The 115,971-nt window shown below is 52.2% G+C and overlaps 9 protein-coding genes across 19 annotated transcripts; 4 read left to right on the top strand and 5 right to left on the bottom strand.

Moving 5' to 3' along the window:
- Positions 1-35,153: 35,153 nt before the first annotated feature.
- EFNA1 (ephrin A1) lies at positions 35,154-40,162 on the top strand (the record flags this gene model as incomplete). Of its 2 annotated transcripts, XM_084241921.1 has the most annotated exons (5): positions 35,154-35,245; positions 38,460-38,755; positions 39,617-39,682; positions 39,826-39,876; positions 40,050-40,162. In XM_084241921.1, 5 exons carry the CDS (start codon positions 35,154-35,156, stop codon positions 40,160-40,162), a joined length of 618 nt encoding a protein of 205 aa, XP_084098047.1. The 2 variants fall into 2 exon arrangements, with proteins under 2 accessions (XP_084098047.1, XP_084098048.1); XM_084241922.1 differs by lacking the exon at positions 39,617-39,682.
- A 2,052-nt stretch (positions 40,163-42,214) lies between these two features.
- Positions 42,215-44,222, top strand: SLC50A1 (solute carrier family 50 member 1; the record flags this gene model as incomplete). Of its 2 annotated transcripts, XM_084243645.1 has the most annotated exons (6): positions 42,215-42,294; positions 42,583-42,660; positions 42,803-42,926; positions 43,517-43,675; positions 43,921-44,040; positions 44,121-44,222. In XM_084243645.1, the coding sequence occupies 6 exons, from the start codon at positions 42,215-42,217 to the stop codon at positions 44,220-44,222; spliced, it is 663 nt and encodes a 220-aa protein (XP_084099771.1). The 2 variants fall into 2 exon arrangements, with proteins under 2 accessions (XP_084099771.1, XP_084099772.1); XM_084243646.1 differs by lacking the exon at positions 43,517-43,675.
- A 740-nt stretch (positions 44,223-44,962) lies between these two features.
- On the bottom strand, positions 44,963-45,416 carry DPM3 (dolichyl-phosphate mannosyltransferase subunit 3, regulatory; the record flags this gene model as incomplete). The annotated part of the gene is made up of 2 exons (XM_084241794.1): positions 45,410-45,416; positions 44,963-45,246 (listed from the first exon to the last, which is right to left on the bottom strand). Exon 2 carries the CDS (start codon positions 45,239-45,241, stop codon positions 44,963-44,965), a length of 279 nt encoding a protein of 92 aa, XP_084097920.1. The 5' UTR covers positions 45,242-45,246; positions 45,410-45,416.
- Positions 45,417-62,031: 16,615 nt separating this feature from the next.
- On the bottom strand, positions 62,032-64,678 carry KRTCAP2 (keratinocyte associated protein 2; the record flags this gene model as incomplete). The annotated part of the gene is made up of 5 exons (XM_084243945.1): positions 64,641-64,678; positions 64,182-64,336; positions 63,990-64,053; positions 62,388-62,454; positions 62,032-62,152 (listed from the first exon to the last, which is right to left on the bottom strand). Exons 1-5 carry the CDS (start codon positions 64,645-64,647, stop codon positions 62,032-62,034), a joined length of 414 nt encoding a protein of 137 aa, XP_084100071.1. The 5' UTR covers positions 64,648-64,678.
- Positions 64,679-65,362: 684 nt separating this feature from the next.
- On the top strand, positions 65,363-73,554 carry TRIM46 (tripartite motif containing 46; the record flags this gene model as incomplete). Of its 4 annotated transcripts, none has more annotated exons than XM_084241791.1 (10): positions 65,363-65,440; positions 66,909-67,170; positions 67,391-67,734; positions 68,398-68,541; positions 68,662-68,757; positions 69,429-69,682; positions 69,953-70,074; positions 71,059-71,361; positions 72,165-72,462; positions 73,052-73,554. In XM_084241791.1, 10 exons carry the CDS (start codon positions 65,378-65,380, stop codon positions 73,443-73,445), a joined length of 2,280 nt encoding a protein of 759 aa, XP_084097917.1. The 4 variants fall into 4 exon arrangements, with proteins under 4 accessions (XP_084097917.1, XP_084097918.1, XP_084097916.1 ...); XM_084241790.1 differs by lacking the exon at positions 65,363-65,440 and adding an exon at positions 66,048-66,086; XM_084241792.1 differs by lacking the exon at positions 72,165-72,462 and having other exon boundaries at positions 65,378-65,440; positions 73,052-73,128.
- Positions 73,555-75,362: 1,808 nt separating this feature from the next.
- MUC1 (mucin 1, cell surface associated) lies at positions 75,363-78,931 on the bottom strand (the record flags this gene model as incomplete). The annotated part of the gene is made up of 7 exons (XM_084242406.1): positions 75,363-75,428; positions 76,280-76,429; positions 76,521-76,642; positions 76,790-76,923; positions 77,050-77,102; positions 77,199-77,494; positions 78,871-78,931. The coding sequence occupies 7 exons, from the start codon at positions 78,929-78,931 to the stop codon at positions 75,363-75,365; spliced, it is 882 nt and encodes a 293-aa protein (XP_084098532.1).
- Positions 78,932-81,858: 2,927 nt separating this feature from the next.
- On the bottom strand, positions 81,859-92,297 carry THBS3 (thrombospondin 3; the record flags this gene model as incomplete). Of its 6 annotated transcripts, none has more annotated exons than XM_084243343.1 (23): positions 81,859-81,917; positions 82,006-82,145; positions 83,032-83,204; positions 83,457-83,653; positions 83,828-83,876; positions 83,995-84,173; positions 84,318-84,511; positions 84,787-84,839; positions 85,243-85,370; positions 85,690-85,849; positions 86,423-86,530; positions 86,620-86,730; positions 86,950-87,102; positions 87,476-87,553; positions 87,781-87,921; positions 88,290-88,438; positions 88,558-88,609; positions 88,695-88,777; positions 88,985-89,011; positions 90,064-90,166; positions 90,274-90,530; positions 91,024-91,230; positions 92,219-92,297. In XM_084243343.1, 23 exons carry the CDS (start codon positions 92,295-92,297, stop codon positions 81,859-81,861), a joined length of 2,880 nt encoding a protein of 959 aa, XP_084099469.1. The 6 variants fall into 6 exon arrangements, with proteins under 6 accessions (XP_084099469.1, XP_084099470.1, XP_084099473.1 ...); XM_084243344.1 differs by having other exon boundaries at positions 85,252-85,370; XM_084243347.1 differs by lacking the exon at positions 86,620-86,730 and having other exon boundaries at positions 85,252-85,370.
- A 1,359-nt stretch (positions 92,298-93,656) lies between these two features.
- MTX1 (metaxin 1) lies at positions 93,657-98,119 on the top strand (the record flags this gene model as incomplete). The annotated part of the gene is given in 8 exon segments (XM_084243067.1): positions 93,657-93,737; positions 94,672-94,761; positions 94,766-94,951; positions 96,433-96,525; positions 96,696-96,878; positions 96,998-97,074; positions 97,474-97,628; positions 97,727-98,119. Coding segments are annotated over 8 exon segments (1,080 nt in total). The 3' UTR covers positions 97,942-98,119.
- A 402-nt stretch (positions 98,120-98,521) lies between these two features.
- On the bottom strand, positions 98,522-102,086 carry GBA1 (glucosylceramidase beta 1). The gene is made up of 9 exons (XM_084242827.1): positions 102,026-102,086; positions 101,759-101,905; positions 101,305-101,438; positions 100,918-101,090; positions 100,424-100,661; positions 99,868-100,092; positions 99,280-99,443; positions 98,775-98,891; positions 98,522-98,688 (listed from the first exon to the last, which is right to left on the bottom strand). The coding sequence occupies exons 1-9, from the start codon at positions 102,069-102,071 to the stop codon at positions 98,577-98,579; spliced, it is 1,356 nt and encodes a 451-aa protein (XP_084098953.1). The 5' UTR covers positions 102,072-102,086; the 3' UTR covers positions 98,522-98,576.
- Between the last annotated feature and the right edge of the window lie 13,885 nt (positions 102,087-115,971).

Raw genomic sequence — 115,971 nt, 5'->3', positions numbered from 1 at the left:
TCCCCGAGGCTGGAACTTCAAGAAGCACTGGGTCCCACAGGGACCACCCCCTCAAGCAAGGCTTTAGTCCCAGAGCCTGCATGGGGTGGGGGTCAGGGGCAGCACCTCGATGGACATACACCAGTGATCTGGTGGCACCAAGGCCTGCACAGCCCTGAGTGTCCTGGCCAAGGCTCAGTGAGATGAAAGTGGGAGGGCCAGAGGGTACTGGAGGAAGGGAGAGGACCCACAGTCCAGACCCAATACCCACCAGTGGATAGACGGGGCAGGGGAGGGTAGGAGAGCCTCACGCCACATAGAGCACTTCTGATATAGGACTGAGCAAGATGCTGGGGAGGGGACACAGGACCATAGCTGGGGAAGGGAAGCCACCTCCTTCTTGCTCCCATACCCAGAACCTGGGGTGTCTTGGCTGCCAGATGGTGGCCCAGAGTGGGAACATTCTGCAACTGTGCTGACCCCACCCCAGAGCACAAGGGTCTGAGGCAGGGAAGTTCAATTCAGTGAGCTGTGTCAGCTCCACACTGGCAAAGCCAATTCCAGATGGGCGGCTTACCTACCTGGGGCTGGGTCTTCTTCCCCTCTTTGTGCACGGGTGTCACCTGGGGTCCTGACAACTCACGCCTGGAAATCCTAGACAGGCCTCACAAGGGACGCTCCTTGATACCACTAGACAAAGGCTCTCTATGCTCCCTCCCCTCCTGCCTCCCCAAGGGGTAAAAATAACAGCAGCAGGGCCTCCCTGTGGGTGGCGCAGTGGTTGAGCGCTGTGGTTAGATCAGGCTGCTCCAGGAACTCCGGAGGAGGGTCCCACATGGCGCGCAGACCTCTCCTGCCGCCCGCTGCTCCCCTCAGCAGTGTACTTCATCAGTCTGCCTGCTCTGCTCCCCGCTCTGGCTCTGGTGAATTCTCTCACTCTCCCGCGCTTCTGACTGTACCCAGTGCTTGTATTTATAAATTTATTTATAAATAAATAAATCTTTAAAAAAATCTATAAAAAAATAAAATAAAATAATTAAAAAATAACAGCAGCAATAAACAGCCCAACACAGATTTTGCGGATTTTTAAAAAGATTTATTTATTTATGCATACAAGAACTGGGGTACAGGCCAGAGGTGCAGGGGGAGGGGGGAGAGGATTCACCAGAGATAGAGCAGGGAACAGAACAGACAGACTGACTGAAATACACTGCTGAGGGGAGTAGAGGGCGAGACAGGAGAGGTCTGCTGCACCATGTGGGTCAGCTCCCTGGCTGGGGATCGAACTTGTGCTGCAGTGGCTGCGGATAGCTTCATAGATTGTATCTTAATCCCTTGCACCACCAGGGAGGCCCCCAATACAGATTTTAGTTTGGGCAATGAGGTTGGGAGCCGCCATGACTTCCCTTGGGTGAGAGGTCTCTCTGGACTTGCTGCGGGCCAGAAGAAAGGCGATGTGGGCTGAGCTGGAAGCCTTGACCCCTGGGTTAGGGCCTGCAAGGGTGAGTGTTGGCCTTTAAGGGGAACAAGAGGTTGTATTAGAGGATGTTCTGGGCTCGGCCTTCAAGTTCTCGAGCCTGGGGCACAAAAAGAGTGCCCCAGTGGACTAGTCCATCTATTTCACTTTCCATTCCAGAATTTCTCTTGCTCCTACCCCCTCTCTCTCTCCCTCCAGTTTTACAAGCTATGAGGTCCAGAGAAGACTGAACCCAACCGACACATGCCCTCTCTCGAGATACTCAGCCCCCTCCTTCTCCTTGTGTGCCCAGCTGGCAAACCTGGGGCATGATCTACCTGGGCTGGGACAGGGGACAAGGGCTGACTGTGGTGAGATGGCTGGGAAGGGATAAGGGCTGCAATGGAGGGACATGAACAAGGACCAGGAGTTGTGGACCAGGATGAGGATGTCAGCTAGGTAGGGGGATGAGGCTGGCACAGGTGGGGAGTGGTGAGGGCACAGAGGCTGGCTAGTTCAGGGCAGGTGTCAGAATGGGGAGTGAGGGGCTCATATATGGTATAGCTCAGATGTGCTGGGGCCGAGTCAATTTGGGGCCTTGAGCAGGAAAAGGCGCTTCAAGCAGAACCCAGAGAGGCTGGTGTGGGATCTGACGTGGGCGACATGTGGCCTCTGACCTGGCCCTGATGGGAGGATGTATGGCCCCTACCCAATAGGGTCAGCACCAGCTCTTGGCTTTCAGCACAGTGTCTGGATCCTGGTAATTACAGGGCTGTCGCCAAGCCTGGCTGTAAAAAGTTGGATGAAGCAGCCCGGGGCGTGGGAGAGCTAGGTTACTGGCCTGGGGTCCCTCAGCCTGCCCCCAGAGGCTGTTGCCAGAGAGCTCAGACCTACTTTCACGTTCACACACATTTTGCACACTTCAATTCACACCCAGTCACATCATGTCACAACTTTTCGACTCCACACAGTCAATCAAACTAGTTCATGGAGTGGGGTGGAGGGAAGACAACCCTGAAAGGGCCTCAGAAAGGAAGGCAGGGGCTTTGTTTACACAGCTGAGGTGGAAGGGGCCTCCCAGGCCCAGAGCAGGCAGGCCAGGCCAGGCCCCAGCAGAGAGACTGGGCACACAGACCACGGCCACCCCAACACCACAGGTAGTGACAGGGAAACACTCCCTCGCCACTTCACACACCTCAGGTGTGCGTGTTCAACACACTTCAAAGCCACACTCACACCTTCACAGGCATCAGGCACACACACCATGTCACACTATCACACATGCAAACACAAGCACACAGGGGAGGGGCTCACAGGGACCATGGGCAGAGGGTCAACCAGAGTGACACACTTGAGGACTGGCATCCAAGAGATGACAATCTCCAAGCCAGATCACAGCGATGCTCCTAACCAAAAGTGTTTCCCAACCAGAAGGGCAAGGCGGCTGGACAAAGTCTGCAGCTGGGAAAGTCCTGGAGAAGAAGGAGGTTTGGGGAGGGAAGAGAGGCAAGAGAAGGTGGAGGGGGGAAGAAGGGGAGAGGGGGAAGGGAGAGGAGAGGGGAGGGGAGAGAAAGGGGGAGGGAGGGGAGGGAAAGGAAGAGAGGGGAGGGGAGGGGAGAGAGGGGAGGAAGGGGAGGGGAGGAGAAAGAAGGGAAGGGAGGGGAGAGAGGGGAGGAGAGGGGAGGAGGGAGGGGTAGAGGGGTAGAGGGGAGGGGGGAGGGGTAGAGGGGAGGGGGGAGGGGTAGAGGGGAGGGGGGAGAGGGGAGGGGAAAGAAGGGGAGGGGAAGAAGGGGAGGAGAGGGAGGGGGAAGGGGAGGAGGGGAAGGGGGAAGGGGGGAGGGGAGGGAGACTAGACGGGCCATTTCACACTCTCTGGGAACTCACAGGTGATATCAACAGCCACACGGGACACAGAAACAACCCCTAAGAAGACCTGAGCGATGCACCCAGTCTCACTCACATGCAGGGAGAAGCAGGGGCTTCCATTCACAACCATCATGAACACAGACGCCAGCCCACAGCAGCCTCAGATAGACACCTGCCACATTCCTCCCCTTCCCCCCCCAACAGCGCTGGTGAAGGAGGAGGCAACAATGGGAAGACCTGAGCTTGGGATCAGGGATCTCTTTCCGGCCACAGACATTCCAGCGCACATGCGCCCACGTGTGCACACAGACACTGTCCCTGAGTCTGGGGGAGAGGCTCAGGGAAAGAACAACAAAGCCTGCCTCCCTATGTGGGCCCATGTCGACCCACCTGAGCACCAGCCCTGCCCACCCAGCACAGGCCCCCAGGACCAGGCCTGGACGTGGAGTCTGGTGACGGCACCCTGGTGATGGTCCCCAGGCCTGACACCTGGGTGCCCTTCAGGGCTTCCCTGCCCTGTGAGAAAAGGGAATGCTCTCAGTGGACCCCAGAAGGGCATCCCAAAAATGAGCCCCGGGAGTGGTCTTTACTCTGAGAGCTAAGCACACCCCAGGCACTGTGCAAAACTATACATATTCCATGCAGAATAAAAGGACCATTTGGCTGGGCCTGTGGGCAGGGTTGTCAGGGAAGGCTTTAGGAGAGATGAGAGGCCTGAGGGATGCTTGGCAAATTGCCAGTGAGAATGTGCGGGCTAGGGAGCCCACTAAGGGAAAACAGGCCAGGCCGAGGGGCAGCCTGAACAAAAGGGACGAGGTCGTTATGTTTACGTTTATAGCATAAGTACTCACAAAAACATTCCCTCTCACAGCAGAGCACGCCCTTTCCACACAGTGCGTCTTTATGCACGCACACACACCCCGTCCTAGAGCACGAATTTGCGGTCGGTTTCTTCCCAGGTGCCCTGGCGCAACTTTGCGGGCGCCATTCCCACGGTATCCGTGCGCGTGGCGCCCCCTGGAGGTTACCTCACGCATTGGGGGCCTGGCTGAGGGTTTCTCCGTCTTGGGGGCCCGCGGAGCGCCCCCACCGTGAGTGGGGCTCTTCTCCTGAGAATGGTGGCTGGGAAGCTGGGAGCGAGTCTTGGGGGCGTGAGGGGGGAGAGCAGGGAAGCCAGGGAGACTGTGGCCGCCCAGGGGCTCAGAAGCAGCAGGTTCTCTTTTAGCCTAAAGCACTTAAGCAGAAGCCTGAGTTAAAAATAGGCCGGATTTACTGCCAGAAGGTGGCAGGAGAGGAAGTTCTTTTCTGACAGTATTTATTGTGTCCCAAACACCTGGAGGCTCTGTGGGACCCCTTTGGACAGGGGAACCCAACCCCATGCTGTGTGCACCATGAGCACCAGACAGCCCCTGTGGGTGCCTGTGCGCCTGACTTCGTTTTATCTCTTGTATTAGCTTGTTGGCCTATGCTTAACAATATTTTCTTCACGATTCCTCTCGGCATACGGAAGGCATCTTTAACTCATTGTCTCTCTTCCTCACGTGATGTACTACTTGGAGTGTAAACACCTTCTATTTTCCACCTCCCAGCCTGGGTTATTGCTGGCACGCATTTTATTTGTCTATGAATCCCACAACAACATTATGATGTTTTTCTCTGATCTCTCAACTATCACTTAAAGAAAATTTTTAAATAAGGAAAAAAGTCATATATATTCACCACACATTGACCATTCCCGTTGCTCTTCATTCCTTAGTGTGGTTGGGGACTTCCATCTGGTGGTGGTTTTTTTTTTTTCTGCTTGAAGGACTTTCAAACATTTATTGTTGTACAGGTCTGTGGGCAAATTCTTACAGCTTTGGAGTGTCTTCATTTTTGACTGTCTCCACTGGATTCTAGATCAACTGTCTTTATCTCCCTTTAAAAACATTGCTCCCCCCACCCCCCCAGGGCTTTCATTGTTTCCCAGAAGAAGTCAGCTTCTCCTTGTTGTCTTTACCAATATGTTTTTTCCTCTGGCTGCTTTTTTTTTTTTATAGAGGCATGCTTTATTTATTTGTTTGCTGGTTTGTTTGTTTGTTTTGTTTATACATGCACTGGGTACAGTCAGAAGCGGGGGAGGGTGAGAGAATTCACCAGAGCCAGAGCGGGGAGCAGAGCAGGCAGAAGGACCGAAGGACACTGCTGAGGGGACCAGCGGGCGGCAGGAGAGGTCTGCGCGCCATGTGGGACCCTCCTCTGGTGGCCGGGGAGCAGCCGGGGATCGAACCGGCGCCGCAGAGGCCGCGCGCAGTTTCGCAACCCAGCGCTCAACCGCTGCGCCACCGGGGAGGCCCCTCCTCTGGCTGCTCTTAAGGTTTTCTCTTTATTACTAATGTTTAGCTGGGATTATGGCAGATTATATGTGTCTCCCTTAGTATTTCTTGGGTTTAGGGTTTGTTGAGCTTCAGGGATTTGTGGATTTATATTTTTCATCAAAACTGGAAAGTCTTTTGGTCATTATTTCTTCAAATATTTTTGTGTCACCCCTTCTCCCACTTTTCTGGGTCTCCTAATAGGTGGATAGGCTCTTGATATTATCCCAAGCCCGTGGGATTTCTCCTCCTTTTTCCTCTTTATGTGTCCTTTTGCAGTTTCTAATGCTAAATCTTCAGGTTCACCATCTTTATTTTGCAGTGCCTAATCTGCTTTTAATTCCATTCACTCTCTTTTTTTAACCTCAGATATTGTAATTTTTATCTCTAGAAGTTCACTTTGAGTCTCATGTTATACCTTTCACATCACTCTGCCCTTATCACATACATGTGCTTCTTTACTTTCCTGAACATATGAAATATACTTAATATAAACATTTACTATAACAATTTCAAGCTTTTGGGCCTCTCTCAGCGCTATCAACTATTGCCAGCCACTGTGGCATGAATTCAATCCCCGGCGAGGCAGCTAATCCACATGGCACAGCAGACCTCTCCTGTCTCACCAGCTGCTCCCCTCAGCAGTGTATTTCGGTAGATATCTGCCTGCTCTGCTCCCCACTGTCTCTGGTGAATCCTACCCCCCTCCCCCCTCCCCCCTGCCCCCTCTTCCCCTCCCCCCTCACATACACACACATTTGCACCTCTGGCCTGCACCCCAGCTCTTGTATGCATAAATAATTTTTAAAAATCTTAAAAAAAATTTTCTTTAAAACTTTTGTCTACTAACACTGTGTCACTTCTATCTGTCATGATTGATTGTCCCCCCCCCCCATTTTGGGACCTATTTTCCCATTTTTTTGCATGTGTAATAATTATCAATTGGATGTCACATTGTGGATTTTACTGCTTTTTGGTGCTGGATTTTTAAAAATTGCCTTGAATATTTTTTGGGGGGACACAAGTTACTTGGAAACATTGGTCCTTCTAAGACTTGCCTTTAAGTGCTATTTGGGAAGATGTAACAGCCTTTTTTTCCCTTAAGGCAAATTTAGCCTGGCCACTGAGGCAGTAATACCCTTTTGTCGACTCTACTTGATGTCTATGTATCAGCCAGTGTCCAGTGAGGACACTGAAAGTGTAACAGGGTGGTCCCCAGGTGGGGCAGGGAACCTCCCCCTTTCTTGGGGACCACCCTGTTACAAAAGGGCATGGTAATTTAGATAGGATGTAAGGAAAATTAGTTAAAATAAAGCTAATTTTCACCTTCCACACAACAGACAGCCCATACCTTAAAAGCTGTGTTTTCCACCATTCCACATCTAGCAAACAGATGGGCCTTGCATTTGCAACAATGTATCAGCTGTGTGGCTATGGGGACTTATCTGTACAAAGGGGGCTGGGCAGGGGAGTTGCTGTTCTGCCTCTCTCAAAGTTGAACTCTGTCCCAGTCTGATTCTGCGGCTTGTGTATACGGTTCCATTTTGGTATTAAAGTTCTGCAAAAGCCACCGAAGGCTCCAAATATGAGAACTGACAATGAACCTACTGGGCACAACACAGAGCAAGTCTAATGTAAGGAGTTTCTGACTGTAGCCAGAGCTTGGCCAGCAAACTCTGAAAAGCATGTGGGGATAGCAGATGCCTCCTAGTATGAGACAGGGCCCCCATGGAAGAGCCCTCCCCCTACACCTGAGAAGTGACCTGGCCTACAGAAAGAAGACATCAGAATCTAAGAGGAAAATGCCTTTCTCCTGCACTATCTCTCCAGCACCTTCTATCACTGAAACTTAGTATCATGCCCACTGGCAAAGGAAAAATATTTCAAGAATTCAGATCCATTTTCGCAGAGCAGGCAACAAAGAATCAATTTAGAGCTGGCCATTTATAGGGAGGCCATAAATTAATAACTGGCACATTGGTGATAATAACTGTTAGGAGGTCATTCTGCTCTGGCTGATGGGCATATGAAGCATTCACACCCTGGTCTGAGCTCTGAGGATGCCTACTCCCTTCCTCTCTCCATAGAGGCTCCTCTATGAAGGCACAGAGTTCCTGTGCAAATTTCTCCTCTCTAGTGCTTAGCCCTGAGAACTGCCCAGACTCCCAGCTCCCTCTCCTCAATTCCTGGAGATAGGTGGGCTTCAGCTTGCCTCTGTCTGTGCCACAGCCTGGAGGTTCTCTTCAGTCTGCAAGCTTGGGAAATCCAGGACTCATTTTGTTTCCTCTCTCTCAGGGGTCACTGGCCTGTTCTGCGTCTTTCCCAGTGTGTGAATATCATTTCCTCATATACAGTCTGTCTGGTTTTGAGTTGTTAAATGCGGGAGTGTGGAGGATGGTATCTGTAAGTCGTTGGCAGCATCAAAAATCAGGCTCTGATTTTGGAAGAGGCTCCTCCAAACTTGACTTTGTTTGTGTTTCAAAAATGACCTTGTTGGGTCTTTTCCAGTCTTTCAGCCCTTCCTCCCTGCTGTAACTAACATACCATCATTTCCTTCTATTGAAAAGGAAGTGGCTTTATATTGTATTGTGTATACCATCCCTTTTAATTTTATGAAATTAATTTTATTTTTATCACTGTAACACCTTACAGAGATTAAAAAGTCAAGGAAGGCTAAATAGCTTTGAAGAAACATGATCACCACTGCCATTGGCAGCTCACCTCCCTGCTCCAGCGCCCAGAGGCAGCCAGCCTCAAATGTTTCCATCGTCTTTTCTGATCTTTACCTTCAGATTTCTGAATAGTCTTACGTAACTGGTACCGCTGTTTTCTACCTTTTTTTCCTTCCATTTTAGACTTCCTCTTACGGAAGGTGAGAATTTAGTTCTGCATGTGCTACCTTTCAGTACCCAAGCACACTGTACCTCTACAGTGTAGTTAAAACCAATGTAGTTAAAACCAAAATTATAGCTAAATCAACAATTAATGTTTAGGTTGTTATGAAACTGTAACAAATATTCACAATTGAGCCATGTACTATACTATGATTCACTGCTTTTCTTCCAAAACTTTTTGTTGTCCTTGTAGTTAATAATTATCTGGAAATACCCACAATCCAGTAGAAAAATGACCAAAGAACATGAACATCTCACAGAAAAGAAATGCAAATGGCTTTTAAATTTTTAAAAAGATGCTCAATCTCACACATAAGAGAAATGAAAATTAAAACTACATTGAGATAGCTTTTCTCATTTATCAACTTGGCAAAAATCCAAAAGTTTACAACACAGTCTGTTGATGAGGCTTCAGGGAACAGGCATTTTCATACATTGCCAGTGGGAAAGCAAAATGGTGCAACTCAAAAGGAGGGCGATTCAGAAATATCAAGCAAATTTACAAATGCATTTACCCTTTAACCCAGCAAGCCACTTCTGGGAATTTGTCCTGCAGCTAGATCTGCACACATTTGAAATGACTTATGTATACAGTTATTCACTGTGGCATGTGTTTACAATAATAAAGTATGGGGGCCTCCCCGGTGGCGCAGTGGTTGAGCGCTGGGTTGCGAAGCTGCCCGCAGCCTCTGCAGCACTGGTTCTATCCCCAGCTGCTCCCTGGACACCGGAGGAGGGTCCCACATGGTGCACAGACCTCTCCTGCCGCCCGCTGCTCCCCTCAGCAGTGTACTTCGGTCCTTCTGCCTGCTCTGCTCCCCGCTCAGGCTCTGGTGAATTCGCTCACCCTTCCACGCTTCTGACTGTACCCAGTGCTTGTATAAATAAATAAATAAATAAATCTTAAAAATAATAATAAAGTATGGGGGAAAACCCAAGTGTCTTTCTTTTTTTTTTTATTGATTTTTTTTCTTTTATAGAGGCATGTTTTATTTATTTATTTGTTTGTTCGTTTGTTTCGTTTATACATGCACTGGGTACAGTCAGAAGCGCTGGAGGGTGAGAGAATTCACCAGAGCCAGAGCGGGGAGCAGAGCAGGCAGAAGGACCGAAGTACACTGCTGAGGGGAGCAGCGGGCGGCAGGAGAGGTCTGCGCGCCATGTGGGACCCTCCTCTGGTGGCCGGGGAGCAGCCGGGGATCGAACCAGCGCTGCAGAGGCTGCGGGCAGCTTTGCAACCCAGCGCTCAACCGTTGCGCCACCGGGGAGGCCCCCAAGTGTCTTTCTATAGAGAACTGGTCAAGTAAACTACTGTGCATCCACACACTGGAACAAGAAGCCAATAGATAAAAGAATGAGGAAGCTGTTCATGGAAAAAGTGCCTGGATGTAATGTAAAGTAGAAACAGCAAAGTGTAGAACAATGTATATAGAGTGCAAGAAAAATAAGATATTACAGTATATTCATATTTACTTGTCCCTTATTGAAAAACACTGACACAACAGAATGGTAATTGCCAGAAGAGAAAGGGGAGGAGGGAATGGGTAGAGGGGGCTGATTGGTTGGTGGCGGATGGTTGTTACCCTAGCCAGGATCTGGCTATTCACTGCTTAAAAGTCCAAAGAGTTGGTGGAAGGAAATCAGGTTTAGTCAGGAACCAGCACACTCAGGATGTGGCAGGCTGTGGTCTCAAAGACCACTTTGGAGCACTCAAGTTATCCAAAAGGTTTTTAAAGAATAAGGGCTGTGTGGGTCAGCATATTCTATTTTGATGTTATGTTGACTCATGGCCAAAGGGTGATGAGACTGGAGTCATTCTTCATGGGCAAGGGTTAGTGGTTCACAACAAAATTCCTCCATCTTGTTTTCAGCTGGTTTTGCCTGGTTTTCTATAGTTACATCTTCAGCATCAGGGCAAAGTCCAGGAACCTTGGTTATTGGGCCTAGTGATAGCTCCCTCCTCTGTCACTGTCCTGCTCCTCAATCTTGAAGGGTGATGGGTGGAGATCTGTCTTCTGGAACTAGTTCTGATACAGGGCAGCAGGGGACAATGAAACTGGCCAAAGACACTGCCCAAATAGTTTACGAGTCACTGTCTGAGTTCTTCCCCCATGTACACAATTGCAAGATTACTCAGGCTCAGGGAACAACAACAATGAGGTTTATTTAACAAATCAGGAAAAAACAAAAAGCAATGTAGCCAAAAATGGCCTTTACCTCACCTAAAGCAGTGTCCAGTGTTTTTTAGTCCTAAACAGAAGCAGCTAACATGGCGTCTTCCCACCACTGAGGATATGGAGCTCCTCTCCTGAACAATACGCAACCTGTACAAGATGGTGTCTCCCTGACTCTGTAGACCTGGAGCACATGGCAGCCAAACTCTAGGCCAGGTTCTTATTCACAAAGATAACAGAAAACGCCACAGGAGATGCTCCTGGAGCTGCCGTGATGCCCCAGTGCAGCACCAGACAAGTGACACTCAAGACAGCAGCTGCAGCGGCTGAATGACCCAACAAACGCCCCACTCGCACAGCTCAATGAGGTGCCTCCTCCAGGTCTTCGCCTTCTCTGCCAGGCTATAACCGCAGCAAAACCAGGAACAGTTTCAGTTGCTCAGCTAACTGCAAAGACTCTGTACTTTTCCTCTCTGATGTTGGCTGCTGGAGGACTCCACCTTCTGGAAGATCGGCATGGTGGGAGCCAGAATCTTCTGACCTCAAATGCTGAAGATCCAAAAACTTGAATCTCAGACACTAAATCACACTCCCTTCTGTAATCACTTATATTTTTTATCAGTCACCCCACCCCAAAATGTGATACTTTTTAGCATTTTCTCAGGGGCTGTCTATCCTTACCAGCACCCCCCTCCAGGGGGCACCACCAGTAACAGTCTTTGGGCTTCAGGCATGGCTTACAGTTGCTATTCAATAGGGGCAGAGATCCAAGGGGGCCAGAGAGGAGCAGAATCTCCAGTTAACTTGAGATATGACAGGTTATCACCCCAATTGTTCAGACCCTTGAGTTAACAATTACTTGGAAGTTTTCATGTCTCCTGCCTTTTGAAGACAAAGGGGACTAAATAATTCAGGAGATAAGGGCCAAAGGTCAAAAGAAGCAAGCCTAGCATAGTAACAGTGACCAAGACACTAACAAGGGACCCGTCCATCCCAACCCATTAGAAAAGATTTGTTTATAACAGGAGTCCAGGGTCAGGATTCAGTGTTCTTAAGGATGCCTCTTCTTTCTCTGCGTTCAAACTTCCCAGTACTGGGAGCTCAGCAAAAGGTGGTCAACAAACTTTTCCGTCTCTGTAAACTCAAGTCTTTTTTTTTTTTTTTTTTAAGATTTATTTACTTATTCATACAAGAACTGTGGTACATAGGTGTGGGGGGTGAGAAGATTCACCAGAGACAGAGTGGGGAACAGAACAGACAGACTGACTGAAATACACTGCTGAGGAGAACAGGGGGCAGGACAGAAGCGGTCTGCTGCTCCATGTGGGTAGCTTCCTTGCCAGTGATCGAACTCGTGCTGCAGTGGCTGTGGATAGCTACATAGTGCTGTGACTTAACCCCTTGGCCACCAAGGAGACCCCTGTAAACTCAAGTCTTGACAAGAAAGTTAAATAAGTTATTTTATTTTTCCTTTTGTGTTCTTAGGGTCTGAAACCAATTTAACTATATAGTCTCTGTCACAGGGTGAGTGGACATTTGGTGGCTTGCATGGTGAGAAAAATGTAATCTTGGAGCCTATACAACGTTGTAAACCAGTATTGCCTCATAAAAAAAATACTGGAACACAACAATGAGGCTACAGTTAACACCACTGAACTGTGCAGTTAAACATGGCTATAATGGGAGTTACTTAGCCTTCCTGGATCTCTCCCATGTATACGGGAGGTATACATGTTATCATTATTAAACTTCTTTTTTTTCTCTTGTCAAAAAAAAATGGTTGCAATGATCAATTTTATGTTAGATATTTTCTTTATTTTTATCATTTTTATAGATTTATTTATTTATGCATACAAGAACTGGGGTCTAGGCCAGAGGTACAGGGAAGTGGAGGTGGTGAGAAGACTCACCAGAGAGAGTGGGGAACAGAACATGCAGATCCACTGAAATACACTGCTGAGCGGAGCAGCGTGCAAAACAGGAGAGGTCTGCTGCACCATGTGGGTTAGCTCCTTGGCTGGAGATCAAACTTTTGCCAAAGTAGCTGGCGGTAGCTTGATAGCACTGAGACCTTAACCCCTGCATGACCAGGGAGACATGTTTTCTTTATCACAAGTGAAAAAAATAAAATATTGGGAGTATTCATAGGAAACTAACCAAAGGTGGAATCTCTGAGATCTCTGCCCCTATTGAGAAGGAACTAGTTCCAGAAGACGGACCTCCCCCATGTCCCCTCAAGAATGAGGAGCAGGTATCAACTCTACAGTCTGAGTTCAATCCCTGCCAGGGAGCAACCCACATGGCACAGCAGACCTCTCTTGTCTCTCCCGCTGCTCCCCTCAGCAGTGTACTTCAGTTAGTCTGCCTGTTCTGTTCCCCACTCTGTCTCTGGTGAATCCTCTCACATACACACACCCCCGCACCTCTGGTCTGTACCCCAGCTCTTGTATGCATAAATAAATAAATCTTAAAAAAACAAGGAGGAGGAGGATAGTGACAGAGGGAGCTGTCACTGGGTCTGATAACCAGGTAACCATAAGTTCCTGGTCCTTGCCCTGATCCTAAAGATGATCCTGAAACTGATTCCTGATCCTTTGTAAAAATGGCAAACTTTTTTATTCCTATTTTATTTTTTTTTAAGATTTATTTATGTGTGCATACAAGAACTGGGGTTCAGGCCAGAAGTGCGGGGTGGGGTGAGAGGACTCACCAGAGACAGAGTGGGGAACAGAACAGGCAGACTGACTGAAAGACACTGCTGAGGGGAACAGTGGGTGAGACAGGAGAGTCTGCTGCGCCATGTGGGTAGCTCCCTGGTCAGGGATAGAACTCGTTCTGCAGTGGCTGCGGATAGCTTCATAGGATGGGTCTCAACCCTTGCGCCACCAGGGAGGCCATATTATTCCCATTTTAAAAGTTCAGTTCTTAGAAAGTTTCTTGTAGTCTTTCTTTGGTAACTCCGAATCTCCTTTCTCCTATTAGCTGGATGTTCAGTCTCCTGGGGTGTTTCTAATTTTCACATTTTCTCCTCTATTCCCCAACTCTCTGTTACTTATTCTGCTATCTTAGAGATTTCTTCAGCTAGACTTTTTATTCTTTTGATTGTTTTTATTAACCTATATTTAATTTCTGATTAATTAAATTCTAATTATAGTTTTAAAATAATCCTATTATTTCATGAATCCTCTCTGCCTCTCTAAAAATCACCATTTTTTAAAGTTTTCTTCTATGCCTACATTATGCCTTTTTTTTTTAAAGAAAGATTTATTTTATTTATTTATGCATACAAGAACTGGAGTGTAGGCCAGAGGTGCAGGGGGTGAGAGGATTCACCAGAGACAGAGTGGGGAGCAGAACAGGCCGATCTACTGAAATACACTGCTGAGGGGAGCAGCGGGTGAGACAGGAGAGGTCTGCTGCACTATGTGGGTAGCTCCTGGCCAGGATTGAACTCATGCCACAGTAGTTGGCAACAGATAGCTTGATAACATTGAGACTGCAACCCCTGCACCACCAGTGAGACACCTATTATGCCAATTTTCTTTTGATTTCTTTTTCTCTGTCAGTGTGCTTTGATCTCTGTCTTTCTCCCACTGAATGTCTCCTCAATCGCCTAATTATCCTTGGCTATCCATTCATATTTCAGCATGAGACCCACAAAAAGCAGTTGGGCAATTATGTGTATGAACTGGGTTTGTGCTTGCATCTGCTAGAATGTTAACTTTTCCAGACAAGACCCATGTCAGTCAAGCACTGAAAATACTGTTTGGCACATAGCAGATGCTCAATAAATATTTATAAAAGGAAGGAATGAAGGAGGAAAGAAAAGGATATCAAATGAGTTTTGCATTTTTTCTAAATGTTGATTGTTCCTTTGGGACAATTCCCTGGGAATTTTCCCAGAAGAATTCTCTAATCTCATTCCTGAGAATATTAACCCTGGCTTTCAGGAAGCAGGTAGAGAAAGGGCAGGGATCTCAACATTCCAAATGTTATTATTTTTTTAAAGATTTATTTGTGCATACAAGAGCTGGAGTACAGGCCAGAGATATGGGAGGTGAGAGAACCCATCAGGGACAGAGTGGGGAATGGAACAGGCAGACTGACTGAAATACACTGCTGAAGGGAGCAGCAGGCGAGATCGGAGAGGTCTGCTGCACCATGAGAGTTGCTCCCTGGCCGCCGGGGATCGAGCTTGTGCTGCAGAGGCTGCGAACTGCTTCATAGTGCGGTGCTTAACCCCTTGTGCCACCAGGGAGGCCCCCAAATGTTATTTTTATCCATATGCTCCTTTTATCTATTTGGGTTAGTGATGCCCCTCTTATCTTTTCATATCCTACTGTCTGTCTGGCATTGTTCTCTATAGTAGGGACAAAGTCCCCTGCCTCATGAAGCTTGCAAACCACTAGAGGAAAAAAATACAAAATACAAAAGAACACACACATGCACACATACACATGTATGCACAGACATATGCATGTATTATTTATACATGTACATGTAAATATCAAGTCGTGACAAGTTCTATGAGGAAAAGTATAGCAAAATAAGAGGCACAAGGGTGCATGTGAGGGTATGTTTATACAAGCTCATGCATGCTGGAATAATCAGAAAAGACCTCTGCATGGAGGTGATATCTTAATCCATGCTTATCTTGAGTAAGAGTTTTCCAGCCTGAGGTTCAAAGTGCAAATTCCCTGGAGGCTGGAAGATAGTTGGGGTAGCCAAGAAGGATCAAGAAAGCCAGTGTAGCTAGTGAATGGTGAGTAAGGAGAAAAATGGTTTGAGATAAAGTGGGAGAGGGAGTCAGGAGGCAGATAATGTAGGCTTGGACCACAGTAAACACCTGAATTTCACTGTGTGACTTGGAGTCACTAGAGGTTTTGACCAGGGGAGCCCAGAATAAAATTTACATTTAAAAGGGCTGCTCCCTGCTGTTGTGTAAAGTATAGGGTTATAGGGGTGAAAGTGAAAGCAGAAGCTGGGAGACCAGAGTGGAAGCTATGACCTCCACCCAGGTGAGAAGTGATGGTGGCTCAGGACAGGTGGTCCTGGTGGAGGTGGTGGGCTGGGGACTCAGGATATATAGAAAGGATATATAGGACTCAGGATATATAGGACTCAGGGTATTAGGAAGGTAGATAGGGCAAGATTTGCTGAGGAGGGGCCTCCCTGGTGGCGCAAGGGGTTGAGACGTAACCTATGAAGCTCACCGCAGCCACTGCGGCACAAGTTTGATCCCTGGCCAGGGAGCTACTCACATGGCACAGCAGACCTCTCCTGGCTTGCCCACTGCTCCCCTCAGCAGTGTATTTCAGTTGGTCTGCCTGTTCTGTTCCCCACTCTGTCTCTGGTGAATCCTCTCACCTCCCAAAACTCTGGCCTGTACCCTGGTTCTTGTATGTATAAATCAATCAATCTTAAAAAAAAAAAAAAAGATTTGCTGAGGAACGGATGACAGAGGGAGAAAAGACAGTCAAGGATGACTGTTTTTTTTTTTGTTTTTTTTTTTTTTAGGGGGAGGAATGGATTTGCAGGTGGAAATTCATAGTACATCTGGGCCATGTTAATGTGGGGTGTGGATCAGATATCTCAGTGGAGATGTCTGGTGAGCACTGGATCTGTAAGCTTGAAAACTGGGGTGAGGGGCCTCCCTGGTGGTGCAGGAGTTAAAGACAGCGCTATTAAACTATCACCAGTCACTGCAGCACGAGTTGGATTACCCAGATGGTCAGGGAGGTGACCCACATGGTGCAGAGACCTCTCCTGTCTCACCTGCGGCTCCCCTCTGCAGTGTATTTCAGTTGATCCACCTGTTCTGTTCCCCACTCTGTCTCTGGTGAATCCTCTCACCTCTGCATTTCTGGCCTGTACCCCAGCTCTTATATGCATAAATAGATAAATCTTTAAAAAAACAAGAAAAGAAAATTAGGGTGAGGGCCTCCCTGGTAGCGCAAGGGGTTAAGTCTCAGCACTCTGAAGCTATCTGCAGCAACTGCAGCATGAGTTCCATCCCCCAGCCCACCAGGGAGGTGACACACATGGCATGGCAGACCTCACCTGTCTTACCCACTACTCCCCTCAGCAGTGTATTTCAGTCAGTCTGCTTGTTCTGTTCCCTGCTCTGTCTCTGGTGAATCCTCTCACACACACCCACACAAGACCCCAGCTCTTGTATGCATAAATAAATAATTCTTAAAAAAAAAAAAAAAGAAAATTAGGGTGAGGTAAGGGTTAGACAGAAATGATGAGTCCTCAGCATATAGGTGGTGTTTACAGAGGAGCCTGATGAGCTCTCTTGGGAATTCTACTCAGGGCAGAGGAGAGGTTTCCTATGGGGCGGGTTTTTCTCAGCCTCCAGGTAAGACCTGAGGACCTAAATGCCCTAGACACCCTTTCCCCATCTCTATCACCATTTCCTGTCCTGGGCCACATCTCGTTGTGTCTTCCCAAATCCTGATTCTTCCCTATGTTCTTGGTAAGCCAACAGTGCCACACTTCTAGCAAGACTTCACTCTGCAGGCAGCCACATTAGAACTTTTTCCTTCTCCCCAAAAGATCAAGGCCCACTCTCACTCACCTGCTGTCCCTCTTCCTGTGATATGGTCTCTTCTCCCATGATGGCGAGGGGGGGCTATACTACTATAATAAAATGATTCAGTCAGTGTAATGTGCTTTTGAGAAATAGATGCATGTTTCCCCAACTCTTCTGAAGGACAGGATTGTCACTATGGAAAAAGCAGAGGATTCAAAGTCAGACAGAGACAGACCTGAGTTCAAGTCCTAGCTCCTCCACAGACTGATTTTGTAACACTCTCCACCCCAATTCAGTGCCCACTCTGGCATGGAGGTGACACCTTGTAGTGCCAAGAAGGGCATAGTGTAGGTTTTCTATGATCCTGCAGACGGGTAAAGGAGAATCCTGGAGCAATGGGTGGCTTTTTCAGGTGTTTATTGAGCTTTTACATGTAGCGCAGCAGCCAGTACACAGCAGGGGAGCGGGGGGACAGGAGGCCAGTAGGCCTTGCAGCCCCCCACAAGTGCTGTGCTCTCTGGCCTTCTCTCTCTTGTTCTCTCCTGCCTCTGAATCTCTTGGGAAATATATCACTACTGCAGCCATGGCCCTTAGAAGTAAACAATACAACTGAATACAACAATGTAACAAAATGCAGGTGCCCACCATCAGGCATGCAATCCTAATGGGGGTAGGGCAGAAAAGCCTGAAAATCATTTACCCTACACACCTACTCCTTGGTATTGGGAAAATAGGCCAGTTCCTCCACTTATAAAACTAACTCCCTGAAGAACATATAAATTACAATGAAATAAAAACAGACAAAAGGACTGAGAAGGAAAGATGCAGCCTGTCTGTTGGTTGCAAAGGGCCACCCCCTAGCTCCGGGGTGTCTCAGCTCTATCCTGTCCTGCTCATCACAGTCATTTCTTTCTCCCTCAGGAATGAAATGTGCCTGACCTCAGCGCCACTGTCTAACTTGGAAGGACAGCCAGGAAGTAACATTAATATGATAATTGAGGCCCAAACAACAAAAGGAGCTACATTTCCATTTGGTGATCATAAACCTACTCCCCACCCCCATCCAGAGGCTCAGCATTTGGGTGAAGAGCAGCCACAAAGATCAGATATCGGAAACAGCTGCTTAGTTATGCCTAACTTCCTTTCCAGAAAGGACCACAGCTTCCCAAGGTTGATTCCCAAACTTTAACCCAAAAAGCCATGTTGTGTGTCCTGGGTGGTGCCAGCTCTGTGCCTCACGCCACGTACACACCATGTCTTATCAGGGCAAGTCAGGGAGGACTTTGCTCAGGGGTGAGTTTCACAATAGTTCAAGCAGTGCAACACTAGAGTTTTCTACACACCAATGCAAACAACGCTTTAGAAATTTCTAGAAATTTAGCAACTTTTTTGTTTTGTTTGAAAACCCATTCCTTTGCCATAATATCATTTAAGAAAACAGATCACAATCCCATGGTCCCCAAATCAATCCTAAGAGTGGTGCTGTTCCCTTGGAATGTCACATGTATCAAGCCTACCTGGTGATAAACATGGGCAGACACTGCTGTGGACCAGGCACCAGCAGAGACCTAAGGTGGGCAGAGACAAGGACCAGGATTGGAGTCCGGTCCTGCACACTTGGGCTTGAAACACCACACCATCATGTGGCCATCAAGCCTCCTTGGGCCTCCATGAGGACACTAAGTCCAGCCTTGTAGGGTAACTGTGATGGTTAATATGACAGATTGTGGGGGCCTCCCTGGTGGCGCAAGGGGTTAAGACGCAACCTGTGAAGCTGTCCGCAGCCACTGCAGTACAAGTTAGATCCCCAGCCAGGGAGCTTCCCGCATGGCGCAGCAGACTCTCCTGACTCGCCTGCTGTTCCCCTCAGCAGTGTATTTCAGTCTATCTGCCTGTTCTGCTCCCCACTCTGTCTCTGTCTCACACCTCCCCCACACACACCTCTGGCCTGTACCCCAGTTCTTGTATGCATAAAATAAATAAATCTTTAAGAAAAAATATGACAGATTGTGTAAAGCTCATCCAGTGGTCCTCGCCATTAATAATAATCTGCTTCCCGGATGTCAATCAAGTATTAAGTCATGAAGGGCTAGAGGAGCTCAGAGGGTGGACCTGTTACTACGCTGACCAAAAAAAAGTGGAATTTGATATACAGCTGTCAGATAAACTACAGAATTCCCAGTTGAATTTGAATTTCAGACATGCAAGAAAACTTTTTTAGTGTAAGTATATCCCAAATATTGTATAAGTTATACTTACTTACACTGAAAAGTTCTTCATTGTTTTAGCTGGTTGTGCCCTATTTTTATTTGCTAAATTTAGTAAGCCTACACTTGAAGAAAGGCTAGCATTGAAGGGCTGGGAGGAAGCAGAGAAGGGCTGAGTAGAAAGGATGGGGGAACCTCAGGCTAAGTGGGAGAACTAACATGTGTGTGCTTACATCTGCCAGGCGCTGTGCTGGGCAATTTACAAGAGTATCACAAACCCCTGTGAGATATTTATTATTCCTTACACTGCACAGGTGAGGGACTGAGACTGGAGATCACTGCTACTTCATATTTAAGCCCCCTGGCTCCTCAGCACCTGTTTCTTTCCAGGCACCACCTCCTCCCAGGGGCTACAGGGCAGCAAAGAGAAAAGAGCAAGAATACCCACCTTGGCGTGAGAGCCCACTGTAGGGGGGCCGGTGCAGACCAGCTCTGTTCCAGAAAAGCCTCACTATTTGACACTAAGGATCTGCATGTTCTTGGTTTTTGTCTTTTCTCTTTGAGAGCTGAACACAACAGCTGGACGTATAGATCGCCACTCCCTTTCACGTTTCCATTTACCAGGCTGCACTTGGGCGCCTTTGAATTATTCATCTGAATGAAGTGTTTTTTCCATGCTCAGTTTTGAACTCAAAACACGATATTCATCCCAGAAATCACCACCAGGAACAATGCCCAGTCGCCCAGTGTCACCAACCTTCATCAATCTCCTGGCCCACAACACACACTGTCCCCAAAGAAGGGGTTTCCTAACAGCACAGACAACACACAGCAGAACCACAGTAAACTAAAACTGTATTTTGTCAAAATTACCTTCAAGCCCCACCTATAATAGTCATAGTGACAGCATCTACACTCTAAATGCGGCAAAGTTCAGAGGATGAAATTTTATTTTTTTTAAAGATTTATTTATTTATGCATACAAGAGCTGGGGTACAGGCCAGAGGTGGGGGGGAGGAGGTGTGAGAGGATTCACCAGAGACAGAGTGGGGAACAGAACAGGCAGATGACTGAAATACACTGCTGAGGGGAGTAGAGGGCGAGACAGGAGAGGTCTGCTGCGCCATGTGGCTAGCTCCCTTGCTGGCCGGGGATCAACTCGTGCTGCAGAGGCTGCAGATTGCTTCATAGGTTGCGTCTTAACCCTTTGCACCACCAGGGAGGCACCAGAGGATGAAATTTTAAAAAGTATCCTCAGGTATGTCAGCTTTTACCCAATAAGATCTGTGTGCAAAGGCAGGGTCTTTATTTTCTGCAAAGTAATCCTCTTAAAAATTAATAATAATAAATAAGTTTAATTCACAAACATTGACCAGGAGCCCCCTCTGGGTTCAAAGCCACAGGAAGACACAGCTGAGGCACAGTTCTGGCCTCACAGGACGTGTGCTGCGGAGGGACAGTATCCAGCCTAGTTTCAGAAGGGAAGGAACAAAGTAAACATTGTAAAAGACAAAATGTCATGGGGGCCCGAAAGAGGGAATGATTAATTCGCACTGCGGGGAGGTGGTACAGAGCCAGCCGGGAAGGATGACTAGGATTCTGACAGCTGGTGACGGCATCCCAGGCAGAAGGAACAGCTTAACAAAGGTAGAGGCCATGGTGTGTGGGCGGAGCCAATCCTCATGGTCCAATTTAGCAAAATGTGTATTGCGATATTCTAATTATTCTATGTTGTCAAAGATTATCACACCTACTTGCTTTAGAAGTAAAAATCACACACCTGCATTAGTACCCCTAAAGGCCTTTAACTAATGATTTATAAGTATAGTGGTTTTTAAAAAGATGCGAACTTCCCAGACTAAACCACCCTCCCGGGTCCTGAGGCCCCTTCCACACATTCCAACACTAGAACACACACCCTGACCAACAACAGAGTCCCTTTCTTGTCCCTGATTCTCATGGAGCCCACGGCATCGCTACCTCTAAACTCGCTCGTTAACACGTAGTCCAGGCCACACATGCACACATGTTACTAACTCCCCATTCACTGTGCCAGGCAGGAAACACATTCAGAGGATTTTAAACAATTTTAAAATGTGCCTTCAAATTTTACAACTTGCTTTACTTGCCCGAGGGAGGAACCAAGCCCCTTGTACAAATATCACCCTAAACAGGCCTGCTTGACATCCCACCCAGCTCGGGGATCTTGGTTTTATTGTGTGAGGCCTGAATGAGTTTGGGGGGTTTGTTTGTTTGTTTTCATTTCATCTGAATCTTCTGTGGTCACTGGCTGTTTTGGTTACGTTTGCTTTACAGACACTCCAGGTTTAGCCTTCTTTGCTCCTAGAACACGGGCCACACGGTCAGCCTGGGACAAACTATTTGCAGGCTCCAGGAGGACCTGTGAGGAAACATCTCAAGGAATGAGTTTCCAGGCCATGAATCGACAATTCCTAGAATTAGGGCAGCTGCGGGGCAAGAGAGCCGCCTAGCTCTTTGTAGCAGGGACTGAGGTGAAAGGGTCCCACTAGGGCTGAGAGGAGTTAAGCCTCTCTCTACCCCAGGCCAGGGCCCAGTGCCTTTATCAACAGGAGGCCCACAGGTTGCTATCCCGGCTGCCTCACTCACTTTCCCCTCACTGCTTCACAAACTGGAGTCTCCAGATCACTTTTTGTTGTATTTTTGTCATCTCTAGTGAGGTGTAGCTTGCATACAATTATTATCACACATTATAAGTATATAGGTTAGTGATGACCTTGGATAAACGTTTGTATTCACCCCTGTTACATCCACCCCAATCAAGATGAAGGACATCTCCTAGAGCCTCCCTAGTGGCGCAAGGCATTAAGTTGTAGCAATACGAAGCTATCTGCAGCCACTGCAGCATGAGCTCGATGCCCGGCCATGTCATAGCAGACCTCTCCTGTCTCGCCTGCAGCTAACCTCAGCAGTGTATTTCAGTGATTCTGCCTGTTCTGTTCCCCATTCTGTCTCTGGTGAATCCTCTCACTCCCCCCCACCCCCAGACCTCTGGCCTGTACCCCAGCTCTTGTATGCATAAATAAATAAATCTTAAAAAAATAAGAAGAAGAACATCTCCCAAGGGAGTTTCCATGCCCTTTCTAGTCAATACTCCTAACCCTCATCTCCACCCTGATCCCAGGCAACTCCTGGACTGCTTTCTCTCATTGTAGATTAATTAGACTTACCTTTTCTAGAATCAAGTAACCTTTTCTAGCAGGGCACTGTGGCTGGCTGTGGGGTTGGACACTTGTCCCCTTGCAACACTTTGCTCGCTCTAATCCTACAGTGTATCCAGATCATGTAATGACACACAGGGAATTTTTTCCTTTCATCTATAAAAAGGAGGAGCAAGTACTGTGCAACAGGAGCCTGTGAAGAGATGAGGAAGAGGCAGAGGAAGTTTTAGCCATGTCCTTCGTCCAGTAGAAGGGAGGGGACAGAAGTCAGAGAGCTGGCTTTGACGAGGGCCCTGGTGTCTCAGGACCTGGTACTGGGTTTTTGGTGACCAAGAGTCACCCAGAGTTGGAGAGAGAGCCTGTTCCCCAAACTGTGCCAGGGATCCAGGCTCCACCAGGTGCTGGGAGACTGGAAGCTGCATCCTCAGGCCCCACAGTTACCCTCGGCTGCCCTGACCTGGGGCTGGGCACTCTCCCACTTCACCCAAACTCTGGGCCGAGGGACTTGGTGGGGTTGCTGTCCCAGGAGGGGTTATAACAGGACATTCATCCAGAGCTTGATGATTTGCGTGTACGTCTGCATTAGAAATCACCAAGCGTCAGGAGGCAACACCTCACAGGAGTGTCCTTGCCCAAGGGGCTGAGGAAACGCCCAAGCAGCTCAGTGGCAAAGACCTCGCCCTCAAAAAGGGCTAGAAATCTCACTACAAAACAAGATGACAAATCTTGAATATCCATCCTCAGTTCAGCCCCAGGACCTGCCAGACCATGTGGATAGAAGCAGCTGCAAATGAACCATAACATGTGGAAAGGCCAGCGGTCTTTCTTAGCAACCCCCAACAAAGGTGACACCGGGATGTGGGAGGAACGGCCTGCCACCCCACCCCCACCACAGGAAAACACCACGCCCAGCGGATCAGCACTCTGCAAGCCAGGACACAACGCTGAGACCATGTGAGGTGCTCTATGGGGACCATAAGTGATATCCGAGGGAGACTTTGCAGGGGGCTGAAGGTCTTATGTCAGCAGGTAGGAGCAGGAGCCAGTTGGATTAGAATTCATTACTGTCACTGTAAGCCCTCGGCAATAAAAATCATAATAATTACCATCATAATAGCTAATCCAGAGGTCTTTCCATATGCCAGACACGCCAGCTTTTCTAAGTACTTTACATACATTATCCCATTTAATCCTCACTATAGTCCTTTGGGTGGGCACTATTATGATCCTCATTTCATAAGGGAGGAAACTGAGGCACCCAGGAGCTTTGTCTAGGGGCACATGCTAGTAAGTGATAGGGCTGGGATCTGAATCCCTAAAGCTTGTCTCCAAAATCCCACCTGGGTGAGACCTTGGGAGACAGGTGACCTGGGACAGGTTCTCCTTATGTCTTCTGATACTGCTCATCCCTCTGCCCACCATCATCTATCTACTCACTGCACCCCTGAGAAAGAGCAGTCCCCCTTTCACCCCCATCCTGCACATTCTTCCCAGGGCCGAATTTCTCAGTTTCCTCTATGTATCTTCAGGCTCTCGTCACTGGTTCTCTGCTCTTTATATAAATGCGTCAGGTTTCTCCATCCAAAAAAAATTCTTCCCTTTGTTATGAAACCTCAAGCTATCAACCTTTCTCAGTTGACATCTGGTTCTCTTGCCCAAAGGACAGAAACCTAAATTTTCTTGATGACCCTCCCAGATCCAGTAAGGACCAGTGTCCTGTGTCTGACCAACTCCAGCATGGCTGCCCCAGGCCACAGGGATTGGTTTGGGAATAGACACCCCCACCCCCCCACCAAGGCAGGAGACGAGAGTGCTGCAGGGGGCCTTGTTGCCCTTAACGTGTCGCCTGGGCCGTTCCATCCTTTCAGGAACCCCTGACACGACATTTTGCCGGAGGCTGGTCCCCTGCATGAGAGTCCTCTTTGGGTTCTTTTTTTTTTTTTTAAAGATTTATTATATTTATTTATGCATACAAGAACTGGGGTGTAGGTAAGAGATGTGGGCGGGGGGGGGGGGCAGTGAGAGGATTCACCAGAGACAGAGTGGGCAACAGAACAGGCAGATCTACTGAAATACACTGCTGAGGGGAGCAGTGGGTGAGACAGGAGAGGTCTGCTGGGCCTTGTGGGTCACCTCCCTGGTCGGGGATTGAACTCAGGATGCAGTGGCTGCCAGTAGCTTCATTGTGCTGAGACATAATCCCTGCGCCACCAGGGAGGCCCCTCCTTGGGTTCTTGCTGACAGCAGAGGTGTTGCCTTATTCTGAGACATTCAGGTGACAGAATGCCAGACTGAAGCCTATATTTTGCCTCCATGACAAATACACTTGCACCCTCAGTCTTTTCCAACTGCTACCCTCCTCGTTGCAGGCACTGGGTTGGCAAGCCAGTTCTCTATTTGCTCATGTCAATTCCAGCGCCATCTCTACACCTCTTACTCAAAGCACTGCCCCAGACCCGGACCCTAATTTGCAACATCCTCTCATCTCACTCTACAGGCAGTTCCAAGCACTTTACACTTCACTCTGTCCTTCCCCCCAAATATACATCTGCTCCTGATCCTTGATTCCAGGCTTTGGGCCATGGCATCACCAGCTCTGTACCAGAGCAGGTTCCAGCTTGCCAGTGACAGAAACTGACTCCAGGTCACCTAAAGTCAAAAAGGGAGTATTAGAAGGAAAGTCAGTAGTTCACACATTGAATGGAAAGGCTAGGAAGTGCCTTGGGAGATGGGCAGGGACCAAGGTACAGGGGGCCAAAATCAGGGCAAGAGTCTCCTGGGAAATGAATTCTATATTCCACTCATCTCTCCTTCCTTCCTTTGCATGAGGAGTCCCAGACGGAAGCATCTGATTGGCTGGGCTCTAGCAGAAGAGGCCTGGGAGAACAAGCATTCCATGTATAGGTTTTCAAAGACTTGCCTCCCTCCTGAGCTCCTGATGCTAAACAGATACCCCTCCACCTCCCCACACACAGATCCAAATAGCTGCTACATCCTGAAGAGATGGCACCCAAAAGAGTCCTCAGTGACATGTGCCCCAGACCAGTACGAGTTGCCCCTCTCTCTGAACAGCTGCCAAAACCACTGGGTGGTGTTGCTTAAATCAGGACTCTATGCCAGATCATCATCTTGGTTCAGATTCTGGCTTTGCCACTTCCTAGCTGTGTGTCTTCGGGGGAGTTATTAACATCTCTGCGCCTTCAGTTTGCTGGCCAGTAAAATGAGGATAATAATGCTGCCTATCTCTTATGGTGATTGTGAAGATTAAGTGCGTTAATGTAGGTAAAGTGCTTCAAATGAGTCTGGAAAAGAGAATGTGTTCTAGAAAATGAGCTGATGGTATTATTCCCAGGGCACCTTGCCCATTAGCCACTCTTGAGTCTCCAAACCTCCCCCTCTCTCTGCCTTCCCTCAGCTTATGGCTCCTCAAAGAAATACAGCCCGTTGGCTTGTCTCTGAGGTCATGTGAGTTGTCCTCAGGGTCTCTTCTCCAGCCCCATCCAAGATGTCCTCAGCCCAGGGCCTCCCTAGTGGCTCAGGAGTTAAAGTTTCAGCGCTATCAAGCTATCACCAGCCATTGCAGCACAAGTTCGACCCCTGGCCAGAGAGCTACTGACATGGCGCAGTAGACCTCTCCTGACTTGCCCGCTGTTCCCCTCAGCAGTGTATTTCAGTAGATCTGCCTGTTCTGCATCCCACTCTGTCTCTGGTGAGTCCTCTTGCCCTCTGCATCTCTGGCCTACACCCCAGTTCTTCTATGCATAGATAAATAAAATAAATCTTTAAAGACTAAATAAATAAAATGTCCTCAGCCCATTTAAAGCCGCACTCCCTGAAGCCACATCTCTGCAGGGCTTCCTGCTGGACATCTGTCCAGACAGGACACATATGGGAGTTCATGCACTGAAGGGGACACTTTCTTCTGCACCCCACAGCACCCTATACCTGCCTCCCCCAGGAGACATTCCAGCTTGCACTCCAGCTGTTGATACACTTCTGCCCCACTTCTCTGGGTGGTCCTGCCCCTTCCTGTGCCCAGTCCCACTCTGTGTTCCCCTTCCTTACCTCTTCAAGACCCAGCTTTCCCTGAGGCGAACAGTGTCGGGCCCATGGTTACTGGGTTATTGGACAGTGGCAGTGCCAAGGCCATGGGAAGAGGGGGAATGGAGAGGGGTTAGAAAGGGGACCAGATTGGGGGCGGGGGGCGTGAAACAAGCAAAATGGAAGATGGAAGAACAGGCTGTGAGGGACAGATCCCTCTGGGCACGGACTGCCCTAGCCCGCCATCCCTACCTCGGGACCTCTCAGAAGGCTTTTCCCCGTTCACCTCTGTCCCCACTGATCCTCAGAGCTCTTGACTGCCAGGTTCCTGAGGCATTTTCCAAGAGGTACTACATAACAGAGCAAATATTTGTGTTCCTAAAGTTGCTCCTCGCTCCCTTCCCTATATACTAAATGCTCCCCCAATATTAGCACACTTATCTGCCCAGGAAGGTTGGGTCATATAAAGAGAAACAGACACCAGTGCTTTCTGCAGCTTGTGCCCCCAGGCGTGGCAGCAGGACCCTCACATCTGTCACTTCATCTGATCTCCATAATGGTCCATGACGAAAGTATATTCTTACCCCATCTTTCAGATGAAAATACAGAGACTTGGATAGGGTAAATTCCTCTCCCAGTGACCCCAGTGGGGACTCAATCTCCTAGATCATATCTGTACCCATCTGGCACCCCTACAGTGACTAGCTGAATGCCTAACAGAAACTCAAAATAACCTGAAGAAATGTTTGGAGAAGTGGAAAGTGAGTCACTATCTGGACATATCTGGACCATCTACTGCCTGGAGGGACAGGCCAGGGCAGGCTTCAGCCAGCCCTGGAGAACTTCATCTCCTGAGTCTATTCCCCAACCTCCCTCGGTGACTTCTAGGACCTTCCCACATCCCTGAGCTCTCTCCTCCTTCCCACCCTTGGGCTCTGGTTCTGTCAGGAGTTGCTCCTTCCCTGTCCTTCTCTGTCACACTCTCTCCACTTGTCCACCACAAATTCAGCACTTTTTGCCAAGGCCTTTCCTTTATACCCGAGACAGCGGGGCAGCGAGGTGTGGGAGGAACAGCTAAAGGGGGACCCAAGGTACTCTCTGAGTTCTGAGTATCATCCTTATAAGCCTCGGTTTCCTCACCTAGTCAGCAGGAGTGTAAATCCTGCCTTTGGCACCTTACAATGTGAAGGAATCTGTGTAAAATGCACAGCTGAAAACACTGGAAGATCGTAAAATTTTCTACAAATGTAAAGGATTCCAATCTGGTTGTAACATGGGCCTTAAACTATAACCTTGAAAGACATTTACCATGAAACAGTGCAGAACTGTGGGGTAAGAATCAAGAAGCTTGCTCCTGGAATTTTTTTCTGGGGGTGATTTTTTTTCCCTTTGTGTTCCACTAAGTTTCTGCACTGATCATGTATTCCTTCTGTAATTGGTGGGGGGGAGTTAAATAAAAGTAGTGCTTCTGCAATAAAGATACCTAAACTTCTGCTTTTATACCATGGTGAACAAAAGCTCTAACCAGGGCAGAGAAAGAGGTTTATGGGCTGCACTGAGAGTGAATGTCCTGCCCATCCTCACCCAGGTTTTCCAACCTAGAGGCCTGAAGTTGGGGGCCTCTAGGAGAGAGGGTACTTTTCTCTAGTCAAAATCACAGGGAAGGAATTCCTGGCCCTACATCACTCCACTCTTCTTCCCTGCCTAAAGCATGCCATCTAGAGGAAGCCCTTCCTAGGAAGCTTGAGGTTTCTGGTGACATCCCAAAGTGACAAGTATTTTGAGCTTCCTACTCTCTTGAATTCCAGTCCCCACCCCAAGCTGTCCCCTGGACATCCCCTCCAGCAAGTCCACTGGCCCCTCCAATGCAACATGTCTGTGCTGGCTCTATTTAGTGCCTCCCTGCTCCCAAGCTAACAGACTTCAGTTTCCTTGCTCAGCAGAACAGATTCCTTTTGAGGGAGTGCGCCCCGACCCAGTCTCAGCCCCGGTCCCAATAGTTGCACTTCTTTCCCAACCAGGTAGAGCCAGGGACACTAAACCAGTTCTATCCCCTGAGGGTAAGTTGGCTGGGAAGCCACTAGAAAAGATCTTATCAGATAAAAGGAGAGCAGAAGGGGGCCTCCCTGGTGGCATAGAGGTTAAAGACACAGTGCTGTGGAGCTACCAACAAACAAAGCAGCATGAATTACATCCCCCACCCCCCAACCCCTGCCAGGGAGCTACCCACATGGCACAGCAGACCTCTTCTGTCTCGCCTGCTGCTCCCCTCAGCAGTGTATTTCAATACATCTGCCTGTTCTGCTCCCCACTCTGTCTACGGTGAATCCTCATTCATATATTCTGCACTTCTGGCCTACACCCCAGTTCTTGTATGTATAAATAAATCAATCTTAAAAAAAGGGGGGCCTCCCTTGGTGGCACAGGTGGTTGAACCAAATGCTGTGAAGCTATCTGCACCTCCACAATGCAGGTTTGATCCTGGCAGGCTGGCGAGAATCCCACATGGCGCAGCAGACCTCTCCTGCCTCGCCTGCTGCTCCCCTCAGCAGTGTATTTCAGTTACTCTGCCTGTTCTGTTCCCCACTCTCTCTCTGGTGAATCCTCTTACCCTCCCGAGCATCTGGCCTGTACCCCGGTTCTTGTATGCATGAAAAAATAAATTAAAAAAAAAGGGGGGCCTCCCTGGTGGCGCAGCGGTTGAATGCTGGGCTGCAAAGCTGCCCTCAGCCCCTCTGCAGCACTGGTTTGATCCCCGGCCGCCAGGCGAGGGTCCCACATGGCACGCAGACTCTCCTGCCGCTTGCTGCTCCCCTAAGCAGTGTACTTCGGTCCTTCTGCCTGCTCTGCTCTCCTCCCCTCTGGCTCTGGTCAATTCTCTCACCCTCCTGTGCTTCTGACTGTACCCAGTGCTTGTATAAATCAATCAATCAATCAATCTTTTAAAAAAAGGGGAAAAAAAAAAAAAAGGAGGGCCTCCCTGGTGGCACAAGGGATTACCGCAGCCACTGCAGCAGGAGTTTGATCCCCAGCCAGGGAGCTACCCACATGGCGCTACAGACCTTTCCAGTCTTGCCCACTGCTCCCCTCAGCAGTGAATTTCAGTCAGTCTGCCTGTTTTGTTCCCCACTCTGTCTCTGGTGAATCCTCTCACCCTCCACAACTCTGGCCTGTACCCCAGTTTTTGTATTATAAATAAATAAATCTTTCAAAAAAATGGACAGCAGTAGGAGACCTGATGCACGCCCCCTGCCCCCTCCCCCTTTCCCCAGACTCCTGAGCTTGATTCCGTGGCTCAGGACCATCAGTAACCAGGATCCTGAGGTTAGCAGAGGAGAAAGGCAGAGAACATTGAATTGGGTCTTGAATGAGATTCTAAAGCTGCTGTACTTTGTTATGGAAAAAATAGAAAGCCTCTTGTTAAAACTACTGGTAGGTGGGTATTCTGTTATTTGCAGCCCAAAGTATTCCTAGCAGATACAGCACCCCAAACTGCTCTCTTCGTTCTCCTAGTTCCCTCTAGTGCTCCTCTCTACTTCCTACCTGTAAGGGCACTTCTGCCCAGCAGGCCTTCCCGGCCTCATGTCCATGACTCAGCTCTCATCAAACTCTGGTTTCTCCTCTGTGGTCCACCATCTGCCTTTCCCCAGGTTCAGGGCCCCCTCACTTCCACAGGAACTCTAGCAACTCAGAGCTCACCTGACCCCTACCTCTGAGCTCCCTCTTCTGCCCACATTCTATTACCCACAGTGACCTTTCCAAAATACATATCTGATTGTGCTTCTTCTTAAGTATCTGTGGGCTACAGAATAATGTTCCAAATCCTGAGCTTGTTGGTCAAGGCCCTTGCAACAAGGTGGCCCCCAAATCACCTCTGATCTCATCTCCTGCCACTCCCAGAGACACATTCTGTACTTTGAGCTACACCAGAGTATCACTGAACAAACTCTGACCCCTCTACCTGTGTTCTTTGTTCCCTTGTCCCTGAATGTGATCGCTTACTTAGCCAGAAAAAATCTCATTTCAAATATTCCCTCCTCTGTGGTGTCCTCTTCACCTTGAATAAACATTCCTTTCTCTTTGAGCTGGCAGTCTGTTGTCCCACTTATACCTCTATTATAATGCTTATCTTATATTTTAATTATATATTTGTCAGTAGGCTAGATTCCTTTAGGGCAAGGATATATTTTGGAGTCCCCAGCATCTCCCAGCACAGTGTATGACGTGAGTGATTAGTCAATTTTGGGTGAAAGAGGCAGCAGTTCAAAACACCTTCTGGTGTTTTCCATGTGGAAACTGCAGACCCATCCCCTTCGAATAGCCCCTCTCAATCCCCTGAACCCCCTCTTAACTTCAGTGGACTGGGGCTAAAGTGGTGTGGATAGTGGATAGTGCCTTGCCCCCTGGAGTCCGGCCCCCTCTTGAGGATGGGGAGATCCAGTGGGGGTGGTCACCTTGGCCCTCAGTAAGAGAACTGTACTAGTGGCTGCAAGAATTTGACTTTTGGGGCAATATCAAAAGCATTTTCTTACATCTGTGAAATTTTTCCGAAATCCAGAAAAGCTAATACCCAGATTTCCTCTCAAACAAGCTCCATGAGAGCAGGGCCCTTGCCTACTGTCCTCAATTGTCCCAACCCTCCATTGTCTGGCCCTGAGCCAGAGTGGGTGCCCCATATACTCTTGTTGAACGAATGCCAGTCTCAGGGCTCTTAGTAGGTTCTAAGAACCAATCAACTCCACTGCCCAACAACAGAGGAATACTTAGGCATGTGGACGTGTTTATTTCTTACCATGCCTCATTACAAGGGTAACTCTGAGGCACTCAGTGAAGCCCTATATTGCAGTTAAAAACATGTTTACAAAGAGTTTATCACATGAAAGTGCCTTCTGTCCTAAAATAAAAGGGGAAAGAAGAAGTATGCGATAGAAATGAGTAATTTATCACACTATCTAAAAGCAAGCAAACAAACCTCACCAGCAAAAGGCAGTCAGGGTAGGGAAGAAAATGTGAACAGACTGGTGTTTCCCTCTAAGTTTTAGTCTGCTCGCTTTTCCAACTTTTGAAAATACATACAATATTACTAATAAAGTAAGAAACACACACTTTCTTTTTCAAAATGACATTGAGGGAGTGGAGCAGAGAGACTGTTTGAGGCTCAAAATCTGGGCCCCAAGCCCCACCCCAGTGCCCAGAGATGCCCTCAGGGTTTGTGGCCAAATTAGAAGGCGCCCCAGGACCTGTGGCTCTGGCCTTCCCCGCCCCAAACCACAGGGCACAGGCAGGGCAAGGGAGTACCATCAAGTAGTTCTGCCTGTTCCAGAAATGACACCTCCAGGGGGGCAGTGTCCCCAGGGAGAGACAGCACCTCCCTTAAGAGACGGGGCTTCCCCCAAGGCACGGAGGATTAATCCTGTCCCTCAGGAATTCCCAGAAAGGACTCAGGAGGGGAATTTCCCAGACAGGCAGACAGACAGACACCTCACCACAGCTCCTGCCGCTAAGCACAGATGTTTGCCTGGGGGTGGCGGCAACGCTGGGGCCAATGCAGACGCGCACCCCTGTGGTGAGAAGTTGCCCAAAGCAAGAACCACAACGAGACCCGTCTGGACAGGCTGGGGGCTGGAAGGAGGGGGCACCGTGGGAGCTGAGATGATCTGCAGGTCGAGACACCAAGTCCAAGTCCCTGCTGTTGTCTCTTGTCTAGACCCCACAGTGCCTGCACTCTGCTCTCGAACCAGCAGGCGTCGCAGCGTCTCTCTGGGCGTCAGGGCAGGGCGAGCCAGTGGGGTGGGTCCACAGACTGGGCTACACGGCCCTAGGCAAGTCTGTCAGATGAGTGGTGGGTTTTCTATTTCTGAGGACATCCTACGGGCTGGGATTTCACCTCAGTCTCTTCCTTACACTTGGCTGCTACCACACGAACGAACCCCCTCTGAACGCACAAATACAAGGAGAGAAGAGTGATGAGATCAAAGCCCTAAGAGAGAATGTAGGGGACAGGGCCAAACTGGGCAAGGAGGGCTCCGCGTGGTATTCGGGCCCAGAAATTACCCCCACCTTTTCTCCACCCGGTTTACTCCATACCTAGACACCGGTAGGGCGGGAACGGACGTGGCCCAGCCGGGCTGGGCCGAACGAGCCCAAACCTGCCCAGCCCGAGCAAGCGGCGCAGCCCAGGGACCCTAGACGTACCCACCCAGCAGACCCTGGTGGTCAGAGAAACGGTGGAACGTGCCCCAAACCGTTTCCTTCGGGGGCAATTCTGCACCAACCCCTCTGCAGAGCTACTATCTCCTCCTCTCTAACCCCTCTCCTGGCTTCTCATCTGGGCATTATGTCCCGCAGAAGTTAAGCACCTATTTATTGATCATTTACCATGCGTGCGAGGTGCTGTGTCAGGCGCTGACAACACACCTATGAACAAAACCACATTCTCTACCCTCATGGAGCTTCCATATTGCGGGACATGGGAGCAGGGAAGGGGTCACCTCGCCATGGACACGTAGGAAGCCGACACCCAGGGTCCACCCAGTGAGCAAAATGCTCGTGAGGCGCTACCTTGGGACCGGTCAGCAGAAGACTTTGGCCCTGGCCGGAGTGGCCGGCTGCACGTCAACCCAACGTCCGGCTGGGCACGTCGCCTGGGTCAGGTGCGAGGGAAAGGTGGGAGCGGGAGGCCGTGCGCAAAGCCTGGCCCCCTACAGGCCACCGGGTTACCGGACTTGGCACCCATAGGGCGCTCAGTAAATATTTATGGTACTCGCTGCCAGCCAGGGGGCCGGCCGGGGCCCTCCCTCGTCCCAGTCTCCTCCCCGGCGGGGTCAGCGCCGGAGTAGCCGCGGCGTCCCGGCCCCACGTAATTACAGAGGCTGTCGCCAGGCCTGGCCATAAAAGAGGAGGATGAAACGGCCCGGGAAGCTGGGCCCGAGCTGGCCGGGGAGGGGGGCCCGGGGTTGCAGCTCCCGGCGATGCACAGTCGCGAGGAAGGGCTGGCCAGGGGTGCGCGGACGCTCGCAACACCAGCCGGGGGCGCGCCGGCAGTAGTCAACCACCCACGCGCAGAAGACACTCCGTACTCGAGCCTCCCGCTACACACGCGCGCGCACACACACACACACACACACACACACACACACACGGGCCTAGTCGAACACCTGGCCGCCCTCGCCACCCCAAGAGCTGGGAGGCAGACACCCACCCGCCAACCTCTCTCTAGACAGTAGCAGATCCCGGCGGGAAGGGAGCGCTGAGAGGCGAATTCCACCGGGTTTGTTTACATGGCGCGACGGAGGGGGCCGAGCTGGGTACTGGGGCCTGATTGACTGGGAGATCCTGCCCAGACTGGGCTAGACCCAGCCGCTCGGCCCTGGGGCGCCGCACAGACACCCCGCCCCCACCCAACCCCACCAACACCTCTCGCCTGTAAGCGACCCCCCTCCTCTTCACACGCGGTTCACAAACATTAGCATGCGTATGTCAAAGTTTCACACGCTTCCCCACATGCGGCTGTGCTACTCCTCACAAATGCTTTCACACTTGCGCGCCATCACACGTATTTACACATGCCAGATGCTCATGTGTGGTTAGAGTTTGTCACCCGTCATGCCCAGATTCTCACAGTCCATATTCAAGGCCCGTGCGCTCGGTGCACACGTGTGTTGTCGCACACACCGGTCGTGAAGGCCTTCTGGCGCGCCTAAAAGCCAGAGCAGACCCCCTGCGGACAGAGGCTCCCGAGTGGCACAGACACTGATGCACCGAGACGCCTTGAGCCCTACCCGCACATGTTGCACACTTGATCACACACAAGGTCGCACTTTATTCCCGGCATCTAGACGCTGACACAATCTCCCGAACAAAGACAACATTGACAAGCCCAACAAAAACAAACAGCCGCGTGTGTGGGGAGGGGCAGCGGAGGGCGGGGGGGGGGTTGGAGCAGGAGTGTGGGAACGCGGGCACCTGAGCCTGAGTGTGCAAGGCTCCAGAAAGGTGCGGGGCATATCATCAAGCTCGCGCCCGCAGGATACGCGCGTAGATCGGTGGGTACGAGGTGGTTCTCTTCTCGCGCACGCGACTGTGCCGGGGACGCAGACCCGCCACCCCGTTCAGGCCCACGAAGCTGCACGCAAACCCGCGAGTGAGAGAACACACAGCGCAGAGCGGATTTGTCCGGGTATAGGCGGGCGCTTGGCCCCGCTCCCCGCTCCTACCCTTCCCTCCTCCACCGCCCCAGCCCCCCAGCCCCCGGGCAGCCGCGAGCGGGGCGGGCGGGGCAGGGGCGGGGCGGGGTGGCGGGCGGCGCCGGCCCAAAAGGCGGAGTCGCCAGGAGCAGGGGCCAGAGCTCGGCGCGCGCGGTGCTGTCGGCGCCGCGGAGAGAGCCAGCGGGAACCCAGACCCCGAGGCGCCCCCTGTCTCCGCTCGGCCTGGCCAGGCCCCGCGCTATGGAGTTCATTTGGGCCCCTCTCTTGGGTCTGTGCTGCAGTCTGGCCGCTGCTGACCGCCACACCGTCTTCTGGAACAGTTCAAACCCCAAGTAAGCCCCAAGTCTCCCGCGGGCTGCCGGGCGCCTGGTTGGCACTGCACCCCACCCCCCAGGTTTAACCGTCCTGGCCAGCCCGCGACCTGAGTTTTGGGGAGGTGACCAGAGGCGGGAGGGCTTTCGTAGAGGACTTCCCCCACCCAGCTGGGGGTACCCCACCGGAGTCTACTTGGGTAGGCATGATTTCTGATTTTCCTGCCTTCCCTCTCTGGCTGCCACCCCTGTTATTCCCAAGGGAGGGACCCGTGTGAGGACCACCCTGGCTGGCTGCAGGGAGGGTGTTTTAGGCCCTTCCACCGGGAGGGCTTTTCCTTGTCTGTCACTTGGGCATTGCCCACACTGACAAATACCTGATGTGACCCCAGGAGTAAGCTGAAGGCTCTCTGTGATCCTGGGAGGACTCCCCAGGAGGGGCCTGAGTTGCTGGCAGGAAGCCTCTGTTCTGTATTTAAGGTGACCCTGGAAAGTCCCCACAGGTGGCCTTTGAGTGAGGCAAATGCTCTTGTGGGTAGGCTCAGGGAGTCAGCTGTTTATGAGGGTCAAGTGGCAAAACTGAAGAGTTGGGGGAAGGGCCCGGGTGGGAAAGGGTGGGAGGAATAGAAGGGGTTAAAAAGGTTACCCAGGACTCTGGGCAGGAAGGAGTTAATTTCTCCTGGGCAGGTTTAGGGCGGTGAGGCAAATGGTACTGGAAGGAAGAAGCTCCATCGGGACCCTTTGTTCTTGCCCTTGAGTTTTCTGAAGTTATGGGAACTATATTTGCGGGAAAACAGGAGAAGGGGGGCAGGGGGAGAGAGGAGGGCTGGGCAGCATGGGGTCAGGAAACACTTCACTTAGCTGGGTCACCCCCAGCCTGAGCACGCCTGACCCCCCACCCCCCTTAGAGAAATTTATGGTGCCAACTTCCTCTGACCCTGGGGCAGCATTGCCTGGTGGGGGGTCTGTGGTCTGTGGCATGCGGGGGGTGGGGGGTGGGGGGGGAAGGCAGGGAGCTGCCAGCTGCCAACCCCAGAGGGCATTGCCCTCTTGCCCATCTGCCACCAGGCCCGGCCCTCCCCCCGCCCTCCCCCACCCTGCTTCTTGCTCCCTGGTCTTTGCTTCCTTGACCCAATCTTGTGTTAGTGGGAGAGAGCAAAGTCCCTGTTTATGCCCGTGCCAGGTGTTGGCTAAAGGAGGAGGAGGGGACAGGAAGCCATGAGTAGGGAGGGGGGCACCCCGGCCTTTTCCGTTCCCAAGCTCCCAGGTTTCCTCTCTTTCAGGAAGGAGCCTCTTCCTTGCCCCCCCTCTTTGCCTTCCCTGACGCTGCTGCCCCCCTCTCCCAGATGGAGAGCAAGAGTCAGAGGAGCACTAAGTGGAACAGATTGTACCACCAGGAGGGGGAGGGATCGGTGTTCCCACCCCGCACAGCTTCTGCCCTTTTGCTTGCCACACGCACCATTCCCAGGACCCAAGGGAAGCCAGCCTGAGTGGAGTCCACAGGCAGCCGAACCGGGCCCAGCTTGGGGGCAAAGATGAGGTGGCAGTGAGCTGGGCGGGTGTGAGGCTGGCACAAGTGACTCAGGGCAGTGGGCATCTGCTCTGGGATCTCCAGGCCCCAGGCAGGGGGCAGAGTGGCGAGGGGGTAGTGAAGAGGGTGGTGCAACTGTGAACAGGGTATTGACCTGCTGGATGGGGCAGGTACCCCACCCATTCAGACCTGCCAGCTCCCTTTGCATGGAGGACAGTGCCCAGGGCAAGTGGGCACCATGCCATCCCAGGGGTCCAGGGGGCTGTCCACATTTGACAAGGTAAATTTTCACAGGTTCTCATGAGTGCTGGGGCGGGTAGTAGAGGTGGAGGAGGAATGAGTCAGTGCCCGTCACGGGAATGGGGGAAAGACGCCAGGCCCTGAGCTGAAATACCTGTTCTGAAATGGCTTCTATGTTTATCTCTCCAGAGAGGAATTTTAAAAGCCTCTCTCTGCCTCTCTCTCTCTCTCTCTCTCTCTCTCTCTCTCCTCTCTCACCCTCTTGGTCTTTTCCCCAGGGTGGGGGAGGGGTGCTAGGAAGCCAAGCTTGAGCACCAGAGAGCTCCTGCAAGGCCAGCCTTTTTAAGGGTCACCCTCACTGGGCAGTGGGTGCTCACTGCACAGACCTCCTGGCCTAACTCCTGCCCCTCCTCCTCCACCCATGCCTAGGGCTTTGGTTTGATGCAAGTTGGCAGCCAACTTGCTGAGTCTCTAGCTGGCAGTGCTTAGGGGAATTCGGAGAAGCTGACCAGCTTGGAGAGGGAGGTGGGGAGTCACTTTCCCCCCTGCTAGAACCCCACCCAGGCTGGAGCCAGGTGTCTGGAGCTGGGGGGAGGGGTGGTGGGCAGTCGGGCTGGAGCCAGTGGAGACTGAGGGGAGGGGGGGCAGGCTGGGAGAGGGGAGCTGGCTCCACCTGGGAGGAGGGGAGAGGCAGTCTCAGGGCTGAGAACGCCAGCATTCCTGTAGCCCACTCTTGGGAGGTGACTGTGGCTTTGGGAGATGAAGGAGCAGGGATAGTGGAGAAAGAAGTAGACAAGGAGACCTGAGCAGCTAGAAAATTTGAGGTGACTGAAAGACTTGATGAAAGCGTTTTAACTTAAGGAATCCAGGCATTATCTGTGGAACCGGGTATCCTGGGTGTTTGGGGGGAAAGTGCAGCCGAGAAAAGTGAGGTTTCTTCCCCTGAAGAAAGGAGAAGAAAAGGCAAAGAATGAGAGAAGGGAACACATTCCCATGTAGGGGGCTCAGTGCCAGCATGGGAAAGGGAAAGGGCTACTTGGATCCTGATTATAGATTTGGCCAGTGGGTCTCAGACTGATATAGCAGCATTTAAAGGAGCAAGGGGTAGGATAGATTTGGGGGAATGTCCACGGGTGGAAGAGAATGGTGAGTGAGATGTGGAAATATCTAGAAGCCCATCCTTAAGTAAATACCAGGAGGGTTAGGGGAAGTACTGTGGCACCTGAAAGATGCTAAGTCGGTGCTACTTAGAAGATTAATGGGAGACAATGATGGGGCTAGGAGTGTTTGGAGATGGTGGAAAGATATTTAAGAAATCAAGGTCAGTAAATATTGGGAGTTGAGATTTTTGAAAAATCCTTAGCGGGTGGGGATCTGGTGTGAAATGTGAGGGGTCGTGTAAACATTCGGAGGCTTAAGACTCTGGCTGAGTGACCACCTGCCTTCTCCCCCTTGCACGCCCAGGTTCCAGAATGAGGACTACACGGTACACGTGCGACTGAATGACTACCTGGACATCATCTGTCCACATTATGAGGATGACTCTGTGCCAGAAGCTGCCATGGAGCGGTACACACTCTACCTGGTGGAACGTGAGCAATACCAGCTGTGCCAACCCCAATCTAAGGACCAGGTCCGCTGGCAGTGCAACCAGCCCAATGCCAGGCATGGCCCGGAAAAGCTGTCTGAGAAGTTCCAGCGTTTCACCCCTTTTACCCTGGGCAAGGAGTTCAAAGAGGGACACAGCTACTACTACATGTGTGAGTGCCTGGGGGATGTGCTCGGGCACAATGCAGGGACTTTGGAACATGCTTAGCGAGGAGTCATTAGCAGCAGGTCCCTTCCCATCCCGATTCTGTATTCATTCATTCACACTAAAAAACGTGGAGGGAGCTTCTGTCATGCACTGGGTGCCCTGCTTGGCACTGTAGGCACAGAACACCAGGGTCCCTGCCCTCCAGGAAACAAGAAAGAGGCACATGGGGTAACGGCCCATTTGAACAGCGTAACATGGAAAAATGACCCCAGAGCATAGGAGAAGCAGAGGAGGTCGCCAGGCGGGAGGGAGCACTTGCTCAGGCAGCGTGCTGTCTTCAGGGAACGCCATTGGAGGGACACTGGAAGTGGAGTTGATGAGCTGGGAGGGGTGGACAGGGTAGGTCCTGGGAGCCTAAGAAATGCTAAGGAGTTTGGACTCTTTCCTGAGGACAGCAGGGAGCTGCTGGCGTATGTTAACAGTTAGAAGATCAGCTTTGTGTAGAATTGGTCCAGGACTCACTCTGTCATTCGGGCCTGGGCTGGGCAGTATAAAAAGGCCAGGATAAGGGGATACTTTGTGAAGGCCTCACCCCCCTTTAGGGTTGGAGGAGTGAAACTTGGGGAGGGCGCAGTGTCTATGTGCTGTTTACCTCCAAAGGCAAGGGTTATCCTAAAGAATGGGAGCTTGCACGGAACATTGGGCAGAAAGTAGGCAAAAACTAAGGAAGGTAAGAATCAAAGCTTAAAGGGGGCAGAGGGATTAAAATGAACAGAGACCAAGAAAGCACGGCCAGGGCCGTTTGCCTTTGTATTTTCTCCCAACAAAGGATCCTTCATTAATACCCTGTGGGTTTATCTTGCAGCCAAAGCCGTCCACCACCAGGAAGACCATTGCTTGCGGTTGAAGGTGACCGTCAGTGGTAAAATCAGTGAGTGTCAGGGCCTGTGGCCCGCCTTCCTCCATTTCTGTGGGCCTGGCCTAGAGATCCCGGGTGGGAGGGAAGTCCCACTGCCCAGCCCAGCCGTCTGCTTTCAGGCGCCGTACCTGATCTATCACCACCTTGTCTTTCAGCTCACAGTCCCCAGGCCCATATCAACTCACAGGAAAAGGGATTGCCAGCAGGTAGGTAGATGAGCAAATTGGGCTTGGGGCACAGAAGAAGGGCTGCTTGGGGAGGTTGGGTGCAAGCGGTGGCTCCTTTGCCAGGCAGGACCTGGGGAAACCTTGTTGGGCTAAGGGCGATTACCAGTGTTGGGGCCACTCACCCAAGGGACTTTTGCCCTCTCACTTTGCAGATGACCCGGCTGTGCAGGTTCTACATAGCATCGGTCACAGTGCTGCCCCCCGCCTCTTCCCACTTGCCTGGGCTGTGCTGCTCTTGCCATTGCTGCTGTTGCAGACCCCGTGAAGGTGTACGCCACATCTGGCGTAAGGATTGGAACTAGGCTGAGGAGGCAGGGGCAGGCACCCCTCACCTGTCCTGCGGCCCCTCCCAAAGCCTCAGTCCTGGGAACCATTCCCACAACATGCACAAGCTGCCACCTGGCAGCCTCAAAACGAGTCAGTATTAAGGGTTTCAACCAAAAGGTGGTCGGCAAGCCTGCAGCGTGAACCCCACATTCACCTCAGAGAGTCGAACAAAGAAGTGGGGACGGTGCTTTCCCCACTATTCCTGCCCTTAAGCCAAAGAAACAAGCTGTGTAGACGGTCTTTTAAAAAGGGCTCTGTGGGAGCCCAGCTGAAGAAAGGACCTGGGGTCCTGCTGATAGACACTGAGCTCAGCAGAGATGCCCCGCCCAGAGAGCCAGGAGGCCCAGATGAACTGACTGAAGGAAAAGCAAGAGGAGGTGTCCTGCTTGGAGGCGAGGACAGCATGCTTGGGCTGACCCAGCATCTCCCCCGAGACTTCCGTTTGTGGAGCTGCCACGGAGGGGTTTGCAGCCAGACACTGCAGCCTTCCAGAGCTGTGCCAGCAGGGGGGCTGTGCCAACCTGTTCTTAGAGTGCAGCTGTAAGTAAGGGCAGTGCCCATGTACACAGAGTCTGTGCCTGGAGTTAGCCTGAAGGGCAGTGCCCACTTGTACAGGATCTGTATATAAATTTGCTGTACGTCTGAGCTGATTTCTACAACTGGAGTTTTTTTATACAATGTTCTTTGTCTCAAAATAAAGCAATGTGTGTGGTTTTTGGACATGCGTTATTTGCCCCTCCATCCTAATTTATGACCACCGAGTCCCTGCTGCGTGCTACACCAGTTGGTGGGGGCGTTGATATTTTCCCCTCTCTCTGGAAAGTATATATCCCCCCCTCACCAGTCCCAAAGGGTGGAGTGTTTCCCTCCCACGGCTGTGCGGGACAGGAGTGCTCCCCACGCAGCCTCAGCTTCTAGCCTGCATCCCACTTTGGGAGTTCTTCCTTCCCAACTTCTGCCCCACTCCCACCCTCTGGGCACTGGGCTTGGGCCTGCCATTCTGTTCAGGTACTCATGCTGCTGGGTGAGTCAGGGCTGGCTGGCCTGGAATGCCAGCTTAGGCATGGTGCCTGCCCCACTGCTCCACCAAGAGCTGTGTGGGAGGAGGGAAGGAAAGTTCCCTGCCGAAGGACTTGCTAGGGGATCAGGGATACCCCGGTTAGTGGTGCTGAAGGGGGAATGGACCTGACGAACTCTTGGTGGTTCTTGTCTATCCCTGCTGTCTGGTGGAGAGACGGGGATGAGGCCTCAGCAAACCGAGAGAATCTCCCAAGCCCTGGGCAACTGAGGTGGAGCTCTGGAGAGGAAACATGTTTTTTGTTTTAAAGATTTTTTTTTTTATGCATATAAGAACTGGGGTGTAGACCACAGGGGCAAGGGCGGTGAGAAGATTGACCAGAGACAGAGCGGGGAACAGAACAGGCAGACTAAGACTGCTGAGGGGAGCAGCAGACGAGACAGGAGAGGACTGCTGCGCCATTGGCTGGCTCCCTGGCAGGGCATCGAACTCGTGCTGCTGTGGCTGCCGATAGCTTCAGTGCTGAGACTTAACCCCCTGCACCACCAGGGAGGCCTGGGAACCGTTTTTTTGGAGCACGGAGAAGCCCAGCAACATTTTGTTTTGAAGCTCACCACGCAGGCTCCCGGGCCTGTGGGGAAGAGCTATGGCTGAGGGGCGAGGAGGCAGCAGGTAGTGAGGGGCAGCGGGTGCCCTCGAAGCCCGAGGGAGGGAGCCCGCCGGGGTCTGGAGGGCACGTCGGGCTCACAAGCCCCGCGAGCCGTCGGAGAGGCGCGGGCGCTCGCTCGGCGGGGCGGAGCCTGAGTTCCCGCTTGACGTTCCCGGGGTGGGCCAAGTTCCGCTCCAACTTCCGGGCGGGGGGAGCGCTCGGGGGCGGAGTTGGGGTACGAGGGGCGGGGCTCCGGCGTCGCGGGGTTTCAGACCGAGCTTGTCCGGGCCTCGCGCCGAGCGCGGGACCCCACAGCCTGCGGGATGGAGGCGGGCGGCGTGACCGACTCGCTCCTGTCCGCAGCTTGCGTGTTCTTCACCCTCTGCATGTTCTCCACCGGCCTGTGAGGACGCGGCCGGGTCGGGCTGGGGAAGACCAGGAAGTCAGGAAAGAGGGGATTCAGAGGGGACCGCAGCCCCAGGCTGCGTCCGGAATCTGGGGTCAAAATGGAATTGGGGGGAGGGAGCCGGGATAGCTGGGCGAGGCTGATCTCTGGACCCGAGGGAAAAGGCCAGCGAGCTGAGGGCGGAGCCCGGGAGCTGTCTGGGGAGGAGCACAGGCTTTGGGGGTCTCAACTCCCCAGTAGCCTCCCTTCCCACTTGTCACCCCTGCCTTCGGGGCCCCGTTACAGCTCGGACATCAGGCACATGTGGATCACCCGGAGCGTGGACAGTGTCCAATTCCTGCCCTTTCTCACCACGGATGTCAAGTGAGAGGGGAGATGGCTGCTGCGGGAAAGGCTGTCTCAGGGGAGAGGGGTGTGGGGTGAAGAGAAATCTGGAAGAGGACCCTGGGGTCCCTCTCCCATACTCAACCCCCGTGGGCGAATGTCCCTCCCCTCCACCCTGCAGCACCCTGAGCTGGCTGAGTTATGGAGCCTTAATAGGAGATGGGACCATAATCGTCGTCAATGCCGTGGGCACGGTGCTGCAGACCCTCTGTGTCTTGGTGTATCTGCACTACTGCCCTCAGAAGGTAGAAGCCCTCCCTTGGACACAATACCGCTGCCGGCCCTTCCCTGTTGGCAAGGCAAACACTGCTTCTTAGAAGACTTACAAGCTAGCCCCGTCATCTTTTCCTGGAAGACCCCTCCAGCCTTGCAATCTTCCTCCATGAAGCCAACCTTCTGAGACACACCTGCCCCTCATTCTGTCCAGGCTGGCAGCCTTGCCTAGCCTGATGGTTCCTTGCTCCCCAACAAGCTGAAGAGAAAGGGCTTTTGTCTTCATAGATCCTTCAGAGGCAGGAACAGTGACTGAGAAGGAGATAATTAGCTCTGCTTCCCCACTCAATCACCCGAGTATTTATTAGGTTCCTACTGTGTGTACCAACCTCACAAAGACAGGACTCCCTAGAAAGCCACAGCACTGTGAGTGGATTAGACATGTGCTCAAGTCACTGGTGGGAAAGCAGCTGTGAGAAGTACAACACCGGAGACTTAGGCAAAGTTGGCCCCCCCAACTGGAGGAGGGGGGCGTGAGGGGCGGGGAGGCAGGAGGCATTCCTGCTGAGAGTCCTAGGAGGACTCAGCACATCTAGAAGTAAGGCTACTCTTTCCCCTACAGCGTGTAGTGCTCCCTCAGACTGCAGCCACACTGATGGTCTTTCTCCTGGCTTTTGGCTACTTTTGGTTCCTGGTGCCGGAGGAGGACCAGCTTCAGCAGCTGGGCCTCTTTTGCTGTATCCTCACCATCTGTATGTACCTCTCACCAATGGCTGATTTGGTGAGTTTGGTGTCCAGGGAGGTGGGGGGAGATAAGGATCAGGCTTCCATTGCCAGAGACTAGCTTACACTCCAGAGTAAGGGAATTCTGGAAGGAGACAGGCAGTAGAGGCGGGCGAATGGGAGGCAGGAGGGATACATTGGCTAACAGCAGCTCACAGGAGATATTTGATCTCTTTCTGATAAAATTCTTAAGGTAGGAATTTTACTGTCTGGCCTAGGAGTGTCTTTCATCCTTTCCCACAGGTCAAGATCATTCAGACTAAATCAACCCAACGCCTCTCCTTCTCACTCACCATTGCCTCTCTCTTCTCCTCTGCCTGCTGGACCCTCTATGGGTTTCAACACAGAGACCCCTACATCATGGTAAGCAGAACAAGGATGGGGAGACAGGTGTGAAAAGTGGAAAATCAGCTCCTCTCTTCATAGCAGCCATGTGATTTCAGGTGCCCAACCTTCCAGGAGTGCTCACAAGCTACATTCGACTCTGGCTTTTCTGGAAGTACCCCAAGGAGAAAGACAGGAACTATCAGCTCCTGCAAACCTGAGGGAGTTCACCTGACCACAGGGCACCTTAATGCCAACCTTTTACCAAAGAGTTCCTCACTTCAGCTGTCCCTGCTGACTAGCTCCATGTGTGTTTCAAGAGACAACTTTGAGAACTGAGGGACCAAAGAGATTTATTTAGAAGATTGGGTGGGAACTAAGAGATGAATCACTTTAATTTTTTAGAGATTATATTTTTTACTTTTGGAGGTTGGGGTGAACTCTTTAGAATGTGCCTTAAAAATAAAATGTTCCGTTACCCCTGCGCATCAAGGCTCATTTTCTATTCAGTGATTCTTAACATGTCCTGTTTTGTGAAAGGCAGACCGGCACTGCCCCATCCAGTTATTATTGGGCTGGCACAGTTGGCTCAGAAAAGGTATCAGAAAGAACCCAGAGGTTGGAAAGACCGAAGACCTTAAAAAGAGCAAGGCTTGGATGTTGTGAAGAATGAAAGTCAGGCTTCAGTTAGTACTTCACCGCAGGGTTAAAAGGACCAAGGCAATGATAAGACAGTTGCATCCTGGGAGATTTTGAGGGGGATCTTTGCCTCCTTTGGAGCCAAAAGGAGGAACACCAACAGCATGCAAAAAGAAAATATGTCCACAGAAAAGTGGTTCTCGACACCCGGCACAGAGAACCTCAATTCCCATTCTCCATACTCAAACAAAGTTAGAAAATAAACTCGCTCTTTAATGAGGGATGGAAGGGAGGGCTGCCCGGCGGGGATGGGTCTAGGGTGTCAGAAGCGCATCCCCCTGCGGGCTAAGTCGGCTCGTGCCTCCAGGATCTGGCTCTGCAGCTCGCGAGCGGCGTCCTCGCAGTCGTGGAAAGTGGCCACGCGATAGCCCACAGTGCCCAGGGCGTAGCAGCCGGCCGACACCAGCAAGTAGGCGGGCAGTGGCCACAGGACCTCCCGGCATGCCCAGGGCAGCTCCAGGCCCAAAGCTCCCATGGTCAGGGCTGCCCAGGCGGAGCCCAGGAGCGCTAGTCCCCAAAGCCACTGAGCTAACTTCGTCATGGTCACTGCGGGAAAAGAAAGAAAAGGTGGAGGTCGCTTCCACTCCGCTACTCCCGCTTCATCTGAGACCCATTCCCTGTCCTCCCTCCCCGTCTCGGTAGCACCGAGCCTCAACACCACTCCTCCGTCGCTCTCGCCCTCCCCTGCAAGCCGTCAAACTACACCTACCTATGCTCCCGGCTTCTCCCCTTCCGCGCGCGCGGCTGCAGCAGCGGCAGCCGGAAGTCCTTTTCTGCGCGTGCTCACCCCTGCTCGGCATTCTGGGAGTCGTAGTCCGCGTGGCGGCGCCGCGGGCTCCCAACGATGTCGTTATCCAGTCTGATTTCAGCCGACTGTGCTCCACAAACCGTGATCTGGGTCGCGAGGGGCTGCAGAGCTGCTGCTTCTTCCGCGGGACCCAGCTCCAGGCTGTCGTGGGGTTTTTAGAAAGCCTGAGGACTCCAATCCTTGCAACAATGTGGGAATGTGATGACGTTGCTCTTAAATTTACTCCTTCTGCCCAGAACGCCCATTCATTCTTTCACTTATTTATTCTTAAAAAATAAATAAATAAATAATATATATATATATATATATATATATATATATATATATATATATAGGGCCTCCCTGGTGGTGCAAGGGGTTAAGTCTTAAGTCTCAGCACTATGAAGCAATCCGCAGCCACTGCAGCATGAGTTCTATCCCTGGCCAGGGAGCTACCCACATGGTGCAGCAGACCTCTCCTGTCTCACCTGGTGCTCCCCTCAGCAGTGTATTACAGTAGATCTGCCTGCCCTGCTCCCCACTCTGTCTCTGGTGAATCCTCTCCCCTCCTCCCCGCCCCTCTCTTCTGGCCTAGACCCCAGCTCTTGTATGCCTAAATAAACAAATCTTTAAAAAAAAAATTTTATTTAGGGCCTCCCCGGTGGCGCAGCAGTTGAGCGCTGGGTTGCGAAGCTGCCGAAGCCTCAGCGACGCTGGTTCGATCCCCGGCTGCTCCCCGGCCACCGGAGGAGGGTCCCACATGGCGCGCAGACCTCTCCTGCCGCCCGCTGCTCCCCTCAGCAGTGTACTTCATCAGTCTGCCTGCTCTGCTCCCCGCTCTGGCTCTGGTGAATTCTCTCACCCTCCCGCGCTTCTGACTGTACCCAGTGCATGTATAAACAAAAAACAAAACAAACAAACAAATAAAAAGAAAAACATGCCTCTATAAAAAAAAATTATTTATTTTTGCGTAGAACTGGAGTGCAGGCCAAAGGCTGGGGGGGGGAGGGCGGGTGAGGGAGGAGAGGGGGCTTTTCTTCATTCTTTCACTGGAACGTTTCTTCAGTGCCCACAGAAATAGAGTTGTCAAGACATAAGGTCCCACCTGGGGTGGAGGACAAGGGCAGGAGTCTTGAAAGAAAGATGCTTTAACAACAAACCCTGATGCCTTGAGAAAGTGTTAAAACAGAAGTGGTCACATTTTTATAAGGAAACGTAGGGGAGCAATCAATGCAGCTCAGAGTTAAGGGATGAAGGTCTCCGGGCAGATGTCTTTAAGGAAGTAATAAAAAAAAAACAAAAAACGGGAACAGAGGAATAACCTAACCGGATAATGTTTGAGATGTTGAGAGAAGGTGTATAATACATCTTTCAAAGAATTTTGGGGGTGAACTCATTATGTGTATGTAGAAAACCAAATGGAAGAAAAGGTCAGGCAATTATCAACCTCAGGAAAAACAAAGCGTTATAAAAGAAAGGAAAGGAAATTGATAAAAGCCAGTCTGATAAAGACCACTAGGAACATAACTAGTTAGAGAGAGGTCTATTAACTTGCTGTGAGAGAGCGCAAACTCCGGGAACTGTTGGGCGGCTCATCAAACAAAGAAAAAACAGGGTCATTACAGGATATGGGAAAGGGTTGAGTTTAGGTCATATTTAAATGAAGCAGTGTTTTGATAGGCTCCAGGTAAGCACAGATGTAAGTGAAAGGTAGAATCAACAAGCCTGGGCTGAGAAGTATGTTGAAGGTCCACTTAGAAACTACAAAATTAAGATAATTAATTGTAGATAATTATATAATAGATAACTACATAATTAAGATAAATGTAGAACAGTTGTGTCCAAAACCCCATTATCTGAAGCTTTGCACCTAGTTTGGAAACCTAGACTGCTTCTCTGTGTCAACATAATTGACATGACTCAAGCCTCCAGGCAAGAGTGGGCTATTCCATTCTCACTAATTTCAAATAGCAAAGTTGTGACTGTCTATGATTTTTAAAATTATTTATTTATTTATTCATTTATTCATTTATTTATTTATTTATTTATATAAGAACTGGGTACAGGTCAGAGGCGCAGGGGGAGGTGGGTGGGGCAAGAGAATTCACCAAAGAGAAGCGGGGAGCAGAACAGGCAGAAGGACCAAAGACACTGCTGAAGGGAGCAGCAGGCAAGACAGGAGAGGTCTGCCGCCCCATCTCCCTGTCTGGGCAGGAATCGAACCCACGCTTCAGAGGCTGTGGACAGCTTCACAGCACAAGGCTCAACCTGCTGCGCCTCCAGGGAGGCCCTATGATTTTTTAAAAGATTTATTTATTTATGCATACAAGAACTGGGGTGCAGGCCAGAAGTGTGGGGAGATGAGAGGATTCACCAGAGAGAGTGGGGAACAGAACAGGAGGAATGACTGAAATACAGTGCTGAGGGGGAGCAGCAGGTGAGACAGGAGAGGTCTGCTGTGCCATGTGGGTAGCCCCCTGACTGGGGATCAAACATTCATGCTGCAGTGGCTGCAGATAGCTTCATGGGTTGCGTCTTAACCCCTCGCACCACCAGGGAGGCCCTGTATATGATTTTTTTTTTTTGACAAGCATTTTTTTTTAATAGAGGCATGTTTTACTTATTTGTTTGTTTGTTTGTTTGTTTGTTTGTTTATACATGCACTGGGTACAGTCAGAAGCGCGGGAAAGGGAGAGAATTCACCAGAGCCAGAGCGGGGAGCAGAGCAGGCAGAAGGACCGAAGTACACTGCTGAGGGGAGCAGCGGGGGGCAGGGGAGGTCTGCGCGCCATGTGGGACCCTCCTCCGGTGGCTGGGGAGCAGCTGGGGATCGAACCAGTACCACAGAGGCTGCGGGCAGCTTCGCAACCCAGCACTCAACCGCTGTGCCACCGGGGAGGCTCCTGTCTATGATTTTTAAAGACTGGAGTGCCTAACCCCCATGTCCTTGATGTTAATTAAAAGCAGTTTTTACAGATTCACAGTCTTAGTACAAACACTACATAACACAGTGCTAAAGAATATTTTCACAGTCATCATATTGTAAACACTGAATATTGATCTAACTAAAAACTGAAGTATATTTGAATTGAAAGGGTGGGAAAAGGGTACATTAGGAGAGTCGGGATTAGAGAATCACCCCTTATCTTCCAGAGCAGGTGTCAATCGATTATATCTAAAATAGAAAAATGAAATAATAATATGAGACTGTTATTTTGCAAGGTAGAGGTAAGTACCAAAAGAAGCAGCCAAAATATTTGAGAGTAGTTCATGGAGGAGTGTGTGAGGTAGGGGAGGAGGGGCAGCAAAAAGCTGAAGGGGGGGAGCTGTTCTTTTTTTTTTTTTTAAAGATTTATTTATTTATTCATACAAGCACTGGGCACAGTCAGAAGCACGGGAGGGCAAGAGAACCCACCAGAGCCAGAGCGGGGAGCAGAACAGGCAGAGTGAGGAAGTACACTGCTGAGGGGAGCAGCGGGTGGCAGGAGAGGTCTGCGCGCCATGTGGGACCCTCACCCGGTGTCCGGGAACTGAACCGGCGCAGCAGAGGCTGCGGGCAGCCCCGCAACCCAACGCTCAACCGCTGCGCCACCAGGGAGGCACAGGAGCTGTTCTTTTTCATTAAATGAAATTGACTTCTTAATGAATTGACTTCTTAAACTCTGAAAATTTCTTTAAGACAAAATAATATGATGTTGGGCCTCCCCGGTGGCGCAGCGGTTGAGCGCTGGGTTGCGAAGCTGCCCGCAGCCTCTGCAGCCGGTTCGATCCCCGGCTGCTCCCCGGCCACCAGAGGAGGGTCCCACATGGCGCGCAGACCTCTCCTGCCGCCCGCTGCTCCCCTCAGCAGTGTACTTCGGTCCTTCTGCCTGCTCTGCTCCCCGCTCTGGCTCTGGTGAATTCTCTCACCCTCCCACGCTTCTGACTGTACCCAGTGCATGTATAAACCAACCAACCAAACAAATAATAAATAAATAAATAAATAAATAAGACATGCCTCTAGAAAATTAAAATAATAATAATAATAATAATATGTTAGGGCCTCCCCGGTGGCGCAGCGGTTGAGCGCTGGGTTGCGAAGCTGCCGGCGACCTCTGCGGCGCCGGTTCGATCCCCGGCTGCTCCCCGGCCACCGGAGGAGGGTTCCACATGGCGCGCAGACCTCTCCTGCCGCCCGCTGCTCCCCTCAGCAGTGTACTTTGGTCCTTCTGCCTGCTCTGCTCCCTGCTCTGGCTCTGGTGAATTCTCTCACCCTCCCACGCTTCTGACTGTACCCAGTGCATGTATAAACAAAGAAACAAACAAATAAATAAATAAAACATGCCTCTATAAAAAATAAATAAATAAATTTAAAAAAAAAACAACAACAAAAAAAAAATAATAATATGTTAAACCTGCTGTATTCAGGGCCTCCCTGGTGGCGCAAGGTGTTAAAACACAACCTATGAAGCTATCTGCAGCCACTGCAACACGAGTTCGATCCCCAGCCAGGGAGCTACCCACATGGCACAGCAGACCTCTCCTGACTCACCCGCTGCTCCCCTCAGCAGTGTATTTCAGTCAGTCTGCCTGTTCTGTTCCCCACTCTGTCTCTGGTGGATCCTCTCACCCCCCACGCCTCTGGCCTGTGCCCCAGCTCTTGTATGCATAAATAAAATAAATCTTTTAAAAAAAAATAAACCTGCTGTATTCAAAGTGTCATTTCCCCTCAAATCTACCAGTAGCACAGTCAACACCTCACTGGTCACAATGACTTTCAGATATTGGCATAATGTGGGGGCTTGGCATCAGACATTTTATTTTATTCACCACAGTAGATATAGCCCTGAAAGACTGCCACTCCCCAGAAAAATTTCAGGGGAAAGGTAATAAAGGGCTTGACCCAACATCTATAAGGACAGATAATAAACTTTAACATTGTAGTAATAATCAGCAAAGAATAAATATTCATTGAGAGGCTATTATGTGTCTCTGTGTCATATATGTCATGCATGATAGATGGCTATTATGTCCTGGGTGATATTGACATGTCTAATTTTCACATCATGCTGTGGTAGGTGTTTTTATATCCCCATGAGTGAATGGGGAAATTCAAACAGAGAGATAGTAAAACGTAAGTGACTTGCCTGAGGTGGTACAGATAGTAAGCAGCAGAGCTGTTTCATTCCACTCGAAGCAATGTACTCTCACCCTTCTGAGTTACGTACAGGAATGGGCAGGGCAGATACAGATCATCCTTGCAGCCGACATTCATTGATTGATCATTCTGTGCCAGACACTGTGATGAGCACTTTATGTGCATTATCTCATTCAATCATCACAGCCACCATAGGAAGTAGGTACTATTATTATCTCCATTCCACAAATGAGGAAACTGAGGCACACCCCAGATGACCTGACTTCAGAACCTGCAAACTTAGCCATTAGAATATTGGGCCTCCCTCCCTAGATCAATGGAACGGATAAAAAGTGAAGAAACAGATCAAACCTATACCAATTGAACAGAGGACACAGGTGGCATCTCCAGCAAGTGATGAAGCATGGATTTTTTTAAATTTTAAGTTATTTATTTTTGCATAGAACTGGGGTGTAGGCCAGAGGTGCAGGGCCTGAGAGGATTCACCAGAGGTAGAATGGGGAGAACAGACCAACTTACTGAAATATGCTGCTGAAGGGAGCAGTGGGCAGGACAGGAGAGGTCTGCTGCGTCATGTGGGTCAGCTCCCTGGCCATAGCCTTGAGAGTGCTCAGACTTAACCCTAGGCCACGAGGGAGGCCAGAAGCATGGATTATTTGAAAACCATTTGCAACTAGCTTACCATTTGAAAAAGTAACTTTAATTAGATTTCCACCTTACACTTTATACCAAAGTTATTTCCCCTTGCATTAAAAAAATTTTAATGTGAGACATGAAAGTCACAAAGAGAGTCTCCACTGGTGGCGCCAGCGGTTGAGCGCAGTGCTGTGAAGCTGTCCACAGCCTCCGCAGCGCCAGCTCGATCCCGGCTGGCTGGTGAGAATCCCACATGACGCGGCAGACCTCTCCTGTCTCACCCTCTGTTGCTCTCAGCAGTGTATTTCAGTAGATCTGCCTGTTCTGCTCCCTGCTTTGTCTCTGATGAATCCCCGGTTCCTGTATGCATGAATAAATAAATCTTAAGAAAAAAAAAGTCACAAAGAGCTGTGGGCGCATGTTTCTCTAATGATCGGTTCTAGCAGCATGGCCTCCGAGCAGCCTTCTTGGGCGATTTTGCAGGGTCATTCACCATCTTCCTCCACTGAGCTCCAGACTCTCCTTTATAGATGGCACTTAGCATGATAAGCTGTAGGTTTGTTGTTGGCCTGCCCAGGACTCTTGTAAGTGAAACAAACAGGTGGCCAGGCTATGAAAGGGCAGGGCTTCTGAGAAATGCAAGACGCAGGACAGGAGGAAGGACAGGTGAGCTATTGACGGTCTCCAGAGAAATTAACCCAGCCTTCCTGGCCAGGAAATAAAACTCCTGAGGGGCCTCCCTGGTGGTGCAAGGTGTTGGGCACCACACTTTGAGGCAGTCCGCAGCCTCTGCAGCGTGAGTTTGATCCCCGGCCAGCCAGGGAGCAACCCACATGGCGCAGCAGACTTCTGTCTCGCCCGCCGCTCCCCGCAGCAGTGTACTTCGGTCAGTCTGCCTGTTCTGTTCCCCACTCTGTCTCTGGTAAATCCTCTCACCCCCAGCATCTCTGGCCTGTACCCCAGCTCTTGTATGCATAAATAAATAAATCTTTTAAAAAAAAATAAAACTCCTGAGACACCCCCACCTTTGCCAGCTTTGACCTTAGACATCACTGGACAAAAATCTGTAGATTTTTATGCCCTAACTCCTTTCTCTTCAATCTTTTTGCAGATCACCACCCTCTGCTGCTACAGCAGGACATAGTGTATGTGATTATACCAGGGTCTGAGGGACAGGGTAACTTGGGGGATAAAAGTTGAGGCTTTTCCAGAGGTACCCATTCTGCCACCACAACTGCTCCCCACCTACCCCCATCCCATGCAGGAATGAAAATATCTTCTTGGGCCTCCCTGGTGGCATAGGGGTTAAGTCTCAGCGCCCACCATCACAGCTGTGGTCTGATTTTGATCCCCTGCCAGGGAGCTCTCCCACATGGTTCAGCAGGCCTCTCCTGTCTTATCTGCTGCTCCCCTCAGCAGTGTATTTCAGTAGATCAGCATGTTCTGCTCCCCACTCTGTCTCCAGTGAAACTGCCTGCCCTTCCTCCCCCACACCTGTAGCCTGCACTCCAGTTCTTATATGTAAAAATAAATAAATAAGGGCCTCCCCTGGTGGCGCAGCGGTTCAGCGCTGGGCTGCAAAGCTGCCGCAGCCTCTGCAGCGCCTCTGGTTAGATCAGGTCCCACATGATGCGCAGACCTCTCCTGTGGCGCCCTGCTGCTCCCCTCAGCAGTTTTTTTCCTAGGTCTGCCTATTCTGTTCCCCGCTCTGGCTCTGGTGAATTCTCTTACCCTCCAGTGCTTCTCACTGTACCCAGTGCTTGTATAAATAAATAAATAAATCTTTTTTAAAAATTAATAATAAATAAATAAGTAAAATCTTTAAAAAATAAAAAATAATGATGGCTTCTCTGAAAAAAAAAAATGGGGGGCTGGGGCCTCCCTGGTGGCGCAGTGGTTGAGCGCTGGGTTGCGAAGCTGCCTGCGGCCTCAGCCTCTGTAGCGCCAGTTGGATCCCCAGCTGCTCCCCGGCCACTGGAGGAGGGTCCCACATGGCGCGCAGACCTCTCCTGCCACCCGCTGCTCCCCTCAGCAGTGTGCTTCGGTCCTTCTGCCTGCTCTGCTCCCCGCTCTGGCTCTGGTGAATTCTCTCCCCCTCCCGCGCTTCTGACTGTACCCCAGTGCATGTATAAACAAAACAAACAAACAAATAAATAAATAAATAAAGCATGCCTCTATTAAAAAAAATTTTTTTTTAAAAAATGGGGGGGATTTTAGAGCTCACTGGTCCTGGCATTGGGGTCCTGGCTCCTTCCTTTACTCAACTATGTGAACTTGGACAAGTAACTTAACCTCTCTGAGCCTCAATTTTCTCAGCACTACAATGGAACCAACAATTGATCCTCCCTACTAGTATTGATCTCAAGATTAAAGGGGATAATGTAGGTAGAGTGCTTCAGAAATGTGTGGCACCTGGGAAGCACTCGCTGGGTGTTAATGTTGTGACTAATCGCTGTCATTAGCTGCATAGCAGGGCTGAGGATACACCTTAGCACCCATAGCCTTTCCCTGGTCTCCCCACCATCACTCATGGGCCACTTTCTGAGGTAAGTTACTTTTGCCAATGGCTAAGCTCATTTTTATTGGGCTTTTCTGCTTTTGCTGTAAGAGAAATTCCAAATCTGTGAGTCCCTTGTTCTAAAGTACAACAAAAGTGAAGGCACGTGCACAATTACTTCCGCACAGAGGAGGGGAGCAACTGGCAGGGAGGGGGCACTTCAGAGCAGCCCTGAAGCCTGAATTGATACTGGAAAGACCTTTCCAGATGAGTAAGAGTTGTTCAGGTACAGGCCGGGTGGGGCAGGCACACAAGGCCAGGGGAAAGGCTGAACAAAGGCACAGAAGCATGGGGTTGTGGTGAGTAATCCCACGGCTGTCTGGGGATAAAGACTGCTTCCTGGGGGAGTGGCTGGAGATGAGCCTTCGAAAGCCTTGGCCAGGCTGTCAAAGAACCCTGAAAAAAGTTGAACTGTAGATTGGTTGTCTGCCTCAAAGACAACCTGGCCTGCCCTGGTTCATTGTATCTACAGAAGCAAGCACAGTGCAGGTACCCCAGCAGGGCTGCTGCAAGTGTGAGGTAAGAGACAGAGAGGAGGACAACAGGTTCGGATTTACTGATATCCAGGGAAACTGACCCAGCTCTCCCCGTCCCAGAAAATAGAAGTACTCCAGAGAACCCTCCCCCCATCTGCCAGACATAGGGTCTTTGGCCTTGGACAGCTCTGGACAAGGGGTCCTTCACCCCTTAGAGGCACACAGGCTAACCCATATGAGTTAGCCTGGCTCTGGGTGCCCAAGGTGCCAAGGTTTGCTGGGGTCTCGGGAAAGGTTCCAGGTGTGTTGACTCCATTCCTGCCCTCAGGACACCCACAGTTCCATAGGGGCGACAGGACAGACACACATGACATGCAATCATCAAAACACATACTTAAAAAATTACAGACAGGCTTCAAGGGGAGATGGTGGATCAGAGATTAGCTGCTGATTGGAGCCAGGGTGGGGTGAATCAGGGTTTCCTAGAGAAGGTAAGCTAGGAGAGACCTAGATGGGAAAGATGCTAGCCTGAGGGTGGAGGGCCCCAGGAACAGGCCTGGCAGCTGAGAGAAACAGCTGGCTAGTTCTGGGAATTCAGGAGTGTAGAGTTGACGCAGGTGGAGGTTGAGTTTCAGCAAAGAACTGAAAGAGTGACAGGTTTTGGTTTTTCTTTTAACAAATATGTACTGAGCACCTGCAACATGTCAGGCAGTGTTCTCATGTATAAAACAGACAAATACCCTGCCTTCCACCAAGCTTTCAATGAAAAAAATATTCCCTGTTTCAAAGAAGTTGTGAGAGACAGATAAGAAACAAATGTAGGGGTCTTCCTGGTGGCTCAGGGGGCTCTGGCCTATACCCCAGTTCTTTTAGGCAAAAATAAATTAATTAAATATTTTAAAACAACAAAGCACAGCACTGTTAAGCTATCTGCAGCTTCTGCAGCACAAGTTCAAACCCCGGCCAGCCAGGGAGCTCGCCACATGGCACGGCAGACCTCTCCTGTCTCGCCCGCTGCTCCCCTCAGCAGTGTATTCTGGTCAATCTGTCTGGTCTGTTCCCCACTCTGTCTCTGGTGAATCCTCTCACCCCCTGCACTTCTGGCCTGCACCACAGTTCTTGTATGCATAAATAAAAAAATCTTTTAAAAAAAGAAAAAGAAACTAATTGTAGTGGCAGGAAGGCCACTGAGCAGATTTTCTGATCCAACAGACCGGGTAAAGGAGAGCTTTGGAGCCCTTGGTGGCTTTCTTAGGCTTTTATTGAGCTTTACATGTAGTGTGGCAAACAGGTACATGGCAGGCAGTGGTGCCGGGGGCCAGGAGGCCAGCAGGCCTCCAAGGTCCCAGCAAGTCTTCACTCTGGACTTCTCTGGCCTTCTTTCTCCCCTTCTCCTGCTTCTGCTTCAGCTTCTGTCTGTGACTATCTCAATGTTTCTCCCATGGCCCACAGAAGTAAACAAGACAGCTTACAACAATGTAACAACTGTAGGTGCCCCATCAAGCAGGGCCATCCTAATGGTGGCAGGGCAGAAAAGCCTGAAAGCCATTTACCCTACACAAATATATAAATTGTTAATATTTCAAGGACTGTGAAGTTCTGTGAGGAAAACCATTGCCCCCTAAGGCATGAAGTGTTTCAGGCAGTGGAACAGCAAGTGCAAAGGCCCTGCAGTGAAGGCATACTTGGCACAGGGGCCACTCAGAAGCTGGGGGAGGGATGGAGTAAGCATGGGGAAGAGCGCAGAGATGAGGTCAGAGAGGTGGTGGGGACCAGATGGTATGTTGCAACCATGTTTTGCAACCATATTGGTTAAACAACATGGCAACAAGGATGGATCTGAATTTTAATTCTAGCCCCGCCTTCACTTATAATCAGGTTATTTTAAACTCTCGGATTTATTTTAAGGAAAGTGGCTCCTTTTATTACCAAGGCTGGCCAGTCCAAAATCTGTAAGGTCTCACTGTCAGACTTTTCCCTCCTCTGATCTAGGGTGGGAGCAATGGGAAAGTCTGTTTCCAGCCCAGGAGATTATCACAGCTGGGGATCTCTCAAGGGGGAGGTCAGCCTTTCCTTCTAGGTTTTAGGTAGAATTCTTCAGGGGACTGGAGGAGGCCCATACATATTATAGAGGGGAATCTGCTTCCCTCCTATTTTCAATGTAAAGCTCATTCAAAAACCCTCTCACAGGGGCCTTCCTGGTGGCCTAGGGGTTAAGTCTCAGTTCTATCACCTCTACAGCCCGAGTTTGAGCCACAGCCAGGGCCCACCTGGTGCAGCAGACCTCTTTCACCCATCGCTCCCTCAGTGTGTTTCATTAGATCAGCCTGTTCTGCTCCCTACACTCTCTGGTGAATCCTCTTGCACACACACCCCCTGTGCCTCTGGCCTGTACCCCAGTTCTTTTAGGCAAAAATAAATAAATTAAATATTTAAAAACAAACAAAAAAAAAAAACGCCCTCACAGAAACATCCAGGATAATATTCCCCAACCAAATTGACACACATCCCTTGGAGTAAGAATATTGACCTCATAAGGTTGATGTCAAGGTTGAAAAAGAGTATCTGTGAAGCGCTAATTACACTGACTGATTGGTGATAAATGCTCCAAGGTGGTTGTCACATAGAAAAAAAAAAAAAATACATTTGCTCAGTGCCTAGTAGGTTAAGCACTAGGCTAAGCTCTTCCACATTGTTTTTCAATTCAGATCTTCACCACCACTTGAGGCAGGTATGATTAGCTCCATTTTACAGGCAAGGAATCTGAGGGGCAGATAGGTCACTCAGTTTGCCCAAGGACTCTCACTGGCAAGTGTCAGAATCAAAACTCAGGTCTGTGTGATTTCAAGACCCTGGTTCTTACATACTGCCTAGAATCTGAAACTGCCTGAGTCAGGAGAAGGCCTAAGTCTCAGAGGCTAGAAACGGGGGCTGGAGATTGAGAGCGGGAGGGGAGAGCTCTCCTGGGCAACTCCCACAGGTGTACATATCCCTTGGTCCCAGCAATTCCCATGAAGCAGCCTAAGATCTCATGGCAACTCTTGTCCCAGAAAGAGGGTGTGTAGGATTCCTCTGTGGGATCCTGGCCTGAACTGAGAGAATCTGGCTCTTGCAGTCCCTCCTGACAGTGCAGCCTCTGTTAAAATGGTAGGGGACCCTCACTGCTTTCCCAGCTCAATTGATGTGAGGGCATTTCTCAGGGGAGGGTTCCTCACAGGCCCACCTTGCCTCAGGCCTGATTTACATAGGAGCTCAAATGACTGTTAGGCCCAAGTGTGGTTCCATACCACAGCACTGTCACTCTGATAGAACAGAAAGAATGGACTTACGTACAAGTGATTTGATTTTTTTTTAGATTGATTGATTGATTGATTGATTTATACAAGCACTGGGTACAGTCAGAAGCACGGGAGGGTGAGAGAATTCACCAGAGCCAGAGCGGGGAACAGAACAGGCAGACTGACGAAATGCACTGCTGAGGGGAGCAGCAGACACGGCAGGAGAGGTCTGAGCACTATGTGGGACCCTCGCCGGCAGCCGGGGATCAAACTGGCGCCGCTGCGGGCAGCTTCTCAGCCCAGCGCTCAACTGCTGCGCCACCAGGGGAAGCCCGATTTGATTTTTTTAATGAAATTTTCAAATGTAGAAAAGTGCAATGAATGTGATATGCCCGTCGTCACTGGGCTTTCCATTATGAAGAGGGCATGCAGTTCCCTGGAGAGGAAAACTTTCTAAAAACCACAGTATGATCTTGTAACTAGCATCATGATATTGTGATTTTGTGTTAAAGTGTTAATTTGTTCAATGTAAGCATGTCAAACATGCCTCCCTATTCCTTCATTTAGAAGTACAGCTAGGGGCCTCCCCGGTGGCACAGCGGTTAAGTGCTGGACTGCGAAGCTGCCTGCAGCCTCTGCAACGCCGGTTCAATCCCCGGCCCCCGGAGAAGGTCCCACATGGCACGCAGACCTCTCCTGCCGCATCTGCTGCTCCCCTCAGCAGTGTATTTCGTCAGTCTGCCTGTTCTGCTCCCCGCTCTGGCTCTGGTGAATTCTTTCACCCTCCTGCGCTTCTGACTACCCAGTACTTGTATAAATAAATAAATCTTTAAAAAAAAAATAGAAGTACAGCTGGAGCCTCCATGTTAGAAGGGACCTCTTCCCATTTCTAGAAGACCCATCTCTCAGGGAGCCCTTACTGAGAATTGTGGGTCCAGGGAGATGAGAGTTGAGAGGAAGTTCCCTAGGCCCACTGCTGCAGAGGCTGGGGTGGACACTGCTGGCTCTACATGGCTTGCTGCTTGGGATGGGGGGAATAGGTCTAAACACTATGTGCCAGGGGATAGGCACTTGGCTCTTCACCCCAGGTGATGTGGGGAATCTAAGGCTCCTCACTTTGCCTCAGCAAGGAGCTCCACCAGATAGCATTTACAGTGCAACCTGTGTGTGGCCAGTCTGCTCTCAGCCCTGTGGGAAAGGGTAGGATTTGGGAGCTTGATCCCAAAGCTTGCTCTCTGAGAAACTTATAGTTTACTGGGTGGGAGGCAAACAAATATACCCGAAGAGAAGCAATTAGGTGCCACCAACTGTGCTTGCACAAGGGTTCCGGCCATTGTTGGCTTGGCGGAGAGCTCTGGGAGTGACCCTAAGTCAAGGAGTGTGCACAGGGCTGGCCAGCCCTGAGGTCCCGAGGGCAGGGCCTCCGGCTTCCCATTCTCTCACGGTTCCCACAGCGCCCAGGGCCGCTAGGCTCACAATGAGCTTCAATGCTTGCTTTTGACTGAACCTTTCCCCTTTGTATCTGTCTCTGCATCTCTCAGCATCTCTGTCTCTACAAGTCTCTGGCTCTCTTGTTTCCCAACATCCTTCCCGAGCCCCTGGGGAGCAGAGCTGGGGGAGCCGGGCAGTGGGAACAGGACAGCGTCCTGTTCTCACCAAGGACAATAAGGGCCGGAAAGGGCTGGAGCCAAGGCCTGGCGCAGACTCCCCCTCCCTGCCTGCCCTGGGCGCCCCCACCCCCGCCCTGACCCTCTGGCATGCCCTAAATGCCAGGCGTCCCCTCTTGCCAGTGCCAGTCCCAGGGGAGTCTAGACTCGCCCCGGTAGGGGAGCCTTCAGTGCCCTTCTCTGGCTTCTCACTGTCCTCTTCTCAGGTCCTGTCACCTCCTGCCCCAAGGACCAAGTGCCTGGGGCTAGGAGCCTGCTGTCCCGCCCTCCCCACTCACATCCAGGGCCCCCTCCCCGTATTATTTACTCCTGTTTCCGGAGCTGGCTGCGGGTGTCAAGGGTGTTGAAGCCACGTGTGAGGGAGCAGGAGGAAACATCTGGTTTCCCTCTGTCCTCCCGGGGCGGGCCACCTCTAGCTCCCCACAGGCTTCCAGCCCCAGGAGTCCAGGGCCAAGAGGTTAGCACCTTTATCCTACTCACCTTCAGGTTTCCAGAAGCTATGCTGGCCTCACACCCCCTTACTTAATGATGGTGATTAGGTGGCTGGAATACCCCAGCCAGGGTTAATTGGTAGGTCTCTGGGCAGCCTGCAACTAGGCACCCAAGATAGGCAGGGTGGAGAACTAAGATCGGCGCCAACCTGCCTTGTAAATGCACCCATCCCCTGAGGAAGGGGTCATTAGTCCTGGGGCAATACTGCCCCTGATGCCTACGCAGTGGGTGGCCAGGTCCCTTGGCATTGCCCTGGTACCTGCTCTCCGTCTCTTCCTCAGCCTCCTCTAGCCTGACCCCACCCAAGTTCCCATCTTGGGATGCATGGTACCCTCAGGTGGCCAGGTACCCCTGCTATCTCTGCTCACCTGAGCTGGGACCTGGCCCCTCTGCCCACTGCTTTACCCCAGATTAAAAGAAAATTAAGGTTTGAGTGTGATCTAGAACTCAGCCTCCCTGTACGTCCAGGGACCTCCCCACCCCCACCCCCCAGGACCATTTGGACTACCCCTCATCCCTCAGATGGGCCCACACATGGCCACCTGTCAACCACTAGGTGTTGGGAGTCTAGGGCTGCCACTCCCTCAGGGGAGGCTCTGGTCTTCATTTAACTCTCTGCTCCACTTCCGGCCTGGAGGGCCAAGATGTAATTCAGGCTTCAGTTCTCCCAAATGGGCCAGTCTTTTAGGTCCTCCAAGGAGTTTCCATGTGGAGACCCAGCAACAATTCTGAAATGCAGCAGCTCCCCTTCCGGGCCTCAGTGCAGGATTGTATGAAAGTGTTGCTAGTCGAGGACAACGCGGGCTCATGGCGCCCTCTGCAGGCATCCCGAGTGAACTGCATAGCACTCCCACCGTCCAGGGAAAGGAGCAAGGGTCTGGGATTCTGGTCGCAAAAGCAAACAGGGTGGGGAAAGTCTCTAATCCTCCTTTGACTCACTTCATCTCCCATTAAAGTTTGTTGGTTTTTTTTTTGGCATAGAACTGGGGTGTAGGCCAGAGGTGCGGGGGCGTGACAGGATGCACCAGAGACAGTGGAGAGCAGAACAGGCGGATTTACTGAACTACACTAAGGGGAGCAGCAGGCTAGACAGAAGTCCTCTGTGCCTTGTGGGTCAGCTCCCTGGCAGGGATCAAGCTCAGGCCATAGAGGTGATAGCGCTGAGACTTAATCCCTAGGCCACCATTTAAGAATTTTCTTTTCTAGACGGCAGGTTCTTTTGCAGGCAGCTTTACTGCCCACAAGGCACTGGAGAATACAAGGCTGAGCAAAATGTGCACACTCATGCCATGCAGCAAGAGGGTGCCCAGGCATCCTCCAGAGACGCACTCCCCATGGCAGAGCACGAAGTAGGACCTCATTTCTATCAAAGCAGGCTCAGAGATTATGGCCTTGTCTCTAACATTGTGCATACTTGGCTAAAACTTAGGAAGTTACTAATCTCTTCGCTGTGAGACGAAGAGAAAAAATGAAGGCATGAAAACAAAAAGGGGGGTCTCCCTGGTGGTGCAAGGGGTTAAGCACAGCACTGTGAAGCTCTCTATAGCCTCTGCAGCAGCCAGGGAGTTACCCACATGGCGCAGCAGACCTCTCCTGTCACACCCACTGCTCCTCTCAGCAGTGCATTTCAGTCAATCCACCTGTCCTGTTCCCCACTCTGTCTCTGGTGAATCCTCTCACCTCTGGCCTGTACCGCAATTCTTGTATGCATAAATGAATAAATCTTTAAAAAAAAAAAAAAACCAAAGAGGATCAGGCAGAAATCAACCTGGGGAGTCTTTCTAAGCACTTCTGCCCTGGAGTAGAACACATGGACCCAGGAGGGAAACCTTGTAGGGAATTCTCACTTGAGGGTGGGGAGGTGAGGGGGGCTCATTCCCTCAGGGTGGAGAAGTTGGAGTGACAAAACCTCCATGGGTAGAAATGGGACCCATGCTGAGGAGTAGGAGTGGAGGACCTTTGGCCTTCTTCACTCTCTGGTTGCAAGTTCTGACAGGCAGGACTTCCTGCACTGCAGCCTTTACCCCTGTTCCCGAAGGTGACGACCACAGATCACTCATGCATTCTTTTTCCACAATGACACTCACACAAGTATATGTCACATTTGGTAAATGTAGTGTGGTAAAACATTTGGTAAAAATGAACCTTGGAAGAAGGAAAGTCCCACCATGCTCAAGGTCTGAAAACAGTAGGTGCCCATCTGCCCATGTCCTGCACACCCATGCAGGTACTGGCAGAAGAGGACCAAGCATATCACAGCTCACAGAGTTACAAAGAATCCACTTTATTGGACATTCAGGGTCAGTTTCTCTTTTTGCCCTTGCCCGTGACCTTAGCTGGTGTGAGGACTGGAGCTGTTGCCTGGTACAGAGTGGAGGAGATCTTGTTGATGTAGTATAGACCAACCATGGAGAAGATGAAGCTATAGGGTGAAGACAGAAAGGTCATGGCATCAGTGGGCACGCTGCCAGCCTGGTACCTCATAGGGAAGACACCAGCATCAGGAAAGAAACCAGGTTCAGAAAAATGGGGAAAGGCAACAGAGTGAGAACAGGGAGTTGGGGGAAGGGATGGGAAAGGTCTGGAACCATTACAAAGGAGGATCCAGTACCAAAGGGCAGGGTGCTACACCCCTTACTTAGTTGTCAGGCACTTACCAGGTAGTGACACAGACTCGGTGAATGAGGCCGGATGCAAAAAGAGCCAATAGGAGGCAGAGGAGAACTAGGGAGGCAAGAGGGGACAAGGAAGGTGGTGGTCAGATTGGAAGTACCAGGTATTCACATGTGGAGTCTAGGAGAAATCTGGGGCCCTCTGAATCTTGGGGAACCTCCATGGTAGGATATGGCATGACAAGAGCATGAGGACCTTTGATAACCTGAATAATGCCCACCCAGAAAATGGATGCAGGAGATGTAATCTCATTACCAGCTTTGTCCCAAATATGGCTGAACTTTCTTATCCTGGCTTTTCTGTGATAAGGAGGAAAACCAAAAGCACAGTCTGAAGGGCAAGGCTTGCTCCTACTTAGGGAAGAGGGTCAGGGTCTCCCAGTGGAAGCCAGCCACCAATGGTTGGATCAGTACATTAAGCTGGAGGGCCGTAGCGGCGCTGAGGGCCTCGCTCCTCCACAAAGGATATCTAGAGTAGGACTAGAGAGAAGGCAGGAGGGCGGAAAGCAAGGGAAGAACGTTGCCCATTGGCCCATAACAGAGGTTTCAGAAATAAATGAAGATAATACACATGGAAACAAAATTTAGGAGAGAAGTGTAGGGGTGGTGGAGGTGCTAGATGGCGCTCTGGAAGCCTGCAACAAGGCTAGGTGGAGAGAGCAAGACCTAGAGGAGAGGAAAGAAAAGAGGACCACGGTATAGGCCTTTGTTCTACCAGATGAAGGCTTCACATGAGATTCATCTGCTGTCGATTTTGGAGCATGTGGCATCCTTAGGTGATCTGGCCTTGACGCCTAATTTGCTTTATGAACTTAATTCCCCATAAATAACTAAGTCATCAATTCTTGATTACATGAGCAACAAGGACTATTTCAAACATAAAACAATCTAATAGTTCTTCTAATGTGGCCAGGATTCCTGCAGAAACAGAAATTTCCTACAGAAGCAGAAACACTTAGGCCCTTCACAATCATCATTCACTAATACTGGAACAGTCTCACATCAAAAGCCCTCAATGAACTTGGCACTGCTTCTTCTGTGGGAACAAGAACTGGATCTTCCCTGGGAGCAGGCCAGCATGGGCTGAATTTCTTGCTTTCAGAGACCTCTCCCAGCTCCAATTCCAGAAGCTAGATCAGGTGCTGAATCCAAAAGCATATACTGGGCCTCCCTGGTGGCGCAAGGGGTTAAGCACGGCACTATGAAGCAATCCCCAGCCTCTGCAGAATGAGTTCCATCCCGAGCCGACCGAGCAATCCACATGGCACAGCAGACCTCTCCTTTCTCGTCCACTGCTCCCCTCAGCAGGGTATTTCAGTAAGTCTGCCTGCCTGTTCTGTTCCCCACTCTGTCTCTGGTGAATCCTCTCTCCCCCCCCACGCAACTCTGGCCTGTACCCCAGCTCTTGTATGTATAAATAAATAAATCTTTTTTAAAAACAAGCATCTACTTCCAGATAGTCTTAATAAATTGATTTCCTTCTCTAAACTAACCACCATCTAAGCACCTGAAAATTCAGTCCAATGTTGTGGAGAATACAAGGTTAGAGGAGAGGGTTCATGTACTCAACCCCCGAATTTCACTTACTCTCAGGAAAGATCTTTGCTTGGAATCCTTTGCCAAAGACAAGATTCTCCAGATTATTGAAGGCCTGGTAGAGGGAGTTAAGGAATGAGGCATGCAATGGGGGCAGAGCTGAGTAATGGGTAGGGCACTCGTTTGCATGGCCCTCCTGGTTTCCCACAGTCAAACACCTCTTCCCCTCCAGCGCAAGGATACAGTGAGAGAGAAGACGAACAGGCCTGAGCCAAGCAGGCCGCCCTGGATCGTGAGCCACTCCGTGGACGCCAGCTGGCGGCTGTACATCTGCATCCCAGCGAAGAGCAGCAGGGACAGGAGGGAGGAGAGCGCCAGCGACGTGCCCGTACCCACCACTGGAGGAACGACACAAGAGAGGGAGAGTCAGGCCCAGCCCTTCCTGAGGAGCAAATTCGGCAGGTCCCAAGCCGGAGTTAGGTCAGTCCCAAGTCCTAGCACTCCCGGGGCTGCAGTTACACCCCCCAAGTCCTCATACCCCGCAGCGACCCTCAACTCCGGATTCCCTAAACCGCCATTCCCAAGGAAATGCCAGCCCTCTGGAGCCCAGTACACGTCAGCTCTGTGGGGAGAGCAAGAAAGCTGGTTCGCCCCCACTTCGACCCCTACAAGTTCTCCCCGGGATCCCGCCGGTCCCGTTACCCATCATGCCCTGCCCGTGGGTCCAATCGGCGCCTGCAGCCAAGAAAGGGTACCGAACCGAGCGCGGGTGGCAACGCGCATGCGCCCGCCCCGACGTGGCCTTGCCCTCCCGCCCCGCCACGTCCACCTTTTTCTCACTGTCAGCGCCTGGACGCGGCGCCCTCTTCTGGCAGGGAGGAAATACTGCGTCGAACGGCTTCCTTGGTCACCGCCCTCTCCTCGCGCGAGCATCTGCTGCCTCACAGGACACGCTGCACTTGGCTCTCCGACACCTCGGGACCGTGACCAACAACCTCCAGCTCACATCGGCTTTCTCGCCATTTCTGTCAGTTCTTGTGCCTGTTCCTCAAACCTCCCTCCCCCCTGATCTCGACATCTCCCGTGAACTCCTGCCCAGCTGAAATCTGGTCCTCCCGTCCTGGAACCCATCTTCGGCAACGGTCCTTCCGCTTTATATAAGTGAGAGCGGGAGCCAATGGAGAACGCGAACACGAGAGATGGCGCTTCCCTCAAACGCCGCTCCAAGTTACTCAGCCCCCCCCCCCCGCCCTCTGAGCACCACGTGGGGGCGAACTCTTCCCACCTCCTACTCGGACCGGCGCGCGAGGCCGGCCCGGGAGCATGCGCGGTGGCGCCTCCCGCCCCTCCCCACACCCCCACCGGCTCCTGCATTAAGCCCGGGGTTCGCAGCCGCAACCGGGATCGGGCACCCGGGGGCGGGCGGGCAAGGTAGGGCCATGGCTGAGGGTGAGGATATGCAGACGTTCACTTCCATCATGGATGCGCTGGTCCGCATCAGTGTGAGTTAAGGGGGGTCGAGGGAAAGGGAAGGGGGAGTCGAGGGCTCTGGGCAGACTGGTCCTTGAACAGGTGGGGATTCGGCAAGATGCTGGAATGTGGACAGGCGGGCCGGTGATGGCGAGACGGGGGGTGGGGGCCGGGGCCGGGGGCAGTGCTGACAGGGTAATCCCGGGGGCAGCCAGAAGTGAGCGCCGGAGGCGTCCATCTGCCGGGGTGTGAAGAACTGAGCGCGGCCGGGACGCAGCGGGAGGGCTGGGGTGACTGACAGCGGGGCACCAGGGCGGGGGCAGCTGTCAGCAGGGCCCAAGGGCTGGGGCGACTGGGCAGTGGGGCTGTGCGATGGCGAGGGGGTGTGTGTGAGCCTGGATATTTTCTAAGAAAACTGAGGACAGGTTGGGGGCGGTGAAGGAGCCTCCCCAGGGTGCAGTTCCCAATTTGGACCCCACGGCGAGACCCCACCCCACCACACCCCCACTCTGGGCTGCCTCCGAGCCTGCGGTTGTCATAGCAACCCGTGCCCGGCTCTCCCAGGGGCGGTGCCAACCCTGCTCCCCCCCACCACTTCCTTCCCCCTCCCTCTCCGTTCCTCCCTCCTTTGTGTCAGCTGCGCCCCTGACCGGGATGGCGGCGAAGAGAGGGACCAAGGTGAGGGGTGGGGGTGGGGCAAAGCTCGAGGACCCTCGCTACCCAAAGAGGGAGGGGTACTTCCGGCGGGGAGGGGGCGAATAGGCGGGGCTCGTGTTTCCCCCTAGCCTGGGGAGGGGGTTGCGGCTAACCTGGTCGTAGAGGAGGCAGGAGCCTGGATAGGAGGGGGCTAGGGGAGGAATGAGGGACATGGGTTAGCGTCGGGGCAATGGAGGAGACGGATGGGACAGTGAAGGATGAGGGATGGAGGCCGGGGCGGCCGCAGGCCGGAGCCGCGGCAGGAGGACGAGGATGGATGGGGTGAACAGGACGATGGCGAGCGAGCGGCTTTTCGCCCCTGGGAGGAGTCCTGCGGGGCGGGCTGAGGGGAGGGAATGCCCGCGAAGGGGGCGGGGGTCCGCACTGAGCTGCAGAATGGGCGGTGTCCTTGAGAGAAATGCCTGGCGCTGGAGGCCCACAAATGTGAGGGGGCGGGGGAGGTGGGCATGCTGGGGGCCTTGGGTCGAGTGAGAGGTGCAGCGGCCCTGGCTCGGCTCCAGGGCACGAAGGGGGTGGGGCTTGAGGCTGGGAGAAGCTCCAATTTCCAATCCCCAGCTTCCACCCATCTCCTTAGGCCTCTAGCTCTGCAGAAGGGAAACAGGCTAGAGAGATCGATACCTGGGAAGATCTGTCAACTAAGCCGGGCTTCGTGCTGGGGAATAGCCATAGGTAGCTCGTCTTACCCGTTCCTGAGGCCCTGTTGGGTCTCTCAGGGCAGCTGAGAGGCCATGGAGATACTCTCAGGTGTCAAAGCTCTGATCCAACCTCCTGATCCTTCCACAGACAAGCATGAAGAACATGGAGAAGGAACTGCTGTGCCCAGTGTGTCAAGAGATGTACAAGCAGCCGCTGGTGCTGCCCTGTATGCACAACGTGTGCCAGGCCTGTGCCCGGGAGGTATTGGGCCAGCAGGGCTATGTAGGCCATGGTGGGGACCCCAGCTCTGAGCCCACCTCACCAGCCTCCACCCCCTCCACCCGGAGTCCCCGCCTCTCCCGAAGAACTCTCCCCAAGCCAGAGCGTTTGGATCGGCTGCTTAAGTCAGGTGGGGCTGGAGCCAGGGCAGTGGGAATGGGGTATCTTGAGTTGTCTGTCAGGGAGATGGAAGGGATTCATCACTGGTCTGTTGGATGGGGGATACTGTCCATCAGGCTCTAGTAAGAATTGAGCTGTGGCACAATAAAAATTTCTTTTTTAGTGAACGGTCTTCCCCTACCCCCAGCTAGCTATAAATTTTCCTCTCTACTTCCCTGGCCCATTCACAGGCTTTGGGACATACCCCGGGAGGAAGCGAGGTGCTTTGCACCCCCAGGTGATCATGTTCCCGTGCCCAGCCTGCCAGGGTGATGTGGAGCTGGGGGAGCGGGGCCTGGCAGGGCTTTTCCGGAACCTGACTCTGGAGCGCGTGGTGGAGCGGTACCGCCAGAGTGTGAGTGTGGGTGGTGCCATCCTGTGCCAGCTGTGCAAGCCCCCACCCTTAGAGGCCACCAAGGGCTGCACCGAGTGCCGTGCCACCTTCTGCAATGAGTGCTTCAAGCTCTTCCACCCCTGGGGCACCCAGAAGGCCCAGCATGAGCCCACCCTGCCCACCCTCTCCTTCCGCCCCAAGGTGAGCCAACCCTGTGGGCCCTGAGAATGCAGGGGCATGGTGATTCTGGGCGGGTGGGGGTGCCCAGCATTGTGAGCTCCCCAAAGGAGGTGGGCAGGGAGGGGGGGTGGTTGCCATTCCGAAGCTGCTTTCTGTAACATAAAAGGCACTGGACAAATCTTTGAACATCTCTGAGCCTCCATCTCGTCTGCTAAATAAGAATGATAATATCTACCCTGAAATATCCATACCTGCAGGCTTGTTGGGATCCCATGAGGTAGCGTTTGTGAAAGTTTTCTGTTTACTAACAAGGTCTGTATGAGCACGTATTTATCAAACATCTTTATGACTGGTGTGATCTAGGCAATGGGGATATGGCAGTGAACATCTTGTTAGGAAGAGGTTAATTATTAGCCAAAAGGCTAAGATTAATTGTCTTCATTGTCACTGTTAGTACCACACACCCCTGTGAAGTAGCTGAAGGGAGGACTACTGATGCCTGGAGCCACCTGGAAAGCCTCGCTTTGATGCCAATATGTACCACCAGGTGGCACTGTGGAGCACCAACCAGCAGCTGAACTCCCCTCCACCCATATCTGTCCAGTGAAGGGAGGTTCCCCCGCTGGCTTGGTCAGAGTCCTTACGCACCATTGGCTGACTACTCTTTGTTCTTTTTGTCCTTAGGGCCTGATGTGCCCAGACCACAAGGAAGAGGTGACCCACTACTGCAAGACGTGCCAACGGTTGGTGTGCCAGCTCTGCCGTGTGCGGCGTACCCACAGTGGGCACAAGATCACACCAGTGCTCAGTGCCTACCAGGCTCTAAAGGTGAGGGCCCTGCCTCGCTCAACCCCAATGCAAACCCACACTCACACCCCCTCATAACTTCTCTGAACTGCTGGCTTCTGTGGAGCCGGGCATGATGCCCACCTCTTTCTTCCCCCTCAGGACAAGCTGACAAAGAGCCTGACATACATCCTGGGAAACCAGGACACAGTACAGACCCAGATCTGTGAGCTGGAGGAGACCGTGAGGCACACTGAGGTGAGGGAGGGCAAGGAAGTGGGCCCTGGGCCCTGCTTGGGCGTGGGAGCAGCAAGGAGCAGCGGGAACAGGAAGGGGGAGTGGAATGGCCCAGACATTTGGTTGCAAGTTCAGAAAGCCTACGTTGGGGTCCATGGAGGTGTCAAGATTCTAGTTAAGCTCGGTGGTCAGTAACGGCAATGCCTGGGCCAGGCTGAACCTGAGGCTATAGAGGGGATAGGGTAGCTATCACCCAGGACAGGGAAAGCTTGGAAAGCCCCGGGGACATAAGTCAGATGCCCTCCGGCTCAACTATCTACTGAGGATGGCACACGTCCCTGGAGCTCTGATACCATCTGCCAGGCTGCTGAATCAGCTCACATGGGGATGGGCCATGAGGATGGTGGATGTTAGTGCTGTCAAAGTGGATGTCAGTGCAGTCATGGCCTCTTTTATTTGGGGGAGTCCATAAAGGGTCAGGATTATTGGGGCACTGAGAAAGGTTAGCACAAATGGTCAGGATTTGACCCCATCTGGATGTGCAGATGCCTTTGGAGGCATGAACCTGGCCTGTTGGAACGGGTGGGTAGGGTTCCCCCTGTTCCTTTATGATCCTGGTCATGGTGTGGTGCCCCAGGAGGCTGGCCCAGGTGCTGCCATCAAGAAGATAGTGAGTGCTGCTCTCTGGGCAGGTGAGTGGTCAACAGGCCAAGGAGGAGGTATCCCAGCTGGTGCGGGGGCTGGGGGCCGTGCTGGAGGAGAAGCGGGCCTCACTGCTTCAGGCCATTGAGGAATGCCAGCAGGAGCGGCTGGCCCGTCTCAGCGCCCAGATCCAGGAGCACCAGAGCCTGCTGGATGGCTCAGGTCTGGTGGGTTACGCCCAGGAGGTACTTAAGGAAACAGACCAGCCTTGCTTTGTGCAAGCGGCCAAGCAGTTGCACAACAGGTACTCAGGGGCATGGCACAGGGGCATGGGCTCCTGGGGGGCAAGGGCATTGTGGGTGTAGTTAATGTCTAAGGAAATATCTAGCGTATTGCCCAATGGAGACCTGGGCCCTGAGATTTTCACCAGGCCAAAGTGATACCCAGCTTGCCTGAAGGGACAAGAAAGAGACCAAAAGCAGATGCTGAGGCTTTAGGGCCAGGCACAGCTGAATCATAGGGAAGGGCGACTGCCCAGATGGCAGTGCCTAACCCTCACCTGCCCCCATCCCAGGATTGCCCGAGCCACTGAGGCCCTCCAGACATTCCGGCCAGCCGCCAGCTCCTCCTTCCGCCACTGCCAGCTGGATGTGGGGCGTGAGATGAAGCTGCTGACAGAGCTGAACTTCCTGCGAGGTGAGGAGATGGCCAGGCCCCATGCCCACTTAGCGCCTTCCTCCCTTCTTCCCCAGCAGCGGGCCCGGGGGGCAGAGCCCACCAGGGACCTCCCGGCCTCCTGCCCGGCCTGGCCAGCCACGCCTCCAACCTAGCTCACCCAGCCACACCATCCCACCGCGCTCAGCGCTGCTTCTCCCTCTCTTTGTTTATAGGCTGTGGCCACCGCGGACTCTGCTCCGGAGCACCCCAGGCAAGTCAGCGGCCCTGTCCCCAGGGGCCCGGCCCCCTGCCCTGCCCCCCTGCTGCTCCCATGCAGCTCGGCCACCCTCTCTTTGCTTTCTCTCCTCCTGCCTTAATCAGACTTCTCTTCCTCCCGCCCCCACCAGTGCCCTCTGCCTCCTCTGCATTCCTTAGGCTTAACTCCTAGTCCTTGCTCCCCTGACCTTTGTCCACCTGACCCTTGCCCTCTGGACTTCCCCTCACCTCCCCTGACCTCCCTGTCATCGAGCTTTTGCTTGCACTCTGCTATCCCGATCTTCGGTCTTGTTGATTCCAGCCTCCCTCTCTCCCGCTCTGTCCCCTCCTTCCCATTCAGTGCCCTCTTGCCTGGGTTCCAGTGGCCTTTGCCCATCTACTTCTGGGGCTCCTCTTTACTCATAAAATGTCAAGCTGGAAGGGTCCCCGTCTGGTCTGATACCCTTATTTGACAGAGGAGAAAACTGGGGTCCAGAAAGGAGAAGTGACCGACTTAAGGCCAGGGTGAGATAGTGGCAGACAGGCCAGCACACAGGTCACCTGCACCCTGCCCAGTGTCCTCCTGCTTCTCCTCTTCTTGGGCTCTGCACTGTCCATCCCACACTGCCCAGTGTCCTGATGGGCCTTTTTCCCAGTTCCCCTCACCCACACTCACCCCCCGGCTCCCGCTGCTTTCCCTTTTCCTGCCTGCCCTCCCTGCCAGGACCGTGGCCAGGTGCTGACTGACCCCGCTGTCTCTTCCCACAGTGCCCGAGGCCCCCGTCATTGACACCCAGCGCACCTTTGCCTATGACCAGATCTTCCTGTGTTGGCGGCTGCCCCCTCACTCGCCACCTGCCTGGCACTACACCATCGAGTTCCGGCGCACGGATGTGCCTGCCCAGCCGGGCCCTGCCCGCTGGCAGCGGCGCGAGGAGGTGAGGGGCACCAGCGCCCTGCTCGAGAACCCTGACACGGGCTCTGTATACGTGCTACGTGTACGTGGCTGCAACAAGGCCGGCTACGGGGAGTATAGCGAGGATGTGCACCTGCACACGCCCCCTGCACCAGGTGAGTGGGCAGGTGGGTGGGCACAGGGTGGCACAGAAGGCACGGGGTTTGCTGAAGCTGGGCAGGCACTGAAGAGAGGGTCTCAGAGGGGGTGACTCATGCTCACTAGCGCTGCAGCAGGACTGCCTGGGCTCGAATTCCAGCACCACCTCCCATCACCCATGTGGCTTTGGGCGCGTTGTTCACCCTCTCTGAACTTCCAGTTCCTCCTCTGGGGGGATTTCCATACTTTCTTCTCAGGGTTGTGAGAAGTAAGCGAGATGATACATGTGCTGTTTTAGCAGAGTCTCCAGTTCATAGTAAGGGCTCAATAAATGTTGGGAGTGACCCTGTAGAAAATAGTGCAGCCCCTAGGGCATTGGCAAGCCGAGAAGTGTCCCCGTCCAAGTCGGGGCATAAGAGGTGGGGGTTGGGTGTAGGGCCAGGTGTGAGCCCCAGGTGTGGGCTGGCAGGTGCAGGCAGATGAGCAGAACAGTAATGGGGACAGTCTGTGGGTCAGCCTTGGGAAATGGGTTGGAGAAAGCATTGCCAATCAGTGGGTCTGGGAGACGGGTTTCTGTGCTCACTGGTCAACACTAAAATGCTTCCTGAGGTCCCATGCCCACCTGAGGTCTACCCTTCTTTTCTCCTTATGCCCCCATTCCAGTTCTCCAGACTCCGCTCCCCAGAGACCCCTGCCCACCCCATAGCAGCTTGTCCCACGTTCTGAAACCTCCAAGTATCTCATGCTAACACCTCATGGTCCCCAGTGCTCGTGTCTCGCCCTGAAGTCCTTCCTCTGTCTCAACCCTCCCCAACTCCAGTCCTGCACTTCTTCCTCGATGGCCGCTGGGGCACCAGCCGAGAGCGACTGGCCATCAGCAAGGACCAGCGGGCGGTGCGGAGTGTTCCAGGGCTACCCTTGCTGCTGGCTGCCGAGCGGCTCCTGACTGGCTGCCATCTGAGCGTGGATGTGGTCCTGGGTGATGTGGCGGTCACTCAGGGCCGCAGCTACTGGGCCTGCGCCGTGGACCCCGCCTCCTACTTGGTGAAGGTGGGCGTGGGGCTAGAGAGCAAGCTCCAGGAGAGCTTCCAGGGTGCCTCCGACGTGATCAGCCCCAGGTCAGGCCTCTCTGGAAGGGGTGGCTGGGAGCTGGGGATGTGGCAGGGTAGCATGGGAAGCACACACTTGCTGGGAGGAGATTGGGAGGAAGTAGTAGGGGCATGGAAGTTGGGGTGGGGTGCCTGTGGCCAGGGGCAATGTGGGCTCAATGATAGGGTTTGACTTTTTTGGAGAAAAGGATGACAGCAGAGAGAACCTTCTCTACTTCCTCCATCAGCCACTCAGGACTAGACCATCTCTCCAAGTCCCCACACCCCTTCCCTCGCATCCACCATCCTTTCTCTACAAAACCTTTCCTCTCCAGTATCTCTTTCATCCACTTCTTTTCTCATCATCCTAAAGTTCTCCCCTTAAACTTTCCATCTCCATGTCCTCCTATTCCCAACATCCTACTTAACACTCTCCCATGCATGCTTTTCTCTCTTACTCTTTCTCCCCATACTCTGTCCCCCAACATCCCACTTCTTCAACATCGCCCCCAAACCCTATATCCCCAACTCCACACTCCTCTACATCGTTCGTCTGTGACACAGGTCGCCCCAACCTCTCTCCTAACCTCTGTCTTCCCGCCAAATCTCGCTCCTACAGGTACGACCCTGACAGTGGGCATGACAGCGGTGCTGAGGATGCCACCGTGGAGGCCTCACCACCCTTCGCTTTCCTGACCATCGGCATGGGCAAGATTCTTCTGGGATCCGGGGCCAGCTCAAACGCAGGGCTGACAGGGAGGGACGGCCCAGCAGCCGGCTGCACTGTGCCCCTGCCACCCCGCCTGGGCATCTGCCTGGACTACGAGCGGGGCCGGGTGTCCTTCCTGGATGCCGTGTCCTTCCGTGGGCTCCTGGAGTGCCCCCTGGACTGCTCAGGGCCTGTGTGTCCTGCCTTTTGCTTCATTGGGGGTGGTGCAGTTCAGCTACAGGAGCCTGTGGGCACCAAGCCCGAGAGGAAGGTCACCATTGGGGGCTTTGCCAAGCTGGACTGACCCTCTCGGCCCTTCTTGGACCCTGGCCTCCTAAGCCTCCTGGTGCCAGGTTACTCCTCCGGCAGCTTGTGCCCCAGACTCTTCCTGCTACGTGGTCCATCCCTTAACCTATGTCTGTGTCTTCCCTCAGCCTTCTCTTAACCAAGGGGCTCCTCTCTGGATGTCTCCCGTTCCCTCCATTGTCTGTTCATCCAGGCCCCCGCCCCCACCAATTCCCTGTCCTCTGCCCTGCCCTTGGCGTCTCACCTGAGTTATGGAGAGAGCCCCTTGCCCATCCTTGTCCCATGCTTCTCCCCAGCTGGTTGAGAGGGAAGGCACCTGGAACACTGGGCGTGATCCCCAGCTCTGCCCTCTGCCCTGCCAAGCTTCCCGTACCATGTCTGCGAACTGCAGCCTTGGGGCGGACACTGCCCAGGCACACTTCCCCTGGTGAGGGGACGGGGACCTCATCACTCTGCTTTATTTGGGTTCCCATGCCCCTTAGCCGCATGCCTCTTATATCCCTCCTCTCCCTCTTGCATGCTTTACCTGTCCCCAGCCTATGCCAATGTGCCAAGTCTCCCTTAGGACCCCAGCTGAAGTTGGGTGTCTCCACTGGGTTGGGCCAAGCGAGGCCTCTGGTGCCCAATGCTGCCTCTCTGCGGTGGGTACTGCTAGGCCTATGCCAAACAACAGCTGTTATTTTCATGGTTTATAACAATAAACTGTGATGCCAGGCACATCTCTGCCTTCCATGACCCAACCATTCCTCTTGGTTTCTGTGCTGGCAGGCAGGCGTGGTGCACTGCTATTGCTCAGAGCAGAGTGCCTGCTGGAACCAGTACGTGAGAGAAGAAGGTCCCCAAGCCAGGCATACCTGCCACACATGGTTCTGGCCAGGCTGAACTGACCTTGGCCACCAGGTCACGCATCGCTGTGGTAGCTGCTTGCGTCAGGCCTAGTGGGATGTCTGGGTGGCAGCCCTAAGGGAATGTGGTTGAATAGTGTGCTTAGGCCCAAAGGGGTCAGGGAGCTGGAACCATTTCCCCATTCCAAGGGCTCTGAGTAGACCCCAGAACAGGAGGGTGGGGCAGCCATAACCATGGAGGGGGCGGGGACTGGCACCAATCCCCGGATCTGACACACCGCTTATCATGGCCTTGTTGACTCTGCTGCTGTTATCTCTGCTAGAGGACTTACTTAACACCCAAGCAGCTAAGAATAGAGCTGCCCGGGGCACCATGCCAATATGGAAGAGGAAGAGGACATTGCAGGCTGCCCCAGCCCTCTCCCCTGCCCCCTGTGAAACCCAGGCCCGAGAAGCTGGGGAATGTCACAGCCATGCTGGCAGTCGCACTGCTGGCCTGCTGGAGCCCATCTGGGTTTCATTTCCTCCTTCCTCCTGTGCCACCGGGCATGGGGGAGAGGTGACTGGATGGTTCTTCCCCAGCCATTCCTGTGCCCTAATGTCATCTCTCCACGCCTCTTATTTCTCAAATAAACCCTGCTCCTTTCCTTCCTTTCTCCTCCCCCAAAGGCCCTTTCCAGACACCACACACTGGGACCAGCCCTCCTATCTACTGGTCACGGACAACATGGCAGTCACGGATGGCATGGCCGGTCAGAAGTTGGTGGTTAGCACACAGGCGGCGCTCATTTTATTCAGCCATGGTCAGGTTTCCACTCCCAGTGCAGGCTTTCTGGCCTGGTCCTCCTGGGATGCTCTGCACCGCTGCCCCAGGCCTGTTTCCCAGGGACCTGGCTGGGCTTCCTCAGGCTGAGGGGTTGGAAGACTCTCGGTAGGCCCTGTGAGGGAAGCTTTGAGCAGCCAGTCTGAACTCCCAGCTCACAGGCCCAGAAGGGAGTTGGGGAGGGGACTCTGGTGCTGAAGGGAGGCACGGGCACTAGTTAGAGAGACTCTCCACACAAAACGTGCCTCTACAAGTTGGCAGATGTGGCTGCTGGGTTTGTGTAAGACAGGCTGCCGCCATTGCCTGCACAGACCTGGGGGCAGAGGAGAGAAGGGATCCAGGGTGAGGGGCAAAGCTTTCCTGGGGGGCTAGTTTCTTGGGGCCCTGGGATGGCATCCCAAGCTGAGTGATAGGTCTGGGAGCCTGACAACTAACTCTCAAGGGGTTAATTCAGAGAGAGCACCTGCTGGGCACCACCGGCAGCCAGGTGACTGTAAACAGGGCCCCTCCTCCCCCCTCTGCTCCCCTTCACTCCCTCTTTTGGCTCTAGTCAGCCCCCTTGCCCTCCCTTCCTGTACCTGTCTCCCTCTAGTCTCTGCTCCTCCTGCCCAAGGAAGTGTTAGTGTATCTGTGTAAAACTGGGAGAAGGAAGGCCCAGAAAGAGGAAAAATTGGTTCCAGACAAGGAAATTCCTCTCCCCTCCCCCACCTGGAGTGGGGCCACTCCAGCCCCAGGTGGCCAAAGTAATTATTTACCTGGTCCTATAGTGAAAAGCCCAAGGGGGAGGAAGGGTCCACCCTCCCCTGGTCTCCCTGGCCTCCCCACATTGAGCTCCCCTCCCCTCCAGTCGTTCGCCCCATCTACCTTCCAAGTCCTCAGGAGACTAGTGCTCAGTCCTTATGGGTCCTGCATGAAAGTCCCCTTGGGCACAGTGCCCCAGCCCTTTTGCCTCTGGGCAACACTGTGAGCAGCATGAGCAGTGAATGCTGTTCTAGGAACGCTGGGGGGGTGGGGTGGGGGAAGGGGTGGGGGGATGGGAATGCTCCCTCTGGAAAGTTCCCCAGGCCCATCCTTGCCAGCGCCACTGCTTATTTCATGGCACCTCTCACTGCTCACCTTTCACACCCCCTGCCCAGCAAAAGCCTCGGCCTCCTTTCACCTCACCTCCTCAGAGGGGCTCCGTCTGGTACTGCCAGGGGGCACATAGCGTGCGTGGGTGTGATAGGTGGGGTACTCGCTCATGGGATGGTAAGTGTCGCTGGTTGGAAAGAGGTCCAATTGCCCACAGTTCTTCCGGCGACACTGATACACAGCCTGGGGAGACAAGCAGAGACAGGAGGTGGTGGGCCTGTGGAGTACCTTCTAGCAGGAGGACCTTGGTCGGGGCTGGAGAAGGAGCACTTACCAGGGCCATGAGATAGATGACAGCCAGAGTCACCAGAATACAGATCAGCACCAGCAGGGCAATGCCCCAGCCAGGGACCCCAGACCCAGACTGGGCAGAGGAAGGAAGTGGCACACTGTGCACTGAAGGGAAAAGCAGTAATCAGGCAGGCTCCCAAAGGAGGCGGCCTCCCCCTACTAGCCCCCAGGGTATAACAGGAACCCAGCCGCTGGAGAGGGAGGGCACCCTGGCAGCATGGCACTGGCCAGCAGCTGGGGAAGTGGCCTCACCGCTAACTTTTGAGATGGTCAGGTTGTAGCTGGCTGCTTTTGCTTCATGGTCAAGAAGCTGTTTCTTCACCTCATAGGCATCAGTGGCACCCTCTTGTAAGATCAGAACTGATTGTACCACCACAGATCCTGAACTGATCACAGAGAAATGGGCAACTCAGCCCAGTCTCTGGGTCCCACACTTCCCCCAACCATGAGTCTCTCCCCACAACTGTGACAACATCCACTCAGCCACTCAGAGTCCACACCCAGAACTGTACCTGAACTTGATATCAGACAGGCCCACAAAGTTCTGTTTATAAATCTGCAAAAACTGGGGTGAGAGGGGGAGGAATAAGGCTCAATATAAGGGGTTCAAGCATTTCCAAAGGCTTTCCGGAGGATTATGGTGATATAAGTAGAAACTCACCAGCTCAGAGATGTTTCTCTGCAGCTTCTGGTAGTAACTGCTGCTGGGATCCTCCAAGGAAGAGTTAAACTGGAGGTTCACAATGGAAAAAGACAGGAAGAAAAAGGAGAACTTCATAGGGAAAGGAGTACGTCTGGGGGAGGAGTAAGGTACTGTATGACTAGTGCTACTGGCCACAGGCCTGCTGCTATGGGTAGCAGGGGTGGTAGGAGTATCAGAGTAGTGGCTGGGAACTGAGGATGGAGTGCCCTTGCTGGCTAGGGTTGTGGTAGTCTTGGCAGAGCTGCCACTGTGGCCTGGAGTGGTTGAGCCTGAGGCAGGGCTGGTGGCTGAGGCTAAAGTAGTTGAGCCTGAGGCAGAGCTGGTGGCTGGGGCTAAGCTGCCACTGTGGCCTGGACTGGTGGTTGAGCCTGAGGCAGGGCTGGTGGTCAGGGCTGAGGTGTTCCTGTGGCCTGGACTGGTGGTTGAGCCCAAGGCAGGGCCGGTGTCTGGGGCTGAGGTGGTTGAGCCTGAGGCAGGGCTGGTTGTCGGGGCTAAGCTGTTACTGTGGCCTGAACTGGTAGTTGAGCCTGAGGCAGGGCCAGTGGCCGGGGCTGAGGTGGTTGAGCCTAAGGCAGGGCTGGTGGCTGGGGCTAAATTGGTTGAGCCTGAGGCAGGGCTCATGGTCAGGGTTGAGGTGTTCCTGTGGCCTGGACTGGTGGTTGAGCCCAAGGCAGGGCTCGTGGCCAGGGCTGAGGTGGTTGAGCCCGAGGCAGGGCTGGTAGTTGGGACTAAGCTGTTACTGTGGCCTGGACTGGTGGTTGAGCCTGATGCAGGGCCGGTGATCCGGGTGGAGGTGATTGAATCCGAGGCAGGGCTGGTGGCCAGGGCTGAGGTGGCTGAGCCTGAGGCAGGGCTGGTGGCCAGGGCTGAGGTGGTTGAGCCTGAGGCAGGGCTGGTGGTCAGTGCTGAGCTATCACTGTTGTCTGGACTGGTGGTTGAGCCCGAGGCAGGGCTGATGGCCGGGACTGAGGTGGTTGAGCCTGAGGAAGGGCCGGTTGTGGTCGGGGCTAAGGTGGTTGAGCCTGGGGAAAGGCCATCAGCAGCAGAGTGTGAGTTACTGGTTATCTTCATATCATTTCTGTCAATGGAGTGGGGCACTGAGGTGCTTTGGGTAGTCAAAGGCTGTGTATTTCTGCTGTGACCTGTGTTGTCAGAGACTGTAGAAGCCATTGAAGGGATAGGGCTGGTGGCTGCTGTAAGAAATTGAGGTCAAAGGGCTGGGTCAGGAACACGTTAAAATAAGTAGAAAATACATTTTCTCGCATCCAGAGAAGTAATGCCGGGGCACTTGGGAGTAGGCGCCTGGATCAGCCCTCCTGCTGCCTCCTGGCTGGCACCCTCCTTCTTCCCATTCTCCTTGAGTGTATTTCTCCACTCACGAGATTTACCTCTCCTGACTTTCCCACCCCACCACCAGACATTGGCCTACCCCTTGGCACTCACTCTCCTGAGGGACCATCTCTTCTTAGCCCAGCCCTAGCTTCTTGTCTTTTTTGGGCACAAAATATCTCACCCTGTCTGCAATCCTGACTCTTGTGCTTCCATCTGTCAGGAAGCAAAATCCACAGAAAGGCTGGGAAGAGCACATGAGCAGAGCAGGGCAGCCCCCTTCCCACCCTGTGCCCCTCACCTGTAAGCTGTAGGAAGAGCAGCAGCAAGAGGAAGCAAGGGGCCTGGGTGCCTGGTGTCATGGTGGTGCTGGGCTGGATGGGAGGGGGGCCAGAAGAGACTCAGGAAGGCGCTGCGCTGCGTGTGAGTTGGAGTGCACAAGCGCCTGCTGCTTTATACCGGTCCCCCGCCCGCCCTAGGCTCAGCCAGGCAGGTGACAGGTGACAAAACTCCGCCCCCTCCCCCTTTCCCTACCTCCTACTTCTTCCTCCTCCTCCCAACGATTCCTGGCCCCTCAGGTTGGGTACCTGGGGCTCCAATCACTCAACCTCTGACAACGTGTTTGTTTTCCAAAAGGTCTCCCCTTTTCACCAACCACTCCCTGGCTCCAGACGGTGGTGTTGGTGGTGGTGAGGCTGGGATCTGGGTCTCCATGGCTCTAGTTTTAGCTCCAGGTGAGAAAAGGAACAGAGAAAGTGGTTAGGTCAAGGTCCTGGACAGAAACCCCGGGAGCTCACCCTCAGGAGCCCCACACCTCTGGTACTCCACTCCTGGGGCTGAGAAGAAAGGAGAAGACTTGCCAATGAGAGGTCTAGGTGCTAGTTGGGGCCCCCCTCCCCCACCACTTCCCGGAACACAAGGCGCACCCTTGTAGCCGCTCCCTGTCCTGTTCCATACGCACTTCTACCCTGAAAACCAGAGTCCCCGCCCCTGCCAGATTTTTCTTCCTTGACTTCCCCCGAGAAGGGGCCAGGGGAAGAAATTTCCACTTAAATTTGCACGTAGCCTGGTCTGCACCTAGCCCTAGGGGCTTTCTTCCACGGGCGGCCAGCGGGCTCTCCTGCCCTCTAGCGGTCACCGGGGCCCCTGGCGGCCTGCCGCGACGCGCAGAGGGGCTGCGATGGGCCCGCGGAGAGGAAGCTGGGCGGCGCTGCCCAAGCGGGGGCAAAGGGAAGCTGGGGTAGGCAGGACCGGCAAGAAGAATTAGTGGATTGGTCAATTACGGGGGCAACGTACTGTACCCAGTATCAATGGAGGGGCTGGGAGCTTTCGGAGGGGACTCGGTATGCGGGAGTGTTGTCTGGAGAAAATCGCGTTAAGTGGGTGGGGTCCTGAGGTATGTGGGAGGGAAACCAGGTATTTGTGGGAGAGGACATCGGAATGTGGGAAGGGGGATGGGGCAGTTTACTGGAAGAATCACGTTTTTAGGAGGCTAAGTTGGGGCGATAGAATGACATTGCGGGGCACAGAACCATTCTTTGGGGAGCAAAGATATAGGCAGATGGTGGTAGGTGGGAGCAAAGTTCTCTGTAAGGGTGCGTGATTTGGGAGGGCTATTTTATTATTTTAGCGTAGAACTGGGGTGTAGGCCAGAGATTGGGGGGGCGTGAGAGGATTCACCAGAGACAGAGTGGGGAGCAGAACAGGCGGATTTACGGAAACACACTGCTAAGGGGAGCAGGGGCGGGACAGGAGAGGCCTGCCGAGCCATATGTAGGTGAGCTCACCGGCCGGGGATTGAACTCAGGCTGCGGTGGTGATAGCGCTGAGACTTAACCTCTAGGCGACCAGGGAGGCCACCGGCTAAGAGGTATTTTGAAGGGCAGAAATATTGGGGACTAGAGAGGTGTTTGGGGAACACACTGGCACGTGGAGGTTAGGGTATAGGCCCAAGCTTAGGGTCCTAGGTTTGCGATCTGGACGGACGGAAGTAGTTACGTCCGCATTAGGAAAACAATTCTTAGCCTCGGCGAATGCAGACTGAAAAACACTCGAAAAACAGTTCGGCGAGAAGGGATTGGAGGTTAGCCTGGTCAGGAGCCGACCGACCACGGTTCCCAGCCGTGCGCCGCTCCAGCTTATTAGCGCGGCTTTGTGCCGCGGCCCGCCCTGGGGGGGGGATTTGGTGGGGGGGGAGTCCGCTGACGTCAGCGCGCCAGGGGCCGGAGAGGCGGGGAAGCCCCTCCACCCGCAAGCCCAAGAAAGCGCGAGTATCTAGGTGGGCGGCCCCAAAACTTCAATCCTGGCGTTGCCAGGCAACAGCCATTCAGTTCGGTTGCTGGGACACGCGTCACCATGGCGACGGCTCCGCGCCGCGCAGTCTGAGTATTTAAAGAGCAAGCGCGCGCAACGCCAGAGCGTCGGAAAACCGCCTTCCGGGGTAGCGCGGTCTCCCCGTCCCCTCTCCCTTTCCCCTTTACCATTCCCTGCACCCCCTTTCGGACGTCAGGGCCCTCTGGTCTCCCAAGTGAATTCAGCTCCCCAGCGCGCCCTGGTTCTTAGGCTGATCCGACTTCAACTGGTGGTGAGCGGGATCCTGGGCCCCGGGCGGGCGGGAGGGACGGGACGCGGTGCAGTGTTGTTCTTTCCCCCGCCAATATTGCACTCGTCCCGGCCTCCGGCCCCTCCGGCCCCCCGGCCTCCCCCTCACCCCGAGCTGGGCAGCCCCAGCCCTCCTGGCTCTCGATCCCGGCTGATCTAAGATAGATTGGAGTGTCGCCGCTGCCACCGTGAGTAAGTGGGGCTGGAAGAACTTTAACCTTGCTCCGACCAGCGCCTCATACTTCACCTAACCCCTCCCCCACCACCCCTCACCTAACCCTCATGCTGCGTCTTCCTCACTGTGCCCCACTCTCAGCTAAAGTTCCTCTAGTTCTCTAACTCCCATCCTGCCAGTCCTCTCCCTTACCCCCCTTCAAGTTCTTTTTTGCTTCCCACACTATTCCCGAAAATCCCTAAAATAAGCAATTGCACTGACTTAGAAAACAACGGAAACTTTATGGCAATGTGCTGTTATCTTTCCTGGGGTTAGTGCCTGAGAAATACCCCTTGAAAACTTCCCATCTCCTGAAGAGCGGGATCACCATCCATCTCGGGCTGAACTGTTGATGGGTGCCAGAGAGGGATCCTGTATTGGCAGAGAGGCTGTAGATTAGACTCCGGGGTCTCCAGGATAGACCCCAAGGCCAAAGGGTCTAAAATCAGAATTCTGAGTCTGGTGGCCACTTCTTCATACTCTGCCCTCGAGCAGCTGCCTCCGGAAGGGCTCAAAATCCTCGGGCACTGTGTCTGAGGAAGGAGAAATGATTAAGGTCAGAAGATGTGACTGTTCCAGAAGGGTAGGAGAGGTCAGGCTGATCTTGGTCTAGAACCTCACCATTGCATCTATACTGGAGATTGGACCAAATGATGTTTTCTTGGGAGAAGCAGAATACACCAAGACGCCCCCCTCGCATGGAAGTGTCAATGATCACCCCAGAATCCGCCACTAGCTGGGGTCCCTCATAGAGCTTCACCCTGTCCAGAATAGGGGTGTCCATTGGTGCTAGGGGGCCAGTGGGCACTGTGCCACCAAGCCCAGGCCTTGCTCATCTCCCAGGCCTTGCTCATCCCCAACCCTCCCCCCCTTGAGCTCAACAGGCCAGAGAAGGGAAGGGGGGAGGGAGAAAGGGAAGGGGTGGGATGGGGGGGGTGCTTTTCTCAGGCCTGGGGCCCCTGGCTCTTTGTCCAGCCCCCTTTGCATCTCAAAGCACCAGCCACATTCCTAGCAAGGATTGGGTTGCCATGACAATGAGCACAAAGGACTGGGGGGTGAAGTCACCCGCTTCCCAGGCTTTAGTCCACCCCCCTTATCCCCTGTCCTGGCGCCCTGCAGCCCCAGGCACCTTAAAGGGGAATCAACCCAAGTCCCTGTCTCTGGGCTCTTAGTCATTTCCCCTCCCTTCCCTGTCATCTTCACCAAAAGGAAATGCAAAATTGTGGACAAAAGGCCATGAAGTCTGGGCCTCAGTTTGTCAATTTGTTCTTCTGTAAATAAGGATCCCTTCCAGGTCAGACTCATGAGGCAGATCCAGGCTGTACCAATGAAGGGGCTGGATGTGATGTGTTTCTCTAGGATCAGAGGCTCCCAGACATGCCCTCATTTTTCAGAGGGCACAGAAAGAAATGACTTGCCCACACTGCTTATAGATCCTCTTAAGAGCAGCCCCAGAACCCAGGCTGTCTGCTGTTAGGAGGGCAGGGCCAGGGCAGCATGTCTGTGGTGAGAGGAGAGACGGAGGGAAGGGGCCCCAGTCTGGGTCCATGCTCCAGGAACTGAGTGGAGGGGAGTCCACTGGTGAGTCCCAGCTACAGGAGAGGCCAGGCCTGGGGTTCTTCTGGAGGCCTCAACCCCTCCCCTCACCGAATGTAGCCAACTTGAGGCCTGTGCAGCAGCTGCCAGCGGTAGGAGGTCTTGTCACGCCAGCCCACGTTTCGTGGGTCAGTCCACAGCAGTCGTACCTGATCAGGGGTATGGCCAGTATGCCATAGGGCATTCCGGAGGTGCTCACCTGGGCCGGACACTGATGTCACTGCCTGGGGGTGGGGGGGACAATAGCAAACAGTGAATTAACCATAGGCCCCCCAAAAGAGAGACGGCTGGTTGGTAAGTGCAGGTGGAAGAGGAAGTTGGTGGTCAGGAGGATGTTCTGGAGCCCCAGGGAGCCAACCTCCTGGTCAGATGTCTACATAAGAGGGTTCCCACTCAAGCAGTGGGGGAAGCCCTAGCCTTAGCAGGGAGGTTTGGGGGAAGGACTCTGGGTTGGGGAGTCTGGATAGCTGCGGGACCTTGAGCTGCAGCCCGGGCTGAGCAACAGCCCGGAAAGGTGTGGCCTGCCAGTACGTCTGCTCCGTTTGCTTCCACATGACCACGTAGAAGCGGCCGCTGTCCTGATAACTGAAGAGAAAGCCTGCGTAGTCATCATCAGTTACTGTGTTCACATGGAAGGTGCCTTCAAAGTCCACACCGTTGAAGGCTGTATATCCTGGTGGGAGGGGTAGGTGGGTGGGATCAAGGTCAGGGGCAGCAAAGCTACTGTTGGCCTGTTGCAGAGTGGGGATGTGTGTGAAGGAATGTCTGCTATGTGTGGCCAGCTTGCCCCTCTACCCTCTGCCCCCGCAGGTTTACTCCATTTGGAAACTATTGAACGCTTACATACCAACTGCCAAGCCGGGGTCACTGTTCATGGTCTGAACGATTTCCATGCCCTAGTGGGGCATGGAAGAAAGAAGTAAAGAAGAAAGCCCTGATTAGGTGCACTACCCCACCGAGGCCCCAGCTGGTAGTCTGACCCGACAGTACCCACCCAGCCCACTGCCCTTGTACCTGGTTGAGCACAACCCAGTTTGGGTCAATCTGAGCATCACCCTCAGGATCCAGGACGACCGTCTGATAGGCCCGGAAATCTGTGAGGGTTACTTCTGCACTTTCAGGGCACACGTCCAGGGGATCAGCCACGGCATCATTGTCAAAGTCATTCTCACACACATCACCAACACCATTGCCTGGGCAGAGTAAGGCTAGACACTCAGGAAGGCTCTGCCCACTACCACCTCTTAGGCTTCTACTCCTGACCTCCCCCCCAGCAGGACTTGCCACCTCTGAGCACAGTCCATACCTGCCCAGACCCTGTGGAACCCCAGCCTTACCATCGGAGTCCTTCTGATTGGGATTGGGTATCAAGCGACAGTTATCAGGACCAGGAGGCACATAATCTGGGATGCCATCATTATCATCGTCCCCGTCACACTCATCTCCAAGTCCATCATTGTCTGAGTCCAGTTGGGAACTGTTGGGCAGCTGTGGGCAGTTGTCCTTGGTGTCCTGATGTCCATCCCCATCACTGCCCAGAAGAAGTAGCACCAAAATAAAGTCTAATGGTACCACGTCCTTCACTCTTGCTTAGGAGTGTGTCTGGGGTATACCCTCCACTCAGACCCATGCAGTCAGCCAGACGAGGTGAAGGTCCAGCAGCAGCAATGGAGGGTAGACTATGGGAATGATTTCCTGCTCAACAGTGGTGGAGAATCAAGGCTAAGCTACAGAAGGAGTTAAGAAGCTACTAGATGAAATCAGGTATCCCCTATGAAACCTTCCATCTCTTGGCGAAGACTCTACCTGTCTTCATTGGTGTCACAGACGTCCCCCACCAGGTCGCTGTCTGCATCTGTCTGAGAGAGAGGGGCGTGTTCTCACCATCTCTTCTTGGTAACTTGCAAGAAGGTGACCTGACCACTTTCCCAAGTGGGGCTTCAGGCCTCCCTGGTGGCGCAAGGGGTTGAGACAAAACCTACAGGGCTGTCCGCAGCCACTGCAGTGTAAGTTCGATCCTCAGCCAGGGAGATACCCACATGGCATGACAGACCTCTCCTGCCTCGCCCGCTGCTCCCCTCAGCAGTGTATTTCGTCAGTCTGCCTGTTCTGTTCCCCACTCTGTCTCTGGTGAATCCTCTCACCCCCCGCGGCTCTGGCCTGTACCCCAGTTCTTGTGTGCATAAATAGATAAATCTTAAAAAAAAAAAAGTGCTGGGGCTTCATCCACCAGTCCTTCCACCACTTCCCTGCCCTCTCCATCCCCTGTACCTGGGTGGGATTGCTCATTTCAGGACAGCTGTCACAGGCGTCTCCCACCCCATCCTCATCCCTGTCTGTTTGTAGGGGGTTGGGGACTTTAGGGCAATTGTCCAATCCGTTGGGGATACCTAGGAGACATGGGGTACAAGACAAGGTTGTCATTAGCACATGTCATTCTCTCCCAGGTTGGTGAAGGCCCTGAGCTTTGCTCCCCATTCAGAGGATGGCTGGTCAGGAAGTCTGCTTGTACTTTCTCTTGCCCACTCCCTGCCTAGCCCTACACCCTACCTCTCATCCCATTGATAGCTGCCACAGGTAATCCTCTCCCCCAGGCTGTCTTCCACAAGCAGACCCCGCCAATTCTGACCTCCTAGCTTCTGCTTCATTCCCACCTGTATCCAAATTCTTACAAGCCTCCCAGCTATCCCCTCAACCCCAGGCCTGCACCATCCCCATCCACGTCGTTGTCACAGGCATCGCCTTCCCCATTGCCATCTGTGTCCTTCTGGTCATTGTTGGGGACATTGGGGCAGTTGTCACAGGCATCTCCAAATGAATCTGTATCTGAGTTTTGTTGATCCTTGTTGGGAAACAGCCGACAGTTGTCCTAGGGGGGAAGGAAGGAGTCAGGCCTCCCTGGAACCACTTGGCCTCCTTGTCTACCATCACCTGCTTGATGCAATCCTATCCACCCACCCTCCATCCACCAGACATTCCACCTTGTCCTGGGTACGGGGTTTAATGCCTCCCTAGTTTGGAACACTGGGACCTGTCCTGGAGAACTGCCAGGAGTCAAGGGGGGCAGGCTTATGGGACCAAGTCCTAGATATGAGGAGAGAAGAGAAGCGAGCAGAGGGGCCTCCCTGGTGGTGCAAGAGGAAAAGTCTTAGCACTATGAAGCTATCTGCAGCCACTGCAGCATGAGTTTGATCCCTGGCCAGGGAGCTACCTACATGGTGCAGCAGACCTCTCCTGACTCACCTGCTGCTCCCCTCAGAAGTATATTTCAGTCAAACTGCCTGCTCTGCTCCCCACTCTGTCTCTGGTGAATCCTCTCACCCCCCCACCCCTGCATCCGTGGATTACACCCCAGTTCTTGGGTGCATAAATAAATAAATCTTAAAAAAAAAAAAAAAAAGCGAGCAGAGAAGCCGGAAGGGGCAGGACGCTTGTGAGCCACCTCAACGTTCTTGATCCCATCCCCATCGGCATCAGCATCACACTGGTCCCCCACACCATCATTATCGGCATCTTCCTGCCCAGAGTTGGGTGTCAAAAGGCAGTTGTCCTAAAGGTCGGGGTGAATATGGATGGATGAGTTCTGGTCAGCCCCACCTGAGTCTCTCCCCTGCACACTCCCCAGCCTGCACCCCGCACCTGCTTGCAGTGTTTGTTGTTGTCCATGCAGGGCAGAGCCTGGTCTGGATAGCCATCGATGTCTGTGTCAGGCCCACACACGTTCCCATTCCCGGCCCAGCCCACGTTGCACTGCAGCAACAGAGGATGGGAGTGACAAGTGGGCGAGGGCCACCTCTCAGCCCCCAGCCCTTTCTCAGCTGCAGGCTCTGCTCTTAACCGACCAGTTTCTGCACCCACGTCTGCCTCCCTTTCCCATGAAGACCCCCATTCCAGTCCCGAAATGTGTTTATCACTCCTACCCCCTTTCCAGAATCTCCCTTTCCCTTCCAAGCTCCAGGCCTAGCTCACCGAACAGGACACTGCACCGTTGCGTTCAAACAGACAGTGCGCGTGGACATGACAGGGGCTGTGTGCTGGGCTGTGGCAGCTCCGGGCTGGAATGCAGCCCTGGCTCTGGTTGCCCAGGAAGCCCAGGCGACAGGGACCACACTTGAAAGAGCCCTAGGGGTAAGGAAGTGATGTGTCAGGAAGGAGGATCAGCCTGCCCAGCACCTGGAACCAGCACTGCCCCATCCTGGGCATGTAGGGTGGGCACCCACAGCTGTGCACCAATGGTATTCGTTAACTCCTTTAGGTTCTCCTGACAACCTTTCTAAGTGGGTAACAGCTCCATTTTTCAAATGAGGACGCCAAGGTTCAGAAAAGCTAAATAACTTGCTAGAGTCACAGCTCAGAGGGGCAGAACCAGAATTCCAAATCGGGTCCATGTGGAACACCTACTATGTGTAGTGCGCTAGGGGAGGGGCAGGCGAGGCAGGAGATTTGAAGAGGGAGTGCACCCCCCACTCCACAGACACTGGGGCATTCAGCTCACCACTGTGTTGGTGCAGATGGCATTTGGGTCGCAACCACCATTGTTGCCATCACTGCATTCGTCAATGTCGCTGCAGACCTGGAGGGGCAGAGATTTTGGGTTGAGCCAGACCTATGGCAGTTGCGGGGGGGAGGGGCGGGCACGCTGGTGTGGCCTCATTGGTGAAAATTTACATGAAGCCCAGACTGAAACCTATGCAAAGCCATCAGGTGAGCCCATTTATCACAAGGGCCCCATGTCCGGCTCAGAAGTCCCCGGCCGCTGCCAGCCAAGCTCTCTTGTCCATACACTCGACCCAGCCTGACCTGTTTGCTGGCCCGGGCGTAGTCAATGCCCACACCAGACACCCGTGTGCCTTTGTAGCCTCGAGGACAGGCCTCACAGTGGAAGCCTGGCATGGTGTTGATGCAGTTGGAGCCCGGGAAACAAGGGTCAGCGTGAGCGCACTGGGGACCAGAGGAGGAAGAAGAGGTCAAGCCCTGGCCTGTGACCCTAGAACCACCGCTGGTTGCTCCCGGTCGCCCCCGCAGATGTCCCTTCCCAAACTCAGTGAACTCTGATCCCTCACCCCACCTCCCTCTGGAGTAACTCCTGCCTAGCCATCTCCCACCCACCTACCCCTGCCCCAGCTCCTTCCCTGCGTGGCGCTGAAGTCTTTACCCCAGGCCTTCTGTCTCTCACTTCCCTTCTGGTCTTTGACCTCACCAAAACTCCAAGTTCCTCTGCATAAGACAACATTTACCCCACTTTCTTGGACCCTCCTGATTCCCTTACCCCAACTTTCTATGCCCTTCCAGATGCTGCCCTCCCCCACCTCATTGATGTCAGCGCAGTGGGTGCCATTGCCCTGCAGGCCTGGAGGGCACGGCCCACAGCGGTAGCCAGGGTACTCATACACTTCCATGCAGTCCACGCCTCGGAAGCAGGGGTTGGGGCTGCAGTGAGAACGCTGCTCGTGGAAGCCTAGGGAGTGGGCACAGAGCCACCCAGAGGTCACATTCCAGTCCCTGGCAGTGGGAGCCCAAGCCATGGTGTGAAGAGTACAGAGATGCCACCCAGAGCCGCCCTCCTCTCCCACTCACCGCACACCTGACACTCCATGATGGTGTTTCGGATCAGGGACATCTCCTTCACCTGGTAGAAGCACAGGGAGGAGTTGGCCCTTGGCATCTGCCACCCACCCCTGGATCAGTGACACCCCTTGCTGGCCCACTCAAACCTGATCTCGGATATCATCCCGCAGCTCCACCAGGATCTGGTTGAAGAGGGTGAGCTGGGTGACCAGCGCCTTGGTCTGCTCCCCTGTCAGAGCCCAGGTATGGAGAGGCTTAGAACTGGGCACCAGCCTTGGTCCCACCTTGGGTAATAAGTCAGCTTCTGCCACTGCTGCCCACCCTCCACCATTAAACCTCACACAGTGCTGGCTGAAAAGGACATAGTCTCAAGCAGTGGCCAAAGCTTGGGCCTCCCCAATCTTACACCCCTTGAACTTCATAGTAGCCTACTCACCTAGGATGGAGTGGAGCGCACTGGTCACTAGAGAGAAGAAAACAGGATAAAGATGTGAAGAGGGGCCTGCTATGAGAAGAGGAAGGGGACAGGAGCAAGGGGCTGGAGTCTTGGAATAAAATGGGGTGTTGGATGGTAGGGCAGAGGTGACAGGCAAGTGGCATTATTCTTTTCCCTGGGTGAAGGACCCTCTAACGGAGTTGTCAGATGGTCATGACCCAAATCCTCCTGGATCCCAGGAATGGTGATGGCAGAAGAGATTCAAATGAGCGGTGAGAGCCTCCCTGGTGGCGCAAGGGGTTAAGACGCAGCACTATGAGGCTATCAGCAGCCACTGCAGCATGAGTTCAATCTCCGGCCAGGGAGGTGACCCACATGGCGCAGCAGACCTCTCCTGTCTCGCCCGCGGCTCCCCTCAGCAGTGTATTTCAGCCAGTCTGCCTGTTCTGTTCCCTACTCTGTCTCTGGTGAATCCTCTCACCCTCCGCATCTCTGGCCTGCACCCCAGCTCTTGTATGCATAAATAAATAAATCTTAAAGAAAAAAAAAGAGCGGTGACCCAAAGCAAGGCCAGGACCCCAGTAGGTTGCATTGCCTCCCAAGCTTCTACCTCAAGAGTTCTTTCCTTGAAAATTCTGATGGAACTGGGCATTTTATGCAGTAACAGCCTCTGAACATCACTGTCAGAGAGACCAGGCAGATAGATGCATAATACTCAGAGAAGTTGCTGCTGGATGGGGCCACCCGTGGAAGCTAAAAAAGACCCAAGACCCTCCTCTCAGTTAACCAAGGCCAGGCCATGCATTTCCTCACAGTTCTGCAGAATAATCTCCTCCCGGATAATTTTTTCTGGCCTTCCATCCTTCAGGCAGGATGACCTGAACAGGGAGATTTTTTAGACCCACTTCTTGGGACAGCCGTATTAATGGAGAACATAAAATCAGAGATTAAGGACGTTTGGGGTAAGTGGGTTGGAAGCCTCAGGATAGGTGAGGCAAAGGAATGGGTGTTAAGAGGAAGGTCAAGAGGATGGGAACACCAAAGACCACAGGATCTGTTAACAGGCGTCCCTGTGTTACCTGCACTGTGGATTGTCTCTTCCCCCTGGAAGGGACACTCACTCAGGGCTCCAACCTGGGCCATGGAGCCACCCAGAATCATCTTCATAGACTCCACAAAGCCCTTGATGGGACAGGAGCACAGTCAGGTGGGGAATAACTATGAACTCCTCCTACTGGTACCAACTCTGTTGCCACAAAAATGCAAATGGGTCCTCCCTCCCTGTTCACCTGCATCCTTGAATAAGCCTTCTGTCCAGTCCTAATCTCCAGCCCATTGACCTCTGCTGGGGGAATGGGGGCCAGCGCTGGGAGGCTGGCGTGCTGGTCGCCCAATCTGCAGTCCACATAGAGCTGCAGGGCAGGGCTGGGTCGGGATGGACCTCGGAGACGCAGGAGAGCTGTGTGCGTGCGCCCATCGGCCAGGCCTGCTTGCTGAAGGTTCACTGCATGGACTTTGCCATCCTCCCGTTGATACCGCACCAGCACTGCCCAGGAGGAAAGGTCAGTATGGGCACGGTCCTCCCCACCATTTCCCCCTAAGCCTTGGGTCAGCTACATCTCTGGGCTATCATCCCTTATTTAGCAGGTCTCTCTCAACACCTTATATGTAATAGGCGCACAATAAATGTTTTCCAAGTTGGATCAGAGACTAGAAATTTCTTGGTCTGCAATGGTATTAGATCACTCTCTCCTCTGCCAGGGCAGAAGCTAGCTCTGTACCCACTGAAGTGTCCCAGAGATCTGAGGGGCATTCTATACCACTGCTGGGACACAGAGACCTCTCCCTCCCCCCAGGCATTCCCAAGTATAGCATCTCATCCCCACAACCAGGCCTCACCCTATTATTTGGTCTCCTGAGGCACTTCCTAAATACCCGGTACGATGTGGCCCCTGGGAAATATTAAGAGGGGTCCAGCAGTGGCGATGAAGGAATGCAAGGGAATCACCATTGCAGGAAAGGAGATGCCCACCAATCACCTTTGTTGATCTTGCCCACAACAGAGGCCTCCAGCCATCGCGTGTTGTCCTGGCGAGAGTAGAGGCCAAAAAGGACACCACCCTGCTTGGGGGGCAGGCGGAAGGTGGACAACAGGTAAATGTCCCCAGCAGCGAGCAGTGCTGTCCGGATCTTCTCTGCCACAGCTACCATCTGTCGGGACTCACCCACTGTCAGCAGATCAATCACTGGCAGGGCAGAAATTGTTAAGGTCAGAGACAGGGATCAAATACCTGTCCTCTTTCCTGAGCCTACACTGTACCCACCCCTCAAAACTGCCAGGCAGCATGAGTTACTAAGACTGCCCTTGTTGCTGTCAGAGGACAAGGCATCTGTTGCCTTCCTTCCCCCTCAATATTTCCTACTGCCACCCTCTGGGAAGCAGCTGGCCTGAGGTTCGATGGGAAATATAGAAACAGCACCCTGCACACTTGAGATGCTCCCACCAGGTGGCGTAAGGGAGTCACTATGCTGATCCCAGGCAGGAGTGTCACCTGGTGCTCACAGAGCAGAAATGGGCAGGCAGTTTCTCTTTACACGGCTGGGTTTGGCTCCTTCCACATCCTAATGCCCTTCCTCCCATCCTGGGGGCTAAGCACATTGACTCTGGATGAGAACTGCTACCCACTGAGGGCTCCAGCCCTCCCACTGTCTGGCTCTCTCCCCAAGGAAATGTAGGACCCAGCTTCCTTAGCCTCCCATGTCCAGGCCAATCTGTGGTTTCCCTTCCAGCCAGCGAAGAATCTGTGCCTGTGTCATCTGGTCCCGCTATCTCTCCTACTACCATGGGCCTGTCCTGCTACCAGAACTCCAGGAGAGCCCAGATGTCTTGGTTGCTACCTGACCCCGTCCTTGTGCAACCAGAAAAGCACCCCCCGACCCGAGGGGCAGACCTAGGGGTTCACACAGTGTACCCACCTTCTAGCTGTTCTCCCAGACCTCAGGATGGCTTTGGCTGCTCACATTCCAACCAAGTCAGGCAGTCCAAGCATCCAGCACCTGAGTCCTATACCCAGGCCTTACGCGGACCCTGGCCAGTTCCCGATGACCCACCATACTGTGAGTCCACCCCCCACAGGACCATAATTACCAACTCTCCCCTCCTGCTCAATTTCCTGCTCCCTGTGACTAGGGAAGGAAGCAGAGAGGGGTCTAAGAGGATGGGGCTGGGCTTACCCTGCAGTTCCTGACTGGCAGATGCGAAAGTGCAAAGGAAGAGAAGAGCCAGGGCCCCTCGAAGTTCCTGCGTCTCCATGCCGCCTAGCCCGCTCACTACCCCTGGCAGGCAGGCGGCTGGGAGGGGAAAAGGCTAGGCGGAGAGAGCAGGAGAGGGGGGCGGAGGGACTGGAAGGGGGAGTTGAAGGGGGGGGCCAGCAGGAGGGTGAGGGGGGGCTGAAACAAAGAGCTGCCAATCACCCAGGAGACATCCCCAGCTCAGGGAATCAGGGGCTCTGGGAAGAGTCCTGGTGGCCTCCCTGCCTCCAGCCTCTTCCTAACCGTGCTGTCCCCCAGGTGCCTCCCTCTCTCCTGGCACCTCATTGTTGGGGACCATTACTGAATGCTACTGTTTTCTGGAAGCTACATTTGGGAAAGGCAGGAACCCCTGGCAGGGGCAGCACCAGACAGTGGGCATTATTCCACAGCTGGCATGAGGAGATGCCAAGGGAGTGGCAGAAACTAGCTGGCTATAGTACCCAGGGAATGCCCACATGGCAAGAAATTTGCTGCTCTGACAGAGCAAGAAGTACTCTTTGTTAGGGTGCGGTCCCCTGGCATGTGCCTGTTGCCTCCATTTTCCCTCATTCCTAGGAAAACTTGGGAGTCTGGAGGAAGTCTGAACAGTGGTCAGTGAAGTCAGAATGAAGAAATCAGGGACCAAGAGTCGGGCACTAGGGACAGTAGACCAAGAGGCAAGCCAGGGGCGTGGTGACAGACTGGGAGCACTGGGGGTACGGGCAGACAGGCCGTGACCCGGATGAAGGCGGGGGGTGTGGGGCGGCTCTGTTCCCGTTACCAAGACAACAGTCCGCGAACCCCATCTCCCCTCCCCCTCCCCAGGCCCCAGCCGGGCTTCGCTCCGGCCGCCGCCACCGCCCCTGTTTTGTTTCCATGGCGACAGGCGGCGCAGGGCCGGCTCCAAGCATAACGTGCTGTGGAAAACATGCGGCTCGGGGGACCCCCCCGCAGCCCCTGCTCCGGGCCGAACCCTGAGGGGCCTGGGAGCAGACCAGGCCACGTGAAGATTTCCGAAAGTTCCCAGAATAGGCCCAAGCGCACAAGATCCCCTTCTCCTGGGCTGGCCGAGCCTCCACGGGTTCGGGGCTCCTCTCGGCCGAGACGTCCTGACTCTCCGAGGCGCCATGACCCTCCTAGGCTGTCGTGGGCGCGAGCCCCTCCCCCCTTCGGAAGCCGCCCGGGGATCGGCGGGCGCCCGCCCTTCCTAGAAGCCCTCCACCCCGCCTTCCGCCCTCAGGCCGCCTCCTGGGCGGAGAGAAGCTGCGCCTCCCGAACGGCCTCCCCCAGCCCCCAGCCCCGCGTCTCCGGAGGGGGCCGGCCCTCGCGGGGGAGGACAGAAGCGCGGAGGGAGGTGCTTCCGGGACAGAGGGCGGGCAAGATGGCGGCGCCCATGGAACTATTCTGCTGGTCAGGGGGCTGGGGGCTCCCGTCAGTCGATCTGGACAGCCTGGCGGTGCTGGTGAGGGGTGGCGCCGGCGCCCTCTGCCGCGCCCTGGAGGATTGGGGAGGGGGCCGAATTAGCCGATTATCCATATTTTGCCAGGCCGCTTCAGCACGGATGCAGTGAGGGAAACCGAGGCAATCAAGGAGTGTGACTGACCGGCATGGGCGCAGTGTCCCATGCCATGGCAGCCTAGGCTTTGCGCAGGAATAGAAAGAGATGTGATGGGGGCCTCAGGAGACGGGTTTTAGTCCTCGTTTATCCTTTTACTGGCTTTGTGACCTTGGGGTGATCCCTTCTCATCTCTAGGCGCTATTTCTTCACCCGGGGTTTACTAAGGCTGGACAATCTCAGGGTTCTGTGGCTTGGTGTTCCTGTCTTTTCTTTAGCCTCCCTTTCCTCCTCTTCACTAAACAGTATTTATTGAGCTTTTTGTTTATTGAACCAAAAGGCTTATAGCCTGGCTCTGTAGAAAGAGCTTCAGAGTCAGCCAGACTAGCTCTCACTCACTTCTCATTTAATAAACATATGTTAGGCCTCTTCCAAATACCAAAGATTGGCATGCAAAGATGAATGACTTGGTCCCTCCCCCAGACTTGTTTACAGAAAGGCAGGCATGTAGGCAAATAAATGTAATGAAATGTTGAGATGCTAAGGTATATGCAGGAACAATCCACAGAAAGAAAGAAGGCCATGGTCAATGCTTCCAAGAAAAGGGATGCACTGGTTAGGAAAAACAAGAGAAAGAGGGAAGGATTTTCCTGGTGGACTTGAAGTCACGGACAGGTCCGTGACCTCTCTGGGCCCTGAGTTGCCCGTTGTATAATGGGAACAGTAATGTACACCTTTTGTGTGTGAGGCAAGTACTAAGCATAAAGCATAGCACAAAAGGTTTTCAACAAATGTCTGGCTAGGTCCTCAGCCTCTCTGTCTTTTGCTTCTTTCTCTGCAGACCTATGCCAGATTTACTGGTGCCCCACTCAAGGTACACAAGATTGCCAACCCCTGGCGGAGCCCTTCAGGTACCCAGTGTTCACGGGGCATGAGGAAGGGAGTGTACTAGGGGAGGAGCAGGAGACAGATGGGAATATGGTACAAATATGTACAGCTCTGTAACTGAGGACCTGGTGGGCATGCTTCTTTCTCTGTCAGGAACTCTGCCTGCTCTTCGAACCAGACATGGAGAAGTCATCTCACTACCACACAAGATCATCACCCAACTTCGAAAAGAGGTAAGTAGCTTGGGGTGGGGGAAGTCAGTGAAAAGGTCAGTCAGTTCAATACAACACACATTTATTGAGCACCAAATATATGCCAAGTTAGGTGCAGGGGACCCAGAGCTTCAAGGGCCACAAAATCAGGTGGAAGAGACACGCACATTGTTGCTTGTGAGGTGGTAAACAACAAGCTAAGGGTTAAGCTGGGGTGCCATGGGAGGCATGTGCCTTCTCCCTGCTGAGTGGGCAGGGAGAGCTGAATAGGCAGATGACACATGGAAGGGAAAGGGAAATAAGAGAGCAGTTGCCTCAGATTAGGCCCTTAAACAGACTTCTCAGGAGAGGGACTTCTAGGGGCCATGTTCCTTTTTTTAAGGGGTAAAGTCTGGCTGGTTATGGGGCTCAGGATGGAGGCCTTCAGCCAGGGTAGAGAAAGTTTTACAAGCAGAATGAGGCCTAGACTGTTCTTCACTCTGTCCTTGACCATGTGGCTGTGTAGGTAAGTTGTTTAACCTCTCAGAGCTGTCAACTCCATATTTGTTATAACCAAGGGGCTTAGCGAGGATGCTTCCTGAGGGTTCTTCTATCTTTCATGGTCTGGTTCCAAAATGGAACACATTATCAGAAGTGGGATCCTCTTCATTTCTACTTCCCCGAAGATGAAGAAGGTGGGAACTAATAGCAGCTTGAGAGGCACAGAGAGGGATCCTGGTAAAAGCCATTGTTCCTGACAGGACTGGGCCAGGGCCCAGTTTCCTTATTTGTGAACACAGCTTTTCCAGTTTTCAAAGGGTTTTCTCCTAACACTGCCATGCTAAGAGAAAAGAGATCACTGCCCCCATTCTGCAGAAGAGAAACTGAGTCTTAGAGAGACTTAAGGATCATGCTGAGAGGTTATTTGGGGACAAAGCTCACTCAGGTGTGGAAAGGAGTTCAGAGGAGCAGGCATTGGAGCCTATAAAGGTGTGGTAGGCTGGTTGGAATGTATGTGTGGTGGTGGCACCTGGGCTACGGAATGAAATAGAAGAGCCAAGAGCTGCATAGTGAGAGAACAAGCCAGGGGCCTGGGGCTGGATCACTGGACTCCAGGAGCTTGAGGATGGTATCCCTGAGGTATGGTTGATGCCCCACCTGAGTCTGTGTTCCACTCTGCTAGCTTTGTGGTGCCTGGATCAGGGAAGTTATGCTAGAAAGTTGCCGTCAGCAGGCATGTTGCCAGCTTTCTGTGGAAACTCTGGGAGCTGCTCCTAGTTTGCGGCTGGGCCGTCCTTCCTCCCCCACCATGGATGTGGGACCTTCACGACCAGCAGGCTCCAAGGCCCAGGCTTTCCGCCAACAGCAACAGGCTACTGGCTGGGCCCTGGTGAGGGGCCTCAGCAGGAAAAGCTCCTTGTGCTCCTATATTGCTCTCAGGCCAGTGAGGGTGGCACCAGACAAGAGGCCTCCCTCCCTAGGGAAGCACCCAAGCATCCACTTCATGGACATTTCCTCCACAGAAGTATAATGCCGATTATGATCTGTCAGCCCGGCAAGGGGCAGACACCTTGGCCTTCATGTCTCTGTTAGAGGAGAAGCTGCTCCCGGTGCTGGTGAGTATGTCCAGACCACCCAGCCTTTGTGGCCAGTGGGGGAGGGGACCAGGCAGACCCCCTACCATATGCTAACTCAGAGCAGCATGGGGATGAGAAGCCCACCCTGTGTCAGGCAGGTATGCTGGTTCAGGCCTGCTTCTTCCCTCTAACCCCACCCCCAAATCCAGATACATACTTTCTGGATAGACGCTAAGAACTATGTGGAAGTGACCCGGAAGTGGTATGCAGAGGCTATGCCCTTTCCTCTCAACTTCTTCCTGCCTGGCCGCATGCAGCGGCAGTACATGGAGCGACTGCAGCTGCTGTGCGGGGAGCAAAGGCCTGAGAATGAGGAAGAGCTAGAGAAGGAGGTACCTCTGGGGCAGGGGCTTTCGCATGAGGGGAGCCCCAAGGGTGAAGCGGGAATGGAATGCCTAGAAGGGGAGGCACTGTTCTCACAGCCTCGAGCCTACCTGTGTCCTCCCTCTAGCTATACCAAGAGGCTCGTGAGTGCCTGACCCTTCTCTCTCAGCGTCTGGGCTCTCAGAAATTCTTCTTTGGAGATGCGTGAGTCTGAATCCAGGGTATAACAGGTGGCTTGAAAGGAGATACAGGTTGAGATACAGCTGCAGGGGCTGTGGTGGGCTCAGGCTCTGAACAAGAGGGTCCTGGGACAGACACTGGGTCGGGTGACAGTGGGGCTATGTGTGGGGCTGGAGCCTTTACAGGAGGGTGGGAGGGCTGCCAGGCACAGGAGGGGCCTTGTAGGCTGCAGGGCACTCAATGTGCCCTTTATGCAGACCTGGGATAGAGTCCCATTCAGAGCCAGGCTGGCGCCACCAGAACTGTGTGTCCTCGCCTCCCCTGCTGCCCAGAGCCCACCTCCTAGGACCGACTCTTCCTCCCATTCCATCTCTACCCTCCTGCCCCAGCTGCCCTCCATCCCACCCTTCTCTCTCGCTCCAGCCCTGCCTCCCTGGACGCCTTTGTCTTTAGCTACTTGGCCCTGCTGCTGCAAGCCAAGCTGCCCAGTGGGAAACTGCAGGCCCACCTGCGGGGGCTGCACAACCTCTGTGCCTACTGCACCCACATCCTCAGCCTCTACTTCCCCTGGGATGGAGGTAAGAGGCAGATGGGCGGTGGTGGGCACCAGCCCTGGGGAGAGTGGACAGGGATCAAGGAACTAGCCCCCGGCCCACCTTCCTTGCTTGTCCCTCAGCTGAGGTGCCACCTCCACGCCAGACACCAGCAGGCCCAGAGGCTGAAGAGGAGCCATACCGGCGCCGGAACCAGATCCTCTCTGTGCTAGCAGGGCTGGTAGCCATGGTGGGCTATGCCTTGCTCAGCGGCATTGTCTCTATCCAGCGGGCAACACCAGCCCGGGCCCCAGGCACACGCTCCCTGGGCATGGCTGAGGAGGATGAAGAGGAATGATTTGTCCTCATGCCCCCAGGACTGATTTTTCTACTGTCATGCATTCCAGCGGTCTCTGTCTCCCCATTGTTGGTACACCCAGAAATGGGTTGCCATTCCTAAAATAAACCTGCTCACTCCGACTGGGATCAGACCGCCACTCTTTTAAAGGGCCACCATCTTTCTCCTAGCTTGTGCCATGGAGGCCATCTGGGTACCTAAGCTTCTTCAGCTGCCTGTGCCCTGATGCTGACATTGCTCCTGCCTAGTCCAATTCTGCATCTCCAGGAAAGACAAAGAGTCCCATTTTGGGTCCAGCTTTTCTAGTCTCTTTCCTCACCCCTCCCCATCTTGTGTTTGTACAGACAGTGAGCTCACTCTGGGCCTGCGCCCAGTTTCCACAGGCACATAGCACACGCTCACACAAGCATGCGGGTGGGGGGCCATTGGGGCTTCCAGATCTTTTCTCTAGAGGCCTCAGCCCCTGGCACCAGCTGGGGGGGGAGAATGAGTCACCCTAACCACTGCCCGGGGCTTACGTCACTTTAGCCCTCCCCGGCCCTGCTGTGCCCTCTTTAGCCACAGACAGCATGTGAGCTGACTCTGTGCCTTTAATGCCCACGCAGAGCCCGGGGGCCTGCTTAGTATCTGCTCCATCACTGGCACTGGCGTCGCCACAGGTAGGTGTGAATGGAGTAGCCAGGTGAGATGGTCTCCAGGAAGCCCAGGGCAGGATCCTCGATGGTGAGAGGCACATCCTTAGAGGAGCTAGGGGGAGGAGAGGGAAGCTGAGTGTGACTCTGCCAAGCCCCCCTCCCGCCTGCAGCCCAGGTCCCAAGTCTGCCACTGCTCACCGGTTCAACACGACCACGACTGCAGAGCCATCGGGATGCATCAGTGCCACTGTCTCCAAGTCATTCTTCTCACTGGCAGCCAGCCCCACTCTCTGGGAGCCCTCAGGAATGAACTTGCTGTAAGGGGAACCCGCATCGTCAGGGACCCCAGTCCTGAGTACAGTTCCTGTCAGTCCTTCACCTGAGAAGTCATCCTCTCCCTGAACCCTTGCCAAAGTTCTGCCTAAGTCTTCTGGCCTTGAGCGTGCTGCTGGCGTGCCCTGGCCCCGCTCCTCGTCCACCCAGCCCCCGCATCGGGCGTCAGGCCCTCTTTAGCCACATCGGGCATCCGTGTCTCTGATACCATCCAGTCACTTCCTGCCTGGATGGTGCTGCAAGCCGGATGGGCGTGCCTCAGCAGATTCCCACCCTAAACATCTTCCTGCTTCTTCCTGTGGGTGATAGAAGCTCAGTGCAGGAGACGCTAGGCCTGGTGCAGGGTGGGGGGCACCTGCTCTCCACCTACCTGAAGTGGCCAAGGTGATAGAACATGGGCTGTTTGTAAAACGTGTCCTTGGCGATGTCCACAATGATGGGGCTGTCGACAAAGTTGCGAACCCAATTGGGCCCGCCTTCGGGGTTCAGGGCGAGGTTCCAGTCAGTCCAGCCGACCACGTGGTAGAGAAGATTCTAGAATAAGAATAGGGCAGAGATGTGCCCCACACTGGAGTCCCCAGAGAACACAAGGGACGCATGAGGGACACAGGAACTATGATGGCTCAGCCCTGTGAGGGGTAATCTGTACCCCTAGTATTGAAGGAAAGGAGAGGGAGTGTATGAAGATCAGAGGCATCACAAGAAATGTGATGTAAAATGTGATATAAAATGAGAAATGGAGGCAGGTGTAACTGCCTGAGACCCAAGCATTTGGAAAAAGGGTGATGGGATATGTGGATTTAGGAAGGGGAGCAAGATAGGGAATCATGATATCCTGAAATTTGGCCCAAAGAGCAAGTAAGCTGGGCAAAAGTTATAGAGGAAGGCCTTTCGTTAGTCTGCCAGACCGGAAGGGGTGTGAGGTGGTGTTTTGTGGCAGGAGAGAGGGGCGGCTCACCGTAATGATGCTGTGGCTGTACTGCATCCCTCGGTCCCAGGAGCCTAGCCGCACACTCTGCTCCCAGAACTTGGAACCCACACAGGCCTCTGAGGCAAAGAGCATGGTGTTGGGAAACAGGCGGTGTGTCTCCCCCAGGGTGGCTTTTGCTGGAGCCAGAAAGTCCAGGTACCAATGTACAGCGATGCCATGAACGTACTTAGCTGCCTCTGGGTCTGCCAGCACCTATACCGGGAAGGGAAAGGACCACTGGGGAATGGAAGCCACTGAACCAGCCCTGCGCGGAAGCTTCTGGAAGAGGCACTAGGGCGCCTAAGAAGTGGGTGGTGAGATGAATACACCTAGAGGGAGGAAGTTAAAGTGATACATGGGGATCCGCGAGGTCCTGGAGTTCCAGAAGAGGTCACAGCACCCTCAATACCTCAGAGGGGCTACCTTAGCACCTGGCCTCCAGGAATTGAGAGGTGGGGTAGGGATGTTACTCAATTTGGGAGCCAGTTATTTGGATACTGGATTTTTGGGTCACTAAGGTATTCATGGAGGTTCTGGGCCTTACCACCTGGGCCCAGTGGGGCAACAGTAAGCGCTGGTCATCCAGCATGAGCAGAAGGACATCGCGGTGTGTACTATTGGCGAGGGTGGGACCCAAGTCACGGGCGATGAAGTCTCGCTGGTGTTCAGGTGTGAAGCCCAGACACTGGAAGGGGTACCCGCTGAATAGCCCTGCAGATGGCTCATTCTCGGCTGTCACTGCCCAGAACTTTAACTTGTGCTCAGCATAGGCATCCAGGAACCTGGCAGGGGAAAGGGTGTGAGTGACTATGACCAAGGCCCTGGAGCTGGGTGCAGCCCTCCCCCCAAGCTCTCTGCTAGAGGCAGCTCTGACCACCCAGCCAGCACTTGAGAAACAGGAGGCTCTAGTCTGAAAGACTAAGAAGGGAATGAAGTGAGCTGGCAAGAGCAGATCTGGAGAGAGATTGAAGGTGGGACAGACTGGGGTATCCAAGAGGGGAGGCTGGTCCACATCCCACAGCCTTGCTGTTCCCTTACTTGACAAAGTATCTGGCCCAGGTCTGGTGGTAGCGATCCCCCGGCTGACCCTTGAGTGTCCCCTTCCCATTCACTGCTCCATTGGTCTTGAGCCAAGTGGGTGACGTCCAGGGACTGGCAAAGAGTGAGATGGGGCGTCGGGCCAGCTGCAGGGCTTGGTGAATCAGGGGTATCTAGAGACAAAGGTAGTGAGGAGAGACACCCAGAGTTGGAACATAGACAGACTGGCCCAACCAGTGTGTCAGGCCTGGCCATCAGCCCCCGCCCTCCCACCCCCAGGACACAGCAGAGGGGCAGGTTCTATGTCTCTGCAGACTGCTGTAGCCCAAGGCATCTCAGCCCCAAGGGGTCAATGCCACCAGGGCTGGAGGCAGCCAGAGTGCCCACCTTGAGCTTAACATCTTCATCTGGGAGGCTGAAGTATTGCAACTGGAAGTCGTCAGGGGTGTCAGCATAGGTGTAGGTGCGGATGGAGAAATCACAGCTGGCCATGGGCACCCGCATGATATTGTATTCAATTCCTGCAGAAAAAGGTGACCAGTGTATGGGGTCAGAATCAAGAGGAGCATGTGGGGCCTGGCCTACCGCTAGCCCTTCAAAACATGTCTGAATCAGGACCAAAGGGAACTGGGCTCTGGGGTTGGGGCCTGTGGAGCCAGGCAGCTGGGTGAAGCACTGGCCCTTCTGAGCCTGAGAGTCCCTAAGCACCTAGCAGATGATGGGTAGGGCAATCTTACCTCACTGGACAGGACCCAAACGTCAGGGTGGGTGAAAGACCAAGGCAAATGAAAGGTTAAGGAAAAGTGTGAGTTGCACTATGTCATGCCCCCCTCCTCCTTACCTTCTTCAGAGAAGTATGACCTGAGTAGCAAATCCCGGGCAGGGGGTGACAGGCCAAGGATGTTGAGAGCAGCAGCATCTGTCATGGCCCCTCCAAATCCCTTCACTTTCTGGAATTTCTGATCTGGCTGCAGAGTCAGTAGCAGCCCTGAGGACACCCACAGGGAATAAAGGATGTCAGTGCACAGGGGAAAGACTGGTAATCACTGGCATGATTAACTCCAGAAGGATCCCAGCCCGGTTCAGGGGTGAGGGGTGGAGTGGTTACCTGTGCCTGCGCGATTGGCCTGGAAGCTCCCCACGCTCAGTTCCATCCGGCGCCCACTGCGTGTACTCTCATAGCGGCTGAAGGTGCCAAGGGCAGGCAGGGTCAGGGGGTCCAGGGAGTCACAGTATGTGGCATTGCAGACACAGACTACAGAACTGTAGCCAAAGCTTTTAGGGCTGCAGGGGCGGGCGCCTGAGAGGGAGGGAGCACAGCAGAGGCAAGGGCTGAAGGATGAGGCCAGGGTGAAAAGACACACGGAAGGAAGAGACTAAACCTGGTTTCAAAACTCCACTTGCTATACCCCCATCAGTCTCTGGCATCAGTCTCTCCAAAGGGTTTATTGAGCACCAACTGAAGCCCCCCACCAGTATGCCAGAAAGTCTCCAAAGGGCCATAAGGCAGAAGGGAGCCTCCTCCTCCTCCACATACTCACCAGATATCCCCGACACTGCCTGGAGCAGAAGCAACCCTGTGAGGCTGGTGGCCATGATGCCTCCCCTGCGCAGGGGCTTGTGACACTCCTGAGAACAGAATGAGGAGTGTTTGGAAGGCAAGCCCCTCCCCACCCCTCAGCCACACTCCTGGCAGAGCTCAGCTGCCTGTGGGTGCCTGAGGCCTAGTCTCCCACCTTTCTCAGGATGGGACAAGTCCCCAGAGCTGGGTGCAGCCCTCCCTCCAAGCTCTCTGCTAGAGGCAGCTCTGACCACCCAGCCAGGAAATCTTCTCTATCCCTCTTCCTACCCATTTCTCCCTGGATCCATCCCTCCCTCCCTCCGTCTGTTCCTCCATCAAAGAGCCATGATGGCTAGGTCTGTCATTCATTGAATGCCGGAGCCTGGCTGGCCAGGATTCCAGAAGCAACATGGCAAGACCAGTTGGGAGTCCTGGTCCACTCACCTCTTTGGGAGGATTTGAAAGCTCCATCTTCTCAGTGTCACCAGATGAGAAGACTGCAGGGTTCCCAGAGCCTTGGAGGGATAGAGGATCCACTAAATAAAAACAGGGATGCAGGTGCCTGCGGTAGCTATAGACACTGGGTTAGCCCTGCGGGTTAATTCCGGTGTAATGGAGTGGATCATGTGATAACTATGAGAGTCACATGACACAGGAAGTGAGGCAACAGCGACCATACTTGTAAAGGGCGACTAGCTTCCTCCAGGCTGTTGGTGATTATAGGCCCTGTGAAATTCTGAAAGGTATGTGTGGATGACAACTTTAGGAAGAATCTAGATTAAAATCTGAGTGAAAGATTCAGTAGAGGCTCCTGAAACCCAGGGAACAGGAAACACAGCAGGCATATGCTTTCTTAAGGAAAACATTTAAAGTAACGCTAATAAAATGATACTAATAAAAGGGGTTCACTGTGCAAAACCCTGAGGCCATGGAATGATTAACACATTTGCCTTATAGAGGCTCATGAGGCTGGAGAATCAAACACTCACGCAGATATTTATAGATAAAGATGAAAACAGTTACAGTGTGCATGGAAGGCCCCTTCGTGGTGGCAAGGTGTGCAGAAGGCATCATCCACGAGAGGAGGGTGGTTATGAACCAGCTAGGAGGATGGGCCTTGGGCAGAGCGACAGATGTCATCTCTCTGAAGTGAGAGAGTCGTTAACATGATGGCTCTCGAGGCCTTGTTTCATCATCAGATGCAGATTTATCTGTGGAGAACAAAGTTAATGTTCTTCTTTTCTCACAGGACAGGGAGATTGTGTAGAGCAGTTCAGAAACTGGAAAGTGTTGTACTGAGCTATATCCTCAGTGGACCTGAGAGGGCGGTTTGTCCATGATGTTGCCTCACGCACCTCGCTCGTCACATATGATTTAGTGGGAGTGACACACACAATTAGGACCTGACCAACTCCAGTTCTTGGAGCCTATTTCCTCATGAGGCAACACCACAAGCTCACAGGGTCCTTACTGGAATGAGTGAGATAAGCACAGTATAGAAGGCACTAGGGAACCACTTGCTTGTTTTTTGTGTCTTTTTGGTTCTTTCATCGTCTCAGTGAAGTCTCTCCTGACATTCTCCAGGCAAAACTGGTTATTTCTTCGTGCACCCACTTCAGTGTAATCTCAGTGAGAGAATTGGGTTTGATCATCCTGGTTCCACCATTTACCGGCAGTGTGACCTTCCATAAATTACTTAATCACTCCAGGCCTCTGTTTCTCATCTATAAAAGGGGAATGATAACTCCCACCTCCTAGAATTGTTGTGAGGTCCAAGTATCATGATGTATATGTCTAGGACACTTGCTTGGCATCAACTATCGCAACAAGTTAAGTCTGTGTTTATGGAGGGAACTTGGAGTTCCTTAAAGGAAAGGCTTACTCATTCTACATAGATGGCCTGGCACAGAATGAGTAGGTGACAAATTGTTGAATTGAATCGAACCATCATTATCTGCCACATCCGGACTTCCTGTTTTTCCAGGAAATGTTGTGCAGGGCTTGTTCTTGGGGAGGCGGGCAGGTGATATCTACCACCTTACTTCCCTCCAGTTTATTCATTCCACAAATATTTATTAAGCACATACTCTATTTGCCCCTGTCTGCTGTCCTGGGTTCAGAGCCCCCCTCACTTTCCTAGTTCCCTCCACAGGCACAGAGTATCTTATTCTTTTCATGCTTCAGTTTGTAAAATTTTTCCAGAGAGGACACATTTCCTCCTTCAAATTTCCCCCCAGCATGTGATTTGCCCTGGAGGCTCTACTATAAGAAGGGCTGGTGTTTGCTGAGAACTTGCTCTGTGAGACTGTGTGTGTGTGTGTGTGTGTGTTGCTTCATTTTGTTCTTACCAGCAGACACTATTATTTCCCCTATTTTAAAGATTTATTTTATTTAGTTATGCATACAAGAGCTGGGGTGTAGGCCAGAGTTGTGGCGGGGGTGGGGGGGTGGAGTCTGAGAGGATTCACCAGAGACAGAGTGAGGAGCAGAACAGGAGACTGACTGAAATACACTGCTGAGGGGAGCAGGGGTGAGACAGGAGAGGTCTGCTGCGCCATGTGGGTTAGCACTCTGGCCAGGGATCGAACTTGTGCTGCAGTGGCTGCCTATAGATTGACAGTGCTGAGATTTAACCCTTCATGCCATCAGGGAGGCCCTTCCTCCATTTTATTTTATTTTTTAAGATTTGTTTATTTATGCATATAAGAGCTGGAGTATAGGCCAGAGGTGTGGGGGGTGGGGGTGAGAGGATTCACCAGAGATAGAGTGGGGAACAGAACAGGCAGACTGACCAAAGTACACTGCTGAGAGGAGCAGCGGGCAAGTGAGGAGAGGTCTGCTGTGCCATGTGGGTAGCTTCCTGGCCGGCTGGGGATCGAACTCATACTGCAGAGCTTGCAGATAGCTTCATAGGTTGCGTCTTGACCCCTTGCGCCACCAGGGAGGCCCCCTTCCTCCATTTTAGACATGAGGAACCTAAGATTCTAAAATGGCATTAATTGTTCCATGACTACTCAGTAGCAGATCCTGGATTCCTACCAAGAATCCTGCGACACACGTCACGGATTTATTGAGCGCATCCGTGTGCCAAATGCTATGCTTGGTGCTGGTTATTTTCCAAAGCTGCTGTATTGGTCTGCGTTGTTTGTTTTGTATTGTTTTAAGATTGTCCCTTGTTTTTATAGAGTGCTTTACCTGCTCAAGATGAAGCCCAGGGCCTCCCTGGTGGCACAAGGGGTTAAGATGCAGCACTATGAAGATATCCGCAGCCACTGCAGCACGAGTTCAATTCCCGGCCAGGGAGCTGACCCACATGGTGTAGCAGACCTCTCCTGTCTCACCCGCTGCTCCCCTCAGCAGTGTATTTTAGTAGATCTGCCTGTTCTGTTCCCCACTCTGTCTCTGCTGAATCCTCTCACCCACACACCTCTGGCCTGTACCCTAATTCTTGTATGCATAAATAAATAAATCTTTTTTTTTTTAAAATGAAGCCCAAGTTGACTTCTGAAGTGAAGGCTACATGGGAACATTTCTGTGTTGTGTTCTCCAAAGGCATTGGTCAGGGGACACTGTGTCAACAATGAAACAAAATCCATAACTCCCAGGATAGGCAAAATGGTATGGTTTTCATTTGGAGATGTGTATCTCTGAAATTCACTCTATCATCCTGGGAGACCTCCTCAACCCAACAGCCTCAGCAGCACCCCCTTTTCAGAGCAAGTGTGTTCTAACATATCCTTTACTATTCTGAAATGAATATACAGATAAACTAACTTACACACATCATATGACACCATAAATATAGTGGCCTTTTTTTTAAAGATTTATTTTATTTATTTATACATATAGGATCTGGGGCATAGGCCAGAGCAGTGGTGGGGGAGGGGTGAGAGGATTCACCAGAGATGGAGCAGAACAGGCAGAGGATCTACTGACATACACTGCTGAGGGGAACACCGGGCGAGACAGGAGAGGTCTGCTGCACCATGTGGGTTGCTAGCTGGCTGGGGATGGAGCTTGTGATGCAGTAGCTGCCAATAGCTTCATAATGTTGACACTTAAGCCCTTGTGCCACCAGGGAGGCCCAATATAGTGGCCTTAATTGGAATGGAAAGGAAAAATAATGAAACTATTTTTTATTTTCATTTATTTTTAAAGATTATATTTATTTATACATACAAGAGCTGGGGTGTAGGCCAGATGTGGGGGTGGGGTGAGAGGATTCACCAGAGACAGAGTGGGAAGCAGAACAGATGGATCTACTGAAATATGCTGCTGAGGGGAGCAGTGGGCGAGACAGGAGAGGTCTGCTGTGCCATATGGGCTGCTGGCCAGGGATAGAATTCATGCTGCAGTGGCTGTGGATAGCTTGATAGCGCTGAGACTAACCCCTGCACCCCCATGGAGGCCCAGACCTTGCACTAATTTAAATGGAATAAATTAAGATCTGGTAGATGTAAAATTAGCCCATGAATTAATAAATAATTTCAATAAGTGATTTACAGCATATGTCATTTTTAGAATACGTAATTATCGTGCTGTGAAACAAAATAAATGATAAATTGAAATGTTTAAACGTAATCTAGGAGTAAGATTCAGTGCATTCCACATGTCTCCACAAATTTAATATTTGATTCTAAGTCTTGGCAATTCAATATGGAAAAGGACAGTCTTTAACAAATGGTGCTGAGACAACTGGATGACCACATGCCAAAAGATACATTTACCTTAGTCTGTGACCAAAACTAAAGCAAAGTGGGTTATGGACTTAACTGTCAGAGCTAAAACTATAGAAATCCTGGAAGAAGGCATAGGATTGAATCTTTGTGAACATGGGTTGGATGATGGTCTCTTATTCTTTATATATTTTTTTAGGCTGCAATAAACATTTATCATCTCATATAGCTTCTGTGGTTCGGGAATTCAGAAGTGGCTTGACTGGATGGGTCAGATTTGAGGTTTCCATGAGATTGTAGCCTAGACTGTAGCAGTCATCAGCTTGACTGGGCTGAGCCTCTGCTTCCAAGACAAGACACTAACTAACACAGATGGTGAACAGAATCTGACTGTTGGCAGGAGGCCTTTTAGTTCCTCACCACGCCACCTTACCTGTAGTGCTGCTTGAGTAATCTCACAACATGGCAGCTGGATTCCTCCAGAGTGAGATTCCTCCAGACACGAGAGATCAAGGCAAAGCCAGTGTCCTAGCCTCAGAAGTCACATATCGTCATATCTACAATATCCTATGGTGATACAGTTGGTGAAGGAATACACAGAGGTGTCAACGCTGGCCACTTGGGGCCAGCTAGTAGACAACCTACCACACTGTCTGCTGGCCCCCAATACGTCATGTTGCTCCTAGATATAAATACTGTTACCCTCTCCTAAGTCTCCAGAAAGTTCATCTTATAACAGAATCTCAACATTATGCAACAGTATCTTACATATGACTCCAAAACACAAGTGACAGAAGAAAACAAAGAGAAACTGAATTTTATCAAAACAAAAAATGTTGGGTCTCCCTGGTGCACAGGGGTTAAAGTCTCAGCACTATCAAGCTATCCGCAGCCACTGCACCATGACTTTAATCCCCACCCAAGGAGCTGAACCACATGGCACAGCAAACCTCATCTGTCTCATCAGCTGCTCTCCTTAGCAGTGTATTTCAGTCAATTGCCTGTTCTGCTCCCCACCCTGTCTCTGGTGAATCCATTCACCCCCGCACCTCTGGTCTGCATCCCAGCTCTTGTATGCATGAATAAAAAAAAAAATCTTTTAAAAACAATGGACAGGGCCTCCCTGGTGGCGCAAGGGGTTAAGCACTGCACTATGAAACAAACCACAGCCTCTGCAGCACGAGTTTGATCCCCGGCCAGCCAGGAAACAACCCACATGGCGAGGCAGACTTCTCCTGTCTTGCCTGCTGCTCCCCTCAGCAGTGTATTTCAGTCCTTCTGCCTGTTCTGTTCCCCACTCTGTCTCTGGTTAATCCTTTTACCTCTCCGTATCTCTGGCCTGTACCCCAGCTCTTGTATGCATAAATAAATAAATCCTTAAAAAAAAAAACAACAGGGCCGGGCCTGCCTGGTGGCGCAGCGGTTGAGCACTGGGTTGCGAAGCTACCCGCAGCCTCTGCAGTGCCTGTTCGATCCCCGGCCACCGGGCGAGGGTCCCACATGGCATGCAGACCTCTCCTGCCACCCGCTGCTCCCCTCAGCAGTGTATTTCGGTCAGTCTGCCTGTTCTGCTCTCCGCTCTGGCTCTGGTGAATTCTCTCACCCTCCCACGCTTCTGACTGTACCCAGTGCTTGTATAAATAAATAAATCTTTTTTTTTTTTAAATAGTGCCGTTCTTTAAAAAACAAACAAACAAACAAACACAACAGGGCCTCCCCTGGTGGTCCAGGCTCTTGAGCGCAGCACTGTGAAGCTGTCTGCAGCCTCTGCAGCGCTGGTTCGATCCCCGCCAGCCAGAGAGGGTCCCATATGGTGCAGCAGACCTCTCCTGTCGTGCCCGCTCCTTTCCTCAGCAGTGTATTTCATCAGTCTGCCTGTTCTGTTCCCCGCTCTATCTCTGGTGAATCCTCTCATCCCCACCCCCCCGCGAATCTGGCCTGTACCCAGGTTCTTGTATAAATAAATAATCTTTTTTTTAAAAAAAACCAACAGTGGACAGAGGGTTTCAATAGATGAATCTCCAAAGATGATATACAGATGGCCGACATGCACATGAAAAGATGCTCAACGTTAGTCATTAAGGAAATGCAAATCAAAATAACCATGAGATACTACTTCATATGCACTAGGATGACTATAATCAAAAAACCAACAATAGAGCCTCCCTGGTGGCACAGCGATTGAGCACTAGGCTGCAAAGCTGCCCGCAGCCTCTGCAGCACCGGCAAGGGTCCCATATGGCGCATAGACCTCTCCTGCCACGCCTGCTGTTCCCCTCAGCAGTGTACTTCGTCAGTCTGCCTGCTCTGCTCCCTACTCTGGCTCTGGTGAATTCTCTCACCCTCCCGCGCTTCTGACTGTACCCAGTGCTTGTATAAATAAATAAATAAATCTTTAAAAAAAAAAAAAAGACCAACAATAGCAAGTGTTGGCAGGGATGCATGGTAACCCAAATGCTCGCTCATGTTACTGGTGGTAATGTAAAATGGTGCAGTCATTTTGGAGAACCACTGGGAAGTTCCTCAACATGTTAAACAAAGAGTTAACATATGGGGCCCCCCTGATGGCGCAAGGGGTTAAGTACCACACTATGAAGCAATCCCCAGCCTCTGAAGCACGAATTCTATCCCTGGCAGGCCAGGGAGCCACCCACATGGCTCAGGAGACCTCTCCTATCTTGCCTGCTGCTCCCCTCGGCAGTGTATTTCAGTCCGTCTGCCTGTTCTGCTCCCTGATCTGTCTCTGGTGAATCCTCTCACCCTCCCGCACATCTGGACTGTACCCCAGATCTTCTAAGCAAAAATAAATAAAAATAAATCTTTAAAAAAAAAAAAAGACTTAACATATGACCCAGCAGTTCCACTTCTTTTTTTTTTTCCCCACTTTATTTTAAGATTTATTTATTTATTTATACAAGCACTGGGTACAGGCCAGATGCACGGGAAGGTGAGAGGATTTACCAGAGACAGCGGGGAACAGAACAGGCAGACTGACGAAATATACTGCTGAGGGGAGCAGCCGGAAAGACAGGAGAGGTCTGCTGCGCCATGTGGGATTCTCACCGGCCAGCTGGGATCGAACCCGCGCTGCAGAGGCTGTGGATAGCTTCACAGTGTGGCGCTCAACCGCCTTTGCCACCAGGGAGGCCCCAGCAATTCTACTTCTAAGTGTCTACTTAACAGAAATGAAAACCTATATCCACAGACTTGCACATGAATGTTTATACCAGCATTATAAATGGAAGCAACCTAAATGCCCATTAATTGGTAATTGAATAAACAAATTGTAGTATTTTCAGCCAGTAAAACTGCTTTGCTAATTCCATTAAGATCGGGAACAAGACAAGGATGTCCACACTCACCACTGCTTTTCAATATAATACTGGAAGTCCTAGCCAGAGCAATAAGACAAGAGAAAGACATCCAAGGAATCCAAATAGGAAAAGAAGTCAAGCTATCACTATTTGTAGATGATATGATAATATACATAGAGAACCCCAAAAACTCCACAGAAAAACTAATTCAACTCATCAATCCGTTCAGTAAAGTGGCAGGATACAAAATCAACACGCGAAAGTCAGTAGCCTTCCTATACACAAACAATAAATCTGAAGAAGAAGAAATAATAAAAACCATCCCTTTTATTATTGAAACAAAAAAAAATCAAATATTTGGGAATAAATCTAACAAAAGAGGTAAAGGACCTATACAAAGAAAACTATAAAACACTGTTAAAAGAAATAGAAGAAGACACAAAGAAATGGAAAGACATCCCCTGCTCATGGATTGGAAGAATAAACATTATTAAAATGGCCATCCTGGGCCTCCCCGGTGGCGCAGTGGTTGAGCGCTGGGTTGCGAAGCTGCCCACGGCCTCTGCGGCGCCAGTTTGATCCCCGGCTGCTCCCCAGCCACCAGAGGAGGGTCCCACATGGCACGCAGACCTCTCCTGCCGCCCGCTGCTCCCCTCAGCAATGTACTTTGGTCCGTCTGCCTGCTCTGCTCCCCGCTCTGGCTCTGGTGAATTCTCACCCTCCCGCGCTTCTGACTGTACCCAGTGCATGTATAAACAAAACAAATAAATAAATAAAACATGCCTCTATAAAATGGCCATCCTACCAAAAGCAATATACAGATTCAATGCTATTCCAATCAAAATCTCAATGTCATTCTTCAAAGAAATAGAACAATTATTGATGAAATTCATATGGAATCACAAAAAACCCCGAATAGCCAAAGCTCTCCTGAAAAAAAAAGAAGGGAATGGAGGCATCACACTCCCAGACTTCAAACTATACTACAAAGCCATAATCATCAAAACTGCATGGTATTGGAACAAGAACAGACATACAGACCAATGGAATCGAATAGAAAATCCAGAAATAAACCCACAGATTTATGGTCAACTAATCTTTGACAAAGGAGCAAAGACTATGCATTGGAGCAAAGAAAGTTTGTTCAATAAATGGTGCTGGGAAAACTGGGTCACTACATGCAAAAGAATGAAGCTTGACCACTACCTCACACCATACGCAAAAATCAACTCAAAATGGATTAAAGAACTAGACATAAGACCTGAAACCATAAAATACATAGAAGGAAATATAGGTGAAACACTACGTGATTTGCACATCAAAGACATCTTTACAGACACATCACCCAAAGCAGTGATAGTGAAGGCAAAGATAAACAGCTGGGACTACATCAAATTAAAGAGCTTCTGCATAGCAAAAGAGACAATAACAAAAACAAAGAGAAACCCCACCGACTGGGAGAACATTTTTGCACACAACACTAATGATAAAGGACTGATCACAAAAATCTGCAAAGAGCTGATGAGACTCAACAACAACAAAGAAAATAATCTAATCAAAAAATGGGCAGAAGAGCTAAAAAGAAACTTCTCTGAAGAGGAAATGCAAATGGCCAACAGGCATATGAAAAAATGTTCAACATCACTTGTAATCAGGGAAATGCAAATTAAAACTACCATGAGATACCATCTTACACCAGTGAGAATGGCACATATTTAAAAAACTAGCAACAACAAGTGTTGGCGAGGGTGTGGAGAAAAAGGAACTCTTCTGCACTGTTGGTGGGAGTGCAAACTGGTCCAACCACTATGGAGAGCTGTGTGGAGATTTCTGGACCTACTAAACATAGAGCTTCCATATGATCCAGCAATTCCACTTCTAGGTTTTACCCAAAGGACACAGAAATATCAATTCCAAAGAACACCTGCACCCCTATGTTTATAGCAGCACTATTTACAATAGCTAAGCTTTGGAAACAGCCCAAATGCCCAAAAATAGATGACTGGATCAAGATGTGGTACATATATACCATGGAATATTACTCAACATTCAAAAAAGATAAACACATGCAATTTGCAGCAACATGGATGGCGCTGGAAGGGATCATGCTCAGCGAAATAAGCCAGAAAGAAAAAGAAAAATACCGGATGGTCTCACTCATAGCAGGAATCTAGAAAACTTAAATAAGGGACCAGGAAAATGAATAACTATAAGAAAGTGAAAATCAAAATCAACAAAAAACTATGAACCAGAGACACTTTTTGGGGTGTGGGGGGCGGGAGAGGGGGGATTGGGGTCAGAATGGGAGGATGCATTGTATGGGGAATATAAAAATAAAATTTATTATTTAAAAAAAAAGATTCCACATCAAATCACTGAAAGTATCTCAGGAAAAGCATATGCTTTTAAGCTTGATAATTTTTTCAACTTTGTAGAATAAAATCAATTAAAAAACTCAAAAAAAAAACTGCTTTGCTAGTATTAAAAGTGGGAAGTACAAGTACAGCAATAAAAAACAACAAAATATTGATGCATAGGATGACATGAATAAACCTTAAAAACGTGCCAAGTGAAAGAACCAAACACAAAAGACCACACACTGTATGAATCAACGTGTATGAAATTCTAGAATAGGCAAATCTATAAAGAGAGAAAATAAGGGCCTCCCCTGGTGGCACAGCAGTTGAGCGCTGGGCTGCAAAGCTGCTGGTTCAATCTCCGGGCGCAGGCGAGGGTCCCACATGGCGCGCAGACCTCTCCTGCCGCGTCTGCTGCTCTCCTCAGCAGTGTACTTCATCGGTCTCCCTGTTCTGTTCCCCGCTCTAGCTCTGGTGAATTCTCTCACCCTCCTGCACTTCGGACTGTACCTAGTGTTTGTATAAATAAATAAATAAATCTTTAAAAAAAATAAAATAAAATAAAGAGAGAAAATAAAACAGTGCTTGCCTGGAGCCAGGTTGGGTATGGGGAATTACTGTTGCACAATTCAGTAAATCTACTAGAATTCATTGAATTGTACACTGAATTAAACTAGTGAAAATTTTTATTTCATATTTGCAGTTGGTTGATTGGCTTTTGCAGGAACTGCACTACTGCATTGGAATTCTTTTCAACTAAATATATTACATATTGGAAACACTCTAATACACTGAGTAGACAGATGCAACAGTTTTTTTTGTTTGTTTGTTTTTGTTTTTTTAAAGATTTATTTATTTATTTATGCAAGCATTGGGTACAGTCAGAAGCGAGGGAGGGTGAGAGAATTCACCAGCGTCAGAGCGGAGAGCAGGCAGACTGACGAAGTACACTGCTGAGGGGAGCAGCGGGTGGCAGGCGAGGTCTGTCGCATCATGTGGGACCCTCGCCTGGCAGCCGGGGATCGAACCGGCGTTGCAGAGGCTGCGGGCAGCTTAGCAACCCAGCGCTCAACTGCTGCGTCACCGGGGAGGCCTGACAGATGCAATAGTTTTAAGACAAGATATTTTATATAAACTTCCTTCTCCATAATCATCTTTCCCTAAATTATTATTTACTGTTTTATTTTCTCTCTTTATTTTATTTCCCCCCCAAAAAAAAATTATTAAATCTTTTCTGCATTATTATAAAGTCCTGTGGTTTATATTTAATTTTATATTTGTATATGTTGTTGATCGAGACATTCATAAGTGAAGTGGAAGAAGACAATTTTCCATGTCTAGGGCTGTCCGGCACCTTATAGAACCACTACCTCTCAGGTCCTCCACCACTGTATCCTCCAAGTGTCTCCCATTCATAGTCCCCACTTAAGACGCAAGTTTCCAAAATGCCCTCTAGGGGGCAACTGAGAACCAGAACCCTAGGGGAGTTTCTTCAAATAGGGATGTGGCCACTAAGGACAAATGAGTTGGCCATGAGTGTGTTCCTCAGTCCCCTTTGCACAGCACTTTTAAAAGACTTAGCCAAGGGATGACAACTGGGGAAAACAAAAATAGTTTGGCTGACCCAGCACAGGCCTTCTGATCCCACTTCAGCCAGTTCTGTGCCAGGCTGTAGGCTTAGCTCTGGGAGCAACTCCAGCTTGGAGACTGGCAAATACCATGTCATATTCTCTTCTGTTCTTTAGGCCTCAAAACAATCCCCAAGGAAGGCACCCCCTCCAATCCCACTGTCAATATCCATGGGCTAGTCAGATACCCTCTCATTCTATGCACAGCAGATTGGGGACTCAAAATATACTAGAGGAATGAATGAATAAATTTTATAACGGGGCTGTCCTGGTGGCGCAGGGGTTAAGTCTCAGCAAGATCAAGCTATCGACAGCCACATGCCTCTGGCCTGTACTCCATTTCTTGTATGCGTAAATAAATAAATCTTTAAAAAAAAAAAGATTTATCTACTTATGCATACAAGAGCTGGGGTGCAGGCCAGAGATGCAGGGCGGTGAGAGGATTCACCAGAGACAGAGTGGGGAGCAGAACAGGCAGACTGACTGAAATACACTGCTGAGGGGAGCAGTGGGTGAAACAGGAGAGGTCTGCTGCGCCATGTGGGTCAGCTCCCTGGCCAGGGATCGAACGTGTATTGCAGTGACTGAGGATTGCTTCATAGTGCTGTGTCTCAACCCCTTGTGCCACCAGGGAGGTCCAGCATCCCCTTTAAAAGGAACAAATATGGGGCCTCCCCGGTGGCGCAGTGGGTTGAGCACTGCGCTGTGAAGCTGTCCACAGCCTCTGCAGCGCAGGTTCCATTCCTGGCCGGCTAGGGAGAAACCCACATGGCGTGGCAGACCTCTCCCGTCTCGCTCACTGCTCCCCTCAGCAGTGTCTTCGGTCCATCTGCCTGTTCTGCTCCCCGCTCTCTCTGGTGAAGTATCTCACCATCCTGCACCTCTGACCTGTACCCCAGTTTTGTATAAATAAATAAATCTTGGGCCTCCCCGGTGGCACAGCGGTTGAGCTCTGGGTTGCGAAGCTGCCCGCAGCCTCTGCAGCACTGGTTCGCTGCAGCACTGGTTCGATTCCCGGCTGCTCCCCGACCACCAGGGGAGGGTCCCGCATGGTGCGCAGACCTCTCCTGCAGCCCGCTGCTCCCCTCAGCAGTGTACTTCCACCCTTCTGCCTGTCCTGCTCCCCGCTCTGGCTCTGGTGAATTCTCTCACCTCCCATGCTTCTGACTGTACCCAGTGCTTGCATAAATAAATAAATAAATAAATAAATAAATAAATAAATAAATAAATCAAATCTTTAAACAAACAAATAAATAAATCTTAAAAAAAAAAAAAAAGGAACAAGTATGGGCCTCCCTGGTGGCACAGGGGTTAAAGTCTCAGTGCTATCTGATTGGGAAAAAATCTTTGCACTCCACCATTCAACTGAAAAGGGACTGATCACAAAGATATACAAAGAACTCACAGGGCTCAACAAAAACAAAATAAACAATCCAGTCAAGAAATGGGCAGAAGTACTCAAAAGACATTTCTCCAAAGAGGAAATGCAAATGGCCAACAGGCATATGAAAAAAATGT

Source organism: Talpa europaea (genome assembly GCF_964194135.1).
Source record: "Talpa europaea genome assembly, chromosome: 9".
Classification (NCBI taxonomy): domain Eukaryota; kingdom Metazoa; phylum Chordata; class Mammalia; order Eulipotyphla; family Talpidae; genus Talpa; species Talpa europaea.
The sequence above is the reverse complement of the archived record's forward strand: the minus strand, read 5'-3'. Positions and strand labels throughout refer to the sequence as shown.

Bases quoted from the DNA above. Each gene is read 5' to 3' on its own strand.
- GBA1 (XM_084242827.1), bottom strand. From the start codon at position 102,071: ATGGAACTGAGCGTGGGGAGCTTCCAGGCCAATCGCGCAGGCACAG. The intron at 101,439-101,758 runs GTAAGGAGGAGG...CTTTTTCTGCAG, and splicing joins GTCATACTTCTCTGAAGAAG to GAATTGAATACAATATCATG. The intron at 100,662-100,917 runs GTAAGGGAACAG...TTCCCCTGCCAG, and splicing joins TGGGCCAGATACTTTGTCAA to GTTCCTGGATGCCTATGCTG.